The sequence below is a fragment of the Mustela erminea genome, chromosome 1 (assembly GCF_009829155.1).
Source record: "Mustela erminea isolate mMusErm1 chromosome 1, mMusErm1.Pri, whole genome shotgun sequence".
Taxonomy (NCBI): Eukaryota; Metazoa; Chordata; class Mammalia; order Carnivora; family Mustelidae; genus Mustela; species Mustela erminea.
Window position 1 is genome coordinate 186,443,773 of NC_045614.1, and position 144,179 is coordinate 186,587,951.

The 144,179-nt window shown below is 35.8% G+C and overlaps 1 protein-coding gene and 1 long non-coding RNA gene across 2 annotated transcripts; one reads left to right on the forward strand and one right to left on the reverse strand.

Annotated features, from left to right (window-relative positions):
* Positions 1-19,233: 19,233 nt before the first annotated feature.
* Positions 19,234-109,344, reverse strand: LOC116595637. Its single transcript, XR_004287786.1, has 6 exons — positions 109,266-109,344; positions 38,340-38,453; positions 29,239-29,380; positions 22,282-22,380; positions 20,382-20,441; positions 19,234-19,889 (listed from the first exon to the last, which is right to left on the reverse strand). It is a non-coding gene; the product is annotated as an uncharacterized LOC116595637 (long non-coding RNA).
* A 12,258-nt stretch (positions 109,345-121,602) lies between these two features.
* On the forward strand, positions 121,603-135,537 carry LOC116591860 (ubiquitin carboxyl-terminal hydrolase 46-like). Its single transcript, XM_032345200.1, has 3 exons — positions 121,603-121,647; positions 134,574-135,058; positions 135,510-135,537. The coding sequence occupies exons 1-3, from the start codon at positions 121,603-121,605 to the stop codon at positions 135,535-135,537; spliced, it is 558 nt and encodes a 185-aa protein (XP_032201091.1).
* Positions 135,538-144,179: the final 8,642 nt, after the last annotated feature.

Consider the following 144,179-nt stretch of genomic DNA (forward strand, 5'->3'; position numbering starts at 1 on the left):
TCTAATGTAGTAGAAATAAAGAGTAAGGAAATTAACTAATTAGATGTGGAATTTGATATTTGACTTAACATACTCTGCTTTGATCCAAAAATAGATACCTAGGAATAAGCTTCTGATGTCAACCTTATTATTGATAGGAAAATATTATTAATTATAAACATTTTTATGATTAAAAATTATTGAAGTATTTTTAGGGTTACTAAAATTTGGAAGTCAGATATATGCAAAAAACACTCACTAAAAATGTTCCATAAATGCCCATAGTTTGAAAACTGCTGATATAAAATGAAGATTCTGTTGGATTTCTTTGGAATATTTATCCCATTTTCAAACACCACTTCGTGATCAATTCATTTCTTCTAAATGGGCTCATGGATCATCATCACTTTTGAGTTCTTTATGTATTTTGATCTCTTTGCCTCCTACTATTTTTTACATTTTCTTTTTAGAATTTTTGTATGTGTACTAGTGCTACACTATTTAACTTATTATGGCTTTATTATAAATTTTACTACAGAAAAAGAGAAGTTTACTTCTCTCTTCCCTTGATAACTGTTTTAACTCAGCAGTCTCTGCTCTTTCCAGCTTTGTTCAGGGACTGTCTCCTGGAACCTGCATTTGCCCTTTAAAATACGTTTTGAGATGAAATATATTTCATCATCAAAAGCTTCCTCATGTGGCCTCTTCTGACTTGGCCTCAAAGGTCTTCAGGGAAAGTACAATTATTCTCCGTACTCGTAGACACTTTCTGCAGCCTTGTCCCAGGGAAGTTTTACAAAAACTCTGGTTAGCACAGCACGCTAGAAGGATGTGTTTACTTATAATCACTTGCCTCAAAAAGTTGACTTTTGTTTGTCTTCTGTCCCTCTCTTCCTTCCCTTCTTCCCTCTCTTTCATCTCCAATTTTTTCTTCATATTCTCTTTTGAACCCATTAATCAAATTTAACCTTCATTATACCAAAAGTCTCTTTCTGTTAAAGTCACAGTGACCTCCAGCCCATTTCATCCAATGTTGTTTCCCAGTTCTTGTCTTATTTGAGCTAGCTGTTGTTTTTCCTTGAAGCACTTTCTTCTTTTGGCTTATCTGATACCTCACTTGCCTGATAATTTTTTGGCCACCAATTTTCCTGGTTCTTTCTCATTCTCTGATGTCTCAATGTAAGAATGCCCTGATCTCTGCTCTGGGCTCTCTGTTCTTTTTCTGACTCCTTCTCCTAATAATCTCTCCCTTATTCCTTCAGTCAAGCTATGCTGGTGGCACCTTGCTCTTTCTAGAAATGGCAGACATGCTGTAGCCTTAAGACCTTTGCAGTTTTTCTTCTACCTGTCTGTAATACTCTTCCTTCATATGTTCACATGTTACATTCTATCACTTCCTCCTGGGTTTCATTCAAAGGTCACCTTCTCAATGCAGACTTCTCTGACCAGTCTACTCACAAACACATACACCTTTTCTACCAGCTTCAATCCACATCCTCTTTTTCAGTTTATTTTTCCTTTTTAAAATTTAATACTTTCTTGAATAACACACACACACTCACCTTATTTATTGTCTCTCCCACTAAAATGTAAAAGTCCCATGAATTAATGGGTTCTTTTATTTGACTCAGAACAGTATATCCAGCACCTAAAAGGAAGTTCATGGTTCCAATTGAGTACTCATATATTTGTTGAATAAATTAATAAATAATTTTTGCATTTGCTACATTATTTACTTAAAAAAATTTTATTTAATATTTATTTGAGAGAGAGAGAGAGAGAGAAAGAGAGCACAAGCAGGCAGAGGGAGAGGGAAAAGTGGACTCCTCGCTGAGTAGGTAGCCCAAAGGCAGGCTCCGTTCCAGGACCCTGGGATCGTGACCTGAGCTGAAGGCAGACACTTAACCAATTGAGCCACCTAGAAGCTCCTGATGTTTACTTTTTTATTTTTTTTTGCCTCATATATTTAAATATATGCTAGCAACTGTAGCTTCTGTGCTTTATCTATCTTTAGTTTGTCTTTTTCAGTTTTAGTCTTTTAAGACACATTTCTGTGGGATTCATTCTGTATATTTTCTGGATCATTAATATATGAAATCATCTTTGGGTTTCTTTTGTTAATTAAAAGATTTATCTGGAAACAGAATTTTGAGATTCACAAAATTTCCTCTTAAAACATTAATCTTGTCTCTTTTCCATTTAATCTTGCAGAGGAGAAGCAGGAGCTGGTCAGGTTTTCTGATGTTTAGAGAGCATTTTTTTTTTTTTCCTAACAAGTTATTTGCATAATCTTTAACTTTATTGTTTTAGTTCTTGAACTTTACATGGCATACTTAGATTTGTGTGTCATTCTCCTTTCATCAGTATTATCCGGGACAGTTTGATTCTACTATGCAAAGAGAGTTACAGCAATTTTAAAAAATGTGTATCTCACCGTATTTTTCTTTTCTTTTAATGTACTATTTTTTCATTGTAAACACCTTCAATTTTTAGTTTTTATCTTAACTTTGTATTTCATACCTGTAAGGTTTTACAGGCGAGATACACACGACACCAGGTGAGATAGGCGCAAGGCGAGGTTTATTAAAGCTGCCCTCGGTTGAGGTTCCGCGACTCAGGAGAGGAGAGTCGGGGAAGTTGCGCGTGGGAAGGTGTGGAGTGAGCTTTTATTGGGCCAGGGCAGGGCGGGGGCTCATAACCATATTTGGTAAGGTTAGAGGTTGGGGGTTGGAAAGTCCCAAAGTGGCTGGTTTCTATTTCTGGCATAAGTTTCAGTTGACTCAGGGTGTTGCGTCCTTGACATATGTCCTTTTGGTGGGAAAGTCCTGGGTAGGGGAAGATGGCGGCCTGGCGGACATTTTATTGTTCCTCCTGCATTCCTAGGGCCGCCGACCTAACAATACCTACTACATTTCTCTTGCATTTTTATCATTTTAGCTTTCAGCTTTCAGGCACATACTCTAAATTTTTTTACTCATTGACTCAGTAGGTCTATTTTAATTCGCATTTTTGGTTTTCAATTCTAAAAGTGGTGGACTTTAATTTTACTGTTTAACTTTTTGCTTCCTGGCAATTTTTTTTTCTGTCACTCAGGATATTTAGCTTTTCCCCTCCCATTTATCTCTGATTATATCCTACTGTTTTTTATTTCAGCTGATTTTCTTCTTGTGGATTTCTGCAAATATTTCATAGAATCCTTTTTTTCTAATTGTATTATTTTGAGTGCAAATAATAACCATATTCAGGGTTTTTTTTTCCTTTCATTCTAGGAATAAATAATTTTTAGCTTTTTTTTCCCCCCCTTCTCTGAGCCTACAAAATAGTGTTCACTGTACCTAGTAGTGAAGTAGTTTTATTCAGGACTACATACTCTCTTTTCTTTATATTCATACTTCAAGAATGAGTAATTTATCAAATCCAAATCAGCATTTGACAACGGACTTGCCTTGACATCATATTGATTTGAATATTGTGGAATCTTTTTTCTCAAATACACAACTGGAGAGCACATTCATGGTACCCATGTAGCCAGCATTATTTAGTAGAATTCATCAGTGGTGATGGAAACTTATCATAAGTAATTGTCCTATATTCTGGAACTCTAACTTTATATAAAAGTTTATATAAATGCAAGTAAACTATGTCTGCCAAAGAACAGTTCTCTGCCTAATTCATCAGAGTCAGCATTTCCCTGGCTGTAGAATTTCTGTAGAATGAAAGTTAACTGATTTTTAGCGAAAGGTTATATAGAGAAAGGCTTTTATAGTAAAAGCAGTTCTTATATGTAGGGGGACTATTCTGTATCTTGAAACAAGATTCCTCTTTTTCTTCTTACCTAACCTTTGAGGCTAGACATTTTTCTCTATTTTAGTGTCATGGTGCATTCACTGAATCTCTCACACAAGTCCCATTTATCCTTATTTTTATAATGTGGGTATTCTAACTTCTCATGATTGGTTGATGTTAGTATAAGGTTTCAGTGCTATTATGTGTAACTAGTATTTTTGGTGCTTTCCCTTTAATTTTTGTGGTGAGCTATTTGACACTCAACTAGGAATCTGTTATTAGATACCACTTTAACCATAAATCTTTGGCATGAGAAATTGAGAAATATTTTCTCTTGTGTTATGAATATTGAAGATAATATCCATGCAGAGAATAGATAGTGCAGGACACCTGTTCAAAATAGTGGTGGAGATCCTTGAATATGATAAAGTTTGTACTAAATCCACCACAGTCTTCTATAGGGAAAATATTGACATAGAATAGAAAACAAAGAAAATGTATTTGACTGAAAAAATTTAAGTGTCTTATTGAACTACAATTCACATAAAATAAATTGCACTTACTTATAGTGTACAGTTTGGTAAGTTTCAATATGTATATATACATATGTATATACACATATGTAAAAATATGTATGTGGCCTATAAAGCCATCATCATGATCATGATCATGAACATAAATGTCAACCCCAGAATTTCCTTGTTCTTTTCTGTAGTCTTGTAGTCTCCCTATCTTTACTGTGTCCCTGATCAGCATCAGGCTACAACTGATCTGCTTTTTGTCACTGCTGACTCTCCCTATACCATTAATCCACTATCACTACTGACTTTGACATTACTAGATTAGTTTTCATTTTCTAGAAGTGGAATCATACAGCATTTACACTTTTTTTGTCTTCAACTCAGTATTAATTTATTTTTATTGCTCAGTTTCATTCTGTTGTTTGGATATACCATATTTTATTTACTCATACACTTATTGATAGACATTTGAGTGGCTTCTGATCTTTGGTTATTACAAAAAGAGTGGCTAAGGATAGTCATGTGTAAATCTTTTATGGGAATATGATTTCTGCACAGGAAAAGGAGAAGATACACATTTAACTTTTTAAGAAATAAGACAATTTAGTGGTATCTGGGTGGCTCAGTCAGTTGAGAGTCTGATTCTTCATTTTGGCTCAGATGGTGATGTCAGGGTCATGAGATCAAGCCCTGTGTTGGGCTCCGTGTTCATTGAGGAGTCTGTTGTCCCTCTCTGTCCTCCCTACCCCTCCATCTGCTCATGTGCTCTCTCTCTCAAATAAATAAATAAGTAAAATTTAAAAAAAGGTAGTTTATACTGAAGCTCATAGTGCATTATACAGTGTAACCTAAATATGTTATTATGTTTAGAAATACAGTTATTTTGGCTTGTCACTGTAGTCTGGTTAAATATATCCTATTCAGATTTAATTAGAAGTAAATTATTAAATAAAAGTGAGCATATCATAGTATATGACTCTCAAAAACTTTGGACAAGACCTGAGAAACTTAAATTTAAAAAAAGGGGTCAGCACAGACTTGCACCCCTGGGGCTGATAATACATTATATGTTAAAAAAAAAGTTATATGTCCCACTAAGAAGAACATTTTTATACAGTAAATGTCAACAAATTGTAAGTATGTGGATATCCATACAGTGATTAAACATAACTAGATAGTGTCATACATAGGAAGGATCATTTTGTTTATCATAAGGGAACATGGACTTCATTATCCTAAACTATTTCTCAGTCTCCCCAAGACACTGCCTAAGGTGTATTATCTCAGCTAATCCTGTTTGAACCAGGAGAGCCAGTGTTATAGTCCATTTTCTCTTTAACAGACAGAATTAAAGAAAGAAATTGAACTTCTTAGAAAAAACAGGATTAAATAAAACAGATTTAACTATAATCATAGAGACAAGGTGGAAAAGCTTACAGAATCATATTGGGGACTTAGAGTGGGCTTGAGTGTATGTATACAGTTACTTTTTTGCTTAGTTACTTGTGTTCTCCTTAGATTAGGTCTCAGTGGATCAGAGATTAGAAATATGATTATATTATGGCCTCCAGAAAGGAAATCACAAGGTGCGAGTTGAGAGGGAAAGGGAAAGACAGTGGAGGAGTCATCCAATCACTTGCAGCATGGGAGAATTTAGAATAGCAGCAATAGCCCTGGATTCTTAAGCATCTTGCCTTCTTTAAAAATGACTATTTGCAGTAATGATAAGACACATCAAGAATTTGTTAATTTTTTTTTAAACAGGTAATTTGGTCCATAAATTTAATAAATTGTATTATAAAGTTTAAAAAATTTTGGATGGATAAAAGGCTTACACTATCTAAGAGTTGATTTTGGGTGCTTAATTTTTGGTGATACCAGGTAAAGGAGTGATTAGGCTAACGTTTCAAAGCATATAAAAAATTATAAATCCAAATGAGATGAATAAGAGAAAACAAAGAACAGCAATAAAAAATAAAAAACAAAAGATGATAATGCCCAGCCTTACCTTTAAGAGATTAATAATGAAGACTGGTGTGCTAGGTTAACTGCCTTAAGGCCATCGATGTGTTAATAGCACTGATGAATGTACTGACAGAATTCTGTGCCTATTTATTCACACTTTGATACCATTATCACCTGTATATCATCACATCAAATTATCATGAAAACCCTGTAGTACTTTTTAGATTAATGCATTTAGATTTACCACCTGTTTTTTATTTATTCAAATGTAATACTTTGAACAGTCAGAGTTTCCATTCAGAAAGTTTGAAAACTTCACCTCCTCTAATAACTCATTGTCCTGCCATAGATAAGAAGCTCGTTAGCTAAGGAACATGGCCTGGCCATGTCTTAGACAGTTCCATATCTGCTCTTTTGAGTTCCTCATGTTGCAAGAGGTAGAATGAGTGGTGGTAGAAAGGAAGGGCCCTCTGTAGGAGACAGATCTCAGCTTGACTGCTGATTATTATCCTTCCTTGACATCTGATTCTGGGTAATTTTTTTTTTTTTTAAGTTTATCTGTAGTATAGATTTCTTGTATGTATAATAGGGCTTATCGTACCTGTTCCCAGTATTATTTTGATAATACTCTATGATCTTGTACATGGTCTGACAGAAGAAGCACAATAGAATAAATTCTTCTAGTTATATAGTTCCTTTTCCTTTTTGCTTCAGCTTAACCTCTGCTCTCATATTGAATTCCTACACTGAGCCAAATCAGTGAGGTCCTCCCCATGCTCTGACTATCCTGATTTGAAAGCCCTATGTTTCTTTGAATTAGCTTGGTCTTTAGTATCAGTGTGTTCTTACTTCTTTTCACTTTTTATAAAATATACAGTTGTTTGAAAAGACTACCATTTTTAACACTCAACATGATGAATCTTTAAATACTTCAGTTTTATTTTTAATATGTTATAATAGTGCATGACTTCCTGGCAACTAAGAATGTTTTCATTGTCTAGGAGTGAAAGAGCCTACTTCTGAGTAAGTGTGATTAAGACTGACTCTTGTAAGTAAGGCAGAGGATCATAGGGGAAGAGAGGGAAAAATGAAGCAAGATGAAACCAGAGAGGGAGACAAACCATAGAAGACTCAATCATAGGAAACAAACTGAGGGTTGCTGGAGGGGTTTGGGTGGGGGGATGGGGTAACAGGGTGATAGACATTGTGTTGTAATGAGCACTGGGTTTATGTAAGACTGATGAATCACAGATCTGTACCCCTGAAACAATACATTCTATGTTAATTAATTGAATTTAAATTAAAAAAAGATTGACTCTTGTACTTTAAATATGTTAACATCATAGCAAATTTTTCCCTTTTGAAGTGTTGGAAATTTTTTTTCAATATTCCAGTTCTTATTCTGATGACGATTTTTCAAAAAAAACTTTGTAACTTTGCAAACATTAAAAATAGTACCATTTGGTTACATTTTCATATTATTTTAATTAGCCTTAACAATATATTTCTTATAGGTTATTCATAATACTTTGCATTATCATAGTATTACAAGAAATAGAAACATTAGAATGTTACATTTCCACATTATCTTAATAATGTAGGACAAATTATTTGATAAAGATTGAATAATATGCAGTGTCTTTCATTTATTGGTGTTCTATTTTATATAGCGTCATCAGAATTCCATATTATCTGATTGTGAAAATTTTCTTCATAATGTATTTTACTGATGGAAAAATATTTTAAACCCATTAACATCAACATATTAATAAGAAAGTGATAAAGTAGAAGTTTGTTGTCATTTAACTACACTAAGACAAATACACATTTTTTTAACCACCTTTTGCAACAATAGTGTTAAAGTGCAACCATTTTAAACCTGTGGTATAAAATTTTTCCAAGTTTTTGCTGATTCACTTACAGTGACAAAATACTGCACCTCCGACTTCATACTGCACACACACACACACACACACACACACACTTCAGTAGCAATTTACTTTGTTAATAACCTTGAACTGAGATTAATGTCACAAGTATAAGATTTGGAGTGGAAAACTCTGAAAGATACTGAAACTTCCTCTAGCCTTGAGCAAATAATGGACCTTCTCTTCAATTTTGATCCTATGTTGGAATAACTAACTACCCAGGTTAGTTGCTATTACTGTGTTCAGCTACCAAGGTTATCCTGTGTTGACAGGGAGATAATACATATGAAATGCAGGAGAGAGAGCAAGAAAGAGGTGAGACATGGAGGAGGTGAGAGAGAGGTTTATTGTAAGATGTTGGCTTAGGTGATAGACACCCTGGTAGTCTGGAGACCCAGAGAAGAGTTGACATTGCAACTCCGAGTCTGAAGACAGCCTGGAGGCAGAATTCTCTTTTCCCTGGTGGAACTCATGTTGTTTATTCTCAAGGCTTTAAAGTAATTGGATGAGATGCAACCACCTTATTGAGGGTAATCTGCTTTACTCAGAGTCTACAGATTGAAATGTTAATCTCATCTAAGAAATACCTCCACAGCAACATCTAACAATGGTTTCACCAAAAATGTGGGTACTCTGGCCTAGCCAAGTTGACACATAAAATTAATCATCACCGAGGCCAGTCAAGATTGCAATATTGATTAAATTCCCAAGGAGAGTACCTTTGGCTCGATCCCATGTGGTAGCTTTGAACATAGCATAGGTCTCATTTTAAGGGCCATCCGGATCAGGAGATGTGGAGCTGGTAAATATATATAAATATATAAATAAATAAATATATATCTCCTTCCTCCTGCAATTACTGATCAAGGGCTACTCCTGAGGGGACTTAATTCTCATGTGCTTATATGCGTAGACAAAACAGTCCCGGTCACCTGAGAGCATTTCTCTGACAAATGGCTCCAGGTGCTGGCTGTGGGACTGGAAGAACAGTTGGAGCCAGTGTGTCTCCCCGCAAAAGTAAAGAGATTCGGTGGAGTATGTGTCTATTACCAACAACATTTGCAAGGGCCCGAGGGATTGCAGAGGCAGATCGAGTTTAAGATGTGGTCCAGGACTACATTGTGGAGATCTGGGGGACATTCATAGCATGTGGATTTAGTATAAAGGTAGGTTAGTGGTAGGCTCATCAGTGTCAGTCTTGCTGAAGAATTATTACTTGAAATGATTAATTATCATCACTGGAGCTTCTAATTAATGAGGTCTGAGTTGAGGCTCTGTAACCTGCTTTAGAATTGATGTTTCAGGCTTGGGGACCTTTGAAACATTGCGCAGGGGAGAGTGTGATCATATTTAACACTTTACAAAGAGCACACTTGTCTGAGGTTGAAGGAAGGCAAACCTGAAAGGAAAGGTAATGTTTTACTAGTTTAAAGCTACAAGTGTGCTTCTGTGGGAGGAAGTTCAGGATATATTTAGGTGGCAAATTTGACAAAACCGTCTAAAGTGGGATGAGGAAAAAAAACCAAAAGAGGTTAGTCAATAATAATTTCTAAGTCCCTGGGATGGGAGATGGAAATAACAGTGTTGCTGGACCCTGAAATAGGGGACATGGAAGGAGGACTTGAAGGGGGAAGTAGTGAAAGAGGCTTGAAGGTGCAGGGAAACATCGGGGAGAGAAGAAGGTTGTTAGTGTCTTAGTCTGTTTAGGATCTATAGCCACATATCACAGAGTAAGTGGTGCTTTTAAACAACAGAAACTTTTTCTCACAGTTCTAGAGATGGAAGTCTGAGGTCAGGCTGCCAGCATGGTCAGGGGATGGCCCTCTTCTGGGCTGCAGACTTATCGTTTTATCCTCACTTGCTGGAAGGGGCAAGGGAGCTCCCTGGGGCCTCTTTTAATAAGAGCACTAATCTCATTCATGAGGGCTCTGCTCTCAGGACCTAATCCCCTTTCCAAGATTGGTTTTTAACCTATGGATTTGGGGTGGGGGGCACAAATATTCAGACTGTAGCAGTCAGGTAGAAGGAAAGTGAAGAGAAGTTTCTAGAATACAGATAAATGTTTTAGTATAGATCAGGTATTGACAAACTTTGGCCTTCTGACCAAATCCTTGCTACCAAGGGTTTATAAATACAATTTTACTGGAACATAGCCATACTCATTTGGTTACATATTATCAGTGGCAGCTTTCACTCTACACAGAAGAATTGAATGCAGATAGCTTTGTTGTGACAGAGACTGTATGGTTGGTGCAGCTAGAAATACTTCCTTTCTGGGACTTTTCATAAAAAATGTGTAGACTTCCGGTGTAGACAGATATTGGTTAAATTTTTGGATGTGGATAAATTGCCTAGGAAATAACGTGTGTAAGAAGAGAAATTGCTGAGCATTAAGGAAGAAAAAAAGGAACAAAAGAAGAGGACTAAAAACTAGAGTCTTAATGAGAGGAAAAAAAGAGCAATCATCTTAAAATCTGTATCTCTGCATTATCCAGTCTCCAGTCATCAAGTAAGCCAAAGAGGAAGAGCTAGAATGTTTTTTTCTTATTTTCTTTCCTCCTTGGATTTTCTTTTCTCTCTTCTACACTATGCTTTCAAAAAAGAAGGTATTTGGTGGAAGGAAAAAAAACAAAGATGATTCTGGAAATAGTTCTAACCCTCTAAGAAGTAGTAGAAAGAATCTTCTCTGAGGCCCATTCAGTGTCTCAGCCAATGGCAAGTCTTGCCTGTCTATATCAAGCACATATTACGTTTTGCTCCCACATTTCATTTAACCTCTACCATTTCCTTTTTGTTTATATGGGCTTTTCCCCTAGAATAAAAACAAAGATCACAGCATTTTGCCTAGGAAATCATATTCTGCTTCCTTTGTTAGAAGCTATGTACTTGCAACGGTAATATAATTGTGCTGCCCAGACTAGATTCCCACCAAACTTGTCACTTGTTTGAAAGGGAGCCCTTTCTCTGACAAGAACAGACAAGGGCCAAATGAGCCTGATTCTTTCCTATGCCAGCCAGCAATGCAATTACAAGAATGGGGGCTAAGGAAGGACAAAGCAGTCACTCACCCCTGCACACAGGTGCTGTGTCCTTGGAATAGTTGATTGTACTTGGGGCCCTGTCCTGGCCTGTTAACCAGACACTGTGACATGGGATTTCATAAATGACTGTAATTCATTGGTGATTTGTGGAAGCTTCTAAATACAATTTTTGAAAGGGATGATCTATTTTTTTTTTTTTTTTTGGTGTCCTCTGATAAAGGCTCATGGTTTCTATAATCTTCAGAATTCATAATCTTTAGGTAATGTACTTTATAGAACCAGGAGGAAAGTGAGGATTTTCAAGCCTGCTTTTCTTTTACTGATGAGTTTAAAAATGCTGCCGTTTACTTCAACTGTTGAAAATGGAACTTTCCCCATATTTAAGCAGTGGTGTTCTCTTTTCACACTGAAAAGCAATGAATTGTCACAAACGGACATCTTGCTATGAATAAAGATGACAAATGAGTAAGTGACTCAGAAATATGCTTGACAAGTGGGAAATGGTTTGAATATAAAGTTTATATAGTCTTCTACCATCAACTTAGGAGACTGAACAAGTCTGGTTGCAATGGGTAACCAACACGTATGTGGGCAGTAGCCCTCGGAGTGTTCTCATCCTCTTCAAATTGCCACAGAACCTTCTCAGAGGGCTCCTGTTTGGGAGAGTGTGATATTTCTTTTCTTTTTTCCTTTTTTTTTTTTTTTTTTAAGGTCGTATTTATTTAGTTGAGAGAGAGAAGAGAGAGAGAGCATGAACAGGGGCGGAAGGAGAAGAAGCAGACTCCTTGCTGAGCAGAGAGCCCCATGCCGGACTTTAGCCCAGTACCCTGGGATCATGATCTGAGCCAAAGGCAGATGCCTAACCAACTGAGCCACCTGGGCATCCCATGTGATTCATTACTGTTAGCATGGGCATGATTTGATCCTGCTTCAATTTGACAAGGCCTCTGTAGCCATCTACCATGAGGACCCTGATCTTAGGACATGGTTGGACATTCCTAAACAATTCTCCTATTTAGTACAGAAGTTTAGTGTCTGGTGTGTCTCACTAATAGGCTGTTCCAGAGACCCTGGCGCCTGAAAGCTGATTTTGAGATCCAGGAAATGAAAGAAGTTAAGAGAGGAAGCCCCACAGGTTTCCTGTGCTCAGAAAGATCACATGTTCTCTGAGGGAAGGGTCCTTGTTGGTAAACATTCTAGCCCTCACTTTCCTTGTCATTGAAAGTTGCTGAATGAATTAAATAATATGATGTGGAATTTCTGACAGCGTAAAAACTCTGCAGTGCCTGTTTTTACTGTAAATCAGAGTGCTAATATTTATAGCACATACAAAGTGCCTGTTTTTCTACATAGTTAATGTGGTTGTGATTGTTGCCCTATACTTGATTTGTCTCTGGATTTTGTCATCTGCATCATTATTAGATCAGTATTCAGAAAATAGTTTCTTGCCTCATTCTCACTCATGTGCAATGCAGACATATTGCACTCTTCATTTTTCTCCATCCATCCTTGCCTCTTTCCTTATTAAAAATTTATTTATGAGTAAATTTAGAGAGGAAATGGAAGTCACTATAAAATCGCATGCCCAAACACAGTGATATTTGGAATTGCTACATCAGTTAAGTGCGGGTCAGGGTAGCACTAACAGTCGCTAACAAAGGGCTTTCACACAGATTGTGGATTCTGAGTTTTCCCCATATGTGGCCGTAAATTTTCTTTTTCTTTCATTTGAGGTGCTTGGAGGGATGGCTGGGTGGCTCAGTCAGTTAAGCATCTCCCTTTGACTCAGGTCATGATCCTAGGATCTTGGGATCGAGTCCTGAATCAGGATCCTGGCTTAGCCAGGAGCCTGCTTTTCTCTCTACCTGCTACTCCCCCTGCTTGTACACACATACTCTCTCTCTCCCTCTGACAAATAAATAAATAAAATATATTTTTTTAATTTTTTACTTTAAAAGATCTTATTTATTTATTTGAAAGAGCATAAGCAGGCAGGAGAGGCAGAAGGAGAGGGAAAAGCAGACTCCCCACTGAATAGGGAGCCCAATGTGGGACTTGATCCCAGGACCCAGGGGTCATGACCTGAGCCGAAGGCAGATGCTTAACTGACTGAGCCACCCAGGCACCCTTAAAATCTTTTTTTTTTTTTTTTAAAGGGGGCTTAGAAATGCAAGAGTATAAGAATGATGTTATCAAAGACTAAAGTTAGAACCCCTCTGTTTTATGGAAAAAGCAATTATTTGTGAATTTCTGCTACATTTGGTAGCCAGTGGCATAGGAAGGCACAGCTGCCTGGAGACCTAGAGCTTAGATGAGACAAGTGAAGAGGAGACACCTCAGTACAGTGATGGCAGAAGTGTGTGCTGATTTGGGTAACACTCTTTCTCATATACTCTCTGTTTTTCTTCTGTCTGGGAACTAGTGCAGAAAATCTAAAAGAGGAAAACAAACTGGTCTTTCCTACTTATTTTTAGTTAACTAGTGCTTACACAAGTGTTACTTTTCGACTGCTACAGAAATAGTTGCTTGGCAAGTCCTGTTATTTTTTATTCATTCATTCATTTATTCATGTAATGATAAAAAATTTCTGAAGGTTTTATTGTTGAGGGGGGGGCTACAGAATTAACAGCTGCAGAATTGTATTAGGAAAGTTCTTGTTCCGTAAGAGTTTACAATCTTAACAGGTTTTACAAAAATTTGTCCACCCGCCTTATTCTAAACCAGTGGTTCTCAGTGGTGTAGAGAGGGGAGAAGTTGCCTGCAAGAGATGTCATCTCCCATGTATGGAAACGTTTTTATTAACTGGGGGAATGGGTGCTTTTGGTATGCAGTGAGTAGATGCAGGGACCCTGCTAAATATCCTACAATGCACAGGAGAGACCCCGCAGAAACTGTAATCTGGCTCCAAATGAGAAATCCTGTTCTGAACTCTTGCTTTGACCAGAATTTGTTCTTTACTTAGCACAATTCTACATAGTGGAGGTATCTGCTACTTTGTTTAGCAACTTAGCAGAGGTCCCTAACCCATAATATGATATTTAAAAGATATTTGTCAAAAGGATTAATATATCTCTATCTGGATTAAATTTAATGACATAATATAAAGAACCATGGCTTTGGGAGTAGAACTGAGTTTGAATCCTAGCTCCCAAATTAAATGTCTGTGTAATCTTGCTCAAGTTACTAACATTTAAGAGTCTTAGTTTTATACTAATATGGGACGGTAGTACTTGCTACTTAGAATTTAATGAAATAGTATGTATGAAATATCATGTATGTATGAAATATCATATAATAGTTCCTTATAATAGACTTTCTTTCTTTGTCTTCTGTGTGTAGACAGATTTCCCAAGGGTGAAGGAATTAACTTTTTCAATTGATAGTCTTATCATAGTTATTCTACAAAATATTAGTTATTGGATTTTGTTTTCCTTTCCTTTGGAATGTCATCTTTTGTGAAATCAAGGTGATTCTGGCTATTTTCTCTTTTTCCTTTTTATTGCTGTTATAGCCTTATAGTGGAAGGATTGAGTCTGTATGTGGGTCTGTAGGCTGTTACCTGTTCTTTGTGTGCAAAAATGTAAGCACTAACTGCTCCAGATGGTACTGCAGATGCAGAAAGGTTAAGAGATGTAATCAATTGTCATACCAGGGAGGCACTCAATGTGATTTGGAGTTTATTGTGAGTCCCTACTGACTGAATTAGAATGTCATGTTCTGTGATGGGATAGTAATAGATTTGATGCTTGTTCCTCTCTCCTCTCCTGGATAAAAAAGGGGAAGTTCATTCGTGAGTTGCTTCATTCAGGGGCCAGGCCTGCCGTGGTGGTCGGGTAGGTACGCTCTGGTTCTTTATCCCCAGGTATTTGTGCTCATGCCTTCATATCTGTCCTGTGACCTCAGAAGATGATTTCTAATAGTTTCAGAATTTGCTGGACAACTACACATAGGGGGAAATGAAGAGAGGAAGAAGTTTCCAGCTCTGAAGGAGCAAGGTCTTTCTTGGAGTAGGAAAGCGGTACCTGAGGAGGTGGCCATTTAAGAATAGGGTTGTTCTTCCTTACATAAATTTGGAAATCCATAATTTGGGAGAGGTTTTCTTTTTTTAAAGTTCTCTTCCACAGATCAGAAAGAATAACATGTTTGTATATGAAATCTAATAAATCTGAAAGGCTTATACCACCCAAAGCCTTTTTGAAAATTATTAATTTTTAGCAAGTCTAGGTCACATAATTCCCTTCTTAATGGTACACTTGTGACAGTATAATTTGGTAGACCTATCTCAATCAGGTGGCTCAGCAGTTCAGTGGTATTAGAAAAGGTGAAAAAAAAGATGAGAATTCAAAAAATTCAAAAAGGGGGAAAATGTGAAAAAGTTTTGGATGAGAGAGTCTATGATAAATTATTGTACTCCCAAATACAAACAAGGTAATTCCACTTTAAAACTGGTTTTATAAAGTGTTTCACTTGACATCACACTGTGATAACTGAAAGCAAAAATTCTGGATTAGAACTATTGCCAGGCTTCAGTATGGCTCTCATGTGCTTCCATAACAATTGCTCTCAGCTAGGATGCTCAAATTTGATGAGCTCCTGCTAGTTTGCAACCCAACCTAACATTGTGATGTTACAGTTAAAAAATAAATTGGTTACATACCCATGCCCTAGCTGATATTGTTTACTGATAATTAAAGAAAAGTATAAAGTAGCTTGGAAGATTATTTGTAATTATTGCATTAAGAGGTAGGTACACATGTTGTTGTCCCCCCATCCCCCACAATTCCCTTAAAATACCATTGTTATTAAAATTTTAAAGAGCCTTGAAGTGAAAAAGCATGAATACTTAATTGCCTTCCTTGGTTTTCTTGAGCTTATAGAATGTATTTTCATCTTTTAGTCATAGTTCTGTTTTTAAATAACTCTGTTCTGCTCCATGAGAGACATTTCAGTTCTAAATGTATGCAACCAAATTATCTTTTAACCCTCATTTTCAAACTGCAGTTCAATCAGTATACTCCAGATGGCACACAATGATGATAAAATTATGCATATGTTACATTGAGGGATTGAATATGCAAACAGAAGGAGCTGGTTAACTAAGGTTTTCAAATTGCCTTCAGGACTTTACCGTTCTCCTACATAATGACAAAAAAAATGCAGATACCACTTTGCTTGGTTTTAGGATTTGACATTTTTTAATATGGCAAATGAAATGCAATTACAATCCATAATAGTCCACATGAAACTTTGCCAATGTCATTATAAAAGCAAATGTTTTCCTCCACAAGTCAGTACGTAAGAATACATTTTTACCTTCGTTTATTACCAGTGTTTTGCCGATAAAACCATGCTCATGAGAAAATATATGGGGAGGAAACAGAATCAAAATGGATACTCCATACATTAATAAGCGTGGTTTCTTTGTTTATTCTAAGCATAGGATTAGGGAAGCTGGTCATCCATTTTTTTCATCATTTTGGGAGACCATAATAATATTGGAGGGAATAAATGGAAAGCTAAACAAAATAAACATAAGTGAATCTGCTCTGATTACCAAAGAGTTATCAACTCTTCTACTACTGAGTACTTCCTTTATAGCTCTATAGTTCTATAATGTGAAAGCTACTTAGCAGGATCCTTGTTTTTGGATATAAGCACAATTAAAGAAGTGATATATTTGTCAACTTGGCATTACAATATTATTCTCAGCAAATCTTCTCAATTCCAATGGCAACAATTCTTTAGTAAAAAGTATGTTCATCTGTTTTAATTATTTTTATGCAATTTATTTAAAATAAGAATAAGAAAAAAACTATTCTCCCATTTCACCAGGTATGCCCACATATTTTAGGTGGCTGTTAGTTTTTAAAGATTCAAAAAAAAAAAAAAAAATTGATGATGGCTCAGTAGTACAGTTTTCTGTATGAAGGTTAACACACTATTTTATACATGATTTACCTGAAAGGCCAAGCAAGAAGCAACAGCACACTATTTTATTAGCATTACTTATAAGACTAAAAACAGAGATATGTATTATTATCATATTTATATATTTCTCTACCTCTCAATATCCACCTGAAAGTTATTATTTGAAAATGTTTAGTCCTACTGCCTAAGGAGGATTTGTATATATTGGCGACACATTCCCCCCCCCCCCCCCCAGTGGTCTAAATTGGGGAAGTCCTTTATTCATACTGGAAACTAGGTGTTTTTCTGGTTTTGTTTTTGTTTTTTGCTATAGTTTCATACATTGATTTTGATGAACATTTCATGCTAAAGGAGTTTCCAAAGTAGAACAATTCAGAATCCATGAATAGTAATTGAGCCCTTTAGTTCTGCTCTGAACTTAAAACCATTATTCTCCATTTAAAGCAGACAAATCATGTTGCTCTACAGAACATTGCTCTGTCATTTTAGGTTTTTTTTTTTTTTTTTTTTTTCCCCGTGGTGGTTGTTTCCAGTGAGCTGGGCTGGAATATTAAGCTCTCTTTGCTTCCTATGCTCTCTCTTGCTGTGCTGGGCACATTTAGGGTTCTGTCTGAAATGGGCAAAAAGCAATTCTCTTGTTCATAAAGAATAACTTGTAAGCTGGTGTGGATGCCTGTACATTTTTATTTTGTGAAGAGAATGTGCTATTTGCCAGGCTTTGAATCTCTGGCAACTGGCTTGCTGAAACTCAGCTTAAATGTATTGTCGTGCATAAACAATCAAATGTAGAACATAATACGTCTCCTCTTCTGACTGCACCTCTCATACCAAGCACATCGGCTCAATCCATTATTCTATGTATATGGAGTTGTATCTGTCAGAAGCTAATTTAAGTGTCATGTGAAAACACAAAGTTAATAGAAGTTTAACATGGTAAAATATTGTTTTTAATATTAAAAATGCACTTGTAGCATCTGAGAAAATATAGCTATTATGGTGCTTGCAGAGTGATGTAGCCAAATACCCCTGTGCTGAGAGCCCACTGTAGGGCAGGGCGGGTGGGGGGCAGTCATTTCCTACCATCTGCTCTCACGCTACAAAAGTGAATGAATACATGTTTGGATTTTCGTGGTCTGTTCTGTTTGCCTGGTAGAGGAAAAGTTTAAACATTCTTAACAACAAACATGCTTCTTTATTGAAAAGAATAACTTGTACTAGAAACAATATAGTAGAATGATTTTTAGACATACCGTGGTATAACATTTATTCATCCAAATTTTGTACACTACATTTTTGTCCTTTTGTATTTAAAATACTTTATGTCAGAACCATAAGAGACTCTTAATCTCACAAAAGAAACTGAGGGTTGCGGGGGGCGGGTAGGGGGGTAGGGAGAGGGGGGTGGGGTTATGGACATTGGGGAGGGTATGTGCTATTGTGAGTGCTGTGACGTGTGTAAACCTGGTGATTCACAGACCTGTACCTGTGGGGTTAATAAAACATTATATGTTTACTAAAAATTTTTTTAAAAATTATAAAAAAATAAAATAAAATACTTTGTCAGTACACATTAAACAAATAATGTGTATTTTGGTGATCTGTTTTTAATTTCAAGACATTTCTATATAAATTAACATTTATATCATCAGTAGGTATTCATCATCTTTATTGAATACTATTTGGAAAGTAATGATATTTCTGAATACTAGAGTTCTGAAAGCTTGTTTTTCTTTCCTCCCTCTCTCTCTCCTCTTCTTTGTTCATTCCTCTCTCTTTCCTTCTTTCCTTTCTTTCTGTAAATGCCTTTTCCTAGGAATATGATACAAAGTAAAGTGATGCTTTTGGCAACAAGTTAAGTCTGTTATGGTAATTAAATAAAAAACAATTTTGATGACCATCAGGAGCCAGGGGCTATGATCTGTTTCTCATGCAACATGGCTCCAACCTCAAGCCTTCTACTTCATTTCATGCTCAACAATAGCATAATAGCATTGTCCTTTAATGCGGCAAGAAAAACAGACCATAATGGATTTGCTGAGAGACTGTGTAAGAGCTTCTAACTGTGACATTCTAATAAATCTTTAAGGGTATTTTTGACTGTTAAAGAATTCCGCCATAGTTTGTGGATATAGATCCTAACAACTCTAGTCACATGTGACTCCACAGTAGAAATAAAAGCATGGCAGATTTATCTGGTGATTTACATTGATGGCATAATATGGAAGTATAAAAACGAAGTAAAAACTACACTGGGGACTTCTGCCATTCTGTGTGAGTGAGGAAGATAATGGGAAAGAGGTTAAAAGCAATTGTTTTCTTCTTGCAACAGATTCTTTGAATGAATTTGGGCTGCATGAGAGGGGTGTCAGATAAAATACGGGACATCCAGTTAAATTTGAATTTCATCTAAAAAACCAAATAATTTTATTATAGATATGTCACAAATATTTGTGCTATAGCACTTGTGCTATAAAATTATTCATTGTTTATCTGACATTCAAATGTGATTGGATGTTGTGCATTGTCCTTTATTAAAGCTGGCAGCTGTAGGGTATGGACATCCTGGGGGTGGAAGGGGAAGGACGAGTGAATAAGGTCTGGGTGGTCCTCAGCCTCCCCTGCAGAACTTCTGCTCCTTGTTCCACACTCTGTCATGCAAGAATGGAGTTAGGGCCAGGAGCCAACAGATTTAAGGAGGACAGGCTGACAATCCTTATATCCAGGAGCAACTATATAGAAGACTTTGGGAGATAAAGGTCAAAAAGATGCAACATCAGCATGTGACTTATTGAATTACCAAGGCTGTTGAAATAATATGCAGGTTCCACCCTCAAAGAATTGTCCTATGCTAATCAGATGAGCACTTACTGAGAGGCAATATGGGCTGCATTAGGAATAAAAACTGAATAAAACCAGAAGAAGCAGAGACTGTAACTTTTTGCAGTACTCCCTATTCTCCTGTGCTGCTTCTCTAAGACTTTTCTTTTTTCTTCTTCTTTCTTCTCTTTTTTCTTTTACTTTTTTTTTTTTTTGAATGGAGGAGGGCGGGGTAGAAATTTTCAATTTGGCACATTTCCATTCCTTTTGGAGATTACATCCCAGTAAAAGTTCCATTACCATCTTTGTGCTAAGTTACATCGTATTTAAATCAAGTTAATTCTGTACTTAAAAAGTAACTCTTTGGAGTGGCAAGAATAAACTGAGGAGCCTTGTAAATCCTCTAAAGGAGTTACCTTCATTTTCACATGGACAGCAAGGCATAGAAAGGTTCAAATATGTCCAGGATCATAAATCTAGAGAAAGGAAGGAGCGGAGATTAGAATCCTGCTGTAATAAGAAGACTATTACTGCTGTTTAACTGCATGAGGAAAAAAAAAATCAAAACTACCCCACCATAACTTGAACTATATGTGGTTAAAGTGTTTCTTTGGTCACTTTTGGTTACTCTCTGAAGTTACCCAAATATGAATCTTAGACGTTAGGTACAATAATTCTAGGGTTTAACCTAAAACAAGAACCTGGGATAAAGTTCTGGAAAGATATTCCTGTTTAGTTGCTAAGTTTGCACACGATTTGCTGTCAAAATTCATATTCTACTTATCAGTTAGTCTATTTAAACAATGCGGGTGGTAATGCTGACTACCCCACTGAGATATTTTAGGAATAACAATGCAAGCAAAAAACATGCCCCCAAATAATGCAAAGCTCCTTTTGTATGTATGAACTATGAGGAGCTATATGAAGATGAAATGCCAACAATAGCTCTCTGATAGACATAAATGTAGACGTTTCTATCCATTCACCCACTCTGCAGATAATTACCAGGAAAAACGTGGCTTTTATCCTCAGTGAGAGGGCATATAAATTCAAAACAGGCAGATGTGACTTTTTTCTAAAGAAAATTACTGAATTCATACATTTTTTAGCAACAGAGAAGTTAGATGAAGTTACTTTAAAAATTAGTTAAAATGCAAACCCTGGCCTGCCACACAATCAGTTTCAGAAAAGTATGAGCAGGACTTTAGAATGTAAAGATTGTAATTCGAATGAATATTAATGCTCAAGTGTGTGGAGCGCAGAGGTAACTGACCTCAGACCTCACGCGGTGTACAAAGTAGCTGCTTAGCTGGGAAAACCAATTTTTCACCTTTTTTTGTCAGAAATAGGAGACACTCCACTATAGGCTGGATTTTGTTCCTTGTAGAGGTCAAATCAGTGTCTGCTTGAAAAATTCATGATCCAGAAAAGGTAATTTTTAATGAATATTTATGAGCGATGTCCTTTCTTATCAGAGCTGTGCAAGTTTTCTGAAGCTTGCCACTAAGACTGGCTTGTGATTTTTAGCAAAAAACCTCTGAATCAAAATGAGGAAAATGGGCTTGATATACTGTCGTCTGACTCATTTTGGCTTCTTCTGTTATGCATCGTCATTGCATATGAAACAACATTGTTCAAGGCTGTTCATATCACCACTGTTGCAGTATTTTTTCCCTGCCTTTTAGGATCCAAACACCAACATAAAAGAACATTTAAAGGACATTATACTCTTTCTATATTTTTTTAACCTTAAAAATATTTTGCCCATAAAGTTGCTAAAGACTCAGACCAAGTAATAATAGGAGTACGGAGTTTTCCTCTGTGGGCTGGTGCTCTCATGTTCGGTATGTGAAAATAAGAACTTCAGAATACTGAAAAGGCTTTATAGCCAAATCTTGATTTTTTTCTTGCACTTTCTCTTAAAATCAGTACAAGTAGAGAGATAAATCTCTAACAAAGTATCTCGAAATTTTCCAGAATTAGTATTTATTAATATTTGTAATGATACAGCTACATATTATTGTGTTAGCATAGTTAATACATGTATTGACCATGTATAGACAAATATATATACATTCATCAAGAAAAATGTTAGATATTAATTTATAAGTATAAAATAACATGCTACATTTTCATTTGTTCAAAGAGTAGTGAATATAGTCGAAATACTTATGTTATTCTTAATCTCATAGGTTGTAGAAATACACCCACATCATGAAACAATTCAACCTGCCTAGAAACTGGTAAAGGTTTCAGTGTTCGGCCTCTGCCATTTTGTAATATGAAATATCTTTAGAGCATGAGAGTACTACTTACGGATTTTCCCCTCAAGGTAGCATGTAATAGACACATTATCATAGCATTAGTCTTCATGTGGTTCCATGAAATGTTGCTCTGATGAGTTAGGATGACAACCTATTTATCATTATAAACATTAGAGGAAGACATGAAGAAATGTCATATCGTACCATACAGAATCAAAACTCTGTCCATGAGAATTATATCATTTGCTTTCGTGAAGATAAAAGTGTCTATTATAAATGCCTAAATACCAAATATAAGTAAATCACGTTTATTATTTTCAGTATCTGTTGCTTTTTAGCTTCCTGAAGCATTGGAAGCCGAGGCTGACAAAATACCAAAAAAAAAACAAAAAACAACAAATACATGAAGGGAAGCACCAACCAAGGCTGCATCCCTAACACTCCCCTGACTCCAGGCCTTTGTGTCAGTTATAATGCTTTGCCTGGGATGCTCTTTTCTGCCTGTGCATGACTCAGTCACACTCCAGACATAAGCTCTTTTAACTCCTACTCATTTTCTAGGTCCTTGACCAGATGATATTGTCTTTGGAGAGCCTACTTTTGGGGCTCCAGGTCATTGGAGCTCCTTATACTTGCTCCAGTGATAGTGCATTTGCCTGGTGGTTTTTACTTTGTGATTGTCTGGTGACATCATCGTCTTTCACACTAACGTGTTGTTCCATGAAACCCAGGACTGAGGTTTGTTCACCGCTGTGCTCTATGCACTCATTCATTTGGTCTTTATTTAATGAAGGCCTGCCAAGTGTCAGGCAGTGTTTGGGTTGCTGGAAAGCAAAACATTTATTAGACAGGTAACATACAAGATGTACAAGATAGGTTAACAAAAAAAAAAAAAAAGGAAAAAAAAAACCCGTAAGTTCAGATTCATATGTTTTTCAAAACATATTTTCTGAATAAAGAACATGGACGTAATACAAGGGGACTGGATGCAGGTGTGATGGTATATTTAGATCGATGGTGGTATTCGTCAACGGGTAGTGATGAAGTAGGAATCAGTAAGGCCAGTGAGTCATATGGCCCCTCTTCTGCCTCTTGATCTCTCAGGCTCTCCCAGTCTGAAATAGCTCTTTAGTGCTCTCCCGATTATCATCTTTCTGTCACCTCTAACAGACAATCCACTGAGTGTAAAATTTTAAACTTAATGTTTGTGAGTAAACCCTTTCAACAGCTCTCTTAAGAGTTATAGAATACAGATTTAGAAATAATTTATAAGCCAGAGTTTCTGATTTAAATACTTACTTGTTTTAAAGTAGACTAGCTCATTGGTAGAATCAAACATTTCTATGATATCCCAAATACCATGGTACCTGATCGGAAATTCTTACCGGAAGACACAATGTTACTCTACTGGTGAATACTAATGACCTCATACTCATTTTGTCATTGAAACTCCTTTATCTTACTATTACTTATGGGTCATTTTTCTTATTTATGAACTATATTAGAATTTTCATTCAAGGGAACATAGGAGTGTCATATAATAAATGGAGTCCTGGCTCAAATGTGTTAATGGATCTCTCCAGCAGTCCTTTTCTCAATCCCAAGTGCATAATTGAAATGGACGTATGTGGTGGTTGGCAAAACCCCAGCATCATTTTCTTTGCCTACAGTATTAGGGCTGACACAGTAAGGGAAGTCAAGTGGAAGTCTTTCAAATCGAGCCCACAGCTAATCTAGTAAATTAAAAATAGTAATATATTAGTGACACTTTTAAAGGACTAAATGCAGATACGGTGATTCCCACTCTACTTTCATTTAATTTAGTAGTCCGGCCGCTACCCAGAACTGGCAGATTCTGAAGTATGACAGTGTGGGCTCTTGTAAACTCAGGCCAGTATTTGTCCCCACTGCACCTGCTGTGCTGCATGTGATATCTTAGTTGGAGCAGATTAACGTGGCTCTTGGCATGTGGCTCTTGGTTCAATAAATGAATGATTTTCTATCCTTATGAGTAAGGAGGACTAGAAGTGGCTTTTATTTACATGTAGAAGAGAAGAGGGTGCCTCTGTAGTCTTGCCTTGGGTGTATGGATACTCTCCCTCATCCTATCATAATGTAGTTTGGACCACAAGGACATTCTGCAGAACATTACATTGTTCTACTCGATTGATTATGTCGTGCCATCAGATCAGATGAGCAAGATTTGCAAGTGTATCAAAGACTTTTAAAAAAAAAGATTTTATCTATGTATTTGAGAGAGACAGGGACAGAGATAGTGTAGTGCCTGCCAAGCAGGGAGCCCTGGGTGGGGCTTGATCCCAGGACCTTGGGATAAGGACCTGAGCAGAAGGCAGAAGCTGAACCTATTGAGCCACCCAGGCAACCCTATTAAAGACATTTTAAACCTGTGTGCACTCTTAAGGTGGAAGATAAATCTGCAAAGAGTCAGGGGGCCCATCACATGTACTTTGGAATATGCTAGGGGATGCCTTCCAAAGTTAAGAACAATTTATTTCATTTCACACTTCCCGTCACTAAGAAGAAAGCAAGTACTTTGTAGGTCTCTTTGGGTTTGATAGTGGCAGTTTCTACATTTAGAAATGCTGATCTAACCCATTTACTGAGTAACATAGAAAGCTGCCAGGTTTGAGAAAGATCCAGAGAGGAGTCTTGCAGCAGGTCTGGCCCATGGCGCAGATGGCACTTTTGCTTGGGCTACAAATGAAAAATTTTTGCACTAGCGCTCCAGTCAGGGAGGGCATTAGTGACTGACTATAATGACAGATTCTCCCAAGGTACCTGGTGGCTGAGTTGGTTAAGTGTCTGGCTCTTGATTCCTGCTCAGGTCATGATCTCAAGGTCCTGGGATCAAGCCCCACATCGGGCTCTCTGCTAGAGGGGAGCCTGCTTCCCCCCACCCCCACCTGCCTGCCTCCCTGCTTACTTGTGCTCTCTCTCTCTCTGTCAAATAAATAAACAAAATCTTAAAAAAAAAAAAAAAGGATTCTCGTTCTCTCGCCTTCTCCCTGTTCCCCCACCCCTGTTGGCCCTTACTCTGACTCTTAAAAAAAAAACAAAAAAGACTTTCTCAATGAATAGAGAGCTTTAAATTTTAAATTGTGTAGCTGATGATACACTTTGAATGGAAAGATAAGTTGTTTGAGATAAATATATACTAAATAGTGGGTCATGGTGACTAGTTTGTTCAAAGTCCTGGAAGGAAAAAAGCAGGGAATATCAAGGTCAGAGGAAGAGGCATGGAATTGGGAGTGTATTAAGATTTTTATATGAAGTAGGGCGCCTGGGTGGCTCAGTGGGTTAAAGCCTCTGCCTTCGGCTCAGGTCATGATCTCAGGGTCCTGGGATTGAGCCCCACACTGGGCTCTCTGCTCAGCAGGGAGCCTGCTTCCCCCTCTCCCTCTGCCTGCCTCTCTGCCTACTTGTGATCTCTCTCTGTCAAATAAATAAATAAATAAAAACCTTTTAAAAAAAAAAAAAGATTTTTGTATGATGTATTAACTCACACCAGAGATTACTCACCAGGAAAGACACACAAACCAACTGGACAAAAATGACTCAATCAGTTGATGTCCAACAGCCTCTAACATACATTGGCCAACTTAATTCTGGCAGAATGGGTGCAGGAGTAGATAGCCATGATATCAGGGATGCAAATATGCATGGGCCCAACCGTTTGAGCGTCACACACCAAAGCTAATCTGGCATTGCTAACATCCATGTTCTAGCAAAAGAGACCAAGGCTGACCCACTTATGGCCCTATCCTTTGAGGCCAACTAGCCACTTGGTAGCAAATTAATTACATTGAATTCCTTACTCCCTGAAAAGGGCAGTGATTTGTTTTGCTTATAATCAACATGTGCTTTTTTGTGGATTTATCACTCCTGCCTGCATTCTGTGACTAATTTCCTGAGCATGAGACCCGTGTAGTCACATCGGGGCCCAAACTCAGAAGGGTCCCATGCTTGGTTTAATGTTATTCAGTTGCCACTTTGGAATTCTTAATTTTCAAGCAAGGGACACCACATTTTCATTTTACATGGGCCTAACCAATTCTGTAGCTAGTCCTGCTTCAGTCTGGCCAGTCGCTCCATCTGAAGCCTTACAGAATGTTTACTACATTAACATAGAAGCGATCTAGTGACCTGCATCACAGCAAAGAAAGTGGCATCCACTGGTCCTGTCATCTACCACACAACTCAGAGGCTGCTGGTTTAATAGAACAGTGCAAGACTAAAGTTAGTACAGGGAATGGGACACCAACTTTCAGTGCCCCACTGAAAGCTCTTCACCAGTACATACACACACACATATACACACACAAATTTAAATAGCTATATATAAATTTTCACTTTTAAAAAAATATTCTGGGATGCCTGGGTGGCTCAGTTGGTTGGGCAGCTGCCTTCGGCTCAGGTCATGATCCCCGCGTCCTGGGATCGAGTCCCACATCGGGCTCCTTTCTCCGCGGGGAGCCTGCTTCTCCCTCTGACTCTGCCTTCCACTCTGTCTGCCTGTGCTCGCTCTCGCTGACAAATAAATAAATAAAATCTTTAAAAAAAAAAATTCTATTCATTTATTTGAGAGAAAGAGAGACAAAGAGAGTGAGAGAGAGCTTTAGCAGGAAGGAGAGGGAGAAGAAGGCTCCCTGCTGAGCAGGGAACCCAACACTGGGCTTGAGCCCACGACCCTGGCATCATGACCTGAGCCAAAGGGAACATGAAATAAATGAAGATATGCATGCCAGCAAAGACACAGGCAAAGAAGGTGAGACTCTGAGAAAGGAGAAACCAAGGAAGACAATGAGAGAGAGAGTGATCAGAGACAGAAGGTAGAGTCTTTAAATGTTAGGGATTGAATAAATTCCACAGGGATAAGGATCTTCGCTTGGTTCATTTATGTACCCCAAGCATAAAGAGTAGTGCCTGACATGTAACAGGCACCCAATATGAATTTATTAAATGGATGAATTTTAGGTTAAAGGTAAAGGTTTGAGCAGCTAATGACACAGTGAGTACATGCGTGATACATTTAGAGAGGAGCAACCTACAATTATACTGTACTTTGCACCTCTTATGTAACTGGTCCCTGCTCAATGCTAGTGACACCAGCTGTAGTAAAACACAACTCCTGCTCCACAGGGGATGGTGGTGAGTGAGAAGTTTATGCTGATGCCACTCAGAGAGGCCAGTCGACTTCACAAACATGTGTTTGACTTAAAGGCTGTACTTTCACGGGGATTGTTTTTGCTGCCATGTGTGTTTTAGAAGTTTTGAAGTTTCCCAAAACAACTTTCTGCGAATTCATTTAAAACTGATGTTGTACAGGCTGGGACTGACTCACATTAATACAGTGTATGAAGGACCAATGAATGAATCAGGCTTATCTCATGTTAACCTGAGGATCTTTCCAATTCCCAGAATATGTGCCTCTAATATGCTTATGTGTGCCCTCTTTAGTATCAGGGTTCTTTGGAACTGTTAAATAGATAAATCTGGAATCAAAACAAAATGGAGGTAGTCAGTATTAGTGAGGAATTTCTTGTCCATATAGGATAAAGTCTAGTGAAACATCCATGATCATAACAAAATGCCTTTCAATCATCTAAATGTTCAATTCCCCAAGTCTAGTGAGTTTCTCCTACTTTGTGGAGAAGATAAGCACAAATACTATCTTGCTTACCTATTTCTCTAAGCTTCATTTTGATGACCTACTTCCTTATCAGTCATATGTGAGTCCTGCTGTTTGACTGACTATTCATCGGCCTGATTTTTATGTAGAACTCTCTGGTCACCGTGGCTAGGCTTGGTTTTCTTCCTGTCTTCTCAGCCGTACATTTAACAATATTGCATTCAGTTATTTCTTCAGATTTGTTCCTGTTATAAATTCCCTAGACTTGTAAAATTATCATTATTGGCTCGCTCAAGAAAAACCTGCTGTGATGGCCCCAGTTACACATCATCTAATATGTGATTTGGAAATTTATGAATTGATATTTACATATCAAAATTATGAAGAAACACTATCTCATATAGGGCAGAGATCATGTGAGCATTCTGCATCGTGCAGACTTGATAAATATCAAATGGCTACATGCAAATTAAAATAGCATTTTCTCACATCCTGGGTTTATATAGATAGGTGTGTTTTGTTCTTGCAGATGAGAGGTTGACTCATGATCATGAACTTTGACATCTTTCTGGCTGATTGAAAATAAATTGTGCATGTCAAATGAGTCCTTATGTAGGTATGAAATTTAACAATTTCCTGTCCCTGGCTACGGGGAAGAGTTTTGTTGCTGTTGTTTTGGGCAATGTTTATCTAGTAACCCCTGGTGTTACTAGCAATTACTTACTAGTGAACCAACCAAGCTCCCAGAAACTTCTGCAGCTGGGGAAGGGGAAACAGTGGAGTAAACAAAGAAGCGTAATTCACTTGTCATTAAAGATATATCACTACACTGTGTACTTAAATTGTGGTTTTCTTTATTAAGGAGTGGAAGTAAAAATATAAATAAATAAATGGTGTTTAGACCCCAGAGATAATTCAGATCTTGATGGGGAGCTAAGGTAGAGAATGGCTAATTATCTACTTACGCCTCTGAGCACCACATGAATAGCCAGTTAGGTTTTTGCAGTGATTGAAAGATGTCAGAAGAAATGTTTTTATCATATAGAAGAACTCTGTATTAGGCCTACAGTCAGGAAAACTACCACATTTAACTTTATAGATACTATTAAAAATTCTCCCAAACTTGACTCAGAACACCTCCCAGTTTACAGGAAGTAATCCCATAATTACTGCAGTTTTTCAGTATGTGAGATATTTGATATTTCAAGTTTAGTTTTCACTTAATTTATTAAACTTTTTCTCTACTGAAAACTTATCTGTCTGTAGTTACTTATATCATTTATACCTTTGTTTAACAAAATAAAGGATTAAAAAGGAAGCCTTATTTCCAAAGTCAGTGGCCTTGCAGGAATAACTTACCCATATTTCCCTCATTTAATGAAGATGACTTTCACTTTACTCAGTGATGTGTTGAATATGTTAATTCATTTCCAAATAGCAAGCGATGTATAGTCAGTTTGCTTATTGAGGGACAACAGTCCACCTGTCTTCAACATGGCATCTATCAGAAGAGAAATCAGAATAAACCTGAGAATTCCTGAAAGCTGTACTAATTCCAAGGTGACTACTCTGATATTGAAAAACAACAACAACGAAAAACCCACAACAACTTTATGGGTAAATATCAATTTCGACAGAAGAAGCTTTACAAATCTTTGAAACAATCATCATGTCTTTGTTTAAAACAAAACTAAAAAAAAAAAAGTCAATGGAATCTGATTTCAAATATAGAAATGAAAAGTATCAATCCCAACTCCGTATGTACTAAATGATAAATTGAGTTATTTATACATACATTGATAAAAATATGAAAATCTTCCCAACACTTTCATAGTTCCTTATTTTACTGATATTGTAAAATTGAACTAATCAAACAATCGAGATAATTAAGAGAATACAAATACTGTGTGTATTGTGGTAATAAATGGCCTTCCAAAAGTTCAGATCTTTTCAAAAAAGGCAGATGGTTTTCTGAATTTTGTATTAGAAAAAAATAAGCATATGTAAATAGTTTGTAATTGTGAGGGAAAATATTTTTCTGGAAAATAGTTTTTAAAATATTCCCTAAACATTTCATGTATTTCAAATTCCCCAGAATCATCATTTCTATAACCTAAACATTATGACACTCCTAAGTATGCTGTTTTTCTTTTGTGACAACATATGAATTCCAAGTACAGGTGTGTGTCTGTGTTTGTTTACACATATATGAGCCCATATTCTCATGTTTTATAAGAAAATTCCTGCCAATTCTTTTCAGATTTTCTGCTCTTACAAGTATTTCTTTCCATTCACTTTTGTTTCTTTTTTTTTCCCCCAAAGATTTTATTTATTTATTTGACAGATAGAGATCACAAGTAGGTGGAGAGACAGGCAGAAACAGAGAGGAGGAAGCAGGCTCCCCACTGAGCAGAGAGCCTGATGCTGTGATGCTGCAGGGCTCGATCCCAGGACCCTGGAATCATGACCTGAGCTGAAGGCAGAGTCTTTAAACCACTGAGCCACCCAGGTGCCCCCACTTCTCTTTTTTTATGACATTTAATTTCCTCTTCACTCTTTTCTTTCATTAAAACCATTAAAAATTAGAAATAGCAACTAAATCATTTCCAAACTGTTAATATTTAAGAAACCTTGGAAAATGTAAAGCAGATATTAAAAATGATGTTCTCTCTCTCTTTTTCTCTAATGGGAAAGGCCATGAAAAATTGAGGCAGAAGTGAAACATCAATTCCCAAAAGAGTTAGTTTTCTCAAAATGCTGAAAGTCAATTCAACAAGTATTTATTGAGCTTCTACCCCTGCCCTTGGGGACGCTGTGATATAAAATCAAGAATTTTCCCCACAGGTAAACACTTGATTCATTTTGATTTAAAACTGGCAGCTGAGAAAGTCTACTCAAGGTTGCATTTGCTCTTTATATATAAACATTTTTCTACAGTTTGAGTTTTTCCCAAGATCAGTGCTTGAGTTTTAGAACCCTTTGTCATTTTTTTTTCCCTAGAATACTCTATAAAGAATGAAACTTTGAAAATGGTAGGAATTAAAAAGTGGTCTCTATGAGAATCTGGTGATTCTTTGTAATTTAGAAAGAAGGATTTAAGTTTGAGAAAGGGTAGATTCTGTATCTATAAATACTTATTTTTTCTTTTTTTAGAAGCTTAAAAATGTATTTACTCTTTTGCTAATTAAATGAGAGTTTTTGTTTTTATTTTATTTTTTGCTATGAGACATTTTGCTATATTGATATGGTAATAATAAAGATAAGATAATAAATAATTATTTATTCAGTAAAAATTTAGAGAGCACCTATACTTTTCCAGGCATTGTGTTGAATGCTAAATTTGCCAAATAAAAGTGAGCCCTTAACTGTAACCACATAAGTGAGTCTTAGCTACCAGGAGTGAGGACAAAATAGGAGTGATGAAGTTATGTTTTTTTCCTTCTTTTCTCTTCAAGGAGACAGGAAAGACAAGAAATAAGAAGACAGGTGTGTCTTCTTGTCTTCTTCTAATAAAATCAATAGAGAGAATCAGGGAAGAAGAATAAAAAGGAAAAGGACTAAATGTATTTGAATAAAGCCTCAGATTAAAAACTAATTATTATCAAAAACAGAAATAAAGATAACATTTGGTATCTTTGGGAAACAGCACCTTTCCTGCAGTGGGTTTAAAAAAAGAAGCTAATGTGGAAGATCTGGAGTTGTGGGTGAAGCAATGCGTAAGCATCCAAAAGTGGAAGAGGAGACGTTGAAATACAGGCCTCCCACCCACACTGATGAGCACAGATTCTGTAGTTTTAAGGACAGTGAGAAATTTGGGACATTCAGGGGAAAATTCAGAGGAAAATAATCCCTTCTAACTCTTAAGGTCCTTCATGATGGTTATCTTTACTTGCATCCAATGGTTCTATCATAATCTCAGGAAGTTTTATCCAATTTGAAGGTAAATTTTAGGATACGATTGAGGTAAAGAGGGATACAGTTCATGTGGGGAGTTGATAAGAGATAAGTAGTGGTTCAAGATTCCAAAGAATGGGGTGGTCTATGGAAAAGTGAAGGCATCTAGAGGAACTTTAGAAACCAGGCAGAATTTCCAGCACAAGGACTGGCAAACCACAAATGGACTGGGGAGGACTGCTGCTTGGTAGAAGGAGCACAGACCCAAGGATACCAAATTTGAGGTGACACTAATTTCAGATTTACCCCTCCCCTGGCCCAGCCCATCCCCATCTCATCTGCTGTGGCAAGGCTTGGCTGTGTCTCCAGACTTGATTAAGAAGGAAGCATGCAGGGGTCCTGGGGGCTTAGTCGGTAGGTTAAGCGTCTGCCTTCAGCTCAGGTCATGATCCCAGGGTCCTGGGATCAAGTCCCTTGTCGGGCTCTGTGCTCAGCAGGGAGTCTGCTTCTCTTTCCACCGCACCTCTTTTGTGATCTCTCTCTCTCTCTGTGTCTCATGTTCTCTCTCTCAAATAAATAAGTAAATCCTTAAAAAAAAAAAAAAGAAAAGGAATCAAGCACCATGAAGCTGAGAGAGTGAAATGTAAGAATGCATAGCATGTTCTCTAGAATCAGACTGCTTGGGTTTGAGTCCCTACTCCACTTATGACTTAAATAACCTAGGTCAAGTTTCTCAACTCTCTAAGACTCAGTTTTCCAGTATAGGATGGGAATAATAATAGTACCTACCCTCTAGGAATTTTGTGAGAATTAAGTGTATTTAATTCATTAAGATGTGGCACTGTGACTGGCACTTTATAAGTGATAACTTACTCGTTTTGCGTAAGTAGTAAAAACATGTCAGGAAGCAGGATTTGAGAACAAATGGGTTAACTTCTGTGTTATTTTTGTACTCTTCAAATCATAGTTGAGGTTTGACATAAGGAATAATAGCTTAAGTTTTGCACAGTGCCAGACACAAGCAACACAAGATAGATCATCTGCTGTCCTCACTGACGGTCTTTTCTTGCACTTCATAGAATTAGGTCACATCTAAATAGAGGAAGCATTGACTCAGTATTGTTTATATTCTTAGTAAGAAGATGTGTAAATCTTAAGAACACCAATAGATGTTTTTAATTCTTTTCAAAATGTGCATCATTGAAGATGACTATGGTTGGCATCCATTCCAGGCTGTAAACATTTAGGTGATGCATAAAGCAACCTGAGCTATAAGGGTTTGGAGGAGTGTTAATTATTGAAAAGTGGCTAAATGCTCTGTGTCGAAGTAGATAAATAGAGTTTCTGAATACTAAGACATTGGCTTATTTCAATCCACAATATTGAAAATTTTCACCATCATGTCCTTGAACTCTGCAAACAGAACTTTTTACTTAGAAGTATTTTACATTCACATGTGAGTAACATTAAAGGATACTTTTGAGTTCATAAGTGTATGCGGAGAGGGTACTCATGTTTTATATTTAAGAGGTTTGGGAAGTAGCATGATAAGTAATAAAATCAACAGTGATAACTATTAATGTAATCAAGTGTACATATTGCTTTAAAATAAATAGGACTAATGATTAGGAAGAAAACAGGCCTTGGGGTAAAAATAGAAGTAAACACAAGAGTAGTGGTAGAAAGAAGTAGAAAAGAAGCCAGTGTATTATCAACCAACGTCTCAAATATATCAAATCATAATACGTCGAGCCAGAAAATAAAATCCTGCTTCAAGCGTAATTTTTGTCATAGAAGGATATTATGTTTTATGTATATTTGAAAAAAAATTATTTTAGGACTATCTTTAAGAAAAGACTGCAATGTGGCAAGAGGGTAGCAAAGAATACCAAACAATGTCCGGTAGATGATGTGTAAGCCAAGTTGGAGCATGGAAATGAGCAGTGCATTGGGACTTCCCCGTGGGAAGGTATAATCAAGAGTTCTCTGAAGGAGGCACTGAATGTAAACCTGGGCGGGATAGAAAATACACAAGGGAAAGAGAGGGTTATGACAGGTCTAACCCTTGTACAAGTTTAAGGACTGCTTGTGTAATGTAGGCTGTTAGTTTACTACCTGCCTGTTGGTCAGAGCAAGACAGTTTCAGTGGACTCATAGTGCTGCCTTTCCAACTTACCAGTATTATTACAATAAATAGATACCCAGCATATGAGTTCACTTCCTCGGTAGTACGTATGAATTGAATTAGGATTGCAGTAACCCGCTGCCATAACCAAACTGGTTTCCTTTCCTACTAAATTAAATGTGAAACCTCTCAGGACAGAAGGTAGAGAGGAAATTATCAACAAAATCAACATGCGATTTCTGAGGCTTGTGACTTTAAGGATAGGTGCTTTCTCCGTGACCTTGCTTGAGATCTACCCAAACCCATTGTGTGAAGCATCTGAAGGAAGAACAGCTACAGACACACCCAGAGAGAAACATGTCTGGGGATGCATTTGTAATGGGAGGTGGTGATTTGCTCCTATCAGTGGTCACACAGAGCCAATTTTTGTTGTTGTTATCCAGAGTTAGTAATAAGTAATTTCATGCATGTGAAGTCACAGTGAGAGGACAAGAGTGAGTTCTTCCTAATCATTATGTCAGGAAAGAGATGCTTGGGCTGTGGTGCCTAACTAAGCATATGGACACTGGGATATGACAGGATACATGTCACCTATGTAGAATTTCCTGGTGCATGTCACCTCCCCACACTGTTCTTAGGAAAGCAGTAATACCTGGTTGCTACTGTTCAGTCAGTTTAAGCACAGGCTTGCAAAAGAGTAAGAACATCTGCTCACTTATTCCTGAAGCATCTCTTACAAAAATCTCATTGAATCATGAAAGAAACTCTCAGCCAGAGAGTGGGGCAGTTTGAGTCTCGACTGTTCTAAACTTCGAATCAGGGAGACAACTCCCTTTTTACTATTTTCCTCTATCTTTCACTAAACCTGAAAGCACTCCCACTGGTTCTGCTGGCAATGTTATACCCGACTAATAAAAATGAGGTGCACTACTCAATTTATCCGGGCCCGATTATGTTGCAAGGCAGCTAAAGGCAAAAGTGAGTCCTGTATACTGAACAGCATTGGAGCCCCTGTAATCTAGAGGGGAAAACATTCAAAGGGCACTGTGAAGCTCAATTTACAGAAATAGACTGAAAATTGCTGCCAAGCGGCCCAGCAGACAATGCTTATGCACAGCCTTCGCAGACCAGGTTGTTGCTCAATTTGAGGAAAAAAAGTTGTATAGCATCAGGCATTGATGGCTTCTGTGCCCCCTCCCTGAATACAGAGAACAGTGATCGGGTCACCAACACTTGTCTTGATTAACCTGGTGCCATTCTATGAGTTTTAAATATTTTTTCTCCCCTGATCGTTTCTACCTGTATTAGAAAACACTATCTTAAAAGTGCTCAGGGTTAAGGGAGCCTGGGTGGTGCAGGTGGTTGAGCATCCCACTTTTGGTTTGGGCTCAGATCATGGTCTCAGGGTCCTGATCTCAGACTCATGAGATTGGGCCCCATGTTGGGTTCCATGTACTAAATCTGCTGACGCCCTTGCTTCACACACACCTCTCTCTCTAAAGTATATAAATAAATCTCGGGGCACCTGGGTGGCTCTGTGGATTAAAGCCTCTCCCTTCGGCTCAGGTCATGATCCCAGGGTCCTGGGATCGAGCCCCGGATCGGGCTCTCTGCTCAGCGGGGAGCCTGCTTCCCTCTCTCTCTGTCTCTACCTGCCTCTCTGCCAACTTGTGGCCTCTGTGTGTCAAATAAATAAATGAATAATCTTAAAAAAATAAAGTAAATAAATAAATCTTTAAAAATATAAAATGCTCAGGCTGAAATAATCAGCTCTACTATCAGTTCATAATTGATCCCTGCTCTTAAACATATTGGTATGAAATTCCTTAGACGTTTTGCTCGGATATGTCAGCATTGTGCTATAATCTTGTCAAGCCCTTGGCTTCTGAACTAAGTTATTTTCATCAGAGGTATTGAGAGAGGTTATATGTCATATTATGCCAACACCTTCTGGCCATGCATTTTATCCCTTTACCCCTAATAAAAATGTCTGAGTCTTATGTCCCAAGGAACTGTTTCAAAGCTTTTGAAGATAACCTTTAGTCAAATAGGTCAACTATTATTTAAGCTTCCTCAATTAATGCCTTCCTGGGATGTCTTGTTTTGAAAATCACGTTTGACATTTTGACAGAACTTAGCTTTGATATTCAAGCCGATTTGCCCTCCTCCAGCTTTCTCAGCTACCAGGCACTTGAACTTTCACTCACATTTTTTCTGCTAAGCTTCTGCTGACGGGCCTCTCTAGATACCATTGAGTAGGCTGACTGAAATATAACCTCACTCCAGGTCAAATGCCTTTAAGCTGAAAACCATTTCCAAGAAGGATGAAAATCTTCGATATTTCAAGTCTGTCTATTTGGCAGTGTGGAGATAAGAACAATGAGTCTTGTTATTGTTTTCTTTCATTTTTGCCATTCTGGAGCAGCCAAGAAGAGCTCAAATGTTCAGTAATATCCATTGTTGCACGTACAGGAGGCACAGAATAGAAAACAGAATGGGGCAAGTTGAGTGACCAGTATGGTAATGGGCAGGTAAAATATAATATTAACAGGTTGAAGGTAAAAGGCATTATGTCAGAGTGTTTTTTTTAATTAATAAAAATAATACAATTTTTAAAAAGATTTTATTTATTTAACAGAAAGAGACAGCAAGAGAAGGAACACAAGCAGGGGGAGTTGGAGAGGGAAAGTCGGCTTCCCTCCGGGCAGGGAGCCCGATTCGGGGCTCGATCCCAGGACCCTGGATCATGACCTGAGCCGAAGACAGATGCTTAACCATCTGAGCCACCCAGGTGCCCCCAAAATAATATAATTTTGACTTGAATATTTGAGTCAGTTTCAGAAGCATGAACTCTGATTGATTTAGTAACCTTAAATATGTCATAGTTAAAACAATATGCATTGATGGCTGAAAAATATCACATGAACTTATGCCTAGTGAATTTCCAAAAGACTGCCCACTGAGATGTTTGCCCTCTGTCATGCTGTCTCAGAATCTTAACATGAGAGATTCTGCTCTATTCCAATTAGGCACTGTCCTCAGAAAGTCTGCTTAAAATAAATCCATATTATCTATAGATAAAGGGAGAAAGGAGTGGCCATTTCATTTTCCTGATAGTCGATCTCTTTGGCTAAGGACTACCTTAAAAGCTAGAGATAGTTTTTTAGGAAATAAGTCTGGCATTTTTACTGCAGAGAGACAGTTACTGGGGACATAAGATTCAGGCATTTTTACTGCATAGAGATAATTTTGGGGGACATAAGACTCAGACACTTTTACTAGGGGTAAAGAGACAAGATGCATGGCCAGACGGAAGGTGTTGGTGTGATTTGGCATATAAACTCTCCCAGCATCCCTGAGGAAAATAACTTAGTTCAGAAGCTGAGAAATTGACGAAGATTCCAGGAGAATCCTGGTATAACTGAGTGCTTGGTAAGCACCCGAGGCAGATTGGGGACTGGCTGGGTTGGTGTTCCTGAAAGGGCACAGCCCTGGCACAGGCGATTTGTTCAGTGAATGGGGTGCAGAGAGTCAGTAAAGATCACAAATATAAACGCAGTCTCTTTTATAATTTTACCTTAGCTAATTCTGTCTTCCTTACAAACTGAATCCCCTTTCTGGATATTTAACTCCTTTGTTTTACTTATTCTGTGTACTGACTTCTCAAAAAGAGGACAGATTTCACAAATGTTAAGAGGTGGTGGCTTTTTTCACACTTGAAAGTCATGGCTATTCTGGTTTGTGGGAAGGGAAGAGCGGCATCACAAATCAGACCCTAACAGATCCAACCTGAAGGGTATATTCATTAACTGAAACTCACAGTATTATTATATGCAGTTTAAAATATGAGTTTAAGAAGTAATATTTCAGATATTGAAATTAGTGATTTTTTTTAAAGAAAAAAATCTTAAATCATTAAATGAGTTCAAATGGGAAGCTTTTTACTTTTGATCTTGTTCATACTCTACTAGCTCCCTACTTTTGTTAAGCAGTTACTTAAATAATTTGTATTTCTCACTTCTAGGTACTTTCTAAGTATGACATTTATCTCCAGGCATGACAAGAACTAAGGTTTTTGGTTTTTTTTTTCCATTTTAGAATATTAAATACTCTTACTTTCTCTTGAAGCTAAAGCATACTCTCTCACCCCAAATGCTCTTCATCACTAGTCATAACATTCACATCAATTCTCTCCCAAGATTTTGTCTGTCTCCCTGTGCTTCCTTATTCTGGTGTTCCCCCAGCATACCAGTTAAACTTCCCCTGATTTCTCCTGGTCAGCACTAGATTCCGTCAACTCACGATGAAGAAAGCTTCATCGAATTAATGCACTGAACACAGTCATGATACTATTCATTGTGTGGCTGAGTTAGTTACTGGCTAAGACAGAGGGTTAAAAATATAGCACCTTGTACAAGCTAGAACTTCACTTTCTTCTTACCTGTCTAAAGTAGAGAGTAAGGTTTCTTCCATTTCATTATTGTGTCTTCTCAAGGGTGTTGCAGTCCAATCAAGATTGAGGCTGGGCTTACCACCATGCAAGCATTTTAACCTCCTACGAAAAGGAATGAGAAACTGAAGGGTTTTAAAAGATGTCCTTTTCTGGAAGTGATATATATTGTAACGTCATATTGGAGAGAACTCAGTCACATGGCCACACCCGGACACAGCACAATTTGAGGATTACTGTCTGTAGGTTGGGATGAAATAGGGGGATGGGTTCTGCTCTTAAAAAGAAAAAAAAAAAAGGAGAAACTAGAAACTGGAAACTGTCATAGCTTTAAATTTTTAGGCCTGTGATCTTATACTACATCCTGATGCTTTCCTTATTCCTCATCTTTTCATTCCCTTTGGTTAAGACTATTTATTTATGTATTCATTGTGTCTCTTTTGGAGGACATGGAGGGCACATGGCACTAGAGTGTAGTTGAATATTAAATGATATTACGTTAAGCACTCAATTGAAAGTCATTTAATTTACAAAAATGTGCTTTACCTAAATGTTTAAAGACTGTATCTGTGGTCTTAGGGAAGTGTGCCATGCGTGCTTCATTAATTAGCTTTCTGATTCACCAAATGATTACTCTGTGCCTTCTACATGAATAGAGCAGAGTGTAGTATTTTAGAGATGCAAAGAAGTTGAACACAAAGAAACTTTCCTCGATTAATTTATAAACCACCTGAGGAAACTCAATGAAAAATGACCAAACAGAGCAGTGATACAAGAATTGTCCTAGGAAGAAGAGATGAGAGTTTGTTCGTTGTTGCTTTGCTTTGTTTGGGGCTACATAGTGTGTATTTGATGGAACCTCTCTCATCACATGCCTTTTCAAAAAATTCCTTTCTTGAATTACATGCCTTTTCAAAAAATTCCTTTCTTGAATTAGTGTTTCTATTCCCTGTAGTTTATGGAATATCCCATTGTAAACATATATAATTATTATATTAGGAAATAAAGGTGATGCTACCCTCTATTCAGGGCTGTTCATCTAAATTATATTATATAACCTTTGTTCTTTGATTCTGTTGATCATGGAAATGGCATAATTATAAAGTTCATAATGTCATAGTATTTTTTCTCCTCTTTAATGAGATAGAAAGAATGACTCCCAAAGTTTAATGTTTCTAATCAAGTGAGAAGTTTGCTGAACATATGTATTTAAAGACTCTGTGGAGAGATTCTGACTCCATAGGCCTTGTATAAAGGCCAGAAACTGTCATTTTCCACAAGCACCCTATTGATTATGTGGCTGCTCTTCTCCCCACTCCTAAGAATGCTTGGTTTAAAGAACACAGTGTGGGAAGTTTATTTGAATAGATGCCACTGCTAATAAACTTTCTTTGTGGAGTTTAAACATCTTTCTTATGAAATTGTTTCTGCCACTGTGATTGTCTCTTGCAAGAGAAGGCAGTTATTCCCATTGGCCATATCAAGACAAAAATCAATGTATTTAAAATGCTTACATCTTAATGAAAATGCAGTCTCCTATAAGAGGTGTGATTGATGTGGTCTCTTTATATCTTTACTTATTTTTAGTGAGAAAAGATGTTAAGATGGGACAAACTGATATTTTATACCTATTATTATGATATAGGTGGTATTAGTTATCTCATCTTTCCTGATTATGTGTTTTGCCTCATTCCTTCTGGATTAAATTTATATGTGAGGTTAAGGAAAAAAAGCAAGAAAGAAAAAAAAAAAAAAAAAAAAGAGGAAGGGACGAATGAATGAACAAAGGAAGGGGAAAGAAAGGAAATTAAAAAAATAAAACAAAAAAGAATGACCTTGATATACAATAGTACTTTATCTTGAGAACCATATGAAAGACTCCATAGTGTAGCTAGGTCCCAACAGATGATAATAAGTAAAAACATCACCGGTACTTTTAGCCTCCTCCCTCCACTCCCAACTCTGGCTGTTATCACTGGAAAACACCAGTGTGCCGTTTTTTTAGTGATTGTTAACATGGTTTGGAAGATATCCTATTAAAATTGAAATAGGAGTTCCACCTTCATTTTCATTTAAAAAGTATGATTTTTCAAAAATTATATTCAGGAACACATTGTTCTTGACTCTCCAGACCTGCCTCTGCATTTTCCCAAAGCATAGTTGGTCTAATTTTAACCTTTAATTTCATTGAGTAGATAATCATCTTACAACCACGAATACCATGCCTGTTTCTTGCCAGCTCTTCCCACCTTTAACACCACCATCATTGATGTGTATTGATTTGCAACTCCTGCGTCACACTACTTAATTAATTTCAAACACAGCAGAATATTTTGGGATTTTTATAATAAGGATCCCATTGATTTCTTGTCTTGCCAGTTTTAATCAGATTTGGGAAAAGAGAAGATTATGTCAAGGCTGTTTACTCCTCTATTGGTTAAAAGTGTTTTAAGTGCAGTCACTAGAAGGCACGTCATTTGAATAATGTGCCTAAGTCTTGAAGTGATCAATTATACATGCAGGATATTTACGTATTATTTACTTTAGTATATGTGCTGCCGAAGAGAGCACGTATTATTTAAACATTAGAAAGAATGTGTGCTTTCAAGATACAGCATGTATCTCACATGACTAAATACAAAGGGTATTTGTTTAAGTATATAATTATATCTTTATTTTACATCTTTGTTGGTCAGACTTCCACATCAAAATGTCGAATAAGAGTCTGAAACTCATGGGGCCTTGGTATGGGTTTCTGTGCTCTGCTTTGGTGATGAACCAAGTAGTCAAATACATCATTTCAAACTTTACTCTTTAAAGGCTTTTGAAAGACTAGTACCTGCACTGCTGTTTTGTGGTACAACAGTGACAACCAGTGGCCGCTGGATTTCATTGACAATTTATTTCGGCTGACATTTATAGCGATACTGGGCCTGCATCTCCCTTTAATAACTAGTGCTCAGAAATAACTCACTTCTTGCTGATCTTCATTTTATCTTTTACTAAAAATAGGCACATATCCACCAAGTGTCTATTTCAGAAATGCTTTACTAACTAAGCATCTGAAATATAGTTTAAAATGTTTTACTCAGAGGTCACCACGAATACAGATAGGGGAGGTGACTGGAAGATTTTTAATGGGTTCATCCTATGTGATATGTAAACCAGATTCCTTATTATTACTATTATTTTTTCTTACCTGTAAAGGAAAGGAAGGAACTGCTAGGTAAATGTGAAAAACAGGTCAAAACACTCTGTGGGCAAACAGTTGGGGATTGTATAATTATTCACTACCTGAACATCCCAGATTGGTCTCATCTTCCCTTCCTAAAAGGTCCATTATTTCTTTCAAATGGAGAACTTAATGGAGTAAAGCTTTGCTAGATGTAATGAGCTGAGTAATGTGGAGTTCAACTTTGGATTATGGACTTTGGAGACTCCAAGCAGTTAAAACTAATGATTTAATCCCTGTATTTATTTTAAATTTCTTTGAACAGATCTGTTTATATATTCTAGAAGCTCTCTCTCTCAGACATGGCAATCTCGAAATACCCCCTTTTCCCTTTAGCATCTATGACATTATCACTCTGTCTCAGTCTTCTCTCTCTCTCTCTCTCTCTCGCTCTCTTTTAGCATAGCTCCAAACCTTCATTTCCTCCTCACTGGCACAGCTCTAAGAGTGCTTATGGCAAATTTGCTTCTGTAATCATAACTTGAACCCATCTGGGGATGAGATTGGCTACAAGCTTAGTATTTCCACTTAACATATTCATGATTAGCATGCACAGAAGGAGTAGAATTAGGATGAATGTTTTTGGAACAGTACAGATAAATCCTCATAAATGTAGTACAACAGCTCTGGAAACGCACAGTGCGGAAATGTAATGAAGCTGAACTCTATAGAGAGTTTGGTATTCTCAGTACCATGCCTCTCCTAATGAACTCATTTAGATTAGAAAATGGATTTAATATTTTATTGGAATTAACCTGAGCCAGTAAAGAGGATTACAATTTCTTTCCATAAATATAGTGATATTACAGGGTGAGGTAGCATGTTACATGAATATTAAGCACTTTATGAACATTGTCATGAAGCCAAAAGGTGTAAGGTGATTATATTTTAATATAGTGGTACTGTTCTTACAATAATTAAATTTGAATAGCAGTAAAAGGATATTTTAAAAAGATTTAAATCAAAATTTTGTTGCATTTTCAGAGCTGAAATGCCATGTGATTAAAGTTAAACCCAGGATAGAACATTGAAGTGATCAGCCTCAGCAGAAGCTGTGTTTTCCCAAGTGGGAAATAAACAACAAAGGAACTTGGTGCTGGGAGTGGGTGGGGGGCGGGGGTAACACTCAGATTCTGAGTCTGGCGAAAGAGAAGGATTATTTACTCACCTGTGACTACTTTGGTAGAGAAGGTAAACAAAAATAGAACTCTGTTGCATCACGGGCTAGGTTCATTTTTCCTTTTCTGTTACCTTTCCTTTCATTCCCAAATGCAGGTCTTTTATGGGTGTGTGTGTGTGTGTGTGTATAAAATTCATATAAGAGGCATATACAGTCTGTCAAGGAAGAAATTTATGAGAAATCAAAAGACATGTACTCTTTTGCCTCTCCTAACACTCCCTAGCCATAAGCTTTTTGTCTACCATTAATTTTTGTAAATCTGGGTGATGTATTATAGGCAAGGGAACTAATATCACACTTTTGTAATCCTAAGGAAAGGAAAAAAAAAGAAAACCTGTAACATGAATCTGATCCAGCCTTAAACAAAGGGCAAGCTTTGGCCCTGGAGTGCCATTTCTACCCATTTTGTAAAGTCAGCTACTGTGCATATGTGCACCCGAGCGTTCCCTGATTTTACAGGATAAGGCGCAGTGAGCACTGCGTGCTGGAGGCCGAGGTTAGGTCTTGAGGCTGTGCAGAAATCTTCTGATTAAAGCTGAACACACGCTGTAAAGTTGCTCAGGCATGTACACGGAGTAAGTTTAAGAAAAGCTTCCCACCTCCTCCTTCGTTCCACCCTCACGAGTCAAACTTTTTTGCTTTAGCTGGGGAAAGTCATGTTAAGTGTGGGTTTCAGATTTCTCCAGCCCATATATGTGGAGAGTTCCACAGCTGATGCTCTTTTAAGCTTCAGTCACACTAGGGCTTTGAGATAATGCTATTAAACTGGAGTCAAGAAAATCAGCTGCTTGCTGAGTATGCGGGGTGGGGAGAGGAAATCAGGCCCAAGACAAGAGGTGTCAGCAGCAGTGCGGAGAGCAGCTGGTGAAATTCTGTGGCTGGAAGGCTGGGGCAACCTCCTGGAGGTGAGGGGAAGCCCTTCAGAGGGAATGCGCCCTGCTGGGCACGGTTGAAGGAGACCGGAAACGTTGCTGAGCTGAGCGGGTGCCGCCAGGAACCCAAGGAGGAGAAAAGGAGGGAGGAGAGGACTTGGGAAAGAGAAGGAGAACTTGCCACGAGTGTGAAATTTGCTGGTCTCACAAAAATCAGGATGAGCCACTCTGCTCTACTTCATTATTTTACTGTTTGATAGGGCAAAACATGGAGTTCAAGATTTTTACCATAATTAGCCCAGGCGTGCATCTCCCTGGGGTGTTAGGGCTAGGGTAGATGGGGGTGGATAGGCAGTTATTAGTGATGCGACAGAAGTAAACAGAGAGATACCCAGAAAATCTTTAACTTTTACATTCCCTAAAAGGATCTGGCAGCTAGACATAGTAGGCTTTTAAATCAGGCAAATTAGCTTGGAAAAGGATTTTCTAAATTTCCTTATTGACCTCTTTCATATATCATCAATTAGTCTGGCTGACTTAGTTCAGAGAGCTCTCTTGGTGTGAAGAGAATATACTCTGGGTCTGCAACTTTCTATTTTCTGGTAAGAGGATAAGATACAGGAGAGAGAGATAATCTCCCAGCAGTTTTCGTACCCTTGCAAATGAGTTAAGAAGCTGGAAGAGTATCCCCACTTTCTCCTCTTCAAGCTTTTGTCCAAATAGCAGACATTATATTAAGTAAGGTGTACCCTCTACCCAGGATGCCTTTTGGATTCCAGAAGTTGATTTGTAGGCTATGTTCTAGTCTATGAGTCAGCTTCCACAAAGGAAGCTTGACAGTTAATGGTAAACAGACCATGCCGTAGATGGTAGAGGGGTAAGTATCTACTAGAAAACCTTCGGACATTGCCCTAGAACTAGAGGAAAGAGAGATGACAGTGCTTAAAGACACTGTCCCTTCTTTTTATGCCAAGTTCATTTAAATTACTCACCATTCTTACTCAACCTATAGTGGGTTTAACGGCGACCCTCTCTGGCAAAGAATAGGTTCAAGTTCTAACCTTGGACACCAGAGAGTGTGACCTTATTTGGGAATAGAGTCTTTGCAGATATAATTAAGACTTTTGAAATGAGATAATCCTGGTTTAGGGTGGGCCTTAAATCCAATCACTGTTGTTCTTTATAAGAGAATGGAGAGGCAGGGATTTGAGAAACACAGATACTGAGACACTGGGAAGAAGACCATGTAAAGATGGCGGCAGAGATTGAAGTTAATCTAAATTTAAAGAAACCAAGGAATATCAGGAGAATACTGTGAAATTGGTTTATCTATTTATTTCAGAAACTTCATATTTTAAACCTTTTGTAGAGAGAGTATTTAAACAAATTCTAAAGCACACAGAATAATAATAGAGTGAATGTCCATATATCCACAATCACCATTCTAGACTTTAGAATTATCGGTTCCACCAATCTTGTTTCACATATAACCCTTGTAATATACGGTTGATTTCTCACTTCCTTATTTTTGTGGCTTTGCCTCTGCACTGTCATCTCCAAGATAATAGTGCCTGGGAATTTAGAATTTGCTGAATGGCTCTTGAACAATTATTGATAGATGTGAGATGTGTAAGTATAGCTCCTGTGTATTGGGTCTGGAAATCTCAAAGGTTTAATTTGTACTCCTGGCCTCACTGCAGGATCATGTTAAAGCTACCTTCTACAGAACATTCCATGAAATCCCCCCTGTACTCCTCACTCTAGTTCTGCTTTCTCTGGCTAGCAGTGCTTACTCAACGAAAAGGGACCATAAATCCTTGTAACTAGGTCTACTTTTGCGAAGTTTGACCTAGTACCCTCACCAACTAAGACTCTACTGTATTATCTTGAAATAACCCCCAGCATTATGGCATTTCAACTATAGTTCAACACCTATCTCAAAAAATTAAGGACTCAAAAAATGCATCACCACTATCGCACCTAAATGTGATGATTAAAATTCCTTAATACCTGAGATACCAGTCATTATTGTAACTTAAAATTGCCTCATAAATATAATTGTTTGTTTGGGTCACTTGATATGCAAGCAAGCGTTTCACAGTGCATTTGATTTGAAATGTCTTCTTAATTTCTTAATATAGAGGTTTGTTCTCCATCTTTTCTTTCTATGATGTTCATGAATTTAAAACAATTGTCACTTTTCTTTAGCGTTTCTCACAGTCTGGGTTTCACTGATTGAATCTTCATGTCTTTTAGCATATTTGTCTAGCCCTCGTGTCTTGTGTGCACTGGTAGTTGAATTTAAAAGTTTGATCAGGTTTAAGTGTGATATTTTTGCTACATCTCCTCCACTGGTAGTGATACGTCCTTTCATTAGGAAGCACATAATTTTGTTTCTCTGTTACTTAGTTGTCATTAATAATTAATATCTTTATTCATTAATATTTCAGGGACTAAAAACTGGTGATACTGTGATTCTTTTCATTCGTTTTTCATTTATTACCTGGGCTAATTCTAGAAAGACAGAACTAAGAACTAAGAACTAAGAAAAACAAATACTTAGTTTGTCTATTTGGTTATTGTTTGGTAAAATTCACATAGAGAATGCAGGATAAATGCTTAATTTTTTTCTTTTTACCAGTTTTTAAAATAGTAGGTTAATTAGTTGACCATTTTTTTTGTCTTTTAGTATAATTATGAATTCATCAGTTTAAATATATTTGATATGCTTTCTCCATTATAGTGATTATCCTTCTTGTCCATTCTTTGGCTGGGAGCCTGGTCATGTTGACTTGTTACTCTTTTTGATATGACTAGAGTAGTCTTTGTCTTTGGAGAGTTATGAACTTCCATGATCATCTGGTAAGTACTCATCTCCAAAGCTGGGATGGACATTTTTTTCCAAGAAACCCTTTAGTTTTCATGCAACTATAGGTCATTAATTTTAGGACTTATCAGTGAGTGCAGGTAGGATTACTTTTTTAAGGTGAAATAGAGCATGTATTCAATTGATTATTTCCATTGCAATTCAAAACTACTGAATTTTTATTTAACCAATTCTAATATTATTTTAGATCCCCTTTCTGCCATATAGAGAATGCCAATCCCTACCAGTGCTAGCAGTGATAGAATATTATCTGCTTTATACCACAAAAATTTCAGAAATACAGAAATTTCAGAAAATACAGAAATACAGAAATTTCCACCAATAATCATAATTTTCACCAACAGTATGAATATAGAAATCAGTATGTTTTTGTTTTAGTCACATTACTTTATGAAAGACTCATGAAATATCTATTCTCTGGGTGGTTATGCCACCAAGAAGTTGCACAATTTTATTTGTCTATTGTTATTATACACACATACATATGTATGTCTGTGTGTGTGTGTATGTATATATATATATTTTTTTTTTTCAGGATTAAATGTGTGTGTGTATGTGTGTGTTATGTGTTCAAAGATATATAGCTCCTGTTCCTTTGCCCATGATCCTGAACCCATGTTCTGCCTATTGGTAAAGACTTTCTTAAAAAATCTTGGTTTTTTGATTCATTGCTAGTTTGTCAAATATAAACATGTATATTCATATCCTTTCTTAGGTAAACTGTGATATACTCACTTATTCCTACTTTGCTTTTTTCCCCAACTAATGATAAATGTAAGAAAATATTCTAGAATAATATACAGAAATTTATTCATGTATTTTTAGAGTAGCACAGTGTTCTACCTTGTGGTCCATATTTTAATTTATTAACCAAGCCCTATGTTGATGGATATTTAGGCAAATATCACTGTTTTTGCTAATATAAAAGAGTTCTTCAATAAATAGCCTTCTTGTCCACATTCCTTTTCATATCATTGCTAGTATATCTTTGGGATACATTCCTAGAGATGGGATTGTTGGGTCGAAGACCAAATGAACCTGTAATTTCAGTAGATAATATTAAATTTTTCTTTGTAACAATTGTACTGCTTTAGACAGGTATGTTTTTGTCTACTTAAAAAAAAAATCTCTTCAAATGTCTTTATTTTAGGGGAAAACAAGAGGTTTTATTTTGCTTTACTCTAAATAAATGAGTTATGCCTATTTGATATGTATCGATAAGACCAATAAAATTAGTCTTACCTCTGTCTTATTATGTTATATGAATATGAACGGAACAGGACATCCAATGCCTTTAGAACATAATAAAAAATTCCAACAAATATTTTGTCAGTTTTAATCATATTTTGAGAGTACACTTTTTAAGAATTTTTTGGAAAACAAGAGAAATTAACCAAATATTCTGTATATTAAAGCTAGTATAAATCTATAAATATGCTTGGTACTATATTGCATAAAAGAGAGAAGGATGCTGTTGGGTGATTCATGTTTCATGAGAAGAAATTAGTGAACTGCCCTTAAATACTATCAAGTTACTGTAGGTTAGGACTCTTCTCCCATCTGTTTCTCATATTTTCTGTTTCAAATTCTGCAGGTAGCTGTGTCAAAAGCAGCAGTGGGAGTTTTCACCTAGTTGCTGTATTTCATTGTGAGGCTGATTTTATGATTCATATTTCAGTCCAAAAGGATCCATATTGGATGAATCTCTAGGCTCAGATTATCTTTTGTCATCAAATACATTTACTACCTCATATGTATGACATAACCCTTGCTGAATGTAATATTTGTTACAACTGGAGCTCTTACTTTGACTTGGTATTTGGAGCATGAGATTAGTTCTGTTCTGCAGTTCTACTTTGTGCTATCAAAAAATTTATTTGAATTCAGTGTTTTAAAACAGTTGTTATTTTCATTGTAGTATACAAAGTTTGAAAATAAAAACAGATTCTGTGTGTTGTTTCTAGTATTTTCAGCAAATTTGATAATAGTACTTGCATGCAGGTATAGAGCTTATATGAATTGGATATTTTCAATTCATTTTTCTCTCCATTTCATTGTGTTATCTCACCTTTTAGGGAAACCAATATATGGACATTAAGTAAAGCAAACAAACACAAAACAAAATAAAAACAGTAAAAAATAGCTTTTAGTGTAGGAAACAAATATAAGTTGGATTTAGCTGCCATTAACTAATTTTTGAAATTGTCTCTGAAACAGGGTAATGATTAAAAGTGACAGAAAATAAACATGTTTTCTTTTGGAAATCTTCTGCACAAGGTAACTTCAATATTACTGTTGGGTAAAGAAGGATTCAGTGTTGTTCATGTGTTGTGTTGATATGAATGTGTTGATGTGTTTAATAATGTGTTGATTATAGATATATGATATGTGTTGATATGATGTGTTGATGTGATGCCTTTTCTGTTGACAAAATGACCTCATGAATATGCTAACAAATTGTGGAGTTTGATGTTAAGAATGAATAGAGAGTGGGAGAGTAAAGCAAAGGAGTACTGGATGGGTCATTTAGCAGCCCACCTCAATGGTTGATAAAAGAACTTGATTATGCCAGAAAAGAGAAAGAGGGAGATCAGTGAGGGCAGCTGTTTATATATTTGTAGTTCCTGATGTTTAGGTGAGAAGAGGCCGAAAGGTACTCATTGGTTTGCATGAACTAATCCATGAACATTCTGCTGAATCAATTAATGGACAAAGACACGAAGTTCCTTTTTTTTTTTTCCTACTTATTATTACTACCTCATAGAATTAGAATTAGAATTGCAGGGTAGCATAGAATCTTGGCCAAGAAAGGGATCTTCAAAGTTATAAATGATCCCTGATAAAGTGGATGATTCTTCAGAGACCAGTCACTATCCTTTGGATCTTTGTGAATGTTAACAGGAGCGGAGAGCACAATGGTTTAAACATAGTCTATTTTGGTTTTTGATAGCTTAAAGTGTTAGTTGCTTTTTCTTATATTTTCTTACATTCCCTGCACCTTCCCTATCTAAACTCTAGTCCTCTTTTCTAGAGAAATTCAGTGTAAGGTCCTTTTGGAAGACAGGCAAGTCCTTCAAATATCTGCAGATGAATATCAAATAAGTCTTAGGTTTTTTTTCCCCCTCATTTTCCCTGGAAGTCAAGCATTCCTCAGGACAAACTCTACCTATATCAATACAAGCTTTAAAGATAATGGCATCCCAAACTGACATGATACTTAAGATGTAGAATAACACATGCAGCATTTGGTTAATATACTATATCTTTAAGTTTGGGCACCTCATTTTCATTAACCATTTGCTCTTTTAGCGCTAAGTCATATTGCTAATTCCTTTTATAATATTAGTCAACAAAAACTTTTAGACATTTTTCATATAAACTACTTTTTGTTAAGCTTTCCTAAGAATATAATTATAAAATTGATTCTTAGAGCCCACTTGCAGGGTATTTATCTTGGTTAAATTGATTTGAGTTAGTTTGGGCCCATCACTTACCCTCCCATTTTTATTTTTAAACCTTGATAATATCAATTGCATTAGCTAATCCTCTCATATTTGGATCATCTAAAAATTTAATCAGCGTACTTCTTTCTATATCTAAGGCATTAATAAAAATGTTAACTGGCTCAGAGTCAAGGACAGAGAACAAAACTATGCCATTAAAAGCATCTGCCTAGTTACATATTGATCCATGGTTCAGTGCTTTTGTGTATTTATTTAACAAGTATCTATTGAGGTTTTTATTATGCATCAGAGACTAATCAGAGTGCTGAGGATATGACAATAAAAGCAACCAAATATTTGTCCTCATAGACAAGGCTGTTGATGGTCTAAATTGCACCTTTGTGCAAATTATAAAACAACAACAACAACAACAAAGCACCTTGTCAGGTGAAGTCAAGCTTTTTCAAAATTATTAAATAAAAAGTACCTCTTTTATTGGAAAACAGTCAAGTGTCAGTTGAATGATTTGTTAAGAGCTGGCTGGACATCAGCTTCCAAGAGATCTGCAGCTGTTAACTTTATTCAGTGTACAAACTGCACAACTTTCCATGATGAGCCCTGCACAGTCTGGTATATTCACATTATTCACATTCAACTCTTTTATGCCCTTACTAATTTTTACTATTAAATGTTCATATTTGTTGGACTTGCTTACAGTGTTCTTGGGAGAGGACTACTTTATTAATGAATGAAGAATGACTAATCTGCCTAAGAAGAAGTATAAGAACAAGGAATGGAGGAAACTTGAAGGTGGTTTAAAATGATGATGTAAGAAGATCATGAGCTCACATTCTTTCAGGGACACAACAAATGTCTATATAGAAAAAAATCCTTCTGAAAAAAACAGAGAACTAGCTGAAACTTGCTACAAAACAAAGGATAAAAGAACCACACTTTGAGATGGGTAGGAAAGACAGAAACATGTTCTCACCAAAAATCCCACCACCCTGTGCAACAACCTGAAGTTGAAAGGAACATCAAGGAAAAAAAAAAATAAATAAATAAAAACAGAGATACGTGTATGTCTTCTCCCTAAGGACAAAAGAAAGTGTTGTTACTCCACATTAGGCAACTCAGCACTCAGGTTCTGCACTGGTGAGATAAGCCCCAAACATCTGTGTTTGAAAATCAACAGGGATTACATGTGGGAGAAACATACAGGGTTTTAGGGAACAAAGATTCTACTCCTTTAAAGGGCTTACATGCAGACCTACTCGCCCTGGGACCCAGCACAAAAAGCAACTATTTGAAAAGAGCCCAGAACATAGGTAAAGGAGGTTTACTTGCTAAACTTTAAGTGTCTGCCAGAGGGGCAGAAGACTGTTGGGACTCTCCCCAGGGCCAAAAACACTGGTGGACACCATCTTTACAATCTCTTTCTGCCTTGCTGACACTGGCATTGATAGGTGCCAGTTTTGCACCCTCATTCTAACCACCTTACAATGGCAAATAAACAATATCAAAGAGATATTGATGATATCAAAGGGAAAATTAAAAAAAAATTGAGACAAATGAAAAATGGAAACATGACATTCTAAAATTTATGGATTGTAGCAGAGGTGGTTCTAAGAGGGAAGTTCATAGCAATATAGACTTACCTCATGAAGCAAGAAACTTTTCAAATAATTTAATTTTATGCATAAAAGAACCAGAAAAAGAAGAACAAGTGAGGTTCAAATTTAGTAGAAGGAGGGAATAATAAAGATCATAACAGAAATAATTGAAATAGGTAAAAAAAATTAAAAGAAATAAGTGAAATTAAGGACTAGTTCTTTGAAAAGATAAACAAAATTGACAGATCTTTAGCAAGACTCATGAAGAAAAAAAAGGAAGAGGGCCCAAATAAAATTAGAAATGAAAGATAAGTTACAATGGATACCACAGAAATATAAAAGATCATAATGGAATAGAATGAACAATTAATATGCCAGCTAGTTGAACAACCTAGAAGAAATGGATACATTCTTAGGAACACCCAATCTTCTAAAAATGGTCATCAAGGAATAGAAAATCGAATAGACTGATTAATAATAATGAAGTTGAATCAGTAATCAAAAAACTTCCAAAAAACAAGTCCAGGACCAGACAGTGTCACTGGTGAATTTCATCAAACATTCAAAGAACATTTAACTTTTTTTGTCTTTCATTATCAGATTTTGAGGGAAAAGGAGGAAAACACTGAAGAGGGAAGAGGAAGGGATTTTTAACTATTTTATGAGGTCAGCAATATTCTCTGATACCAAAATGAGAGAAAAGTACCACACACAAAGGAAAATTACTGGCCAATATACCTCATGAATAGAGATGCAAAAATCTTCAACAAGATACTATCATACTGAATTCAACAATACAATGAAATAGTCATTATTCTGTGACCAAGAGGGATTTATTCCATGGATAAAAGGATGAGTTAAACATCCAAATATTGGTCAACTTGATATACCATGTCAGCAAAGTGAAGGATAAAAATCATATCATCTCAACAGATGAAGGAAAAAGACTTGACAAAATCAATACCTATTTATGATAATAACAAAGTAGGAATAGAGGGAATAATAATAATAAAGGCCATAAATTAAAAACACAGCTAGTATCATACACAATGGTGAGAAGTTGAAAGCTTTTCTTCTAAGATCAGGAAAAAGACAAGAATGCCACTCTCACCACTTTTATTAAACATAGTATTAGAAGTTCTAGCCATAATAATCCAGCAGAAAAATAATTAGAAGGCATCTAAATTAGGAAAAAATACAACACTAGCTGCAGATGAAGTAATACAGAAAACACTGAAGTCTCCACCAAAAAAACTATTAGAACTAATAAATTCAACAAAGTTGCAAGGTACAAAATTAATACACAGAATTCTGTTGTGTTTCTACATACTAATAGTGAACTCTCAGAGAAATTAAGAAAACAATCCCACTCATAATTTTATCAGGAAAAATAAAATGCCTTGGAATAAATTTAATCAAGGAAGTGAAAGACCTATATGCTGAAGCCAAGGAGATAAAAGACACTGATGAAAGAAATTTAAGAAGACAAAGGTAAATGGAAAGATATGCTCATGGATTAAAAGAATTAATGTTATTATAATGTTTATACAATCCAAAACAATCTACAGATTGAATTCAATCTCTATCAAAATACCAAAGCATTTTTCAGAGAACTGGAACAAAAAGACCCTAAAATTTGTTTGAGACCACAGAAGATTCTAAATAGCCAAAGAAATTGTGAGGGGGAAAAAAAGAACAGAGCTATCACAATCCCTGATTTCAAACTATACCACATGATTATAGTAATCAAAACAGTATGGTCCTGGCACAAAAACATACCTAAGTCAATGGAACAGACTATAAAGCCCAGAAAAAAGTCCACGCATATATGGTCAATTAATTTACAACAAATAAGTCAAGAATACACAATGGGGAAAGAACAGTCTCTTCAATAAATGATGTTGAGAGAATTAGACCACTATCTTATACCATGTACAAAAGGTAACTCAACATGTATTGAAGACTTAAATGTAACACCTGAAACCATAAAACTTCTTGAAGAAAATATTGGTAGTAAATTCCTTGACATTGGTTTTTAGTGATATTTTCTGATCTGACTCCACAGACAAGGGCAACAAAAGCAAAAACAAACAAATGAGACTATACAAAACTAAAAAGTGTTTTTGCAGAGAAGAAAATTTTTAATAAAATAAAAAGGCAACGTACTGAATGGGTAGAAAATATTTGCAAACATGTATCTGATAAGGGACTAATACCCAAAATATATTAAGAATTTGTACAACTCAATAGCAAAAAAAACCCCAAAACAAAAACCCAGATAATCCATTGGGCAGCTCTGAATAGACATTTATCCAAAGAAATAAAAGTGGCCAACAGGCACTTGAGAGGGTGCTCAATATCATTAATCATCACAGAAATGCAAATCGAAGCCATAATGAGATATCACTTCACACCTGTCAGATGGCTTTTAGCAGAAACAAAAGAAAGCAAAACAAAACAACAAAAATAAGAACATGACAACAACAAGAAGACAAGAAATGACAAGTGTTGGCAAGGATATGGAGTAAAGACAACTCTTCTGTACTGTTGGTAGGAATATAAATTGGTGCTACCAGTATGGAAAGCAATATGATGGTTCCTCAAAAAAAATTAAAAACAGAACTTCTCTATGATCTAGAAATTTTGCATCTGGGTATTTATCTGAAGGAAATGAAAACACTAAGTCAAAAAGATACATGAACCCCTATGTTCATTGCAGCATTATTTACAGTAGCTAAGATATGGAAGCAAACTAAGTGTTCACCAGCAGTTGAAGGATAAAGATGATATGGTATATGTATTTACAATGGAATATTACTCAGACATAAAAAGAATGAGACCTAGTATTTGCAACAACATGGGTGAATCTTGAGAGTATTACACTAATTGAAATAAGTCAGACAGGAAAAGATAAATACCATATGATATAATTTATATATGAAATCTAAAAACGAAAACAAAAACAAAAACAAAAAAAAACAGAACAAACAAAGAGAGCAAAACCACTCATAGCTATGGAAAACAGAGAGCTGTTTGCCGGAGATGAGGGATTTGGGGGGTTGGCAAAATGGGTAAAGGAGATCGAGAAATACATATTTCCGGTTAAAAAATAACTAAGTTATGAGATTGTAATGTACAGCATAGGGAATATAGGCAATATTTTATTAACTTTGTATAGATGACAGATGGTAAGTGGACTTACTATGATCATTTTGTAATGTATATTACTATGTTGTACACCTGAAACTCATATTGTATGTCGATGATACTTAAATTTGGGAGAAAAGGAAATAAAAAGGAATGGAAGAAACTCAACTAAGGTGTGTTCTTTCCTAGAAATAATCTTTCTAAGAGAATAATTACTATTACTGTTAGAAATTGTGGAAGCTGGAGCGCCTGGATGACTCAGTGGGTCATGATCTCAGAGTCCTGGGATCGAGCCCTGCATCAGGCTCTCTGCTCAGCAGGGAGCCTGCTTCCTCCTCTCTCTCTGCCTGCCTCTCTGCCTACTTGTGATCTCTCTCTCTGTGTCAAATAAATAAATAAAATCTTAAAAAAAAAAAAGAAGAAATTGTGGAAGGGACAGTTTTCTGTCTACTAAAGATTTGTGTTCCTTTTTCCATAGAATAGAATTGCAGCTCAAAGGTGGCTGATAGACAGGGGCTACATTTCCCAGAGGCTTTGTTCCTTTTCTTCAAGGGTCATGTGGTAGGACTCAACAATGGATAGCAACAGAATTGTTGTTTTCCACTTTTGGGTCACAGGGTTTGAGATATGGCTATAATTTCCTCACTCTCCTTCCCCAGCTACACATGAAAGGAAAATAGATGATGCCCTCCTATAATAGTTCTCAACACTTTTGGTCTCAAGGTCCCTCCCATTACCCCCTTAAACAATATTGAAGATCTCGAGAGCATTCATATTTATAAATTATATCCATCAATATTTATTGTATTAGAAATGAAAATTAAGAAAAATTTTAGAATTATTTATTTTAATATATTTACTATAAAAGAAAAAACCCATTATAGAAACAATCTGTTTTTAGGACAAATAATTATATTTTCCAAAACTGTAGTGAGAGGAGTGGCATTGTTTACATTTTGAAAGTCTTTCATAATTCCTTATTCAAGTGCCTATGATATCATGCATTATATAGTTCTCAAAAATGCAGTTATTCACTTCTGGGGTAAGAAAGAATAACATTTTATTACTATGATACAGCTAGCATTCCTTCATGAATGCACTGGAAGGGTCTTGGGATCTTCAGGGGTTTTGGATCACTGCTGTCCTATGGGAATCCTTGGGAGGCATCAAATAGAAGTTTCTGGGGTTCTGAAGGAGCTGGGGTTTCTGGAGTATAGAAATCCATATTGTAGAAAGAACACAAATTCCTTACATGAGTAATATACTGTACAGTACCTGAGTAACATGACTGTTACATGAGAGAGAAATAAAATGCTATTATGTTAAGCCACTAAGATTTGCAAGTTTGAATGTTATGGAAGCTAGAATTACCCTGTCTAGAACAGAAATCCACAGAATATAACTAATTTTGATATAGAAAATTTTACTTTTTTTGATGCCTATCCAGGAATGGCTCTTTTTTATTCCTAGCATACTTGCCCAGCAAGATCCAGCAAATGAAAACTGACATACAATATCCACAGGAGGCCCAAGAAATAATGGGATTTATTTGGTTGGGAAAAGAATTTTAACAGGGAAACTAAAGGCATTGATCTATTCTAGAAATGAGATGGCCATGGGAGCTTACTGAGTTTATGAAAGCTTATCTAGATGGTAGCTAATAATGCTGTGGTGTGTGTGTGTGTGTGTGTGTGCACGCGCGCGTGTATCACGCGCGCACGCGTGCGTGCACACGCAGAATTTGGTAGAAATACAGAGAAGAGGCTGCAATTGCAGTACTTTGAATTTGGGTCAATCAGTAGAAATGATGACCTGATCATTATTGTTTTGAGACAAGAAATTGAGCTATTCAGAGCTCTAGAGAATATTACTCTTTAGAAAGATGAATAAAGATGTGCTATGAAGAAGTCTTCTTGAGAATGGTTAATACTTAGAGAAAAAAACATTGAGTATGTGTACATGGTCACATCACAACAACAATGATTATTAGGTGGAAATTACTGTTACAACCAATCCCTGGGAGGGGAGAAGGAGGGAAACAGAGGCCTGATTTATGTCTCTTGGAAATTTATGCACTGTGAAGGGGAAGCATTTGTCATTTGAAGTCATTTCTGGACTTGTTTCAGTGATTTCTTTTTTAAATTGTTTTCAAAAGTTTTTATTTAAATTCCAGATAGTTAACATAGAGTGTAATATTAGTTTCAGGTGTACAGTGTAGTGATTCAATGCTTTCCTGAACTCATTTGACGTAAGAATTGTATGAATACCTGTAAAGCATTGCGTAAGCTTGACTGGCACCTATTATTAAGAAGAAAAGAAAGTTCTGTTTCTAATAACTAGTCTTGATACTATGAAAATTTTATTTTTCTCCCATATCTTAGTTAAGAAAAAAAGAATCAGTAATTGCATTTATTGAGCAACACATTCTAGTGCTATGATAAAAAATATTGTTGGTGGCTACAACTCTTGAGACTAAGAAATTTAAAAAGAGAACTGTGTAGCATTTGACAGTTCAAAAGAGTGATATGTAATTTATTTTTGGCTGTTTATTATGTGATAAATTACTGAATAAGCACTGGAAAAATTACTGCGTAAATACTGATTTAAGGATACATATAGTTGTCGTTAGACATTGTGAAATTTCTCTTTAGGATTTGGCTTATGGCTTACAAAACTTGGAAAAACAGAATTATTGATTTAAAAAAGGGTATAGTCTCACTTTCCTTCCTTTAAGCCACTTTTCTCCCTGTATTCAGCACATGCACTATTATTTATAAGAGTTAAGACGCATACTTACATACTCCACTGAACACAAAATTAACTACAGAGAACAGAAAATGGCTTATTTATCCTCAAGCAAGTGCAGATTGAAATAGAACATGAAGATGGGAAAAGAGAGTCTATTTTGATTTATTGATCCTTGGTCTTTCTTGTTATTCTGTTCCTCAAATACTTCCTCTGTCCTGTCCTTTGAGCACCAAGGACTTTGGATGTATCTTTTGGCTTTCTACGTGCTTAGTTTTAAGAGATACTCCTCTCTCATTGTCTTTTTTACTGTGCCTCTGTGTCTTTGTCTCTGTCTCTCTTTTCTTCCTCCAGTTTAATATTTTACTTTCCTCAGTGCTTCTAATGCTTGCGATGGGATACTTGGTGTGAGGTGTTGCATGGGAATTGCATGCTTCTCGTGGTAAATGACAAACAAGGACAAAAGGACAAAAATGAGAATTGGCCCCAGTGGTCTAATGCAAATACTGGTGGTGAGACCGAGTTGAGGGGCATGCAAATAGAAATATTTAATAGAAGTACACAAATATGCTTTAAAGAGATGTGAGTCCTGTGTCTACTTTCCTGGTTCATGCATGCGAGTTGCTGATCCAGTGGCAGTAAGGAAGGTAGACTAAGTCCTCCTTTTATTTGCAATTAGGTGACACTCCAGGTGCCTTAACCTGGACAGCTCACAGATGTACAAACTAAATGTATATAGTAAATGCAAATTTTTATGAATTCTTGATAAATCTTGATAAATGCAAATTTTTATAGATTCTGCCCATAGATTGACCAAGACTTATGGTGTATGCTATTGTCAGTTTTATCATTTGTGTCCACATTGCCGTAATACACTTTAGTGGTATGTTGGGGGATATTTTTGTTATAAGCTGGGTGACGGATGCCATTTTCCAAGAGAAATTTTTGCCTCAATTTGCCTTGAATTGTAGATATGCTGGTTTCGGCTACTAGTAATTCTTAAATTTAGGCCTAGTAATGTCTTTTAAAATTGTTTCTTACTACAGGAAACCTTTCAGATCATCAGTGGTGAAAGAGATGATAATGTTTGGCTTCTGGCTTAAGAAACGCTTGAGATTAATACTATGATGATTTGAAAATAGTGTTTTTTCTTTTAGAATAGAAGTATAATTTGATTTTAGAAATAATAATACTAATCATGTCCTTTGTTGGATACTCAGTAAAACTTTCTTTGACCAAAAAGTTGTTTAATTCAGATGCACAAATAAGACCTATAATTATGAGACCAAGTCCAGCAATTACTCTTGAGTTTATTCCTCTATTTTGGCAGCTCCAGGGAAAAAGAAGAAATTCAACTTCAGCTACTCAAGGGGAATCTAGTACTTTTTCAATCACTAGAGTTTTCCTGGGGATGAATCTGAACCTAGTTTTAAGGACCAAAAGGTTCAACACTATTCATTATTCCACTGTTCTGCTTCTGAAATCAGATGTACTGTTTCACTTTCAACTGTGAAGTTTTTCTAGTGTCTGAGCTTATTACCATACATCGGTTTAAGCAGATTCTCATTTTCTTCTCTTCTGCCCCTCTTCCTTCCTTTTGGTTCTTCTGCATGATTTCCCTATCCTCACTGTGTCTGCTTTGTGTTTCCTTGCTCATCTTACAGCAAGCTTGCCTACTTGCAGCATATCTATTCTCTTCGGGAGGCATTTAAATGGCTTGTTGTTTGCAGCCCACTGCACTCTAGGGCTGCAAATGGAAATAAGAGGAGGGCTTGTGGACATTTCCCATTGTCCTTAAATATCCAGGGAGCTACACTGTGATGAATTAACTGAAGATTGTAAGAAACATAGGACGAACAGATACGGTCTTCTTTTCTAATCCGTGTTATACAATTTTTGTGATGGATTTTTTTCTGCGATTCATCTAGTTCCCTTTTTGCTCAGTTTTGTGAAACAGGCTGAAACACATTTTATTTTCCTGCTGTGAAGTAGCTTGCACAAAAATGAAGCCCATATCATTTGTCTGGTGTCATACTAAAACACTGCAATTAAACATATATAATAATTTAATTAAGATTCATTTAAATCTGCTTCTCTTCTATTTCTTTTATTTTCATGGAAGGATCTTTAAAATGCCCAGAAATGTCAGTTCTTGTTGCTTTCTGGTTTTTCTCTTAAAGATACAATAGAGGATTAATTGCTGCATTGTCTTGACTACTCTGAATACTATCAACAATAATCACTTGTAATCTTAGAGAGTTTTCATAGAGAGCATGCCTCTTCTAAATCCTCATTTCTCTTTTAATCCTACCAGTTAACTAATTGAAGTGAGTCGCATTTCTTTTCAGCCTACCTGCCTTTGCCTGCCTCATAAGAGTACCCACCCTGTAAAAGAATACAAGAGTCCCTTTTTCCTCCCACTCCCACTCATACAGTGTTTCAGATGGCTATCATCAAAATTCTGCAGCTTCCTCTCTGATGTTATGTTCTTTACATGACATCTAGAGGCCAAAATTGATGTGAGCTGTAATTAATCTTTCCACGTGGCTATGCAGACCCTTGGTATATCAGGGATAAGAATCACACTGTCTGCATGCTTAAATTTACAGAACATCCCAGCACCAATCTATATTCTGAGCAAAGCACAGTTTGATCCCATCATCCTACGGATATAAAAGATATAGGAAAAGAAAGCAGCCTTATGAGGAAGGAAAAGGCTTAAAAGAACAAAACTCCTTTCTTCTGAGTTTGCATTTTATATGCAATAATGTCTGCTGTTAATTTCCACACAAATTGTGAAATAATCTAATTAGTGTTCCTGACATTTACCCATGACAGTCAAAATCCTGCTGGTAATCAATAATGTAAATGTAAAGTGGCTGATTAAATTTCCTCTTTTTTTTTCCATCAAAAATTTTAAGGGGAAAATTCATTTTACTGTCCCTTATGTGTTCTCAGAGCACTCTTCTGACTCTAGCTTTAATCTGCAAATTCACAGAAGGCACAGAGAAGAATTTAACTCATGTGAAGGATAATTGATACTGTCACCACTTGGCTATGAAGCAGTTCCCTGCATTTTTTAGTAGTCCTCCCCAAATAAGTATCAGAGCCACAGAATTACTTTAGTTTTAATTAAGGAAATATTCCAAGCTTCCTTTTCCTAAATATCTGAATATCAGCAAATTTAAATCCTACCATTTTATAATTGAATCGTGAGGGTAGATAAACATGTTTAAAATCCTTATATATTGCAGTGATGCAGTGGAATGAATGTGTACGTCCTCCCCCAAATTCCTATGTTGAAATCCTCAGCCCCAAAGAGATGGTATTAGGAGGTGGAGCCTTTGGGAGGAAATTAAATTTGAGGGTTGAGCCCTCATGAATGGGAATACAAAGGAACCCAGAAAATCCCTTCATTCTTCTTCCACCAAATAAGAATACAAAGAGAAATTGACAGTTTATAATCTGAAAGGGGGTTTTCACCAGAACCCGGCTATACTAGCACCCTGACCTTGGACTTCTAGCCTTCAGAACTATGAGAAATAAATTTCTGCTGTTTATAAGCCTCCCGTTCTGTACTACTTTGTTATGGCAGCCTGAACTAAGACAGAGGATAACCTTAACTATGCCTTTTAAAAGTACATGTTTCATTTCTTTTGATGGCTGCATAGTATTCCATTGTGTATATATACCACATCTTCTTGATCCATTCATCTGTTGATGGACATCTTGGAGGACATGGGGACTTAGAGTGGAGAAGGGAGTTGGGGGAAATTGGAAGGGGAGGTGAACCATGAGAGACTATGGACTCTGAAAAACAATCTGAGGGTTTTGAAGGGACGGGGGGTGGGAGGTTGGGGTACCAGGTGGTGGGTATTATAGAGGGCACGGATTGCATGGAGCACGGGGTGTGGTGCAAAAATAATGAATACTGTTATGCTGGAAATAAAAAAAAAATAAAAAATAAATTAAATATTAAAAAAAAAAAGTACATGTTTCATACACACATACACACACACACCCCCACACACCTATACACACACAGTTGTTAAGTCTTCCATAGATATTTTGTGATACTTATTTTTTAACAGTCATATCTGGTCTAAAATCATATTCCAACTCATTCAGACATGTGTACATGTGCATATGGTGACCTTGATCGGTTTCCTGCCTTGCGCCCTGCTGTATTTCCCAGACATCTTTGTTGCTCCATGAACACGTGGCTCACTGCATCTTAATGCTGTGTTATGGTCCGTGTCCACTACATTTTACTGACTGAGTCCCTGGTAATGGATGCTCTAAGATGCCCATGTTTTCTATTACCATAAAAAAAAAATGCTAAGATGAGTCTGTCTATAAATATCACCACACTGATTTGTGCACGTGTTTTCTGGAATATATACTAAGACTGAGATTTCTGTGTCATAGGAAACACGCATACGCAATTTTGCTAAATATTGCCAGATGGCTTTCCAGAATGGCTGTTGCAGTGTACACTGCCAGCAGGGCATGGAAGTTCCTGTCTGTCCACATCCTGCCAATAATTGGAATTAACCCATATTCTGAATTCAACATTCTGATGAATATGAAATCCTCTCTCGTTAGAATTTGCGATTATTTCATTAATAGTAAGTTAGAACCACTTTACACATGCTTGTCTGTTTGGGTTCTTCTGTGAATTGCCTCTTCAGATCTTTTGTTCATTTTTCTATCAAATTTTCTTTCTTTTTCTTGGGGATTTGCAAGTACTTGTATATTCTCTTTTTTAATCATCTATCAGTTTTATATGTTGCAAATATACTCTTCCAACTGCCCTCTCTTAAATGGTCTTTAATTTTGATGTGGTCACTCCCTTGTTTCCAGTTTACTTTTTAATCTGTTTCCAGTTTTTACTTTGAAGACATTAAGTATTTATTTCCATACATCTAGATCATGAATATCTTTCTCTATCTAAATTAGCTTTATATTTACTTTTCTGTAATTGGTTCCTTAATCTGGAGGATGTATTTATTTTTTGTGTGAAGTAGGGACCTAGAATTAACTTTCATATGAAGTGTAACTTTATACTTCCCTGCAGTATCATGAAAAAAAAAAAATCTATCCTCTTCCTATGACTTTGTGATGCCAGCTTCTCTCACCTTAGCTTTTTTGAGATATAGTTGACATTATAACATTATGTAAGTAAAGGTATACAAAATGATTTGATATACATACATATTGCAAAATAATTATCACAATAAGGTTAGTGAACACTTCCATCTCCTCACATAATTAGAGTTTTTAATTCTTTTTCTTGATGAGAACATTTAAAATTTACTTGCCTAGCAACTTTGAGTTATATAAAACAGATGTCATACAGTATTGTTAACTCTAGTCACCATGCTGTATACTAGGTCCCCCAAAATTATTTATTTTAAAACAGGAAGTTTATAGTTTATGCCCTTTAACCAACACCCAGCTCCTAGCTACTACCATTCTATGCTCTGTTTCTATGAATTTGGTGTTTTTTGTCTCTGTTTTTGTTTTGATTCCACAAATAAATGAGATAATATGATATTTGTCTTCCTCTGTCTCATTTCCCTTAGCATAATGCCTTCAAGTTTCATCCATGTTATTTCAAATAACAGGGGTTTCTTCTTTTTTTTAATGGCTAAATAATATACCGTTATTACATATGCTACATTTTCTTTCTCCTTTGGTCTTTGATAGACACTTAAATTGCTTCCATATCTTAGCTATTGTGAATAATGCTGCAATGAAAATGGGAGTGTAGACAACTATTCAAATGATTATTTCATTTCCTCCAAATAAATGCCCAGAAGTGGGATTATATTGTAATACATTATAGTTGGATCATATTATTATAGTTCTATTTTCATTTTTAATTATTTTGAGGACAATATATTATTTTCCATAGAGGCTGTACCAGTTTATATTCCTACTAACAGTATGTAAGTGTCCTCTTTCACTGAAATCCACTCCAACACTTGTTATTACTTTTTTTTTTTTTTATAATAGCCATTCTAATGGGTATGAAGTGATGTCTCATTATGGTTTTCATTTGATTCAGTGTTGAACAGCTTTTCATGTTTGCCATCTGTATGTCCTTGAAAAATGTCTATTCAGGTCCTCTGCCCATTTTTAATCAAATTAGTCTTATAGTTATTATTATTATTTGGCATTAAGTTATTTGAATTCTTTATATATTTTTGGACCCTAACCCCTTATGCAATATATGGCTCACAAATATTTCTCCCAATTTTTTAGGTTGCCTCTTCATTCTGTTGATTGCTTGTTTTGCCATGCAGAATGTTTTTATATTGGAGTAGTTAGTCCATCTTGTTGATTTCTGCTTTTGTAGCTCATGCTTTTGGTGTCATATGCAAATTTTTGCCATGACCAATGTCAAGTAGCATTTTCCCTGTGTTATTTACGAGGAGTTTTATGGTTTCAGTCCTTACATTTAAGTCTGTAATCCTTTTGAGCTAACTTTTGTGACTGATATAATATAGGAGTTCAATTTCATTCTTTTGTATGTGAATATTCAGTTTTACCCTTATAATTTACTGAAAAGACTGTGCTTTCCACACTGGGTATTCTTGGCTCTCTTGTCAAATGTAAATTGACCATGTATGTGTGAGTTTTATTTCTGCATTCTCTGTGCTATTCTATTGGTCTCTGTATCTGTTTTTATGACAGTACCATACTGTTTTGATTACTATAGCTTTGTGACATTGTTTGAAATTTAGCCAGTGCTCTGGCTTTGCTCTTCTTTCTTAGTATTGCTTTGCCTATTTGGGTTCTGTTACGGTTCCATACAAATATTAGGAATTCTTTTTTCTATTTCTGTAAATAATGTCATTGAAATTTTCATAGGGGTTGCACTGGATCTATAAATGGCTTTGGGTTGCATAGGTATTTTAATAATATTAATTCTTCTAATTATGGTGCCATCTTATTGTGTATCAAGTACTCATATATACATCTTATTTATTTATTTAATTTACTTATTTATCTGTTCCACACTGGTTCTATACCCATGTTTTGTGCTAAGCTTTCTAACTATGCATTTTAACTGGGTAGATGAGTCATGTATCTTTGTTCTTTATCAAAACTACTCTATGTATAAGCAAACATATATATTCAATGTGAATATTAGAATTTGTTAAGTCTTAAAAATATTTTTCTCCTTGGAGCACCTGGGTGGTGCAATTAATTAAGCAACTGAATCTTGTTTTTGGCTCAGGTCATGATCTTGGGGTCCTGGAATCAAGCCCTGGAATCATGTCAGGCTCCGTGCTCAATGGGGAGTCTGCTTGAGGATTCTCTCTTCTCTCTCCCTCCTCCCCTTCCCCTGCTCTCTCTCTTTCTAAAATAAATTTTTAAAAAATTAAAAAAAAACTTCCTTGAATATCATTGAATTTATAGATTTGAGAGAAATTTAAGTGGTGCCATATTCATATGAATATGGAATATTTTTCCATATATTTAAACCTTATTTTTCTTTTAATAGAAGTTATAAATTTTCTCCAGAAAGTTCTTAGGCATTTTTAACTGAGTTGGTAGTGGGAATGATGCCTCATCTTCTATTAGTTTCTAGTTGGCTCTTGCTGGTAAGAAAATATCATTGACTTCAAGTTGATTATGTGTCCAGAAAGCTTACTGAACTCTTATAATAGTTCTAATACTTGATTGTTTGTGTTGGATTTTCTTATAGTTTACTTTATCATCTGGGGCTAGATTCATTGGCCTGAGATCTGTTGGATATTCATTATTTGTCCCTTTAGATTAACTTTTCATCATTCTTCACCTTCCTGTGTGCCCTGAGAGGCTATATAACAGAATCCACTAGCTGGCTTCCTTGCCCTCTGGCTTTTGATTGGATTCAGTTAATTAGAGTTGCTAGCAGGAGATCAGAGAGTATCTGTCAAATGAGTCTGGGGTATTTATTCTGTTGGTTCCTTCTCAGCTTTGCCACTATCTAGTCGTGGTTGAATTTCTCTACCAGTGATCACAGCTTCTGCTAACAGCTCTTTTTCCTATAGCTATAATTCCTCCTCTGACTTTGGTAAATATTTATTTTACTGTTCAGGCTTACATGTGGTAACAGCTTCCATTATTGCCAGCCCTGAGGTACTGTCCCGTTATTTGTTAGTTTTCATTAACTCTGTTCAGAAAATGAGAGGAAAAGAATCAGCACTGGGCAATGTGCCATCCTCAGTGGAAACTAGTGCCAATTCCATACATGCCAGATAGGACTTACTTTTCTTGCTGCAGTCTGACTAGAAGACTAAGATATGGGAGAAAGGAGGACTCAGCCTTTCTACTCTGCCTTGTCCTGACTTCTGTGTTGAAAAGTAAAAAGCTGTGTGAGAGGGCACCTGGGTGCCTCAGTGCATTAAGCCTCTGCCTTTGGCTCAGGTCATGATCTCAGGGTCCTGGGATCAAGTCCCGCATCGGGCTCTCTGCTTGGCAGGGAGCCTGCTTCTTCTTCTCTCTCTCTCTGCCTGCCTCTCTGCCTGCTTGGTCTCTCTCTGTCAAATAAATAAATAAAATCTTTAAAAAGAAAAAAAAAGAAGCTGTGTGAGAGAAAAGCCATATTACCTGGATGTTTTATTATTTAATTGAGACTGTCATTGTGAATGAAAGTCACTGTATTTTATTTATAATATCTGAGTGTATCCAGGAAAAGTTGGCCTTGTCTAAAATTTCATATGTAGGCAGAGAAGAATAATCATGCAGATTGTAATAAAAAGGGCAGCTGAAAGAATATATTTTGTTTTCTCTGTATCCCATGGAGTTTAATTCATTCACTAAAAAGGTAACTCACATTTTGCAAAATATGTTGCAAGAATATTTCTCTGTTCATAGAATTAGTATTAGAATATGAAAAGACAACTTTTTGGAATCAAGGTGGAAAAATTTGCTAAAAACATGCTACAGGCAACATTGTAATTTATAGAAGATGCAGTAAAATTATGATATAAAAGTCAAAGATGTATATTGAAAAGAAAGAAAAGAGAAAGAAAGAGAGCGAGAGGAAGGAAGGGAGAATGGGAGGGTGGAAGGAAGGTTGGAAGGAAAGAAGAGGGAGGAAGGGGAAATCTCAACAACAAAGAGTACAATTTCAGAAGCTGACTAAAGATCCAGTAGAACTCCCTCCCCTCTGACCTTTCAGTGTCCTTCAGTCAAAGATGACCAGGACTACTCCAGTAGCTGAACAAGTTTGATTTATTGCTTGCTGCAATGAAAGACAAAACACTCCAAGGAGAATGATGGGGGCATTTCAGTAAGAGGGTGTTAGAAAGTATTTATTAGAAGATTTAAGCTTGTGTTAAGTAATTTTGGAGATGTTAGGAAAGCAAAAGTTTCTGAATTAGGTAACATTATGTATATTAATAAATCTTACCTAGAAGACAGGACTAGAATGAGGCTAATGTTGTAACTGGTCAGGAGGCAACCGCAATTATTATTATTCAGTTATATGGGGATGGCTTGTCACTTTCACATCTTGGACAGTGGTCATGATTTGTTTCTTTGTCATCATTCCTCATAGTCACAGAATATTCTTTTTTGATTTTGATGTTCCCTTAAATTGTTGATATCTAGCAGGAGAACACTAAAAATGTTTTTTTTTTTCTTTAATGAAGAAGTATTTTACTGACTATTAATCTTAAAAGCTTTGAAAAAAAGTTTTAGTTTTTTTTTTTTTTTAAGATTTTATTTATTCATTTGACAGACAGATATCACAAGTAGGTGGAGTGGCAGGCAGAGAAAGTGGAAGAAGCAGGCTCCCTGCCGCGCAGAGAGCCTAAGGTGGGGTTTGATCCCAGGACCCTGGGATCATGACCTGAGCGGAAGGCAGAGGCTTTAACCCACTAAGAGTCTGTTTCTTGGTTTGTTTCTCTCTCTTTTTTCCCCTTTGTTCATTTGTTTTGTTTCTTAAATTCCACATGAGTGAAATAATAGGATATTTGTCTTTCTCTGACTTATTTTGCTTATCATTATACTGTCTAGCTCTATTCATCATACCATTGCAAATAGGAAGGTTTTAATCTTTTTTATGGTTGAATAATATGTATATATATATGTGTGTGTATGTATATATATATATATATACATATAACACCCCCCCACTTCTTTATACATTTATCAATTGATGAACACTTGCACTGCTTCTATATTTTGGCTATTATAAATAATGCTGCTATAAAGATAGGGTCCCCTTGAATTGGTATTCTTGTATTCTTTGGGTAAACACCTAGAAATGCAATTGCTGGATCACGGTATAGTTCTATTTTTAACTTTTTGAGGAAACTCCATACTGCTTTCCACAGTGACTGCACCGATTTGCATTCCCATCAGTGGAAGAATATTCATTTTTATGCACATCCACACCACCACCACTTGTCGTTTTTTGTGTTTTCGATTTTAGGCATTCTGAGAGGTGTGAGGTGATACCTCACTGTAGTTTTGACTTGTGTTTCCCTAATGGCGAGTGATGTTGAGTATCTCTTTATGTGTCTGTTGACTGTCTTCTCTGGAGAAATGTCTATTCATGTCTTCTGCCCATTTTTTATTGGATTATTTGGGATTTTTTTAAAGTTAAGTTTTATAAGTTCTCTCTCTCTCTCTTTTTCTCTCTGTATAGGACTTTCACTACTTTTGTTAGGTTTATTTTTAGGTATCTTATTATTTTATTATGTTTGGTGCACTTATAAAAGGGATTGTTTTCTTAATTTCTCTCTGCTGCTTCATCGTTGGTGTATAGAGATGCAACAGATTCCTGTACACTGATTTTGTGTCCTGCAACCTTACTGAATTTATGAGTTCTAGAAACTTTTTGATGGAGCCTTTTGGGTTTTCTATATATAGTATTATGTCATCTGCAAGTAGTGAAAGTTTTACTTCTTACTTGCCCATTTGTGTGCCTTTTATGTCTTTTTCCTGTGGCTAGGACTTCCAGTACTATGTTGAATAAAAGTGGTGAGTGTAGACATCCTTGTCTTGTTCCTGACCTTAGGGGAAGTGTTCTCAGTTTTTCCCCATTAAGGATGTTGTTAGTGGTGGGTTTTTCATGTAGAACCTTTATTGTATTGAGGTATATTCCCGCTAAACCTACTTTGTTGAGGTTTTTTATCATGGATGGATGCTGTACTTGGTCAAATGCTTTTTCTGTGTCTGCTGAAAACATCATATGGTTCTGATCTTTTCTCTTGTTGATGTGATGTATCATATTGATTGATTTGCAAATAGTGAGCCACCCTTGCAAACCCAGGAATAAATCCCACTGGATCATGGTGAATGATTTTTTTTTTTTTTTAATGTGTTGTTGGATTTAGTTTGGTGGTATTTTGTTGAGGATTTTTGCATCTATGTTCACCAGAGATAATTGGCCTGTAGTTCTCTGGGTTTTTTGGTAATGTCTTTATCTGGTTTGGGTATCAGGGTAATGCTGGCCTCACAGAATAAATTTGGAAGTTTTCCTTCTTTTTTCTGGTTTCTTTTCTTTTCTTTCTTTCTCTCTTTCTCTCTCTCTTTTTTTTTTTTTTTGGAACAGTTTGAGAAGAATAGTTATTAAGTCTTCTTTAAATGTTTGGTAGAATTCCGCTGGGAAGCCATCTGGCCCTGGACTTTTGCTTTTTAGGAGTTTTTTGATTAATGATTCAATTTCTTTGTTGGTAATTGTCTGTTTAAATTTTCTATTTCTTCCTGTTTCAGTTTTGGTAGTTTATATGTTTCTAGGAATTTATCCATTTCTTCTAGGTTATCCAACTTGTTGGCCTATATTTTTTCATAGTACTCTCATTATTCTTTGTATTTCTATGGTGTTGGTTATTAATTTCCTCTCTCAGTTGTGATCTTATTTATTTGAGTCCTTTATCTTTTTTTTTTTTTTGATAAGTCTGGCTAGAGGTTTATCAATTTTACTGATTTTTTTCAGAGAACCAGCTCCTGGTTTCATTGCTCTGTTCTGTTTTTTTGTTTGTTTGTTTGTTTTGTTTTTAGTTTCTAGATCTTTTATTTCTGCTCTAATCTTCACTAATGCCTAGCTTTGAGTACCAGGCCAACTCATACCAACACCAAGTTCTAGCTGATATATCAAGCAACTAATGAATGTCAGGGGATGCTTTTCAAGTTTTCATACCCCATATATTTAATAAGCCCGTTTCAAGTGGGGTCACTTCCAAGTGAATCATAATAGAGAGGTAACAGGATCCTTAAGAGTTTTTAAGTGTATGCAGAGAAACTTTGTATGAAAGTAGACAGGGTTTTCTTCTAGAGTTTTGTCATTGAAGGAACCGTTGAATAGGAAGAACATCTCACTGAAACGCCCAATGGATGAACAATGACATTGATATGTTGTATGTCATAAATATCCAAAATATATGTTCTCCCATAACAACCAAATAATGGCAACTCTTCATATGTCAGTATATCTAAATATACACACTCTGTTTCTCACCTACCTCCCACCATTTACATAGGCCTAGGACTCAGGATCTTCACAGATTTTAACAAGATTGCAAACTCATAAATCCAGTTTCTGAATTTTTGAAGTCTATACAGAAGGAAAGGATAATATATTAAGTAGGATGCAGTATCCAGGGCATATAACAAATTGTTGTTCTCTGAAGTTTCACATTTATCATGCTTCCATTTTATCTCTTTGATGCTTTCCCTTATAAGAATTACTCTAGAACTTTTATTGCCTTCATGTATTTTAGATTTTGATTAGGACTTCCAAATTTATTATTTCTTTACTCTTAAAAAATCAAATAATATAAGCCACGATTTAAGAAGAAAAGTCATATAATCATAGATCTGGCCTTTTACAGAGACAAATTTCACCTTTAATTACAGGAAAACAATAATTTGGTCATATGGATTTTTCTTTTCTTAGTATAGAAAATTCTATTGTTTTGGAATATTTATGATTATACTTTGTGTTATGCAAACCTGATAACTATTGGACCAAAAGAAAGCTCACTTTCCCCCCCTATCTTCTTTGGTTTTAACAATTTTATGGTATACTCAAAAATACCACTTAGGTTTGTGCAGACTGTGAGCTAACCTCTAATAAATAGCACTTTTAGGTTTGTACAGTGTACAAACTATATAATCATATATGGGTGTCCTGGGTTTCCTGATACCCCAAATCCAAGGATATAATACCTCTCTACGGTTATTACAGGGCCTGTCATAATAAAATAAAAGATAAAATAAAATAAAAAATAATTATCTATTCTGTTTCCATGAACATCAAAGTCTGTAAAATATGCTCTACATAATAGCTAAGAGAGGAGATAATGATATTTCATAATTATATCTGCATTTAGTTACTTCAGGTGTATGTAAATAAAGTCATAGGCGGTTCACTGAGATATTAAATATATGTAGAATTTAGATAAAAGATGACGAGATAGAATTTAAAGTGAAGGTCTGGGTATTTGAAAACTTAAGGGAGAGAGGATATATATAATGATTTATATGTGATAGAAAATATAATGCAGGGCATTTAAAATATTGTTTTTTCTTGTATATAACTGAGAATATGAGTGGCTATATATGAAAAAAAAGAGAGAATTTGAGTGATTAGTCAGTGGCCAGGGGCTAGATTATAACAGAGTTTCAAACATACTAGAATTTTTAGAACTAATCTAATGGTGAGTTCTATTTGTTTGCTTTCTTTCGTTATGTTATAGTTTTATTTTTCAGTGGAATAACTTATAGATAAGAAAATACTCAAACCATAGGTTTGAAGATTTTTACATATGTGTATACCAACCAACTGGATTAAGTTATTACACATATTTAGTATTTCTGAAAGCCTCTTTTCTAATACTTATATTTGTTATTTATTCTCCTTTAATATCTCACTCTATGTTAACTAGATGGAATTTAAATAAAAACTAGAAAAAGAAAAGACGTGAGTGTTTTGGCTATAAGAAAAAATCTGAGTTCATTGTTGATGTTTGGATGTGGCAGCTTTTAAGCTTCACACTCCTTCTTCTGTCCCACTCTGGGAGAGCTGAAAAGAAAGCCTAGTTATTCTTCTTGTGCTGATGGAAACATCATACTATACATATAACAGCATGGGAGAGGAAATCACATGTTTAATTTCTTAAATAAAGGATTACTAAGATTTTGTTTCAGACTTTTTTTGAGAATACTTTGTTTAATAAAGTTTCAGCAATTACAGAAAAAAAATTTTGTCACAATGTCTGTGGTTTGAATGTTTCTTCGTTGTAATGCTCACAGAGATAGAAGAGTTTCTCAAAGATTATATCACATAGTAGCAAAAGGCAGCCATTTTTTTCATAGATTCCATGTGTACAAAAATGTAACAAGCAGGCATTGTAATGAGAAGATGAGGTGGCTCCTGGGCTGTGTCATGGGCCATTGTGCATGAATACTCTCAGCTCTGGAAAAGGGCAGCAACCAGCACTCTGTCACCATTTCTGATTCATTTTTCCTCTTATGGGCTCTTTGGTGTGGTAGTCAAGCTTTTTTTTTTTTTTAACTTTATTTTCATAAGAATTTGTCATATTTAAGTTATTAAATCTGTTGATCTCTAGTTGTTAATATTCTGTCATTATCCTTTTATGGTGTATAAAGTCAGTAATGTGCTCATGATATTGGTAGTTTCTAGTCTCCCCAGGAGCTTTTTAGTTTCATGAGTCCTTTTAAAAATCAAAATGCTCTTCCTTGTTTATTTAATTGATATCTACTTGTATTACCATTACTTTATTTACTCCTATTTATTTTTATTTTAATTTGCTCATCTTTTCCTTTCTTCTTAAGCTTAAAATAGATCATTAATCATCTTAAACTATGTTTCTTTCTGAGCATTGTCTGCATGTTCAATGATCTTTCTGAAGGACCAACTCAAAATATTTGATGTTTCAGAATTTTGTTGTTCCAGAATTTATTTTTTATTTTCCTCAGACTTTATTTTTTATTTTCCTCCATTTCTCTTTTCTCCAATTCTTAACCTACTATTCATGTATTTTTTGGAACATATGTATAATGATTGTATTAAAGTCTTCCTCTGACCAATAGATGGCTTATAAAATTCTATTAGAATTTTTTTAAATTGTGAATACAATTTCTTGCTTCTTCCTCCACCTCATTTCTTTCTTTCTTTTTTTTAAATTGTATTCTGGAAATTTTTATAAAAAACCAACTCCTGAAGCAGATTTTTACCATGATCCTTAATTCCAAATGTGTTAGCCATTTTTTCTCTGCAGCAATTAAGAGACTGATTTTTCAGATTTTTCTAAGAATTAATTTCAGCTGTGGCTGGACCACACCTTGAATTAGATTGAGTTCATTTGTCAATACTCAGTACCTGGTCTCTGGTGTTGCTACCACTGTGATTCAGATTGTTCCGATTTGTTCCGATGTTCTCAGTATTTGAGCTGGCACTATGGTAGGACCATAGTTTTAGATGGTTTTGGTGTACCAAATTCTGGTAACCGGGATCCAAAACCATGTGATATATAGAGTTGTATGATATATAGAGTTGTATGATATATAGAGTCGAATTTTCTCTGCTTTCCAGATTTTCTTAAGTGTCTCAGCAAATTTCTGGAAATGGAAGAGTGATTGGAAGAAACAATGACTTTGATAATTATTGCTATTGCATTTGGGACTTCTCTAGTTTATAATCAATTGCACCTGACAATAGTGTTGAAGAAATTAATGATTTCTCTTAGCCCACATTGGTGCCCAGACCAACTGCTTTTCTTTGGAATGAGGGTCACCATCATTCTTTGTTCCTTGAGGAATTTCTCATTCATTTCTGAATTTAATTCTTCAGGAGCGTCATGCATTTACAACTCTCTGATATTCCATATTGAAGTTTACATTTTTAATCCATCAGCTTTTTCCCTTTGTTGTTTTCACAGGCACAGAGACCTACTCTCTCCTTGTTCAGCCAGAAATGGAATTCTCATTACATTGAAGAATTTTATGCAGGTGAGCAATATGTTTAGCTTTATTAAAAAAAAAAAAAAAACAACTTGATATGTGGAGAGTGAGTGAAAGGAAGGAAGACAGCTAGCTGAAAGAAAAGAGAGATTGCAATGGTTGTGGAGAAAAATATTCTAGCTTATACTTGGATAATGTCAAATGCAGAATATTGGGTAGATCTGAGAGCATTGTTTCAATGGTAGCGTAGAAATAACTTGGCTATTGATGAGTTGGTAGGGTGAGAGAATAGCAGAATCACAATTGATGTTCAGATGTTTGAGGCAGTAGTTAGGTCTCTGAATGTAAATTCAATGAAGGCGGGTATTTTCAGCCGTTCATGATGTATCATAAATATCTAGAACAATGCTTAGCAAAGAGTCTGTGGTACATAAATATTGATGAATATGATGGATGAAGAAGAGGTTAGAGCTGTAGGGAACATGTTGGGTTCATTTCTCTTGACTGATATTCACTAGTGTTTAAATTGAAGTGTATGGTAGGTATATCAATCTGTAACCTAGAAGAGAAGCCCCAGCTGAAGACAGTTATGTTGTGGAATCATCAGTCAAGCCTCTTTAGATCTTTAACAACGGCTTACAATTAGATATTAGAAAGTAGCAAACATATTACATTTACATGTTTATTACAGCTAAACAAAGCCTGTTATATGAATGAAACTTTGGCATAAGTATCCAATTACTATTAGTGGCTTATTTTGTTATGCATGAGGTTTACATAGTTTTATTCACAGAATTTTATGTTATAATAGTTTCAAATGTCTTTTTTAGGGGTGCCTAGGTGGCTCAGTGGGTTAAAGCCTCTGCCTTCGGCTCAGGTCATGATCTCAGGGTCCTGGGATCGAGCCCCACATCGGGCTCTCTGCTCAGCAGGGAGCCTGCTTCCCTTCCTCTCCCTCTGTCTGTCTCTCTGCCTGCTTGTGATCTCTGTCTTTCAAATAAATAAATAAAATCTTTAAAAAAATGTCTTTTTTAAAAAATCAGTATTATTCTATACCTTTTTGTTATCAGTGCCTGTGGAGATTCAGGTAAATGCCTTGAAATGTACATTTTAAAGTTTTGGCGAGTCCTACATATTCATGAAATCAAATATCTAGAATCATAGAAGTTGCAGCAGTAACTCATATTTTGTGAAGAGGCATGTTTTATCAATGTATTAGTTTTGATTAGAAAGTCTAAAAATAGGCTGATGGCTTTAGTGAATCTGGGAATATAAATCTATATTTCCTTTATAATAAAAGATAAAAATGAAGTTGGATTTTAACATGATAATGTGGAGTTTACCAAGAATTCATTTGTACTTATCATTCTTTAAAAGTAGTAGGGGATATTGTACTACTTGTTCAGCTGTCCTATATTTAAAACTATAAAGCCAGAAATGTATTAAAAATAACCAAAATTTTTCAAGTGACCTTAATAACAATTGGAATGGTTTGTGTGTCACATACATCTCACACTTACTCCTGCCTTAATAAAATTTCAGAAGTTTCTAGAATTAACAATGGGTGAGATATTTTCCCTTTTTGGGGGGTATTGTAACAAATTGTTTATCATATAATTTATTTTTGCTGCATGTTGCTTATAAAACTACTTCCTGAATGTAATACTTGGTATGTACTTAATTGTTTTGCTTATGGAGGTATTTTATAAATTGGTGTTTTTAATATTATTTACCTTCAGATGAATGTTAGTGTATATGTATGTGTGTAGTGATAGAAATTTCTTTTTGAATCTCCATATTTTATTGATCATTTTGAATATGATATTAAACATTGTACTTCCTTCTGGAGGTAGTAACAAATTATAGAGTAATTTTTCTACTTTTTAATTGGCTCCCTTATATGAGTAATGCAAGATTATAAAATGTATATGATAGTCTTATTTGTAGCTGTTGATATTACTATCTAATAGATATCCATTGCTGCTATATCCAATTATCCTGTTAGTTTCATACCTAAAAAAAGTTATTCTCATTTTATTTCCATTGTCAAATAAATGGAATTTATTTGATTAAATAGTAAAATATTTGGGGATACCTGGGTGGCTCAGCCTGTTAAGCATCTGACTCTTGATTTCAGCTCAGGTCATGATCTCAGGGTCATGAGATCAAGCCCCAACTCAGGCTCTCTGCTCAGCAGAGTCTGCTTGAGATTCTCTCCCTCTGCCCCATCCCTGCTGGCACACTCACTCTTTCTCTCAAATAAATAAAAAATACATATTTTACATTGTATTTGTAGTACTCAGTATAGTGTTCATAAACTACTAGAGTTCGTATACAGCTGCTTAAAATTTAAATATGTCAAGCATTCTTCTAAATGTTTTCATTTTATATCACTAATATTTCATATTGTTTAATTGAATGGCTTACAGAAATAGAATATATTCCTATTATCAATCAATAAAATTCCTTTAAACCTGTAGTGTCTTTATTGGTGCAAGATATACTTGCTGGTATATTTTGTGTTTTCTTACCTCATTTAATGGATTTTTTTTTGGTAGATCATTCATAGTTGAAAGCCACAAGAGCTTATGTCTCTTTCTGTTACATGAAATATCAAATTTGACAGTGGTACGTTGACTACCTTAAACATTCTAAGTACCCTGCTTTCCAATATAACTATCCATTTCCCTCACCAAGTCAACAGTCTTCCTTGTAGTTTTATTTGTTCTCACTAATATTAATCATATTATTTTAAAGATGGACTCTTGATGGAATTAAGGACTAATAACAAAATTATGGCATGCCACATCAGAGCAAACCAAATGAAATAGTTACCTTTTTATTATTTGGGAAGTATAATGATATCTTTTGGAATGTTTGGTTTTGTTATTCTTTGACTAAAGACTTTCCTTAAAAGGTAAGTGCTTACTTTTAACTTCGTTACTTTTTAGCTGGAGAGACAGAAGATGAACAAGATAACAAGTCAAACACTTGGTATTTTAGAATGTGGTTAATGCTGTGAAGAAACACAGTATAGGAAAGTAGCAGTGTGTGTGTGGGGAGGGGGCACACACGCGTAGGGGCTTGAAGGTTGTAACTTTCAACAGTATATTAGTTTCTTGTGGCTACTGTAACAGATTATCATCAACAACAGAAACGTATTCTCTCACCTCAAGATGTCTCTCCCTGCAGAAGCTCTTTCAGCTGCCTGGTGGCTGTGGACATTCCTAGTGGCTATATCATTCTCATATTGTCTCTGTTTCACATTGCCTTACTTACTTCTGTGTCCCCTCCTCTTCTGACTGTCTTACAACTTCCTCTGTCTTTCTCTTGTAAGTACTCTTACTATTGGATTTAGGGCAATCTTGAATAATTAAGGTTTACCCATCTCAGGATTCTTGGCTTAACCATTACCTGCAAAGGTGCTTCTTCAAATAAAGTAATGTTCACAGATTCCAGGGATTTGTGTGACTATCTTTTGGGGCCAGCAATTTTTCAGACTACCGCAGTGATTAAACCCAAGAAAGATTAGGTCGATTCTGGAATGGAGGAAAACAGTGCTTGCAATGAGGAAGAGAAAAGAATCAATCTTGAGATATACTATTTTGCAGGACACTGCAGAAATAAAAGTTTATGCCCTTGCTATTTAATTAATTAGGTAATTAGAAATAATTATGGAAAATGTGTATGCCAATGTGTATATTGGGAATCAGGCTCTCCAGGCACCATTATTAATTATATTTTCCTAGGGGAGCAGCTAGCCAGGAATCATTAGCACTATAGAATAGCAGACAGCTTTAGGCCCCACACTGCATAGCACCATTATTATAAACATGAGGGTCCGGGCTGAATGTACCAGAAAGTTTTTAAATAAAGAGGGAGGCAAAAGGCATGTTGAGATATTCTTCTATAACAAGGGTTCTTTCATGTAACAAGTGAGGCCAAAGTACATTCTAGAGAAGCAGACTGCAGAAGGAAACCATACCTCAGGGAGAAGATAAAATGGAAAAAAAAAAAAACCTATTTAATTAAATTACGGTATGGTTAGTGCTACATTTAAGCTATCAGATGTGGGTGAACATCAGGGGCTTTTTAAGCAAAGGAAACACAATACAAGTCAAGTAGCAACAAAGGGCACATCATGCAGTGGTGGTGAGATTGGTGCGGAATGGATTGACTAGAATGAATTTTGTTGAAGAAGGAAAGGTGGTAAATGCGAAGATTTGGGGTATTCTTCTAGAAAGTAGATATTTGTGTTAAAGGTTTGACATTTCAGGGAAGCAGCCCCAGAGAAGCATAAGTGATAAAGCTGTGTTTGATGTGCAAATGAGACTTGGGAAGAGATATGGTAGCTCCATTCTCTACCCTCCTTTCCAAGCTGAGAGAAATAGTGGTTAGCTCCCTGCTGATGATCAAAATCTTTGTTTCTGACCATCTTTCCTGTAAATATATGGCAGTTCTGTGTAGGTGAATTGGACCCTAGAACTGTGAAGCTCCAGATGATAGGCTGGCCCAGGACTTTTTACAGTGCCAAAACAGTGACAGAACAAATTAGACATCCAAACCATGTTGGAGCTTTTGAGTGTCACTTCCCAAACTAACCTGTGTCTACCAGTGAAACAACCTGTGATGAGGCCAAGTATCCATATATGGATATTCTAGGTTTCCATTTCCCTTACCTTAACCCAAACTTTTTGTTTTGTTTTATTTTTTTATTTAATTTCTTTCAGTGTAACAGAATTCATTGTTTATGCACCATACCCAGTGTTCCATGCAATACGTTCCCTCCATAAGACCTACCACCAGGCTCCACCAATCTCCCACCCCCAACCCCTTCAAAACTCTCAGATTGTTTTTCAGAGTCCATAGTCTCTCATGGTTCATCTCCCCCTCCAGTTTCCCTCAACTCTCTTCTCCTTTCCATCTCCCCATGTCCTTCGTGTTTAACCCAAACTTTTTTTTTTATAAAAATTTTATTTATTTATTTGACAGATAGAGATCACAAGTAGGCAGAGAAGTAGGCAGAGAAAAAGGGAGAAGCAGACTCCACGCTGAGCAGAGAACCCGATGTGGGGCTCGATCCCAGAATCCTGGGATCATGACCTGAGCGGAAGGCAGAGGCTTTAACTCACTGAGCCACCCAGGCGCCCCTAACCCCATCTTTTAAGTGTGGTTTTTTTTCCCTTTAATTTTCTGACCAAAGAAGAGGTGAAAATGAGAAAATAAGAAAATCTAAATCATCTACAGAATGAAGTGATTGGATGACCACAAAGCTGGTTTAGAGTAGAGGAAGAAGGAGGAGGAGGGGAGGAGAAGCCAGACAGATGCAAGCTGCTAAGAATGAGATCTGTAACTTGAGGACTGAAGAGTTTTGAGAAATTTTCTTATGCTAGCTACAGTCTATTTCCACGTCAGTCTCCCATACCGATAAACATACTGCATCAACCTGAAATTTCAGCAGAGATCTGCACAATTATTTGGTGCTTTTGGAGTCAGATTATCCTTTTCAATATGCAAACATTTTAAATTTATCCTTTTCCTTCATTCCTCCCTCCCTCCCTTCCTTTTTCTTTCTTTTCTATTCTGTCTGTTTTCATACATTTCTATGAACATTTATTGTGTTTTCTGTTCTGAGAGTATGTAAATTCTGAGATCTTATTATTTTTATGTTTTAATTTCAAATTTTCTTTTCCTCCCTTCCTCCCTCCCTCCCTCCCTTCCCTTCCTTTTTTATAAAATTATGTCAATAGTGAATGCAAGTTTTTACTTTTTACCTGACAAAATAATGTTAGAAATGTATGTTTGTTCCTCAGTTAATTTGTGTGTTTATATATAAAGTAATATAATTTGGTCTGTGAGATCCAGTACTGGTTCAGGTGATTAAAAAAAAAATTAGTGAAAATTAAAAACAAAATTACCAAGGTTTGATCAGATTAATCTTTCACAGAGAGAGCTTTGCAATGTGGACAGTGGATAAGAGAAGGCATAAGAGGTGATGGGGACAATCCTGTGGGCCAGCAAATAAAGTAGGAGTTTAGGAGTATTATTCAGGAGAATGATAATACAAATATAAACTATAAGAGGATAAAACCAAAGAGGAAAATGTGTACTGAAAGTGAGGTTGTTGTTGATGTTTTTAGCAAAATAAGCAATGTTTGCTGATAAACTAGACATAAATGATAGGAAAAAGGTAAATGTTAGAAGAGTCCATCTTCTAGCTTGCATGGATAAGGGAAGAGAATCATCATAATGTAAATAGGAAGAACTGTAGGAAACACACATTTGGAAAAAGAGAGAAAGTAGTGATTATTTTGAAAGATTACAGCAGGTCTGTAGAACCACTCAACAAAACATTTAAAGACTGGGCAAAATCTGTCAATTGCAGAAGATACTAAAACAGCAAAACAAAACCCAGAAAAAATTCCCAAACTTAAAATTATCTGAAAAAGCTCTTTATCTAATTTTCATGCTAAGTGATGTTGGCACAGCCTTATCTGATTTGATAAATGTGGAGTTTCACTCTTGAATATAAGCCTTTGTTTTCCAACTACATGCAGTTAGTATGTCTGTTTGTGTGTATATGTATGTATACTATACATACATATTATGGGTACCTTTGTATCTTACAGGCTCGATGAAGTATGATTTGCTAGAGTATGGGAAAAAAATGTGATTCTCTAGTCTCCTAATGTTTTCAGTTTTACTGTTAAATACTTTAGTGATTTCATATATGCTTATCTTCTGAATACAGAAGACAGTTTGAACTTTATTGACTTTTTAATTTAATTTTTTCCTCCAAATAGAGTGCATTTGTACATGTAAGTTGTATTAGTTTTCTATGGCTGCTGTAACAAATTATCACACATTTAGGTGCTTAAAACAACACAAATTTGGTATCTGGTAGTTCTGCGGGTTAACAGTCAACATAGGTTCCGCTCTCTAAAATCTAAATGCTGTTAGGGTTGCATTCTTTTTTGGAGAGAAACTGTAAGAGAGAATCCACTTCCTTGATTTTTTCCAATCTAGAAAAGCTATCCACATTTCCTGTCTAGTGGTCCCTTTGCTCCTTCTTTAATAGAGCACCTCTTGGACCCTGATTGCATTGTCCTATCTCCCTCCGACTCTCTCCTCTATTATCTCTGTTTTGCATTTTTAGGATTCAGCCCTTGTGATTACATTGAGCCTCCCCAGATAAACCAATATAATCACCCTATTTTAAGGTTAGTAGATTGCCAAACAATTTAGTCTGAAACCTTAATTCTCCTTTGTCATGGAGTGTATATATAATCTCAGGTTCTATGGATTAAGATTGGACATCCCTGAGAGATCATTATTATTCCTAATACACAAATCTGCTGGGATTTGAAGTATTTGTCTGGATTCTAGAAAATAGGATTAAACCAACTCCAGATCTCCGTTCATGTCTATGGGAAGCTGCCTTTAAAATGGCCTCAAAGATGACCACATTCAGTATTCCACCTCTCAAGTGTGAACTGAAATTACTAAATTACTTTTAATCGATAGAGTATGGCAATATGATGCGATGCCACTTCTGAGACTGTATTAGATAGACTGTGACTTTTATCTTATTGCTCTGACTTGATCTGTTGCTTCCTTCCTCACTGGCTTGGAGATCAGCTTGCTGTCATGTGAACTGCCCTCTGGAGAAGACTGTGATGAGGCAACAAACTCAAGTTTCTGGCTAAACACTGTAAACATCTGAAGTTACCATTGGCAGCATAAGCAAGTCTGGAAGTTGAACCATCCTCGGTTGAGACTTGAAACTATCAACAGTAACACCTTGATTGTAGCTTTGGAAGAAACTATTTTAATTTCATAAAAAAGTCACTCAATTAGGCTATGCTTAGATTTCTCACCCATGGAAACAGTGAGATTAAAACAACAACAATTTAAGCCATTAAGTTTTGGTGTATTGTTATAGAGCAATATACAAATAATGCATATTTTTGTATCTGAATGTAGGAAGTTCCCTTAACAAATACATATTATGTACATATATGCATGACTTTGGATCTAGGCAATAAGCAAAAGTTGTAAGGATTTGAGGAGGGTGTTAGAGAAAGCCGAAATTTCAATGGACAGACTATTCATAGAGATAAGGACTTTGAGAATGTCACTGAGGAGTGACACATCACTCAAAAGGAAGTGAATAACATCTTATTAGAAACTATAGGAAGGATAATCCTTGTTCTACAGTGCAGAAGGCTCCACAACACTGTTGTCTATAGTAATATGGAAAATAGGAAGTGTGCCTAATGAATCTGTTAATATAGCTAAGGATACTTAGGAGCAAAGTGTTAAGGTGTGGCCATTTCTCCTTCCGAGAGATGAATTGAGGAGGAAAGTGTTGTGGAAATAAAACAAAATAAAAGGACTTTATGGTTTTGAAAATTCTTAGTTTCTAGGTGGCAAAATTGCTATAATTAAGAAATGACTTCTGAGCAGTTTTCAAGTACAGGGCATTGCCAGAAAATCTGGCCTAGAGATGAAGATGAGTCTCTGTCTCATGATTTTCTCACTCAAAAAATATAGCCTAATCAGGGAAATACAAATCAAAACCACAATGAGATACCACCTCACACCAGTCAGAATGGCTAAAATTAACAAGTCAGGAAATGACAGATGCTAGCGAAGATGCAGAGAAAGAGGAACCCTCCTACACTGTTGGTGGGAATGCAAGCTGGTGCAACTACTCTGGAAAACAGCATGGAGGTTCCTCAAAAAGTTGAAAATAGAGCTAACCTACGACCCAGCAATTGCACTACTGGGTATTTACCCTAAAGACACAAACTTAGTGATCCGAAGGGGCACGTGCACATGAATGTTTATAGCAGCAATGACCACAATAGCCAAACTATGGAAAGAACCTACATGTCCATCAACAGATGAATGGATAAAGAAGATGTGGGATATATATAAAATGGAATACTATGCGGCCATCAAAAGAAATGAAATCTTGCTATTTGTGATGATGTGGATGGAACTAGAGGGTATCATGCTTAGCGAAATAAGTCAATCAGAGAAAGACAGCTATCATATGATCTCCCCGATATGAGGAAGTGGAGATGCAATGTGGGGGGCTTGGGGGGTAGGAAAAGAATAAATGAAACAAGATGGGATCAGGAGGGGGACAAACCATAAGAGACTCTTAATGTCACAAAAAAAACTGAGGGTAGCTGCAGGGAGGTGGGTAGGGAGAGGGTGGTGGGATTATGGACATTGGGGAGGGTATGTGCTATGGTGAGTGCTGTGAAGTGTGTAAACCTGGAGATTCACAGACCTATATCCCTGGGGCTAATAATACATTATATGTTTATTAAAAAATTCAAAAAATTTATATTAAAAAAACCAATATAGCCTATAAGAAACTAAATGCTTACGGGAAGAGATTTGTGGGTGTGTCTTTTGCTTAATGGGAATGATATGATAGTCACTTTAATATCTTCATAGAAAGTTCATTACATTAGATGCTGGCAGCTTGAATTGAAAGGAGTAGAATTTCACTACAAAATGAAAAGAGGCAGAAATGAGGCAAAATGAAAAGAGGTAGTCTCAAATTTCTGTTGGCAGGAAATAGGCTGAGAAAACTATTCATTTGCAAACTTGTGCTACCCTTCTTGAATATGGGATTCCCCACAGGGTAAACCTAATAGTGAAGACAGTTGCTAGTTTAAGAACCATTGCCAAACTTATCTTCTCTGCTGATACTGGAATGGTTCTAATTTTTGAAATACTTATTGCAATATTTTAAAATTATTTTTCCCTATCTTAGATTCTATTACATACTGGGCTGTGAGTTATTGGAAATGTGAATTTTGTTTTCCATCTTTGTGACCTTACCACCTATCAATATCTGGCACTAGATATAGTGCTTGATAAATATGTATTGAATGAATGAGAGAGCAAATTAATAAATATATGACCTGCTATTAGAAACAAGTGAAAAACAACTCCATCTTTGATGTTAATGAATTTTTTTTACATACATCTCCTAAAGCATAAACATATTATATCTTTTATTAATATTAAAGATTTTTACTTTAAGGAGAGTTGCTTTTTATTTTATTTGAGCAGCAATAGGGGCTTCTATTTTGTTTTATATTTTCTTATTTCCTTTTATTTCTTTACTAAGCCCTTTCTAAACTTTTATTAGAAAATATCTAAGGATTTTTCCTCTTTGCACTACTTTTATTTTTAAGACATACTTTTAGCAAGATTGTCCTTATTATATCTTATAGATGAGATCTCAGTTCAACTTTAATTCATTGTTAGAAATCATTCTGACTTATTTGATTATCTTTAACCTATTTTCAAGTTGTGATTTGCCTTTAAATTTTAAATTTAGTAATCCTACTGGATGTCTGATAAACCTGTCATTTTAAAAATTATGCTTTTCTATCTTTCAGTTTTACATCCTGGATGCCCAGTGAGGTAAGAGAGGGCAAGGAGACATTATCACTTCGGTAGCTTTTTATTCATCATCTTCTGTGTACCTACATGTTTCTGTTTTGAGATCCCTCAGGGGATGTTCTTATAACATCTGCTCTATTATTTAGAATGTATTTTTATTAATTAAAACCTAGAATTTAAACATTGTCCCAGTAAATCTTATTTATTTTCATAAAAATACCTTAAAACATCTTTTTGGTAAAATCATTAATTTTAGTCCTATATTGTCATGAGGATGTCAGTTATAGTCTTTTAATACATGTTTATTCTCCACAGCTTATAATACAGTGCACCAGAAGAATTTATACATAGAAATCTGCTATTTCTGAAAAACTGACCACTTATTTTCTTGATTGCTTTTTCTTTTCTTTTCTTTTTTTTTAATATGTTATTTATTTATTTGAGAGATGGAGAGAGTGAGCACTGGCAGGGTGAAAGGCAGAGGGAGAAGCAGACTCTCTGCTGAGCAGGGAGCCCAGTGCGGGGCTTGATCCCAGGATTCTGGGATCATGACCTGAGTTAAAGGTAGACACTCAATGAACTGTGCCACCCAGGTGCCCCCACTCGTTTTCTTGAAGTTGGTTTATGATTTTTACAGTGTTGGTGCTTCTCTTCCATGTCTGATAGATCTTATCTATTAAGGATATGACTACTATTCTTAATGGGTTATATATTCTATATTAAAGATAAGATAGCATCTTTCTTCTCCCTAAATACTAAAATCTTTATAACCTTTTAAAATGAGAACATAGTCTACATACAGTTATATCAACAGTAATTGCTCTTAAATTTAACAAATATGGGATGATGGGGCAGCTGGGTGGCTTAGTTAGTCAGGCATCCAGGCATCCCACTACTGTTTTTGGCTCAGGTCTTGATCTCGGGGTCATGATCTCAGAGTCCTGGGATTGAACCCTGCATAAGGTTACATGCTGAGAGCATGCAACCTGCTTGACTCTCTCTTTCTTAGATGTCTTTGCTCCTCCTTGCCTTAAAAAAAAATATGGAATGATTTAATTACAGCATTTTCCATCTATATTTCCCTCACATGCTCATTTTTTTAAGCCAGCATTTATCAAATTAGGAGGTTATATAAAGAGTAGGTACCTTTTCTTATTACTTTTATAGTGATTAAATTGTTTGGTAATCATAAGAATAGGATGGAAGTACTATGTATAGAAAATTTAATGTCTACAGTATCATTTAGTATTATTTTAGTCACAGGTTTTCAAATAACAACTAATATTTAATTAAAATTGCATATATCTGTGCTCTATAGATAATCTACATTTATTATATATTTGCATGCTAATAGCAAGTAATTTTATTTATTGATATAACAAGCTTTTAAGGCTTATTCTTATTCTGTCTCCATGAAATTGCTTATCCAGTTATTCCTCATCATGATTCAGGGCCAGTGTTTCTCTCTGAGGAGGATGCTGGGGACTCTTTTTCTGTACACAAAGGCAGTTACTCAGATAAACAAAGACTAACAGCTCTAATTTCAGGTTTTAGTTTCAGTAACAGCTTCAGCTATAGGCTAATGAAATACTCGTAGAACTGCAATAAAGTCCATATACTTAGTATCGTGAGTGAAGGGAATGGGGTTGTGCATTTAGAGAGATAGGTAGAGACTAGTTATAAAATACTTTTAAGTCTAATAGGCATTTAAAAGAAATCTCATACTAAGGAAAATGGAGAACGATCAGACAATTTTAAGCAAGGGAGTGTATCCGTGCAGAAAATGATTTGGCAGAAAGTAATAGTGGAAGTAAGAATGATAGATAGGAAGCTATTTTATTTGTACTTGAAAGAGATAATGACTAGAATTGTGGTACTGGAGATGGAGAGAATGAAAAGACTCAAAAAATTTTTTGGATTAGAATCAAGAGGCTTTATTAACAGATCGGATGAGGGAAATGAAAGGAGGAGGAAATGTCAAAGAAGACTATCGGTTTTCTGGCTGGAGAACTCGAGTAGAGGGAGATGCTAGCAAATGAGATGGGGAACATTGGAGGTGGAAAAGGTGTGAACAGTGCACAGGGATTAAGAGTTGAATTTTGAGGGGCGCCTGGGTGGCTCAGTGGGTTAAGCCGCTGCCTTCGGCTCAGGTCATGATCTCGGGGTCCTGGGATTGAGTCCTGCGTCGGGCTCTCTGCTCAGCAGGGAGCCTGCTTCTCTCTCTCTCTCTCTCTCTCTCTGCCTGCCTCTCTGCCTACTTGTGATCTGTCAAATAAATAAATAAATAAATCTTTAAAAAAAAAAAGAGTTGAATTTTGAAAACTTACTTAAAAATCTATGAGAGAGTGAGGTGAATCTATCAGGTTAGTTTAGAAGAGAGGTCTAGGCAGAATATTTACATTGAGAGATTGCCAGACTGATAATATTACAAGTCATCAGACATAAGCTCATCTAATAAGATTTACAGAGATGATGAAAAGAAGAGAGTCCAGGACTGGTTATCAAGGAACTCCAACATTTATAGGTTACACAGTCATAAAAGGATTAGTGAAGTATACTGAAAAGCTCCTGGAAATGAAATCTATCAATAAGCTGAGAGGAAGTTGTGCAGTATAGTTTTTGTTTGTGCTCTAGAATTAAACTACCTGAGTACGAACCCTGGGTTTCACATTAATGGGATCCAGGTTTGATGTAAGTTGGTCACTTAACCTCTTTATTTTAGTTCCCATTGGTAAACAGTTAACCTTAGTGCCCATCTTACAAGGTCATTGACAGGACAAAGAAATATATTTTGATCATTGTTATATTTTCAGTAACCTTAATGTATAGAACAAATTGGAAAACATATAAGACCTATAGTTGACATACAATGATCCATTATCTTCAGTGTACAACATAGTGATTTAAGAAGTCTATATGTTATGCTGTGCTCACCACAACTGTAGCTACCATCTGTCACCATATGATGCTATAACAATACCAGTGATTATATTCTCTGACCTTTTATCCCAAATCTTATTCTTTCCATAACTGGAGGCCTATATCTCCCACTATCCTTCACCATTTTACCCATCTTCCCATCTCCCTCCTCTCTTGCAACCATCAATTCTCTGTATTTATCGGTCTGTTTCTGCTTTTTGTTTGTTTCACTTTTTTAGATTCCACATATGAGTGCAATCATACATTATTTGTCTTTCTCTGTCTGACTCATCTTACTTAGCATAATACCCTCTAGGTCCATCCATGTTGTTGCAAATGGCAAGATCTAATTCCTTCTTATGGCTGAGTAATATGGCATTCTGTATATCTACTATACACCACACCACATCTTTTTCCATTCATCTGTTGATGGACACTTGGGTTGCAGGTTAGTCTGAGCCAGGTCGCATACCAAAGATCTGATTTAATTGTTCTGAGATGGGGCTCAAGGCAAGTAATTCTAATGTATAGATAACAGGAGTGGTCCTATTTGCTTCATGCTGCCATGCACTGCTCCATTTTTTGCTTAAGATAATGTGTGTTCATAACAATTAAAATATAGAAAGGGAATGAGAGAATTCATTGCATTTACTATAGCACCAAGAACCATACAATACCTGGGAATAAACCTAACCAAAGAGGTAAGGGATTTGTACTCGAGGAACTACAGAACACTCATGAAAGAAATTGAAGAAGACACAAAGAGATGGAAGAGCATTCCATGCTCATGGATCAGAAGAATAAACATTATTAAAATGTCTGTACTGCCTAGAGCAGTCTATACTTTCAATGCCATCCCAATCAAAATTCCACTGGCATTTCTCAAAGAACCAGACCAAACCTAAAATTTGTATGGAACCAGAAGAGACCCCAGATTGCTAAGGAAATGTTGGAAAAGAAAAAACTGAGGGCATCACGTCGCCTGATTTCAAGCTTTACTACAAAGCTGTGATCACCAAGACAGTATGGTACTGGCACAAAAATAGACACATAAACCAGTGGAACCAAGTAGAGAGCCCAGATATGGACCCTCAACTCTATGGTCAAATAATCTTCGACAAAGCAGGAAAAAATATCCAGTGGAAAAAAGACAGTCTCTTCAATAAATGGTGCTAGGAAAATTGGACAGCTATATATAGAGGAATGAAGCTTGACCATTCTCTTACACCATACACAAAGATAAACTCAAAATGGATAAAAGACTTCAACATGAAGCAGGAATCAAAATCCTGGAGGAGAACATAGGCAGTAATCTCTTCGACATCGGTCACAGCAACTTCTTTCAAGACATGTCCCCAAAGGCAAAAGAAACAAAAGCAAAAGTGAACTTTTGGGACTCTATCAAGATCAGAAGCTTCTGCACAGCAAAGGAAACAGTCAACAAAACAAAGAGGCAACCCACAGAATGCAAGAAGTTATTCGCAAATGACAGTACAAAGAGCTGATATCCAAGATCTATAAAGAACTCCTCAAACTCAACACACATGAAACAGATAATCGTGTAAAAAAAATGAGCAGAAGACATGAACTGACACTTCTCCAAAGAAGACATACAAATGGCTAGCAGGCACATGAAAAAATGTTCATTATCACTAGCCATCATGGAGGGTCAAACCAAAACCACAGTGAGATACTACGTTATACTAGTTAGAATGGCCAAAATCAGCAAGAGAAGAAACAAGTGTTGGAGAGGATGTGGAGAAAAGGGAACCCTCTTATACTGTCAGTGGGAATGCAAGTTGGTGCAGCCACTTTGGAAAACAGGGTGGTGATTCCTTCAGAATTTAAAAATAGAGCTACCCTATGACCCAGAAATTGCACTACTGGGTATTTACCCCAAAGAGACAGATGTAGTGAAAAGAAGGGCCATCTGTACTCCAAGGTTTACAGCAGCAATGGCCACAGTTGCCAAACTGTGGACAGAACCAAGATGCCTTTCAACAGTTGAATGGATAAAGAAGATATGGTCCATGTATACAATGGAGTATTATGCCTCCATCAAAAAGGATGAATACCCAACTTTTGTATCAACATGGACAGGATTAGAGGAGAGTATGCTGAGTGAAATAAGTCATTCAGAGACAGTCAATTATCATATGCTTTCACTTACTTGTGGAGCATAGGGAATAAAATGAAGGACACTGGGAGGTGGAAAGGAGAAGTGAGTTGGGGGAAATTGGAGGGGGAGACAAACCATGAGAGACTATGGACTCTGAGAAACAAACTGAGTGTTTTGGAGGAGAGGGAGGTAGGGGGTTGGGTGAGCCTAGCGATGTGTATTAAGGAGGGCATGTACTGCATGCCCCACTGGGTGTGGTGCATAAACAATGAATTTCGGAACACTGAAAAAAATAAAATTAAATTTAAAAAAAGAAAGCTAAAAAGAAAAAAGATAATCTATGTTCATATGGTTAAAATGTCAGCTGAGGGCCATAATATCTTGGGTTAGAGGTCAGTTAAGATTTACTCAGGCTGTTTCTTCCTCCTGGATTGCCTTTTCCATCGTTTCTCATGTCTGACCTCTAAAACTATTTCCTGGAAGTTCTCTCTCTTTCTCCCCAGGGATTTCCAAACTGCTTTACTGACATCACTGCAAAATGTCATATTTGTGGTATTCTACTTCACATTTCCTTTTTCATGTTCACATAAATAGACATAATGGAAATATAAACTGAGGATATTAAATTCAGCTTTGATTCTCCTAAAACTCCTAGTACAGTATTTTTACTTAGAAAGTACTTATTAAATATTTGCTGAATAATTAAATATGTAGGAGAATATAGTAAGTTGCGTTTGACTGTTACAAGTAGTTGGCTTTTTGGAAGAAATTTTATGTATTACTAAATTGCATTAAAATCTAACTATCTGGTTGATTTTCAGCTATCTGGAACAAATAGCTGAATTATCTATTTTATAATTGCTATATATTTTAGAGATCCTTATTAGATGGTTTGACTAAAAAATATATTTTAACTGACTAATCTATATATATGCATCAAGTTCCATAAAAACTGATGGGCCTAAAAACTGTCATACCTATGAAATTAAACATTTGAATTTTAGTTCAGTGGTCAAATGTAGTTCACCTCCAGTTTTCTAACTCAAGAATTCTTAAATAAAAGTAAAATATTGGGATGTCAGAAGTTTGGTCTTCAATGTGCTAAGCTACCATTTGTTCAGGCTCCTATAATAATAACCAGCACTAGAAAACTGATATTTTCCTTCTTTAATAGCAACTCTTTTGTCAGTGTCTAATGAAATTTAAAGGAATTTAAAATGACTTAATTCTGATTGGAGTTCGTTATATTTAGTTTACCTTTGAGCCCAAATATCACTACCTTCTTTGTATGTAGACAAGGCCACTATGAGGATGGTACTGTCAGGAAAGTATGAAAGATGAAACTAAATTTACTAGCTTTTCCTTTTTAATTTTGTTTTTAAAACTGCTTAGAGGCCCTTCAGAAACACTGCTGTTTACAAGATTACCAAATTGGTGGAAAACATCGAAACATTAAAATGTTGAACTGCTATTGTGACTCATAAACACATTCATAAAGAAAGGCAGAGCCAATTAAAAAAATAAATTCCTCATGTACTGTAAGATAAATTGCTGCAAGCCAACCAGTAAAAATAATAGAGCTGTCAAAACAATATAATTTCTGTGCACAAACCAAAGCATATCCAATATAATAATAGAATGAAGATTTCCTGAATAAATACCTAGTCAGGAATGAACTGCCAGCGAAAATACATTTATTTAGCCCTCACTTAGTTCATCGAAACAAATGTCTGCTTATAAGTTTGTAATATTTGACAGGAGGAAGATTATAGCTCAGTCATGGCCTCCAATAACTTAAAATATTGGAAGCTTTAGACCTTGCTCAGTTAAATGAGTTACCCAAATGTTCACCTTTTACAGATTGATAATCTGGATATAGACTGGGACACTTCACTATCTGTGAACTGATGAATGATCAAGGCATTTAAGTTGATAGATCAGGGTCTTTTGCTAAATAAATTAAAGTAAATAGGAGTAACTGATCAGGCTGTTGGATGGCCTAATGGGTATTTGTCAAATTAATCTCAGTCAGTGGTTGTGAAAAGATAGGTTCTAATTCCATCTTGTTCATTAGGGGACAAAGTGTATTCTTGAATTCTGAATGGTCACAGAGCATTTACTTAGATGAGTGAATTATATACGATCACAAAAAAGCAGAATTCTTTGTAATGCTGCCTTTTACCCACACAGAGCTATAAATATGGGCTCAAATAATAAATACCAATATCCATAATAGGAAATCAGTTGTGGCGGCACAATAACAAAATCATTCATGCAGATCCTTTGATTTGTGAAGAGAGGGACACAGGCATACCTCATTGAGGTAGATACCAGATTTTTGGGAAATCACTTTTTTTTGAAATTTATAGAGACTGCTCAGAAGAGATAACATCTTAATTTCAAATCAGCAGAAATACGTAAGAGAATTAGAATTATTTAGAAGAGAAATTATGAGAATCATTTGTGTCAAGGATTATTTCTGTGTTCCAGAATTCAGAGTATTCAGAAATACTCAGTGATTTGAAAGTGAAAAAAGAATATTCATCGAAACAATAGGGTTTCTTCTGGAAACCCAAATATAAAGAAGAAAAAAAGATGAGTGGAAGTCATTATTTGGGACAACTATTATGAAAAAGGTGATTCAAGGTAGTTACCTTATTAAAATGTGCTAAATTGTTTATCCATTACAACTAAACCTCACTTACCTTCTATGTAAGATCTTTTTTTTAAATTTAAATTTAAATTTTTTTAAAGATTTTATTTATTTATTTGACAGAGATCACAAGTAGGCAGAGAAGCAAGTAGAGAAAGAGAGGGGGAAGCAGCCTCCTCGCTGAGCAGAGAGCCCGATGTGGGGCCCGATCCCAGGACCCCGGGATCATGACCTGAGCTGAAGGCAGAGGCTTTAACCCACTGAGCCACCCAGGCACGCCCTATGTGAGATCTTTAACTCAGTGTTATATCTCACTTATATGATGTATCATATGATCTTATAAGATCAAGTAAGTCTGGTTCTAGTGTTTTCTCCATCTTATGTACAACCAAAACTAATTCCTGAAACTCATGCAGTCCTAAATGTCATGACTCTGCTTTCTGTTACAAATGATCTTTATTAGTGTTAAAAGATAAACTGAGGCATATTAAACATTTTAAGAGTTTACTGGGAAAAAAAAATACTCAAATTGGGCAGTATCCAATCTAGCAGATAGTAAGGAACTCTGAGAAACTATACAAAATGAAAGACTTTTATAGATTGAAGATGAGTGGCAGGAGCTATCAGGCAGATTACCTAACCAGGACTGGTCAGGAGGTTCCTGACTGACTGGTTTAAGATACCACTTCTGGGAGAGCTGAAACTATAAGTTAAGTGTCAGGTTGGTGATGTGGGACTTAGGATAAGCAACACCATTTTTGGCCTATTGTCCTTTTGTTTGTTTGTTTGTTTTAAATATTTCCCCCATTTTGATAAGACTCAGCCTAACTGAGACACTTAATCAGAAATTTAAGGCATTCATGCTACTCTCAGCTAGAATTTGGGAGTTCTTGTAGTTTTTGCTAAATCTCTGTGTGGTATTCATAGGGCACTACGTTGGGGTCACATTCTTTAAGTTTATCATTTTTTTTTCTTTTTTCTATGTTTTACTTTTAGGAAGATCATTTGCTTGGTGGCTAGTGGCTATGAACACAGACCTAAAGCTTTGGGGAGATTACAGTGTATCAGAAAGACTACTGTGACTGTTATAAGTAGGATAAATCCCAATGTCTGGAGTACACTTTGAAGCCATGGTCACCAAGACCCAAACCAATCAGAATCAAATAAGCCTCTGTTGAAAGTCACTTTCTTAAGCCAACTGACTTGTTCAGTGATCTAGTGTAGCTGAGTTTCAGCTTTCCTAGAAGTATCAGTTCAAGGGCAGCAAGTGATGTTGGCTCTAGCAAAACATCTCCATGCTGAGTTAAAAGATAATCAAGAACTATCCTATTATCAAGAAAAACTTTGGCCAGAGAGTCTAGGGATCCCCCCCGCAGCTGTTTGTTTAATCACAGAATCTGCAATAGCTTCAAGAGTTAAGAAAGGTTTCTGATCAGAACCCCCTTTGCATTTACTCCTAACCAGGGGAGTAGGGAACCAAGGAAGCAAATTTTGAATCATAAGTACCTCCTGGTAATTCCCACTTGAGTGCATGGCTTGGGAGTAAAAAGGTGACAGCCATTGAGGCCAGTAAAATTTAAGTTTGTAAACCACATAGGTAATTTTATTCTAGTTATCCTAACCTTGTATCCCTTTCTTTGTCCAGAGCCTGGTTGCAAGATTCCCTGGGTTTGGCTTGCTAAACAGAGAGAGAGAAATGGGATCTCAAGTATGAGACCCTGACACAATAGAGAGCGGACTGAGTTTATTATAGAGGAAATGAAGCATTGGAAATCTAGGAGGAGTTTTTCATGGGCAGGGCTATGGGATTACCCACACAGCAAATATAACAGTTATTTGGTGGCTGGACTGGCCCACTGTGCAATGGCCTGAGATATATGAACTTTCTATGGCAGAGCAAGGAAAAAGGTGAACAAAAGAATCATAAAGACTTTCATGATATAAGAATTAGGAAAAAGATAGAGAGGGAAGGAGGAATGGAAACAAATGTTCTTGAGCTGACATCGTGGGAGAAAGCGGTCTATCGATATTGGCTACATCTCTTCCTAATCAATTTGATTTTGAGGTCTCCAGCATTTATCAGATGTCAGTTGGTGCCTTCTTCAGTTGTAAAATATGCACCCGAGTTTCAGCACTCTGCAGTTTGGAAGCAGTGTCATTGGTCAGAAGTACTTGTTTATGTCCTTTTCCTAATTTCACTCTTTCAAAGCATTAGAGTTAAAAAGAGCCTGTAGATGACAAATGACTAAAATTCCCATACTTAAAGATTTGATGATAGTTAATTATGATGGAATTGACAAAGAAATTTGGTTATTTTTGTGACATACAACATTTTAAGATAATAACTGGAATTATAAATGATAACTTTATACCAGGACTTATTAGATTATTAGAGATTTCTACATCTAGAACACATATTAATAACATACATTTATAAAATATAGTGTAAGAAGGCTTATCTCTTGATGATGCTTCCCATGTAATTTAACATATCAAACAAACCTAGTTAGTTTAATATGTCTCTTTTATAAGGTGAAAGACAAATATTTGAGATTTTTCTAGGAGCCCTCTGAGAAATCTCAGAGTTACTCTGAGATCAAAAAGATACCTTTTAGAATTCGATTTTGGAGGCTGCCAAAATGTCAAAAGGTCTAAACATTTGACTAAATAAGATCACATATCATTATGAAATAATACTTAATTATCTATTTAACAAAACTGCAATAGAATAAAGGTAATACAGAAGGTTACAAAGCTGTGAACAAAAGTTAACTATTTTAACACTGAAAAGATTGGGTTTTCTTAAATAATCAAAGATCTGACAATGGGAGGCACAGAAATTATTTTGCTAAGGAACAAAATCTTTGCTTTGCAAGTAGATTACCCAAGATGTTAAGCACGTGCACACACACACACACACACACACACACACACACCCCTTTCATGGTGTGCCATCAAAAGCAGACCGATATAGTCCAAGAACTGTCCTTTTAACTGAGAGAAAACCAATTCTAATTTTTACATTAAAATTCATTCCTTAAAAACTTAAATAAATTAGTTCCAATCTTAGCTTGACCATACATAAAATTTATTTACCAAGATTCCTTTCACATAAAACTTCTACAACTATTTTATGTCCATTAAGATTTTTGTGCTATTTTTTTCTCATTTTGAAACAACCAGTCATAATTCTTTCCTGCCTACTTTTCATATACAGTTGTTTCCTTTCACTCTTATTATTCTTAATAGTTTTGTATATGTTGATTAGTATTTTTAACCTTTAGAATTTTTTATTCCTAATGAAAAAAAATAAAAGTAGTGATCAGTTGTGGATTGTCTGTTATACCAGCATACTCTAGATTGGCAAATTTATAAAAACATTTTTTTTAATTTCTGGAAGTACGTTCTTTCTCATGGTAAAATTTTCAGTGTGGCATAAGACACGTTTCCTAATAGACAAAGATAATTTTAGTTCATTTGTAATAAGACAAAAGTAGATAAAATTTTTTCATTAATTAATATTTGTCTTTGGTTTTATTTGGAAATGATCTAGATAGTCAATGAATATCCATGCTTTAGCTTCTTTCAGTATAACTTTTAAGCTTTCAAGTTACCAAGGGTCTAGAGATTGCAGAGGTGGTTTTATTCCAGTTATCTTTGTCCTGTGTCCCCTTGTACAGAGCTTGGATACAAAATTCCATGGGTTTGGGATTGTTAGCCTGAGTAGGAGAATGGACCCTCAGACTTAGGGAGTCTAACACAATAGCGAAGGGATTGAGCTTATTCCAAAAAAGATTTTGGAAAATATTTTAAAGTAGAAACATAAGGTATTGTTATTGTTGAGAAGTTTGTTTGTAAACTTTTAACTTACTGATATCTATTTAATTTATTCTTAAACAATTATGTTTAGATTACTTATGAAAATGTCATGAGACATTAAACAGCCAACCATCATTATAAATTATCTTTTTTGTCGACAAATTCTATAACAGAGATAATATGAATTTATTTGACTTTTAGTAAACCTAGGTAGAATAAAAATATATTTAATGCTGATAACACTTCTTCTTTTTCCCCTTCCCCATCCCCTTCTTTGTCCTCTTCCCCCCTCCCCCCTCCTCTTCCCTCTCCTCCTCCTCCATCTTCTCCTCCTCCTTCAGAATTTTCTTGTTTCCTAGAAAGTTATCATACTTACATCTGAAAAGACACAGAGAAAGATGTGAGTTCCTCCAAGAAGAACTTTTGTTCTCTAATTCCATATATTTTATAATATCTTCCAAGCCTTTTGAGACAAATAAAGGAGGTTCTGTGATTGATTAAAAAAGGTTGTAGGGGGGCTTTGAATTGCTTTTAGAGTTGCATTTCTATTCTTAGAAGACTTCATTTGTAAATCAAGTACAGTTATTTTTAATTCCTTGGAGAATGGAGTTGCAACCTGAATTATATCAAGACTGACCCACCCATCTAAGTACACTTTCTTGAGTTTACTTCTTTATATCAAGGAAATGTTCTTCAGCTAAGGTGGAAATCAAACAATTTCTATGTTCTAGATTTAGAGCTGTGTGTCTTTGGAATGTTTTAGTAAATCCTTCAGTAAAGGCTCCAGAATGCCCACCACCCTGCCATATATATTGTTTCATTTATCTTAGGAAAGAAGACATTAAAAAAGTTTCTATAAGGCTCTGAATATCAGCTTCCAATTGGGCCAACTCCTTACCATAGAGTTACTTAAAACCAACAGTAAGTCCTTTTGGATATCTTACCAGGTTTCAACCAGGACAAACAGTAAATAATCCTTGTAATATTGAGCAACCCCATGAGCACAAGAAGCATCTTTAAAGAGGATGCAAAAGACACTACTCTTCTGAGATCCAGAGTCATTCCCAAAGATAACCAAAAGAAAGACTTAGACAATTCCTTTGAGAGCTGGCAATAGTGAGTAGAACCCTAGCTGTAAATGGAGTGTAGTTCATATATCTGTCCAACTTTATGTTTAAACCCCAGCCTGACAGTTGCCAGTGTAAGCAATCAGGGCACAAAATGAGATAAGATGGTAATAGCTATCCTTGGGAAAGAAAGGATCTACATCTGATGGGTACTTGAAGGCAAATTCATGAGTAACAATTTGAAGATCTGATTATCACTTTTTGTTGTTGCCTGTCAATCTGAATTTGGAAAGGAATGTACAACATTAAATTTTGCATTCCTCTCTTGACCAGGCATCACAGATAGAAATCTGGGAGAGCTTTGGTAACATTCTCATTTGCTGGCTTTTGCTAGTTTGCCTAGGATCCTGCTCACAGGCTGTGGAATAAATGGGATGTTTCAACCAGTCTCATCCTGGTCACTGGATATTGTTGAGGAAGAAAAATAATGTTCCCTCTACGCTTTGTGATGAGTACTTGACCAAGACGCCTTTTTCTCTAACTAAGATAAATGTATAAGCTTGTTCGGGTTAAAAATTCTCTACTGTGGCCACTGTAATTCAATATTTGGTAAGGTTAACTGTGTTCAGGCTTAAAAAACAAAATTTTAGTCACCTGAGGCTTCACATGGGACTCAGTTTGGTTTTTAAGTCAGACTCAGTTTGATCCTGGACCCAAAATGGTTTCTAAGTAAGAACTAGTTTGACCCTGGACCCAGGACTAGTTTGACACTGGACCCATATTATAATACTTAATGAAGTTGAACCTAGTCTGACTCCAGCTGGTTTCCAGATCCAGTATGGAAAATGAAATGCTCAAATAAAGTTATAACACATAGCTTATAACATAAAAGCCACATAGCTATGATCTCTGAGGGACTTACCCACTACCTCAAGAGGCAGTGAGAAAACAGTGAAGTCAAGGGACTTATCTATACCTATTTGATTGTTGCTCCTGGGGGCTCTCTGGGATCTCCAGTTACCTCTTTTGATACTAGAAGTGTTAAAAGGTAAACTGAGGCATATAAAAGGTCCAGTTTATTTGAGAAAAAAATCAATCTTAATTGGGCAGCATCTAATCTAGCAGAGAGAAAGATCTCAGAGTTGTAGTAAACCTGAAACTTTACAGGCAGAAGGGAGAGGGAACAAGGAAGTTACACTAGATGATAAAGTGGGTTGGTTTTTACAAGATTACTTTAGGGGAAAATAATAGAATTTGCTGATCAGGCAATTCCTGATTAGTTTAAGATTCCATTTCTGGGAGAGCCAAAACTGTGAAGTCTCAGTTTGGTGACATGTGGTTTTGCATGAATGATTCCATATGGGATCTATTGTCTTTGTCTTTATTGTTGTTGGCTTGTTTATTAACATTAGATAAACTAATCTGTGATAGCTAAGTATCTTCTTAATTACCTAGGCAATATGATTTTTGAAAGTAGCTTAAGTGTATCTTTCTGGAATAATACTTAATCAATGACTCTATACTAGAAATTTCAGATTCACTGTGATTTAACAGGGAAGATATTGGGGTGAGGAAAGAGTCGTAGTATTACATAAATTTGATCTGCTATCAACTATGTCTATTTTATGCCCTTTTAACATTAATTTGAACTATGTAATTAAGTCAGAGGTGGAACTACTGATTCAGAAGAGAGCTGGAATGCTGCTCACTTCGATTTTCCACTGCTCAGCATCTCTTTCTAATCAGCTCCATGCTGGGAGAGACATTATTATCTCTGAAACTGATAAAAGATAGCCCCACCTCCTGTTGTCTGTTTCCTGTTAAGCTTCTTGTTCATATTCAGAGAGCCCACAGAGAAGATACTGAACGACCTACAGGTGTCTTCAGACCAAGCTGATCACTAGAGCGAAACATCCTAATGGCTGTTTCCGTTCCATTCTGTGTTTCTAATTGGCTCCAACATGCCTGTTACAGTCTTTTTGCCCATTTTTTTCCTTCTAACCTTTTGTGACTTAATTTGGTTTTGTGGTACTTATAAAGAAAGATTGGAGATAGCATGTTTCAAGTCTAAAGATCACCAAGCATATTAGAGCTCTGCTTCTTTGACTTTTCTAAGAGGGCATCTGGAATAATACTTGTTTTCTGGAAAGGCTGATGTTTGCTTGGCGATCTTACCACTCTGCGAAGATTATTCTTCAGTAATATTCTCTGGCTAATGACAACACATATTCTATCTCTGTGCTTGTGCTGATGGTTCTTTACACTTAATTGCTTAATTTTCTTTCACAGCTCATTAGAAACTGTTTTTCTCCTATAGTAAGTTTTGGTACCCTATTATGCATTCAACAAATATGTACTGACCACTTTCTAACTGCTAAGAATCATCTTAGACCCTGGGCTTACAATGATAGTAAGAAAATATAGATTCTGTTCCTCTTGTCATGAAGTTTTCATTAGCTGAATTGTTATTTAAAAATGTAAAATTAAAAAAAACAAAAATGTAAAATTACCATAGTTTTATGTGGATAGGGAATGTGTGTATTGACAAGTGTGCATGAGTTAGTAGATTTTACCACACCTGGAGAACAGGCAAGGCTTCAGTAAGAAAATGATTTTTGTGGCAAATTCTGGAAGCAAAGTAAAAATTAAATTAGAGGAATGGAGGAAGAAAGGCTATACATAAATGCTCTATTGCAGAATGAAGCATGTGTTATTTGAAGAATTTATGGAAAGCAGGGGACAAGCTAAAGGTAGAGAGATTGGTAGAAATGAGATCATGAAGAAATCAGCTATTGAGGGATTTGTAAGCCATATTAAGAATTTTTGGCCTTTCCCAGAATCATAATAAATGAGTAAAGACTTTGTGCTCAGTTTGGGGAACACAATCAGAAGATTGTTCTGCCTGCAGCATAGAGACTAGGAGAAAGTTTAGATGCAGGGTGCCCAATTAAGAAGCTATTACCATAGCAGAAAGCAGACATAAAAGTAAATGAAAATAGGCTAGTGTGGTTGAACTTATTGGAAAGAAGGAGATAAACTCAAGGAATATGTAAAAAGTAGCATCATTACATGTGGGGATGGATTGGATATGGGTGTGAAGGTTGTGGAGAGGGAAAGGATGGTATTAAGGATATTGCCTAGTTTTCTGAGCTGAGAGCACACAAGGCTTTGGGGAATAGATCATGGATTCTGTTTTGGACAATATTGAGTTTGAGATAACTTTGAGAAACCTAAGTTAATATTAAAAAGAAAAAAATGGTTGTGTGTGTGGGTTTCTAATAGAGAATGTCTAGGCCACTGCAAAGTGTGAACCATCTGCTTACATGTGATAATTAAACCTATGTTCTTTTGTATTAGTGATGTACAAATATGGACTCATTTAATCTTTGTGACAACGCAATGAAATACATACCATTATAATCCCCGTCTTAAAATATATGGTAACACTGAGATAAAATGAGGTGAAGCTCTTGCCATGATGACAAAGCTCATGAGTGTCAGAGCTGAGATTTAACCCGGGCAGGTTGGAAAAAAACATTCATATTCTTAATCATCTGTTATGCCACCTGTCATGAATGAAATTGTTTAAGGAGTAATTATGGTTTGATTAAAGGGCCTATGGCTGAGCTTTGAGGAATTCAAACATGCAAAGACTAAGAGATGAGTCCAAAAAGGAGACTAGGAAGAAGCCAGAAACGTAAGAAGAGAACCAGGAGGGTATGGTGTCTTGAAAATTAGAGTGTTTTAAGATGTAGAAAATATCAAATACTCCCAAGAATTCGAGCCATATCAGATCTAGGGGAAACCCAAACTTTGGATTTAGGGCACTGTAGTTTATTGGTGACTTTAATGAGAGTCTCCCTCAGAGTACTAGGGGGGAACCCAGTTTGGAGGGAATTGAGGAATGAGTGAAAAAGTGTGGAAGAAGAGAGGAAAAACAACTCTTTCTAAAACTTTGACTTCGGCAACAAGATAACTAGGTTTATAACTGGAGTAGATTGGGGGCAGGGCAGATGTTTGCTTTGTTTTGTTTTAAAGAAGGGTTTAGAATGTGTTTCAGAGTCTAAAAACAAGGAGAGGTTGAACATGGCTTCCAGGACATCCCACTCTGCTGGATTTTATACTTCCTCACTCAACACTCCATCTCAGTTTTTCCTTCTGGCTTCTTCTCAGCTTCCTGGCTTTTTATTGTGAGGGTATCTCAGGGATCAGATCATGAATAGTTCTCTTCTCAATCTACATGCAATCCCTTAGTGGTTTCATACAATTTTTCTAGTGCATCTAGAACTGAATACCTGATTTTTTTCTCCAGCATGCTTTGTCCATATTCTTTCCTATATCAGTAATGGTTATTTCACCCTTCTATGTATTCAGGCCAAAATAGTTGGAGTCATTCTTTGCTCTTTTGTCTTCCACCCATTTCCCAGCTCTTCTGTAAATCTGATAGTTCTGTCTTCTGAATCCTACCACATCCTCTGATATCACAATGGTCCAGGTCCTGCTGTCTCTCAGTCAACTTATTACAATAGGCTCCTATCTCTTCTTCTTACCTCCATGTGTCCCTACTTGTTTAAATTTGAACAAAGAAACCACAGTGATCGTGTTAAAAAGTGACCAGTCATGGGCACCTGGGTGGCTCAGTAGGTTAAGCCTCTGCCTTCAACTTGGGTCATGATCTCAGGGTCCTGGGATCAAGACCCACATCAGGCTCTCTGCTCAGTGGGGAGTCTGCTTCAGACTCTCTCTGCCTGCCTCTCTGCCTCCTTGTGATTTCTCTTTCTGTCAAATTGAAAAAAAAAAAAGAAAAATCTTAAAAAAAAAAAAGTGAGCCAGTCCTATTACCAGTTTTTAGAAAATTGAGGTATATTTTACAAACAGTGAAATGTACCAACCTTAAGTGTAGGATTTGATGAGATGTAAGAAATATAGTTGTGTAATCCATATCCCTGGGAAGAAATCAACTATTTCTATCCTTCATGACTTTTTTCATATGCAGGTTAGTATTTTGGTAATGATGCAAGGACCCCTTAAATGCAGAATTCTAGAGTACCTGTTCTGTACAGATCCCTCTTACCTGTCTTCTCAACTTAGTGAAACCACCTTTCTCTCTTTGGGATTCCCTCTCTTGTATCATGGTATATAAAGTGCTTATCTTATATAACATGGTACTATAAAGTACTGAAAAGGCAGAAGAATGGAAGGATAGTGGAATTTACCTTCCTAGTTTTCCTTCACTCAGCTCTGTGTTGTCTGTTGTATAACGTCTGAAAACATAGTTTCATATATTTTGTTTAAATTTGTGTTTAAATCTCTCCTAGAGAGGGGAGAGGGAAGGCTAGTCTTGTGTCAGTTACTCCATCATAACCGGAAATGGAAAATACTTCACTGTTGACGTATCAGGCTACCTCACGACCTTTTAGGTCACAAAAGGTCTCTATATATTTATATTACTCTATTACTTTTTAAAATTCTCCTGACTTAACTTTGGTACTTACTCTGACACGTGGACTTTGCATAAGTAGTATCATTGCCTGTACTTTGAGCCATAGTTCTTCATTCATGCTTGTCTCATGGCATTTAGCTCATTTGGGTAGCTAGTTATATGTGCTTGCATTATCCTTCATACAAGACCGTAAACTTTTCAACAGTAGAAAGCAGCATGCTATAAATATTTATAGGATTGAATTGAATATATCAGAGAACCAAGTGAATAAGAATGAATTTTGATGATTATGATTTTATGGTGAACTAACTGTAGGCCCAGGAGATGAAGAAATCTGTTAAATTTTTAATTACTTTTGGGATGTTGTGGGTAGCTAATACATATTTATTGGCTGACAGGCAGGACAGGCTCCACAATAAGGAACCCATGACAGTTGAGTTAAATATCCAGAAGTTCTGAGTATTTGCTGACATTCTATTCCCATTTTCACAACTAAATCCTATCCAAATACTTTCCCTCCAACAGTGTGAGTTGGGATGAAAATGACCCCACTAATTAGCCAGTGTGTGCCTGGCCTCTGTCAGGCTAATTTAATGGAAAACAATTATAAAGGAAACCATTTGTTATTGTTTTTATTGTTACTTTACTTTTGTGTGGAAGCCGGAATCCTGTTTGTCATGGAGGGGCTTGATTGGAAGTTGATAGAATATGCAAGAATAGTCTATTTAAATTGCTTTCTCAAAAGAGTTAGGCAATCCCAAACAAAATGAAAGCAAAACAAAACACATACCCTAATGAGAAGCAGAATAGAAGGAAATTGATTTTCTGACTGTTGAGCCTAACCAGCTACTCATAAATTTATCAAACTGGTCTGTGGGGCTACCTAACAATTGATTGTGTAACTCTGATATTGGTAATGTAATACATGAAAGAAATCAAATCGATGCAAAGCACCAATGTGAAGCACCACAAAATGAAATTATCTGGTCTGCTCTGTTGTGGCCTTTATCCCATGGAAAATTTTGTGGTATTCATGGTTAAACTATTAGTCAACCCCTTTAAAGTTTATGCCACTTCATTTCAAATAGTAAATGCTTATTCTTATTACTGTTTTACAATGTTGGACAGGCAGATAGTAATGTCATAATAAATGTTACTGCTTCCCAGTTTTAAAGTTACTAAGAGTATCTTAGAAATAGATAACGAAGCCTGCCAGATTTGTAAATGAAAGCTTTCTAGAAAATAGCATTGTTTGGGACATGTTGGAAGCAATAATATGAGAAACATATATGTTGCTATGGGCTATACACATAAGTTTTTTTTTTTTTCCCATTCTGGTGTGGAAATAAGTGAATAAATATTGAAATTACACTGCTCTAGAAGTGCATTTTATTTATCATGCACACTATACCTCAGGCCTTTGTCATTTAAGAGACAGAATTATACACAATTCTTCTGTGTTTGAGGTTTTAGAGTTATTCTAGGCCTCTGACCGTACTAAAGTATTCACAATTCTTGAAAGATAAGCAGTAGTCTGATCTCTAGAAGAGTAATCTGACATCTAAAGAGATATTTAAGCAAAAAGAAGGGTCATACTTTAGGAAAAATTGGTGTAATTATTGCTGGATATCCTGAGTTGCTGTTGATGAGCACATATACTTGAATATTTCTTAAAGCTAATGTGTTTTGGTTGCATTTCAGTTATTACTAGTACAAAATTCTAAAGGACATTAACTGTATTTGTGTTGTTTCCTAGACAATTACATGGAAATAAGATCCTTAATAGACACTTTTGTTATTAATGCCATCATAGAATTAACCTAATGTGATTATACCTTAGAAAGGTCAAGAAGTTAATACCTACACAACCAAATGTTGGAAATCCCAAAGGAAAGGGAAAATGAAGAAGCAAAAGTGCTTTCTCAACAAAAGAACCTCATTAACACTGAGTAATGATTTATACAAATTGGGGAAATGACAAGTAACAGATGGGAAGATGAACAAAATGAGCACCTAAAAATCACATTCTAGCCAGGTAAGTCGGTGGTTCACAACCCTACAGATGGGAATATTTTAGGAAGATTTTGAAAAATACCTATGCAGAAATCCCATTCCCCACCCACTCAGTTATGATTTCATTGGTCTAGGTCCAGCTTAGGCATCTGAGGCCTTAAAATCACCCCTAGTGTTGCTAATAAGCCAACAAGTTTGAGAAGCACTGATTTATGTCTCTTTTATGAAAATGTTATGATAATTAAGATAGAAAACTAGAGAAAGAGTTTAGTTTATTTTAAATATATACATAAGTATATGAGTATCATTATAGAAAGCCAGATTAAAAAATAAAACATCAGTTTTTCCTTTTCCTAGTTAAATATGGGGGCTAATTATGGCTTCCTTTTTTCTCATTCCCTCACAGATACATTATGAAAATGAAGGCTTGAAATATGTGGCTGCTGTCAATGGATTAAAAGGCACCATGCCAAGCTAACCCCAAATTACACAGAACTAGGATTTACCATTTTTATTACAGCTCCTTGTTAATTCTGTCTACATGGCAAAACTCTTATAGAAGGGGGATTATTCATAATATTTAAATTTATTGTCTAGTGAGATAGATCTATGGGATTACACATTAGTGGAGGCATCATTGTTTTTTTCATGCATCTATAATTTGAGGAGGAAAAAAAAAATCTAGCCCACATAATGCAGATTAAGGTGATGGTCCAGTAGAATTTTTCACCTTAAATCTTTTCAAAATAACATCACTGCTTAATTGTGCTGATGGCTGGGGATTCATTACACTTACTTCTGTGATAGTTAATAAGGAGACTTTTGACTGACGTATGGTAAAGGAAATAATCTTCAAGTAGCACATCTATTTTGTTCTACAGCCTAGATTTGTCTATTAATTCTGCTTACTTTGTGAGAATTGCTGATCTATAATGTTCACTTTAGGCAGCTTTCTTCTCTGATTATACCTCTTAAATGAGCTAATCTTACCTTTGTATAGGCAAGGAAAATTGTCCTGCTTTGTTATCAAGTTTACCTTAAAGGCAGCTGGCGGAGGAGAAAGTGAATGTCACCTAACACTGTGTATTACTTGATGGTTATTCATTTGACATGTTTATATTTCTCCCTAGGCATACCAATTAAGAGAGTTCACCTGCTTCTGTTAGAAAATTGAGAATGGGCTGCTAAAACCAACCACAATGCCCAAGGTCATTGTCTATTAGAGTAAATTGCCCAATTACAGAGTCGGTTGCAGAAACAATAGGGAAAACATGATAAAAAATACTTTAATTAGTGATGTCTCACTAATAGACTGGCTCCTTCCTACACTGTCTGGACAATAAGATTTAGCTAATCTTTTCATTTCTTCAGGCTGAAGTCTTGGCAGGATCATTGTGTAGGAGAGGCTAACAAATATTTCAAGGCTGCCCATCTCACACCTACAAAATGCTTATGATAGCCAGGAGCTGTTCTAAACAGTAGACATCTTCTAACGAAGTCTTCGCAACAATCTGAGAGGGTAGAAATTGGTATTGTCCCCATTTTATAGGTGAGGGAACTAAGTTATTGAGAGCAGACTAGAAAGAAATGTTAGTTCAATTATTTTAGAGCTGAACTGAATTTGATTTAAGATTTAAGAGCAGTTTCTTTCTTTGATAAACAATTAGTGCTCTAATGGATTTAATTACTTCCCCAAAAGATCTGTTTAATCCTAAACCCTGGGACCTGTGAATATAACCTTATTTGGAAGTAGGATTATTGTGTATATAATCAAGCTAAGAGGCTATATTGGATGAGGGTGGGCGCACACAGAAAGGGAAGATGGCCCTGTGAAGACAGAGGCAGAAACTGGAGTGATGTAACTATAAACCAAGGAATACCAAGGATTACAGACAACCACAAGCTGAAAGAGGCCACAACGGATTCTTCCCTTAGAGTCTTCAGACAGATCATGGCCCTGTTGACACCTGGATTTTGAGCTTCTAGCCTCTAAAACTTCGAGAAAATAAATTTCCACCTTGCTTCTTATGGCAGCCCTAGGAAATGAAAACACTATTGCTATTATTGTATAGTGGTGTTTTTTACTTTATCTGTTTACCAAGATGAGGAATTGCTTAGTTTATTCATACTCATTCCTTTACTCTCTCCTTATCATCCTTTCTCTCTCTCTGAGTTTTCCTTCTTTTCTCCCCACACTCTCATCTCTTTTTTGATTTTAGAGTCAGAAAAATTTCCCCTAGAAATCTAAATATACATACAATTTACTTATTGATTTATTTTTGTAATATTCAAGAGCCTCCCCGAGATAAGTGACCCGAAGGATACTCAGGGAATATTCAGGACATATGTACAGAAGAATAAATTGTTGAGTTATATCTCCCTGGGCTGACAATCAAAACCCGGTAAGGGAAGGACTCCCAGCTCAGGAAATCTTAACTTTCATTTTCCTTTGTGGCTCTGCTCTTCTGACAATGGCAATACAGTACATTTCTTTAGCACAGAAACTCAAAACTGATACAGTGGGCCAAAAATGTGGTGCTAAAAGTAGAAGCATCACAACTTCATACCCAGATATTAGATGGAAGACTATGGTCCAATTTTTCCCTATATCGTTTCTATTTATCTTCTGACTCCAAGTGATCTAATATTATCATTACAACTAAATTATGATCATTGTGCCTCTTGCCAAGACAATTTCTTAAATTCTTTTACTTTGTTTTGACCTTTGTATATATACAGGTTTTTGTTTTGTTTTGTTTTTGGTTTTTTGAGATTTTATTTATTTATTTATTTACTGGGGAGAGAGAGAATGAGAGAGGGGGAAGATCATCTCGGAATCTGATGTGGGCCTTGATCCTAGGACTCTGGTATTATGACCTGAGCTGAAGGCAGTCAGTCACTTAATCAACTGAGACACCCAGGCACCCCCCATTTTACTTTTCTTTTCTTTTACTTTTTTTTTCCTTTTTACATAATGGGTGTGTTACGTTCTAAACACTGCTGCTAGGTGCTGGGGATCAAACATGAATGGAGAAATTAGCTGGGAGGATATAGCTGAGCAGAGACTTTATGAACATGCTGAAAATTTATGAAAGAGAAACAACAGAGAGTTCAATCCATGTTTTCCTCCAGGTGCATGTGGGGGGGCCCTCTCCACACCCCTAGCCCCCTACCGTGTTCTCAAGGTTTTGTTCCTGCAGCATTGATATCCGTGTCACCTCTCAATTCAAGGCTTTTATTTCCCTCTAATCTACCTATCCAGCGGCAAGTTGGAGCTGTCCAAATCCTGATTTTCCGCAGCCTTACTCAGGTCACTGTTTTGCTCCCTCCTATTCCACTCTTGTACTCATACTCCTCCTGGCTTTCAGAAGAGTCTCTCCTTCAGCATACAAATAAGCTCATGTTTCTTAAACCTTAGAAATCATCCTTGTTCAGATTGTCATTTTTTTTATAACACCTTTCTCACTTTTCAGAAATCTTCCACATGAAGTTCCTTACCTCTAATTCACCTCTCGATTCACTTTGTTCTCACCTCCCTTCCCCACCTCATACAAAGTCTACTCACCAGTATCAGCTCCCCTGTTGTGCTTCATCTCTTACTCTCCTGGTCGGATTCCCCCCCCCCACCTTTGTAATCCTTTCACTCTGAATCAAACATCTGTCTTACATACAGTGAAGTTAACAAAATGAGTTATTGTGAGAAGAGCATAAAGGGATCTTAATTTGGAGACAACAAGAAGATAGAGAATGGGTGAAACCAGAGTATGTTTTTCCCTACTGACCTCAGGAGATTTACTTCAGTGGCCCTAAGAGTATTGGTCAATCCAGCCATGGCTCTCAAGGAGCTAACAATGCCAAGTTAAATAGAACAGGTACATTGGATATGCTACCTGTCTACTCCACACGTGTTTCCAGAAGTGACTCCCTTATTTAAATAATATTTAATAAGATTTAATTTAATAATAAGATTTAATTTTAATAAGATTTTGTACCTTCTTTTGGGGTGTGTGTGTGTTTGTGTGTATGTCTGAGTGGTGGGATAATAAGAGGGTTTTTAATAATGGACTATACAGCTACACTTTGCTAGTATTATACTCTCTATTTTTAATTCTTAGAGAACTCATGTAACTTTATGCTTTAAACCACCACCTGCATTCTGATACTAAAATATATGTCCCTAGCCCATACCTCCCTTCTGATTTACCAATAGTTAGTGGCTTTTTTGATGTGGCAACTTGACTAGCTTCTGTACTCAATCAAACATTAATCTAGTTGTTGTTGTGAAGGAATTTTGTAGATGTAATTAAAGTCTCAAATCAGCTGACTGTAAATAAAGGATAATATTCTGGATAATCTGGGTGGACCTAACTTAATCACTACGTAGGAGGTTGAGGCAGAGTTGAGGCTTCTGAGAGAGGGGGAGAGAGAAGGGAGAGGGAGATAAAGGGAGTTCTGTGGATTTTGGCTGTTCTTTGCCACCCCAGTCCTTATAATCATGTAAACCAATTTCTTATAATGAATCTTTCTCTCTCTCTTTCTCTTTATATATATCTTTCTCCCTATCCATATATGTATCATGATATCTATAAACAGACACAGATACAGATAGATACAAATATCTATCTATATAAATATATATCTATAAATATATTTGATATCCTGTAGGATATATATATATCTCCTACTGGTTCTGCTTCTCTGGTTGAACTATGACTGATTCAGTTATTATTCACTTATTCTCCACTTGAGTGTTCCATAGATAAGTCAAGCTCAGTATATCAGCATTTAGCTTTGCTCCTGGAAAAGAGTATGTGCGTATGAATCTTTGCTGAATTAGATGTATTAACAAAAGTCCAGTGCTACATTGTCATCCTCCCCAGTTCAGTTTTCTCTTGTCCCTATCTCATTATTGGTACCATCAGCCAAAGACCCATGCTTCATATTAGAACATTTCTTTTCTTTTCCAAACCTGATCATTCAGGTTCCAAGTCCTAAAGTATTTTTCATCTTTTTTCCATCTCTCTTGCCTTAGATCAGTTTAGGCAATAATGCCTTAACTACTTCCTGCCTTCAGGAGGACATTTTCTTCCTTGAATCTGAGTGTTCTTTCTCAAGTGCAAGTCTAGTGAGCCTACCTTCACATTTTCAGTGTTAAAATAGTTCCCCATACCTTATTTGAAAATACAGCTTAAACTGCAAATGTGCTTTGCAGTTTGGCTCCTGAGTGCCTCTAACCTCACTTATAAATTCCTCACTCAAGTTCTGAGCTCTAACCTTATAAACAGATTCCATTTTTTGAATTTATTATGCTGTTTTCTAACTTTGCCTTCAGAGTCTCGCTGCTTTCTCTATCAGGAACACACTTCCCAATTCCTTAATTGCCTACTTTAAGGCTACTCACCCTTGAGATTCATCTTCAGCTTGAAAGCTTTCCTCAGGAAGAATTCCTTCCTTCTCTCCTCCCCAGGCATTCTATTAGCTGTTCCCTTTCTAAGAAGCACCCTGTCTGTTCCCACCTCCACTACAGCACTTCTCACACAGTTTCCCAATCAGTGGTTTCCTGATTTGTCTTCCCTATTGAAGAAATGTAAGCACTTTGAGGTTAGGAAACATGTTGAATTCAATTTTGTGTTGTCAGTGCCTATCTTAGTGTTTTGGAACTTAGTTTTTACAGTGTATTTTTTTGAATAAATGAATAAATAAAATCTGCATCTTGAAAATCACTCTCTTCACCTGCTACATAAAACCATGTTCATTATTCACTGAGAAACAGAGTCATAATCTGCTCATCTGCCCTTTCATCCTCCATGGAATGTCTCTGACTTCTCTTGTCTTACTGGAAGCAGTATTTCAGCTCCTTTTCAAGCGGATGATTTCATTTTGTCTTTTTCTTCCCTCTTCCCCCCCCTTCCACACAGTAATATAAATCTCTTTCCCACTGATGTTCTTGATCTTAATTTTCATACATAAGGAGGTATTCTCTGTCCTCAAACTTAAAATCTCAGACCTGTTTTCTTGTTCCCTTATGTTTCTTGTGTCCTTTTTTCCTTCTACCTACAAGAATGTTGTTGAATGAGTTTTCTGCAGCTAGCCTTCCATTTCCTCTCATCACTCTCCTTTCTTAACCCACTGCATTCCAGACCTCTAGTTGATTTGGTCATGGCACAAACTAACATTTCTAAAATATCTAGCCAAACTAAAAATTAATGCTTTAAAGGCCCCTAAGAATTTTGTGGACTGTCCCTGGCCCCTCCCCCCACACACGCACCTTCTTTTCACACTCATTTTGCATATCACAACTTACTCCCAGCCCCCCTAATCACATTCCAGGCTTTGCCTTTTCACATTCCGTTCTTTGCCCTTTCTGACCACCTTTTTCACCAGTAATTCACATTTATGTTCATTATTATGAAATTTTTAACCATGAGTTGCTTCTGCTTTCCAGACAATTTTTAAATACAAATAATGCATTTTCAGTGTAATTCATATTGGACATTCAAACTTACACATGTAATACTTAAATTACTACCTTCTCTATTAAGCCTACTTTTTCTCATGTGTTCTCTGTCTGGGTAATAGTATACCTCCAATAGGTAAAAAATCCCCAAAATACCTTTGAAGTTTTCTTTATTTTCCCAACTTTAAGTACTATTTACTAATTCACCTCTAAAATGTTATTTAAATATGGGTTTCTTTTTTTTTTTTTTAAATATATATATATTTTTTAAGTAGGCTCCCTGCTCAGTGTAGAGCCCAGTGTGAGGCTTGAATTCACAACCTTAAGATCAAGACTTGAGCTGAGATCAAGAGTTGGATGCTTAACCAGCTGAGCTACCCAGGTGCCCTTCAATTATATTTTTTTCTTTTTTTTCAGCCACACTTCAAGTTTCAGTCCCTGTCATTTCTCACCTGCACTAGCACAATAATCTTCCTCCTTGATGTCCCCTGATATGTTTCACCATAACTACATTTGCCTTCTGAATTTACTACCATAATTGGACTCATTCAAAAATATTACTATTGTTTAATGTTAGTCTGACAAAACTAATTTTCTTTATGTTCTTAAAGCACACTACGAGGTCAACTCTTTGTAGGTACTTAGTAACCAATTATTAACTTGTAGTTGCCCAGATATTAAGTGGGAAAGTAGAGGTTTAGTCTCCAGTTAGTGCAACTCCAAAGTTTATTCTCTTTTCATTATATCAAAATAAGAAAGTTGTATCAGAGTATTAGAAAGGAAATTTTTCAGTCGCTCTCTGGGTAAGAGTAAATATTTAACCAATTTACAATCTGTTTCACAACCTTAAAGCTCTATAATGAGAAATGAAGTTCAGAATGGTAACACTGACATTAATAATAATAGCAAATATTTTGTTAGCCCCCACACGGTGAATACTGAACTGTACATTATTCCATTTAATCTGTAATACAGCTCTGTGTGGTAGGTAGCATTATGTAACCTTGTGGCAGAGTCTTCTACATATTCAATAAATCTATTTTCTCTTCTTCCTAGACATTTAGCCAAATGGCATCTCAGCCTCCCTTACAGTTAGATGTGGTCACTTAATAAAATTTTAATCAATGGAAGATGAGCAGAAGTGATATGTGATTGACACAACTTCCACACTTGATTCTGCATTCTCTTCTCTTCTCTCATGAGCAGAATCCAGGCAATATAAGTAATTACAAATTGGAGGTGGCAGAACATTTATTTTTCTGTCAGTACTCTACCAATTCATGCCCATTTCTCCCTACTACACACTGCTGGCTCACTGTAAAGTTTTTCTGGCGAGATAAACACAACACCAGGCAAAGTGGTTGCAAGGCAAGATTTATTAAAAACACTCTCCGGTGAAGTTTTGGGGCTCAAGAGAAGGGCAGCCAGGAAAGTTGCACCGGGAGAAGGTGGGCACCCTTGGGCAAGGTTCCACGACTCTGGAAAGCAGAGTGCCAGAAGTCACGCCCAAGGCAGGGAGAAGGGGGCTTTTAAGGAGCCTCGAGGGGAGTTCAGGGGTCTTTTGGCAAGTTTCCCTTACTTGGATATTTCGCCTGCTCATCAGGGTCCCATTGGTCCACAGAGCCCGGGTCAAGAGGGTTTTCAGATTCCTGCTTGGGTCTTTGTTCTCCTTTCCAAGCTCCGGTTTTGTGGTGGGGACTTTGCCATCTTAAATAGCTCTTTCTTTCTGCCAGCCCAACACTCACCAGAAGCATTTACTTTAGACTTTTTCTGAGTAAGAAATAGAAATATAGTATGTAAGTTCAAAAAAAGTAAAGGGTGAAGTTTTAATTTGAACCCGAATCTACCCAACTCTTGAGTTCACAGTTTATCACTATTGCCATGAGACTCAAGAAGAAGATCACCTAATATATATTAGAAATCTTAACATCAGATTTTCAAGCACATGAATTTTATGTTTAACCTTGTGCCAACCAATTCCTTGGAAGAAAACACACAAAAAGGTTTCCAGTTTGTCAGTATTTTTTCTGTGATCTTTACATCCTCCAAAATTATCAGTCCTATGCAGGAATTACAGATTCTTTTTTGAACACAATTTTTTCCTTGTAATCTTGCTAAGTTGCTACATTAATATTTATTAAAATCCCTTTATAAGGAGAAGGTGAACCAAAATTTATTTTATTTTGTAAATAAGTCTGCATTGCTTTTTCATTCAAATTAATATTTTCCTTGATTGATCTTTTTTGGCTGTGTTCGTATATTGACACAAGTTTTCAAAAAAATTTTTCTTTTTTTTTTTTTTTAAGATTTTACTTATTTATTTGAGAGTGAGAGAGAGTGTGAAAGAGAGAGAGAGCACGAGAAGAAGGAGGGTTAGAGGGAGAAGCAGACTCCCTGCCAAGCAGGAAGCCCAGTGTGGAACTTGATCCCAGGACTCCAGGATCATGACTTGAGCTGAAGGCAGTTGCCCAACCAACTGAGCCACCCAGGCGCCCAAATTTTGTTTCTTAATGGGGAAAATTTTTAGAGAAAACGTTTTAAAAGCATCATGAAGATACTTATCTTGATAACCAATTAGCAGATTTACTAGCTCATTTGAACCAAGTTTGTAGTTGAGCAGGGTCAGAACTAAATATTTTACTTAAGAGATAATAACTGAGGATATCAGATAGAAATTTTTTATCTATATAAATCATAGAAAAAATTATCTTTCAGTTGAGCTAGGCCTTCCTTTTGTTTCCAGATGTTGTCACTCTTATTTGATACTCATTCTTCAGAGGAGTTACTCAGAAATGAGGTACATAGTAGAGAGCATTTTCATTCATGAATAAAGAATGGAAGTACTTGCTTTGGGGAGTGTTCAGAAAAAAGTTTATGTCATTTTCTACAAACTAGAAATACATTTCATCCTAATTCTACTATCCTTCTCCCAGCAGAAGAGGTCTTAGATTTATTCTCTTTGCAAATTGAAGCATTGTTTTTGAGGCAAGTCCAGACTTACCTGAGAGTCTTAATCAAAGTCAAGATGACTTGAATAAATTATCTTTATTTTTTATTTTTATTTTTTAAAAGATTTTGTGTTTATTTGTCAGAAAGAGAGAGAGAGAACACAAGCACGGGGAGCAGCAGGGAAAGGGATAAGCAGGCTCTCTGCTGAGCAAAGAGCCCAGTGTGCAACTTGATGCCAGGACCCTGGGATCAAGATCTGAGCCTAAGGGAGACACTTAATCAGTTGAGCCATCCAGATGTCCCTTGAATAAATTATTTTTATTTTCTGTAAGATCAACCCGTATTTAAAGTTATTGAAGTATAGGTTTTACCCTCAGGTAGAAATGAGGTTTGCTTCCCAAAAACTTGATCCAAATTGATCTGGGTTTTTATACAGATTGATTATATTTTGTCAACAATTTAAGTTAAAAGAAAATGTTTCTTCTTAAAAAAAATTTATTTCTTTTAGGGAGAGAAAGAGCTAGAGCATGTGTGGGAGTGCAGGGGTCAGGCAGAAGGAGAGGGAGAGAGAATCTTAAGCAAACCATGAAGCTCACATGGGGCTTGAACTCATGACCCGGTTATCATGACCTACACCTAAACCAAGAGTTGTATGCTTAACCAACTGTGCCACCAAGGTGCCCCTAAAAAATGTTTCAATCATGTTGAATTTCATAGGATATTGGATTTGGTACTTTTCATGGAAAATAGAAATGTTGAGGATGTAGGAATCTGTTATTGCATGTTTTATTTTTTCCATTAAAATACTGGACTAACATAACTAGTATATTTTAAAGTATTCCTCTCATTACACATACTCAGCTAAAGTCATTTGTATTTTTTAGAAATATAAATACCGCCTAAATACTATATTTTAAAGACCAGATGAATAATGACAAAGTTTTGTCATTCAAAAAGATTCAGAACAGTTTATATTTTTTGTGATTTTCTTCAGTTGTCAGAGTACATGTAGGCCTTGGCAAGATAAATTAAATATAAAACCATTCTCCTAACTTAAAATAAAATGGGATAATGGATAGATGTGGGTACAAAATAACATATAACACTGAAAATAGAGCAAATATTAGTATTTATTGCCTAAGTCATATTAGGAGTACAGTTTCCTAATATGCTTTATAGGCCAGTAAAGTTTGATTGATATAATTTTGGATATCCAATTTTTTTTCAGATATTCCTTTTCTTAAGAAAATATTTTTCATAAAGTTATTAAAGCTATAGATTGTTTAATACATGAAGCAGAAAGAAGTTGCTTATATTTTGCTCAAAGCATCTAACCTCAGAATTAATGAGGTTTTATCTATAGAAGAAAAAAATGATTCATTAGTATTTTATCCCAGAATCACTGGCCTGAATTATTTAAAAAAAATGTTAACCAACATCAAATGTTAAATAGTAGTAGAATTTATATCCTTGCAATTTGATTAGATGAAAGACCTCTAAGGAAGGAGGTAAGAAACCACTATATTTTGCATAACAAATATTCTTAAGTAAAAAGTGACTATAAAGTATGTTTTAAAGAAGTTGTACCTATATATACATAAAATTATATATGTATTTTAAATATTTTTGTATAATTCTGTGTGGTGTTTATACAGTCTATAGGCATTTTGTGTGTGTATGTGTGTGTGTGTGTGTGTGTGTGTGTGTGTGTGTAATTTATGGGTCTGTTATTCCTTTCAAAAATTCAGCTTCTCCTCTTCAAGCTTTTGTCCAAATGTTAAAGATATTGGTTTGGAAAGGCTACCATGCAAATAATACTATAATTGGTTTATAGTGAAAGTAGACTTTGTGCTTTCTTTTAGGAATTATTTTGGAAACCCAAGGAGGAGAAACAAAGAGAGTCTCAAGTAGATACAAGATAGCATGTGCAAAGACTTGGTGCCCATTTCCTTGCGGGTGTGATTGGAGAACCCTAAGATGATCACTGTTACTACAGTGGAGAAATTGAGTCAGAGAGAATTTGTATTATAAAATGGTTGATTAGATAAATCTTACTTATCCCATGGAGTCATTCTGTCCTTTTCCGTTGGACACTGATTAGGAGATAAATGTCATGGTCATGGTTGGAGTAAAGGAAGGGACAAGTGAGAGTATGTTGAGTTGCATAGCAGTTGAGGTCAGAGATAATGAGGATGTCAATGAAATAGAGATTATGAGAAGAAATGAAATAATATAATACATTGTTTGAAAAAAAGATAATTTAGTTGGTGGCCGACAAAGAAGGTAGACTGAGGAAAAGTGCCATAGACTAATGTTTCAATTTATAAACAAAAGCCATTTGTAGCCTGTTGATAGTTTCTAGTGGAATCCAGCTTGTGGGCATATCATTAAGGGCTTGAGGTTCCACATAGAGTTAAAAGAATGATACTTGTGTCAGAATCCCTTACTGCTCAAGCTATTAATTTAATTTCTCTACTGGAATTTTTTCCTTTGTCTGCTTATACATGTTACCACTGTTACTTCCACTTGGTGCTTGACTACTTACGTTTTTTACCATTACTGAGATTTTTCTTGAACTTGTCCTCATTTTTAGTCTTTTTCTAGACCTCTGCCTGGTCTTGGACACATTCCAGACCACTCCATAGCTGCTGGCTTTCGTCTCCACTCTAGCCATGACAACAGGTGGTGTAGCTACCATCCAGATCCCATCTATTTCCATACCCTCTCTTACCCTTATTAGAAATTCATGAAAATGTACTCCCAAAAGCATTGGCATATTAGTCTGTAGAGTGTTGGGGTACTTGATATAGAGTGTTTAATCAGCAGTTTTGATTTTGGGTTGAAGAAATATTGGGTTTTATATTTGTGTTTTTCCATACAACCATTCATCCCTGAAACTGAACCTTTGTGATTCCTGGTCCATATTATTCTTAGCAAAAGACATTGGTTAGAGAACTTTTGTTTCTTTGTGAATGTATCCCTCCATTTCAAATTCATGAGAAACATGGATTAGTGTTATCAGTTGGTAGTGTGATTCTCAGTTTTTTAATATAAATGACTAATTCTTTACTTTGCCAAGTTTAATCAATGATATTTAGGGCTAGCATTTGTTTCCTGTACTCTGGCTTTCTGAATAGGATTCACATCCAAGCTGAATAACTTGTAATTGTTTTCACCTTTAACAGGACATCATTATTATTTAATTTCATCTCATCTGGTGTATAGACATTCATAAAAAGTATGAAAACAAATGGAATTTTACTTGAAAATTATAGATATATAGCAGTTGTGATTTGATGCTGCCTAAAGAATATTCTGCAATGATGGAGATGTTCTTTATGTGCACTGCCCATTACTGTAGACTGTAACAATGTGGCTGTTGACTACTTGAAATGTTGGTAGTATAACTGAGGGGCTGAATCTTTAATTTAACTTAATTTTAATTATTTTAATTTTTATTTCAAGAGTTGAAATATTGGACATATTGTGGTAGTGACTGCCATATTGGACAGTACAGATGGAGAACATTCAATCAACTTTTGACCTTCCTGTCTTCTTAGCATTTTACTAAAACTATGCCGGTATTTTTCTAATTAACATATGAAACATTGTTGAGGAGTCTACAACTGTCACTGTAGTGGTTTTAAAAAAATGATCAGACTTTGAATTACAAGCCATGAAAACTTTCCAATCCTTTATCTTTAATATTCGTGCAACAAAGTTCTGTTTTCAAATAAGTGACTCAAATGATGATGAGCATAGAAGGACATATAATTATGTTACCCAAAATAATTTTCTTCCATAATTGTTTCTTTTATATGATGACTACTTTCAACTTTTAATGGCATTTCTTTTGTAAATAAATGACTTTTCATAAAGCCATCCATTACACTTTCTAGGACCAATTGACTTCTTGCTGAATGCCTGCTTTTTAAAATACATTTTTCAAGTATTTATTTCAAGGCTTTTAATGATGAAATCTTCACTTGATTAAAATGCATGTTTCATTTGTTGGTATTTTGAGAGTGACAGACACAGTTTTATATAGCCAAAATAATTTATAAAACCTGTCACAAAATTGAGACATTTATTATTGTGTATCTAAGGAAATTCCCATCATAGGAATTGTCCCAAAGTGCTTCTGAACTGTGGGTAGAGCAACTGACATGCTGTTATTTTGAGCATATTCCCCATAATAGTGATGGATGGCATACCTTAGATCTAATAAAAAGAATTTAAATTTCATTCTTAGAATTTTTAGAATATATTTCTTCTCCCTTGTTGTTTATTATAGTCATGTTATAATGCACTATTGCTACCTGTTTTGCTCCACTGGTAAATTTTAAGGCTTCTATTTCAGAAGGGTGAAAACACAAGGGAAAAAGAATAAACTTGTCTCAATGGTGGAAAAATATAAAGAATCACTCGTTTTAGTCATGTTAAAGATACTTAGTAGATAAGGAACTGCTGTATTTAGTCACATTATATGTATTTATCCTATGATAAAAGAAATATATAAAATGGAATCTAATATTGGAAGAGTTTATATTTGCTGTTTTAAATAATATACATTTTCTATTAGGGTAAAATTTTTCTTTTTCTACTTTATTATTTAAATAAAATTGTGTACATATAAAAGTTATACAATATTATGATTTTAAATATATATAAAATCATAATATTTTGTAATATTAAATCATAATATTTATATATATTTAAATGATTACTGTAGTCAAGCTGTATACTTTCAGGGCAAACCCACAAGTATATGAACTGTTTTATATATGTGTCATTTAGGATATGGGTTAGCTGAGAAATATTGAGAAAGCTTGGAAATAAACTTTCATATATGTATATATGAAGCATTAGAAAAACTACATTCCATACTGTATTATCTCATGCTGTTAGTGTATTTTTAGGTGGGTTAGTAGATTTCTTTTAGTGTTCAGGGCTAACTCTTCCATTTTTAATTTTAAAATGACAAATACAAGAATTGCTCACTGCTATAAAATGTCATATTTTTACAAAGTTTAATATATTAGCATTAATGAATAGAAAGTAGTCATTGATCCAGAAAAGTAAGCCATATTAAGTTGGACACACACTGATATTTTAAAATAATTATCTGTATTCATAGGTTTATATTAATTTTTTTTCTAATTAAAAACATACAATATGCAATCATAGGGAAAGGTCAGTCAATTTCTAATTATTTTCCCCATGTAATTAGACATTTATTCTCTGCAGATTGGAGTTTACAGGATTAAAATACTTATTATTTAAAGGTCATAATTAAATATAAGCAAAGGGCATTATATATTAGATTATATTCCTAATATAGGTCATATATATATATATATATATCTTGTATATAAAAGATGAGAAATGAAAATAAATACACTAGTTCTGCCAAAAAATAGATTTTTAATGCTTTTTTCTTTTCTACTTTTATCCAAAAAAGAGCATTAAATAAAAGCAGGCAGAGTGGAAATAATTAGACATCAAGACTGGTATGGTGAAAGACATATTGATTAATATATACATAAACATAAAATACATACACATAGTAATATTTATATTATTTATATAATTTTAATTGTATAATATTATTTATATTATTTCAGTATATATTTTACATAGGTGATTTTTTAGCCAGCCCATCTATGCTGTTTACCTGTAGAACCTGAAATTACATACTTATATTTTTACTTTGTACATCTGAAAGATTTATCACAATGTAAAATATGTGTTCAAATGGGCAAAATTCACAGTATGATGCCTTATGTTTCTGCAGGGAAGTTTGATTAATCTTATACTGAATCTAGGATGCTGGATATAGTATATTGTGGAGAATTTTGATTGTAATGTAGCTTTACTAAGCATAACTTCATCTTTTGTGTTAAAAGCTAAAACCATTTTACAGATGGTACTCATAGGAAGCAAGAGGTTTTAAAAGCCTGGTTATCATCCAGCCATGGGAAAAGTGAGTCAAGAGTGGAGGTAGATTAACAAAAGAAGAATCCAAAATCTAAATGATAGAGTAGAAAATTTACCTCATTAGGAGCGCGCATGGGAATAAAAGGGGAAAAAAAGGAAGGTCAGCACCTTGGGAGGATAAGATTGGATTGTTGACTTTGATAAATTGGGGAAGTTATGAAAAACAAATGGAACTGACATTCAGTAGGAACAAGTGTAGCATAATGCAATTAAGACAGAGAAAGGAGTTGCATGAGAACAATGAGCAGTAACACAGATTGCTGTGTATAACATTCGCAGCATTCTCAAGTAGGAAGGCAATGTGAAGGTCATTTTACAGAGGAATAAAGAGACGTAGGGAGCCTTCACAACTTATCAAAGAGGAAGAACGAGGAATATTATAACTGTGTCTAGTTTTTCTGCCCAGTGATTTTTCCTCAACACCATATTGTCTCTGAATCTAACAGGAAGTGGTTCAAGGTGTCATACTCAATTAAGGGAACTGACTCCCCACTCAGCACTATCTCATCCATCAGAAAATCTTTCAGTACCACTAAAAATGTATTCTGAATTTCATTACTTCTTTCATTTCTAGTATTTCTGTACTAGTGCAAGGCATCATCCCCCAACCCTGCCCTAGCATCCATTTTCTAATGGTAGACCGTGTGACTTCTTCCCCTTATGATTCGTATCCTGCTACTTTGTTTATAAAGTCTACAGTGGGTTAATGGCATTCTCGTTGCTAATAGTTATTCATATGATTTTACCCCCTCCTCCACCTCTTTACATTTGTACCAGCTTTCCTTCTTTCTATTTCTAGAACAAGTTAGGTTCCTATCTATCTTATGATGATGTATTTCCTGTTCACTAATGTAGAAGACTCTCAAATAGTGTGAAAAATACACAGTAAGGCCCAAGAGTCTGATACTATCTTTAAAGTTTTGCATATTTTGATGAAAATTTTCAGGTTGGATGTGAGAAATAATATACCCACATTCTTTTAATACTGAATATTTAAAATAAATTTGCAAGAAGCCACATCCCCCTATGTAAGTTAGCTAATATCTGCATGACTGACAAGAAAGAGCAGTTTCTTTGCCCAATATGAATACATCTGTATTCAAGGTCACATTTTGTTTGAGCTTTGTCACTTTTCACATGAAATTAATTTTTCTTTGCTGACTATTGTCATAATAATTGGATATCCAGTCCATGGAAAGCAATTCTCTGATGTTCCAGTCAGATCTCTGCATTTAAATAAAAACCTAACAGAGCAGAAAACAGAAGGGAAACATGTACACTGATGAGGTGCTGTGTGTTGCGCCTGCCTCTGGGTGAGCATACGTTCTACAGTTGAGTCAACTCAGCGATGCCTACCATCCCTTTTGTTTGGTGCCAACGGTGGCAATGATCAGGAACCATTTACCTTTTTTTGCCTCCTACTATTTCTTTGCTCAAGCTCTCAAAGCCTTAGAAGCTGCTCAAGATAGCACAGGTCTGGGGGAGCTGAGGGAGCCTCATTATAGAACCAAAATAGTTCATTAAATGCAAAGTGACTGCAGGACTGTGGCTACAGGCAGCTGTCTGGTCATGCTTTGCCACAGCCAGGTTATTTTAAAGTTGGTGTAAATTAAGTATGTTCCTTTTATGGCAGTATCTTCTGGGCTCAGGCATCTTTCAAGAAGGCAGGAAAATAATTAATTTTGGATTTGTGCATATTCAGTGTACTTGTGAGAACTACTTTGGAAGCTTTTGTAGGAAAAAAAAAAGTTATAATTTTCAGTTGGATGGGTGGAAACCAGCACTTGATTTAAACAGAATTTATATACATTTGGAAAAAGTGCATGAAATCACTACTTAATGGAATATAATAAATATTTTTGGCAATCATACTTATGTGCTATCCTGAGAAATGTGTTTCTGTACTAAAAGCAAGTGATAAGTAAAATTGGTGAGCAGATGAGTCAGAAAAGAGTTGCAGAGAGAAAACTATTCTTTTGTTGTTGTTATTGTTTATGTTACAAGGGAGAAAGTGTTCTTGTTGTTTAGTTTAGGTTATGCCAGAGCACAGCTAAATGTAAAAAAATTGTGCCAACTTTGTGATGCAAAAGCACAGGTGTTATAACTTTTCTACTTAGAATGATTTATTTAATAAATTATATATTTTTATACCTAGAAGGGACGTCAAATATCACTTAGCACATCATTTCCCAAATTGTATTGCATGAAGTTTCAAAAACTGAGCAAACAAATAAAAACAAAACTGTCCGAAGTTAAACAGTTTTGGGTATCTGGAAGGAATTCAGCCATTTACACTGGTTTATCTAATGCATGATTTCACACAGTGTTTCGTACCATGACGTTCATTGGATCAGCAGCATTTCCTAAATTGATTGCTTTGGTACTGACATTAACATGCTTAGGGACCCAACTTTTCTTATAAGCAAAGGTCAGTGAGCAAATTGCAAAACAGTTCTAATAGTAAAGGAAGTAAGGTCCGAGCAGGCTAAATGGCTGTGCCAAAGCCACAGGGTCTTACTGGTCTTGCCAGGTCTTTGGTTTCTAGAGCTCTACTCTTTCGGCTCCATACTTTACTTTTCATTAGCTGAGATGACCAGCATTTTGCCTCAATATAGACACAGCCTCTTTCCCACTAAACATAAATATCATGCTAACAGGTGGTGAGATGCATTACCAATGCGAGCCAGTTCCTCCAAGGATTTTGACTTGGGCAGAAGAGTGTTTAGCTTGTCACCTGACCTTAGGTGTCAGATCAGATATCTCCCTAGTGAGAAGCTCTTTATGGGAGTTCAAAAATAACTTTCAGCTGTCACATAAGATACTTCTCCAAAAATACAAAGAAAAATTTTATTTACAGGAAAGAATTTAACTTCTCTGGCAATTTCAAAACACCTCTCCCTATATGGTCTATAGCTATATGTGTACAACAAATGCATGCACAGAAATCTTCTGCAAGAAACTGGAACATATAGGTCCCTCAACAAGTGGGACAAGGGCAATAAGAAGATTCTACAGGGATGTTCCAGAAATGTCTTTTATTCTTCTGAAATACTGATTGTTAGAACCATATACAAGATTGAACTGTCTATATTTTCCTGAGAAGGAATATATCAGAGTCAGATTCACTAGCTTGGATGTTTACTGGCATTTTAAACTGCTCATTTGGAGTTAAGAAAAGTAAGCATTGTTTTTTATATCAACAAAATTATATATGTTGTCCCAGATGTATACACAGCTTGTTTGCCAGTAATGTTAGATGCATTTGTTTGTTATGGGGGACTTCTATTTTTATTTCTGGGGGACTTTTAGAAACATTTATTTATTGTGAGGGACTTTTAAAACAAGCTCGTGGTTAAATGATGACTTCCTAAACTATAAGGCAGTATTTAAAAGAGCCATTCTTGTCTATTTAAATGTTTGTAGTTCTGTCAAGATAATTTTGAAAGTGGTGATATATGGTTCAAAGCATCTCAAAGGCTATAGGTTTTTATTGCATATATTCTTTTTTTTAAGATTTTATTTATTTGACACAAAGAGAGACTGAGAGAGGGAATACAAACAGGGAAAGCAGGAGAGGGAGAAGCAGCCTTTCTGCGGAGCAGGGAGCCCCATGTGGGGCTCCATCCCAGGATGCTGGGATCATGATCTGAGTGGAAGGCAGATGCTTAAAGACTGAGCCACCCAGGCGTCTCCATTGCATATGTTGTGATACATACTCATTTATTTGCTTTAAGGGGGTTTTATTTTAAAATTGCAAAAGCAACACATATGAAAGAGAGTTAAATGGTATAAAAACATCGTAACAAAAAGTTCTCTCCTGTCCTCTCCAACCCCCAATGTCTTTTTCTAAATCTTACAGATATTCTTCTGCTTTCCCAATGCAGATAGAAAGTCTTGATGTTTAACAAGATAGACTTTACAATTTTCTTTCTGCATATTCACATGCACATCATTTTACAAGAGTGGGATTGTATCATATGACCAATGAGTTTTGAAGAAGTTTATTTTCCATTACATGCTTGCCCTTTCTCTTCTCTCCAATCAGTACCTTCCTGATCACCCAAGAATAATGCACATTGATAGATTCTTCCATTTTTCTCTCTGTGCTTTGTGTGGTTTTTCCTTCCATCCTTCTTGACTATTAATGAGATATTCATACATATATATGTATGTTTCTATTATGTTTTATTAATATTTCTTTTTTGATTTTTCAGTTTCCATTTTTATTTGTATTGTATGTATTTGTTTGTATTCCTTAAATGTATTTCACCAGACTGATAAAATGAAGTGCCCCAGTGAATGTGCTCAATATTTAGTGAAGCTATAATCCTGGTCTTAAAAATTACCTTAATCCACAAAAAACATAACATATATGTATAGATAACTGAGACTACTTTCATACAAGCATCTCTTTAATACCGATTATTTTATAATTAGTAGAATGTCCATACCCTCAAATCTGCGTATTTTTGTTAATTGATGTTAAATTCCGTATTGCCTGGTATCACTATTATTTACTATTTATTTCAATTCAGTTAATTAACACAGAATATATTATTGGTTTCAGAGGTATATAGATCTGTGATTCATCAGTCTTATATAATACCTAGTGCTCCTGTCATCACATGCCCTCCTTAATGTCCATCTCCCAGTTACCCCCTCTGGTATCAGTATTTTAATACCTGCTTTGTATTATGTTTACTTAATATCCCTTTGTCTAATCCATTCATTTTCAGACTTTAAAAAAATCTGATTTTTTTCAACTTTTAGTGGAGAATTCAGCCTAATAACTTACATACTTGGTATTTTTTCCAACTTAAATTTATATTTATGTTTCACTTAACTTCGTTGTTGTCTTTTTCTTCTCTTTATTTTATAAGATCTAATAATGTTGTAACCCTTCCTTTTATGCCCCTCGTGTTAATTTGGGAATTTTCCTCTGTCTTTTCCCATGGTTAGTAGCTGTTTTCCAATGTTCATAATGAAACCTAGTATTCCTTACTCTTATATGAAAATGAAGTTCCAACCATTGGTTCCAGCAGTAGACTCTCTTTCTTAACTCTTTCCCATCTGCTTTCCTTCCTCTCCCCTTATAAGACCTTCACAATATTTGCATGTATGATTTTTCTGTGTTATCTCTTCTCCACCAGTTAAGAATGCTGGATTATTTTCTTTTTCTTTTCCCTAAGTTTTGCTGTCCTAGATTTAGTACCTTTTTTTCTAAATTAGCAGATGCATTTTTATTGTCACATGTCTCATCCATTGAAAAGATTTTTCAGTACTTCTGTTAAATATACAGAGATCTGATTTTATCCTTTTAAATTTAACTCTAAGTTATAAAGAGGAGTACATTTTTCCCCATTCTTTTATTTCTTCTTTATCTTTGTCTCTTAAGATTTCTGAGCTTATTCATTTTGCTATTTTACCAGGGTCATTTTTTTATTGTTTTCTCAGACAGAGTGTGTGGGTGGAATTTTTTATTCTTTGTCCATAGCAGATTCTTTTTATTTGTAATGCATTCTCAGTTAGCCTACAGTTCTGGAATTTTATCAGAGTTTATCTTTTTTTTTTTTTTTCTTTCTTTAAGTCAATCACAACTAGAACTCTGAGTTTTTGCAATCTATAGGACCAGGTCTCTATATCTCTTTCCTCCATATTTTTCTTTGTATTCTTTAGAACCTCTTATTTACCTATGCTTTATCTCCTCTAGCTATCCTCTGAGTTACAATTTATGATTTCTATTTGGTTATTTTGTTTTTCTTTCTTTTTTGAATTTTAAATGATACATCTCTTTAAGTAGTATTAAATATAATCAAACTCCAGTATAATAGGAGAATCATAACATGGGGTCTACTGAAATTGGGTTTAATCTGGACTTGGATACTGTTTTGTTATCATATTGAGGAATAATTTGTAGACAGTGAGGCTTATCATTCTACATTTTTACTCCATTTTCATAGACTTTCTGTCTTTTTGGTTCTATTAATATATTTCTCTTCTTTTATATGAAATTGAATTTTATTCAAAATAAGAGAAAAATAAAACTACAGTGAGATACTTTTTCTCTTTTCTTGGGTTGGCAAACAATTTAAAGTTTGGCAACACATTCTACTGGCAAGACTGAGTGGCATCTTCCTTAATTACTGGTGGAAATGCAGATGATAGAACCCATTACAGTGAGCAGTTCAGCCGTCCCTAACAAAATTACGTATGCATTTCCTTTTTAAAAATTTTATTTATTTACTTATTTATTTTTATTCCTATATAATTGACATATAGTGTTATATTAGTTTCAAGTATACAATATAGTGATTTAACAACTCTGTACATTACTCAGTGCTCATCAGAATAAGTGTACTCTTTAATCGCCATCACCTGTATCACCCATTCCCCCATCCACCTCCTCTCTGGTAACCATCAGTTTGTTCTCTATATATAAAAGTCTGTTTTATTGTCTCTTTTTTCTTTATTCATTTGTTTTGTTTCTTAAGTCCCACATATGAGTGAAATCATATGGTTTTTATCTTTCTCTGACTCTTATTTCAGCTAGGGTCTAGGTCGATCCATGCATGATTGCAAATGGCAGGATTCCCCCCCTTTTTTTTGTGGTGTTAGATTGTTATTTCTTTTCTTTCATTTCTGAGTTTATTTGGATCCCCCCTCTCTCTCTCTCTGTCTTTTTGATGAGTTTGTCTGAAGTATTGCTTTAATATATTTCTTAAGCTTAGTGTTCCAGACTTTTAATTTGTATTTCAATCTCCACCAATTTGTCAACTGATTTTTTCCATTTAATAAACTCTTAATTTTGGTAATTTCCATAAAGTTTAATTTGAATGCTATCTAGTCCCTTAAGTGATTTAATTATTGGTACAAGTTTCCTGTTCTTTTCTGGTCTTTTTTTCCAAAACTTATTAGCAATGTCTTTTGCATGTTACATTTCTTGCAAATTTCATGGCCTGTGGCCTGACCCAGTTCTGGGCTACTTAAATCATGACACAAATAGTAGAATTTTCTTCCTATTGAGACTAGCAGATATTAACAAGCCTATTGTCAGTATCATATAAAGATGGCAGAAAGCCCTTATCTTATTCCCTACTGCCACTTTCCTACTTTTAGTGTTAGTGATAATGTTGTTTTACTTTTAAGGTCTCTTCAGTAATGTGAGACTAGACAAAAATGATACATTCATTCCAGCTTTGGTTAACTTTTCTCTATGGTGTCATTTTAGATTGGGGATCTACCTACTCCTCAGGATCCATTTACAATGTTCCTCAGCATCTCCTCCTGGCCAGAAAGGAATTCAGGAACATTTCTTTCCTTCAGAACTCAAAACAGAAACTTGAAGCTTCATTCATACAGTCTTGCACCACCTGCCTTCCAAAGGTGGCCTTAGCTTGGCTCAGATGAGGCAATCGTTTTGATTTAGCAGAAGGACGCTAAATTTAAAGTGCCATTTTCCCAGAATCTTCTTCAAATTCCTTTAAAATTTATCCATTTACATCTTTATTTGCCTATTTATCTATATATCTGTAATTTTTTCTATATCTATAAATTTATTATTCATCTACCACTTATATATATCATTCAAAGTGGAGAACTTATCATTGATTTTTCTTTACTTAGAATCCTAACATTTATTGCTTCCCATGCTATTATATTGTTTGTGTTTGTTTTGTGATTCCTCAATAAAATGTCTTTTCTATTAGCAATATTATTATTATAATGCAAGATCAAAAAGAGATCATTTGTATGAAGAGAATATATAAAACTGTTACTCTCATTTGCACCCATTTGAACCAGTTTTCCTTTTACTTATTCTTTTTTTTTTTATGGTACAGTATTTTCTCGTGTGTGATGAGAAAAAATGCTTTCTTGCCCCTCACCTTTTGATAGTAACAAATGCTTGAGAAAGTTTTTGAGGGTTCAGATTTATTCATACAATAAATAATTTAAAATTAACCTAAATAATAGGTTAATTTAAATAATTTAAAATTAATCCATCTTTAAAATGTTTATTATAAAAATACTAATAAACATTTTAAAGATGGATTAATCTATCTTCGTAGATAATATCTTACTGAAATAGTACTTGTTCTGTTAAATATAGACATGTTATCCAAGTAAAACTTAAGATTTCTATCTTGTCTTGCAAACTAAAGAATTGCCTAACTGTTGTAATCTAAATGTTTACCCTTTAACATGTAAATGACCTTCTCTGAGAATTAATTGGCCATGCACTACTTTTTTGAAGGTTAAGAGGTGAAAATAAAGCCAGTTATTTATTTAAAGCCAATAAATGAGTAGAGCATTTTCTGACTTTAGTTGCCTCTGAGAAATCATTGTTAGAACCATGCATTAGGAGAAGTTTTTCTTCTTTTTAAAGTTCAAATATATTCTGTTGAAAATGAGTATTTTTGTAACTGATAGTATTTTCCTTTCTCTTTGGTCAACAAGGAGCTGAGCTTCAAATAAGGGTTAATTCTAGCCACGTTGTTAGCCTTTAGTTCTTGCACATTTGTTTACTCTGACTCTCATCCCATAACACTTCCTTTCCCCTATACCAGTTTTCACTTAGGCTTTGTAGTTGCCTTTATACTTGTCTTGTTGTTGGTTTTCCATATATTGTGAAATTAGGGAGTGTAAAGCAAACTAGATAGGTAAATGAAGTAGTCATTGAGAAGCTAAATAAATAAACATCTAAATAAATAAACAGCTAAAAAACAACAACTGTGGCTTAGAAAGTATTTTGACCTATGTTATACTTGATCTCTTACACTCATTAAATGAAACTTCAAGGATATACTTGAAAGACTTGAAAGCTTTTAGAATAATTAGGAGACATTTCATCAATCATTAGCCTGGTCTTTACTGGCAGATTGGTGCTGGTTAGATGTCTGTCAGGTAAAGAATGCAGGGACTTGCCGGATGGTGTACTATAGATAAGGTCTAAGGTCAGGGTGTTAGATTTACTGGGAAATTACTACCAAACAAACAAATGAAAAAAAATGTTTTTGCTATGGATAATATTTCCTATTGAAACACATATAATCAAATATTTACTTATTTCTATCTAACAGGTACACCATAAGAAGACAAAGGAAATAAATCATATTCTTCTAGGTTTTGTTAACCTCAACGCTAGGTAATTCTATCTTCATAGATTCTGAACTACTCTTGACTATTCATCCTTACAGTTGAGAAAGGATGATCTTTCTAAATGCAAATTTAAATCATGTAAGTTTTCTGCTTAAAGTTATTTATTGTATATTTTCATATATAACTTAAAATCCAGACTTTGTATAGTATAAAGTCCTCTATTAGGGGGTACTTGCTACCTGTCTGGGTTAATTTCTGAAACTCTCTTCAACAAACCTTGTAATCCAACAATAATAAATTATGTGCCATTCCCAATACACAACACATTCTGTCTTACTTTACAAAAAAAGAGTCATATTATCTTCTGCAACTGTCTTTTCTTTGCTGTACAATCTGGTATACTCATCCTTAGCTCATAGGACAAATTTTTTGAATTTCATAGAAAATATTAGTTGTCTGTGCTTTTCTGCTATCATAACTCTATGTGCATGTTGGCAAATGGTTGGTGATCCAATCATATGTCACCCTACCCTTACATTATTATAAAAGAACTTTGATGTCCTTGCCTTCCTTAACTTCTTTGTCTGTTTACAGTAGACATTACTGTATTGCATAAATTTTTAGCTGCCTTGAATATGGACACACATAAGGCAAACATTATCAGAAAAGAGAAGATAGTCTTGGTTAGAAGAGAATGTGGGGCAGGAGGAGGACTGTGACAGCGAGAGGATGAGTGCGAACTACCTTCCACACCGAAAATATTATATAACAAATGAAGGTGTGTGGAAAATTACCACGATTGCCATGCCCCCAAGAAGAGACAGAACATGAACAGGGAACCTGTATAAAATCAATGGAATCATAATTAGAGGGAGTAGGGACGGAGATGTGTGCTTTGACTGTTGTTTTTGTAATAGGGGCCACTCATCCTTAAACACAGTTTTGATGCAATGACTTGGAGACAACGATAACAAATGCCATAGACTCTAATAAATTTGAATCTACAAGAACTGATTTTTTCTACATGTAGAGATGGTCCTATACCTGGGGAAATGCAATAGGAGAGAGATTCAGCTTACTTCTAGGATAGGGCTTACATTTTGCATTAAAATTAATAGTTTTGTCTCCCTTTACATAATCCCTTTAGGGAGAGTGCCTTGACTATTTACTTTTATATCCTTAGAATCTTGTGTAATATTGAAATGTTGAGTGAACGTATGTACGACTGAGTGAAAAATAATAATTGAATAAATACATTGTGTTGGTAATTGTTTCTGCCAGCAGAGGGAAAAATATTAATGTTTCCTAAGAACTGAAGTACTTGGAGTATTTGATTGCTAGATTGCACTGCAGATGGGATATGGATCCCACTCAGAAAAGTAGAATTTAACATAGCATAGAATAATCACTAAGATGATATGAGAATAGATATTTTGTATTACCAAGACACTGATACTTCTTCATCAATTGAAATGGTATTTAGGACTTCTGCAGAGCTTGAAACATAGCTACTAAAGCACTATTAAAAATCCATCGTGTTATCTAGAAAGGAAAATTCAAATGTATAAGATGCTGGGTTGATAATTTAGCTTCATCATACTGTGTAATGTACATGAATAAGATTCCTTTCTCTGTCATATGTATAAGCAGCTAATGTTAAAAGCACATGAAAAATAAATGCGTTTTTAATTATTGGCTGCATTTATGTTGCTGTAGAATCTCAGAGAATTTTATCCTTTTTTTTTTTTTAAAGATCTTTATTTATTTATTTGACAGAGATCACAAGTAGGCAGAGAGACAGGCAGAGAGAGAGGAGGAAGCAGGCTCCCCACGGAGCAGAGAGCCCTAGGTGGGGCTCAATCCCAGGACTCTGGGATCATGACCCGAGCCGAAAGCAGAGGCTGAACCCACTGAGCCACCCAGGCGCCCCAAGAGAATTTCATCCTTTTTAAACTAGATTATCATTCTTTAGTGATCTCTATCGTGTGTATGAAGTCAGACCTTCCTGAAAGTGTTAATTTGGAGGACTAAAGTGATGATAAATATGGCCCACACTTAAATCTTTGTTTTTTGTTTTGTTTTGCTTTGTTTTAAAGAATTTATTTATTTGACAGAGAGAGAGAGATTACAAGTAGGAAGAGAGAGGGGGAAAGCAGGCTTCCTGCTGAGCAGAGAGCCCGATGTGGGGCTTGATCCCAGGACCCTGAGATCATGACTGAGCCGAAGGCAGAGGCTTAACCCACTGATCCACCCAGGTACCCCTTAAATCTCTTTATGTAAAGTCATTCTTTGTAATCACAGTATTAGCTTTTGGCAAAAATGGCATCCTTCTCTTGGGGCGCCTGGGTGGCTCAGTGGGTTAAAGCCTCTGCTTTTGACTCAGGTCATGATCCCAGTGTCCTGGGATCGAGCCCCTCATTGGGCTCTCTGCTCAGCAGGGAGCCTGCTTTCTCCTCTCTCTCTGCCTACTTGTGATCTCTGTTTGTCAAATGAATAAATAAATAAATATTTCCAAAAAAATGGCATCCTTCTCAGTGCCTTTTGTATCTAGATGACTAGAGTATCTAGATGACTAGAGTAATTCTCTCACTTTTCAACATATAAACTTTGTAGGTAGTCTACCTTAATCTCATGATCTGATTACTTTTGAAGTTAACTACTACTGAAGTAGAGTTGACATAAAATGCTGTATTAGTTTCAGTTATACAACAAAGTGATTTGGAAATTCTACACATTATGCAGTGCTTTGCCACGATAGGTGTAGACACCATCTGTGTTCATATGCTACGTAGGGTAATGTTGAGCCTCGAGAGATAACCACAGAAAATGAGAGATGTAGTATGTAGTTGGGAGTTTTAGGACCTGCCAATCTGTTCACCAGTCACATACCAGTAATACTATTTGTTTCTTAAAGATTCTCTAACTAAAGCAAAATCAGCATTTTGAAATAAATTTCACAACAAATATTCCTTTATATAAAAAATTGTAGAAATGGATCCTTTGGCATCTGAGTGATGCATATTAAAAGTACATCTCATTGTAGTGTGGCTTTCTTTCTGTCTTTCTTTCTCTCTTTCTTTCTTTTTTTGATCACGTGTGCTTGTGGGCAGTGGAGAGGAGCAGAGGGAGAAGAAGAGAGAATCTTAAGCAGGCCCAATGCTCAGCACAGAGCCCCATGCAGACTCAATCTCACAACCCTGAGATCATTGAAATCAAGAGTCATTTGCTTAATGGACTTGAGCCACGCTGGTGCTCCATGTGGGATTCTGAAAGTAGTTACAATAAAGTGAATTTCTGTTAGAAAATTAAGAAAAAAAAAACAGTTTTTATCTATAGATGAAATAAAATTTATTTATATCTTTATTCGCAATTTACCATGAATGTAGAATAATGACATTTTAAAAATAGATTTTATTTATATATTTGGCAGAGAGAGAAAGAGAGAGAGTGCAAAAGCACAGGGAGCAACAGGCAGAAAGAGAAGTAGGCTTCCTGCAGAACTTAATCCCAGGACCCTGGGATCATGACCTGAGCCACAGGCAGCCATTTAAGCAACTGAGCAACCCAGGCATCCTGAGTAATAACATTTTGTTACATTAGTTATTATATCTCTTCTTTTGCTTAGAATTTGTTTTGTTTTGTTTTAGAGACAGAGGGCCCATGGGCATGCAGAGGGGAGGTGGGGCAGAGTAAGAGGAAGAGAGAGAATCCCAAGCAGGCTATGTGCTCAGCACAGAGCCCCACCTGGGGGCTCCATCTCAGGACCCAGAGATCATGACCTGAGCCAAAACTGAGAGTCAGATGCTCAGACAACTGAGCCACCCAGGTACCCCTAGAATATGTTTGAAAAGAAAGACACTGGCTCATATTTTTCTTTAAAATCTTAACTATGAAATATCCAAACTCACATTACACTAGAGAAATATTTAATGAACAGATATATGCTTAAACCTATTTATTTATTTATTTAAAATATTTTATTTATTTATATAGAGAGATCACAAGTAGGCAGAGAGGCAGGCAGAGAGAGAGGAGGAAGCAGACTCCCTGCTGAGCAGCGAGCCTGATGTGGGGCTCGATCCCAGGACCCTGGGATCATGATCTGAGCCAAAGGCAGAGGCTTAACCCACTGAGCCACCCAGGTGCCTCTTACTTAAACCTATTTAATTCCTATTAACATTTGGACATTTTTGCTACTTTTTTGTTGTTATGAATGTATTTATAAGTAAAGATATCATGGTGTTTTATCTTTAATCTTTTATTAAAGATAAAGATAAAAGATAAAGATAAAAGATGTTTTATCTTTTATCTTTAAATATCACATATACATCTATAATAAATTTGAAAATCTCTGATATAACCACAATACTGTTAGCTCATCTGAAAGTTTAAAATATTTTCCAAAAATGATTTACTATCCAGTCTATATTCAGATGTTACCAACTATCCCCAAAATATATTTTATGGCTGTTTTATTTTATACTGTTTTTTTAAAATTTTATACTTTTTAATTTTATATTTTTTATTATTTAAAAAAAAGTTTTTTAAAGATTTTTATTTATTTGACAGAGAGAGACACAGTGAGAGAGGGAACACAAGCAGGGGGACTGGAAGAGAGAGAATCAGGCTTCCTGCAAGGAGCAGGGAGCCTGATGTGGGGCTCGATCCCAGGACCCTGGGATTATGACCTGAGCTGAAGGCAGATGCTTAATGATTGAGCCACCCAGGTGCCCCTAGTTTAAATTTTTTATTTATATACTGTTGTTTATTTTATATTTTTAAAATTTTTATACTGTTTTAAGACTAGCATCTGTACATTTTATTATATCTCTTTAGTCCTTTAATCTAGAACAGTTCTAACATGAGATTTTTTAATGATAGTCACTGAAATATTATAAGGAGGAATACTTTATGATGATAGTTGTACCCTTCATCTTGTTAGGATGGTTGGTTGTTGTAGCATCTGCCACAGGACATTTGCTCAGACCTTCTCGACACAGAAACCTTGTGGTGGAGAGTATGGTCAGCTGACAGCCTTTAGTTGCTGTACGTTTAGGTTTCACCTCAGCTTTCACTCAGGGGCCTTACTCTCTCTTCCCCAGTTTCTTCTAGCCGATTTCTTACATATCTACTTCTGTCCTGGTGACTTTTGGAGGTCCTGAAATGATTTAAAAAAAAAAAAAAAGTGGTGCGAATAATGTGAAAAATTCTCTTTACACTCATTATGGTTTCTCTCTTTCTTATACACACACAGATATACGTGTATATACACATATGCATATATATCTATATATATCGGTAATATATGGAAATGAATGGAAAGCAACAGCATTCTATTGTATTTACTGTATTTAATATTTTCCATTTTATTGTCATGCAGCACTAAAGTAATACATAATGGTTTAATAAATTATTCTGAAATGTGGGAATTATGACTGCTCCTTGCCCGGGGATTTTCTGTGTATTTTCACTCCACAATTACAAACCACTAATAAACAGTAAATAGTTCAGAATAAAATACTGAACGGTAGCACTTACTCTCATCAGAGGAATGCCATCTTTAATCATCGAACTAGGACTCTGTTTATTTTACTAATACGTTGATGAGAACAAAATTATATGAAGTTATTCATTAAGCTTCAATTTTTGTTATCGAAATACAGAATGTGGGAGATTCAAATGTGCTTTTATTTTCTCATGGGATTCAGTTGAACAATTGAATTTACTTTCATTTACTCATTTACCCATTTACTCATTTACTCAAACAATTCATTTCCTCATTTAATTCTACGAGTTTGTACTGAATTCCTGGACAGGGAAAGATTTGCCATCATTGAATACTTGTCTCAATCCTCAGGTTGTTTCATGGAACGAATAAGTTTGGAAGAGGAAAGAAGTTCTGGAAGCTCAAGGAAGGGTGTAGGAATTACAACCGGAGAGGCCAGAGAAAGCATCCAGCTTTGCTGCTGGACTATTTTGCTCTTTGGGTACCACCTCAACACCGAAGGGCCCAGTAAATATGTGCATCCTGGATTATACAAAAAACAAACCTGCCCCCGGCCTTCCCTTCAGGCCAAACTGCAAGCGGGATCCCAGGCCACCTCCCCACCAGCGCTCCACCACGGACAGTCCTGTTTCCATTTTATAAAGATAGTGGAGTGGGATTGCTGCAACCTTGGGACTAACGACTATCTAAACATTGCCTAAAAGAAGATTTCTGTTGACGTGGAGCAGAATACATCTATTACCCACTGTCTGAGAGACTTCAGCAATGCAGAAACACTGTGTAGTGAACAGACCTGTTACTGTCAAATGTGCTGGAGGAAGCAGGAGGCCCAGAAAAGGATGAGAGTGAAAAAGCTGCCCATGATTTTGGCCCCGCACCTGAAGCGGTTCAAGTACATGGAGCAGCTCCACAGGTACACCAAGCTGTCTCACCAGGTGGTCTTCGCCCTGGAACTCTCCCTCTTCAGCACTTCCAGCGATGTCGTGCAAATGGACCGCATGTACGACTTGGTGGCTGAGGTGGTTCACTGTGGCAGTGGTCCTAATCCCCGGCATTGTATTACTATTGTGAAGAGTCGTGGCTTTGGGCTTTGGTTTGATGATGACATTGTAGAGAAAAGAGATGCCCAAGCTATTGAGGAACTCTATGGCCTGGCATCAGATGTATCAAAAAATTTAGAATCTGGATATATATATATATTTTAAAGATTTTATTTATTTATTTGACAGACAGAGATCACAAGTAGGCAGAGAGGCAGGCAGAGAGAGAGGAGGAAGCAGGCTCCCTGCTGAGCAGAGAGCCTGATGCGGGGCTTGATCCCAGGACCCTGGGATCATGGGATTATGACCTGAGCTGAAAGCAGAGGCTTTAACCCACTTAGCCACTACCCAGGCGCCCCATTCTGGATATATTTTATTCTTTTTTTTTTTTTTTTAAGATTTTATTTCTTTATTTGCCAGAGAGAGAGAGAGAGAGCTCGAGCGCACAGGCAGGCAGAGTGGCAGCAGAGGCAGAGGGAGAGGCAGGCTCCCCGCTGAGCAAGGAGCCCGATGTGGGACTCGATCCCAGGACGCTGGGATCATGACCTGAGCCGAAGGCAGCAGCTTAACCAACTGAGCCACCCAGGCGTCCCCTGGATGTATTTTATTCTATCAGTCAAGAGAATAACTTAAAGAACTGCAGGACTAAATCAAATGGGAAACATTCAAAGCACTCTTACATGGTTCCCCTACAGACTTTCCTCCCCAGCAGCCCTCCAGGGGTAGGACGCCACGTTGGATGGCCTGGCTGTGTTAGACTTTCTCACTCTTTGTTTTTTGTTTTTTTTTTTTTTTTACATGCAGCACTATTTGTGGTTTTATTTTAGTCTGAGGTAGGGTTATCTGCAATCAGATTGTAGTAAGATTTATATGAGTAACAGTTGCTAATTTTAGGATCGGGTGAATGCTCCACCACTGGCTGTGTTGGCTGAATCAGAGTGACATTTCCTGCAAATGTCTACAGTCTGTTTTGTGTCTCTGCAGAATTGACGCCCTAAATACCTTTCCGGATGGCATTTCAATGCATTCCTTTAACTTGTCCCTGGAAGCACTCCTACCCAATTTTAGCTGTTCTGCCTCTTTTCTGAGAAAAGGACAGAAGAATTGGGTAAATGTTCACCTTTTAGGGCTGCAACTACAGCTTTAAGTTTGTGCAAGTGAAAATGTTTAAAAATGAGTAACTTCAATACTAAAACCACCCTCCATGTGGGAAAGGGTGAAGAGAAGCTGTTTCTGGTGGCTAGCGCCTGCCCTGGGCTGTCCTCACCTCACCTTTAGAAACCCTGGGACTAAGAAGGTAGGAAGCTCAGGGCAGGCAAAGCCAAGAGGAGGAAGCTTTAGTGGACAGTGTAAAGTTACTTTTCTTATCTTTCTACCAAAACCATGGGTCAGGTAAATAACCCTATGCTCTTTGTTTTCAGTGACCGTCTACTTCCGTGAGGTCCTGTGAGTTGTATCTGTCATGTATTAGGTACTGCTAAGTTTTCCTGGGTGTCATTCCAAACCTGCTGGGGTTTTGCAGTCTGTGGTCGCAGGGCTGAGACACTGTGGTGACTGCTCCTGGCCCAGCCCTCCTTAGCCGGTCAGCACCCACATCCTTCTCTACCAGGAACGACAGAGCACTGCACCTTCATCACCATTGGCCATGTTGTACAGCTGTTGGCTTTTTCACATTTCTGACTGTTTACTGAGGAGCTGGTGAGCCCTGGCTAATATGGAACCTTCCCTAGAGGGATTAATAAAGTTAGCTGGGTGAGAAGGTAGATCAGAGGAGGTGTCAGTGTATGGGTGAAGGAATGAACAAAATGGTGGTTTTTCTTTGGCTCAGACTCTAGCATGCTTGATAAGACAGTTTTTTGAAGAACCTCATCTCACTATAGTTACTTTTACCTTTTTGTATTTTTTTTATTATTTGAGAATTGGTACCTTTTATTAAAAGCGTGAATTTGGGGGGAAAAAATAACAATAAAACCCCAAACAAAACAAAACCAAAAATATAAACCCACCAAAAATCTAAGGTTGAATTAAGGTAGAAAGATCACTGAATAGGATAGAGAATGCACACAGGAGTCTGTACCAAAGAGGAACTTAAGTTTTTCACCATAACTCCGGATTACATATTGGCTAAAGTTTCCAAAATAAAAGCAATACTTCAAGAACAGAAGTTTCTATTTTTGGAAAGGGTTGCATCTTTATAGAAAAAGTGGAATGTGGGTCACCTATTGAATGCCCCAAACTCAATTAACTGTCTTGAAATTAACACTTAAGTCTGGCCTGGACTGCCAAAGCACAAGTGATGGTTGTTACCTGGTATTAGCTGCTACTAGAACCTTAAGCACTTTTCCTGGGAAACAGTAGCCTTCATAGGTTTGGCCTGGCACTTATAAAGCCATTAATCAAGGGAGAACATCTTACTCCAGGCAATTAGTTTTGACAATGGAATAGTAAATAGACCCTAATTAATGACTTTTTGTAATTATTCTTCCCTATGTGAACATTAACTGGTGTTCAGGCGTTAATTGTGACATCAACATGATTGCCTATCAGTAAAAAGACCATTTTGCAGCTTAATTATGTATTTCAGGGACTCATATATCTTTTGGCTTTCAGAATAATTTTAACCAGACTTTCAGTCTTGAAAAGGACTAAGAAGTCTGAAAGAAGGAGTCTCATTCATTTTCATTTTCTTATGCCATGTCCACCCAGACTGCCATGATTCATACCTCCCACCGACAAAGACCCATACAAACACTGTAGGATCATGCTGTGCAGTACAGAAGCTACTAGACACAGGAGGCAGTTTAAATTTCTTAAAATTAAATAAAAGTAGAAATTTTAAGATTTAGTCAGACTAGCCACATTTTATGTGCTCAATAACTGTATGTGGCGAGTGGCTAGCTCCTATATTGAAAGTACAGACAGAAAACATTTTCATTATCATAGAAAGTTCTAGAGGCCCACATAGCATATAGAGAAAACTTCATGAGGGCTAAGTTTTGTCTCTTTTGTACACTGAGGTATTCCTCTAGCCTAGAATATCACCAACCATAGAGTAAGAGTTCAGGAACTATTTGATTAATTGAATGACTGCTTACTTTCTCTTATTTTCTCCTCATTTGTTTTGGGATTACCTAGAGACACAAACTTCAGAAATACCAGGAGACAGCTAAGGAGTACTCTCTGACAGGGATAAGAATGAACAATGGAGGTACTTACTCATTTGAGCTCTCCTCTCTATCTAAAGTACCAGAGAGAGTGCACTAATTAGGTTTGATAAAATGAGTGCTTCCAGAAGAAGATGGTATGCATTATTTTACCAATTATGACAGATTCATGAGAGTAAAAGGGCAAAATATAGACTACAAAAAAAAGTCAGCAGGAATTTTATTCAGTTATATCAGATTACAATTAATTTTCCACTTTTTTGGGAAATATATTTGACATATAATACTGCGTAAAGTTAAGGTGCACAGCGTATTAATTTAAACAGGTATTGTAAGATGGTTGCCATTGTAGTGATAATTAGCACCTCTACCACATTATATCAGAGAACAATTATTTTATCACACTATGGAAACATTCTTGAAAACACAAACTTCTTAAAAAAGGATAAGTTGATAATTAGACAGTGAGGGGAATAAAATTGACCAGAATAAGATAGGACCTGCCACACACACACACACAAAGATTTTATTGGAAAAAGTTTTAGTAAGTTGTTTGATGCCTTATACTTAAATGTCAGTTGAGAATTGTAATAGTAACCATACATATAATGAAAGTAATAGTGGAGGAAGCCAAACATATCTGTAAATGACATTTTGCAGATATTAATTGTCAAAATCTAATACATACATACAACAATGAAGTGAAATGGAAGTTTAAGTGAATTGCAAATAATGAAGGTGAGATTTATAAGATGATAAAATAAGTGAGTTACCAGTTCTCCTATTCCAATTAGTGTTCGAGAGTACGATTAACAATATTTTAATAATGTCCTTAGGAGAAAAATTATTTAGAAATATTATGATCTCTATCAATCAATCAATACTATGTTTATGCTTCAGAGAAAGTTCAAGTCAGATTTATTTTTTCTATACCATAATAAAATTTGGGTAATATTAGTAGGTAACAGACTAACATACAAAACAATGTCTAAATATTAACCAGACAAAATTCAAATGGATAACATTCAAGAAAGGGATTCTCCCAGTTGTGGCTTAAGGAAATGTTTAGCTCTGACTTAATACCAAAGTACAATAGTCCAAAGCTTAGAAGCAGGAGTTAATCAGCACAAATGGTCTTAGCTTAGAAGAGGACTGCACTAGAAAAATACATTTTCTCTTAATCCTCTGGTTGGGCTGCTTCCATTTCTCTGTTTAACTTAATTAATCAAAGAGTTATTAAATGCCCATTTGGTTCCAGAGGCTGCACTATGTACTGGAGACCCAACATTGTACAAGTTGAATATACGATCCCTCTCCTCGAGGAGCTTGAACTCTATTGAGGAAGATAGATAATTCAGCATATTCTTAAGGTAACTGTACTGCTATTTCAAAGGTGGATTGGTATGGTCTGAGTGGATGAGTGGGATGGTTGAAGTTATGATTAAGATAATGAGAACTTATTGCTTATGTAAAATGTTTACCTGTGCATCAGAATTTGCTTAATGGTTTCTAAGCACTAATTATTTACATTACACCATCTAATTTATAATGGAGGCCAAGGTGCCATCTATTAAATGTGACATTGAAAAATAAAAATTGGGTCTCAAATGTTTATATTTGAGTATTTTGAGAAGGTAATAAAAGTATTCACCTAAATCTTCAAAATGGAGTTACATCTTTCAATCATATGTTAGATATTATAATGAAGAATTAACTTGCATTTCATAAATCTGCTAATTTTTAATATTTAAGAAAAAATCCTGAGAATTTTTGCCCCAAGCAGAAAACATTAGAAGTTAAACTTATTTTTATTGCATATTAACTTAATTTAAAGTTTCTCATGCTACAGTTGACTTAAGTTAATCTTCAATTTTTATAGTGTTTGGTCAGTATAGCATAACTGCAGAATTCAGTTATATTCTAAAAATGTCCCAGTGGACTTTCAGGTGAGCAGAAACCTGGAAAGCTCACCTTGCCTTCCACAGCATTGCCTCTTAAAGCTCTTCCCAATTAATAAACCCAACATTTAACTGTAGGAGCATACTAATGTTGTAACACATTAGGGAAGAGCTACCCACTCTGCTTAAATTAAGAACTGACCTACACCCTTTTTCCAGGGTTGAGCCTAACCACTGGGAAAGAGTAATTTCACTGTTAAACCTTTGCAGACCTAATTAGCTCCTTATTTTAGCCAATGCCAGTGTCTCCCTACCCAGAGACAAACTAGCTGGACTAGAAAAGTTTTAGAATCATAAGAGTTGGTACTTCATAGCAAAAGAAGAAAAAACAAACAAACAAACGAAAAGCTCTGTGAAATTCTTTGTGAATAATCCTAGGAGAAATTTAACTTTTATCGGAACTGTATTAATAATTATATGTGATACCTCAGTAGGCAAATAAAACAAATCCTTCAGGGTTTTTTGTTGTTGTTGTTTTGTTTTTGCCCTAAATATTTAGGGAATTTAGGAAAAATTTATTTTCTGTAGTTATATTACTCAACATGCAGAACAAGTTTTGACCTCTGTTATTTTTACTAATTCAAAATATCTATGACTTCAACAACTCAGGGTATGTGAAGGGAGAAAATATCCTGATTTCTGAATCATCTAGTGGACATTTGATTTGCATTTAAAAAATTTTGCCTTGTATCCCATTAATTACTTTAATTTTCCCACCCACTTTATACGTGAGTTTTCTGAAAATTCTAGTTCTTATGAATTTAATATTTCAGGGAAAAGTAGATATCTGTTTATGTTGCTTCCCACAGAGCTCATTTTCTCCAGGCTATTTCATGAAACCTGCTTTTGAGTACTGTGAAAATTCTGTGAGGTAATTTATCCTAAACTCTGGTATCCTTACAGTACAGGCATACCTCAGAGATATTGTGGGTTTGGTTCCAGACCATTGCAATAAAGTAATTATCATAATAAAGCAAAATCACAATAAAGCGAGTCAAATGAATTCCTTGGTTTTCCAGTGCCAATAAAAAGTACGTTTACATTATAATGCAGTTTCTTCTGTGTGTACTGGCATTATGTCTAAAAAGAAAATGTACATTCCTTAATTAAAAATTACTTTTTAAAAAAAATGCGAATCAGCATCTGAGCTTTCAGTGAGTCATCATCACTGATCACAGATCAGTATAATAAACATCATGAAAAAGTTTGAAATATTGTGAGAATTTCCAGAATGTGACACAGACATGAAATGAGCAAATTCGGTTGGAAAAATGGCACCAATAGACTTGCTCAACACAAGGTTGCCACAAACCTTCAATTTATAAAAACAAATGCAATATCTACAAAGTGTAATAAAGTGAAACACAATAAAATGAGGTATGGCGGTATATACATTGTATATACATTGTATATACATTACCCAAATCAAGTAGTTTTCAGGACACAGGATGCATTTCAGGCTGGTGACTATAGGTAGAAAATTGAATATTAGATGGTTGGGGATTGAGGTGGTATCATTCAAATTTATTTTCTCTCTCAAATTTCATTTGCTCTAAAGACTAGTGAATGCTCTCCTAGAACTATGCCTCTGTCATCTCCTTGGTAATTATTTGCTTTTGCAACTAAATATTTACTGATTTTTTAGTTCCTCTGCCAGAGAACTTCAACATATATTCAGTGTGATGTTTAATTTTTATCAGTTCCCTACTACCCAATACATTGTAAGCTCCATTAATAAGAAGATTTTAATGAAATTGATTCATCTCACTTCAGATCAGTTCAAGAGATCACTTAAGTGCCTACTGTATACGAGGTATTAAGATACTGTATCCTTATAGCTCCAGCAATGTGTTATTATAGAAACTCAGAAGTCATCGTTGAATGAGTAAATTGAATTGAGGTCATTAATATAGCAAAGATTTTTACATAATACATTCAGTGTTTATAATAGCTAAAATTAATATCATTATTTTTAATTGTTGGAGTTTTTAGTGTAGCAACAAAAGTAAATTAAATTGATCAAAATTGTTCTACACACAAGGTCAGATTATCTTCTCTTTCCCTACCTAAATTAGCGCCTTTTATTCTGCTATGGGATGAGAAGGGTTAGATACGGTTTCCAGCAGAGCCATTAAATTTGAATTCTTCCTCTTCTCAAAGTTTCCAAGAATACATGAATGGCTGTGTATGGCCTATAGTCCTCCTTGGGCATAGACAGACCTCAACTGTGATTATCTTCCCCTTTAAAACAGCTAAATTGAAGCAGAGCAACAGGGAGGAATCAGAAGATATTTAGGGAGAGAGCAGCTCTGCCCTCATAAGCAAGCCTCTGAATTCATTTTGTTTTGGTGGTTGAACAAGGAGCATTTTTTTGTGTGGCTGAACAAGGAGCCCAATGCAGGACTTGATGCAGGACTCAATCCCCCGACCCTGGGATCATGACCTGAGCTAAAGGCAGATGTTTAACCAACTGAGCCACCCAGGTGTCTCCCAAGACACCCTGTCAAGCCTGCTTCTCATAACTCAGTTTCTGAACGTTAGGATTAAGACAGTGAGAGACATACACCTCAATCTCCTTAACCTCAACTTAGACCAGAGCATTCATAGCGAGATCACTGGCTTGTATACCTGCAGCTTGTATACCTGCAGCTGCCACTGGGGCCCTTGTATTTCCTTATCCAGTAAACCATGTCTGCTAGCATTTTGTCCTTACTGCAGAATTGTGAAGAACTATGAAAGCTCTGAGATTTTAACCTACTAACAGGCTAATCAGTTAGCCTGTTCCAATTTTATCAGTGCTGACCGAAGACAAAATCTTAGGTCAGGGATAAAGGACTTTATAAATCAAGTCAGGCAAGCAACATGTGCATCGGCACATTTCTGTCATTTTCTCTTGCCTCCAAGTTCTTTGAGGGTGATGCAAATGGCTCAGCTAAATACTTGTACATGCAATGGTTTGTGTTACAGGATGGGACTATTGAACTTCAGGAGCATTGTGATTCGGAAACCCAAATCTTTTATGATGGCATACACATGACCCTTCTTTCCTCTAAAGGAGACACTATGTCTCACTTCTAAGAGTGTTCATTATAGAAACGTCATTGAAAATATAGGCTGGGACAAAGGATAGAGAGAGGTAGGACCCAAATTTTTTTAAAAAATCTCTTGAAATTTGTATTATATAAATGTATTATGGGGGTGCCTGGGAGGCTCAGTCAGTTAAGCGACTGCCTTCAGCTCAGGTCATGATGCTGGAGTCCCACATTGGGCTCTCTGCTCAGCAGGGAGTCTGCTGCTTCTCCCTCTGACCCTCCCCTTCTCATGCTCTCTCACCCTCTGTCTCTCAAATAAATAAATAAAATCGTTAAAAAAATAAATGTATTATGTACTTAAAAAATAAAAGTTGAAAACCTCATGTGAAATCAATATCAATTTAAAGCAGTTCCTCATTTTAGTTTTGAAGATTCTTCTGCTAAGTTTATATTCCAGAAATATGGTCCCTAATTGAATAAAATAATGTTCTTCAATTCACATTCCAGAAAGATATATTTACTTTGCCACTTTTCTTATATCTTTACATATCAGGAAAGAACCAACTGTATTCTAAAACTACTGTGATAAAAATACACTTGCATAATGAGATTTAAAGGTAAACCTACCTTTAAAATATATATATTTTAAAATATATATATTTTGCATATATATATATTTATGCTTTAATTGTGTAGTGAACTGTATTCATTTTTATGTTTAATGTAGGTTTAACCATCACATATTAGTGTTTTAACTGTCTCTACATGTCCTAGAAAATTTTCCTTACTGATATTGTTGTAGAGAGGTGGTTTAATTTCATGCGCCCTAACTCAGAATGAAAGTAATATTTTAGCATGCAGAATCGGGCCACTAAAGAAAATACATGTTTTATAGAATATTTCATTAGTCAAGCTTAGTCCTGTCTAGGCTTGTTGCTCATTATATTGTATTTTCTCATATCTTTTATTTAGGAAGCAGTGAAAATTTTGCTTCAGGTACAGAAAAAGAAATTAATGTACATAAGGAAAAGTAGTATTGTTAGAATATGAAATATTTACAGTGGCACCTAAAAGTTATGTGACTTCCTATCATGAATAGGATCTATACACCTACCT

Bases quoted from the DNA above. Each gene is read 5' to 3' on its own strand.
- LOC116591860 (XM_032345200.1), top strand. From the start codon at position 121,603: ATGACGTTCATTGGATCAGCAGCATTTCCTAAATTGATTGCTTTG. The intron at 121,648-134,573 runs GTACTGACATTA...ATTGCCTAAAAG, and splicing joins TTCCTAAATTGATTGCTTTG to AAGATTTCTGTTGACGTGGA. The intron at 135,059-135,509 runs TATATATATATT...GTCCCCTGGATG, and splicing joins AAAAATTTAGAATCTGGATA to TATTTTATTCTATCAGTCAA.